Here is a 144,179-nt window from a genome sequence, read left to right as displayed (position 1 = left end):
ATTCGTTGCTAATTGGTCGATATAGCAATCACATGATTTGACAAATAGTATTTGCACGCTTTCTTTACAAGACTTCGTTTTTATACTGTTCAAAAAGACATTAGCATTTACACACTTGCTTTTGCAATCAGCGTCAATGCACTCAAAGGCGACCCATTCGTTAACGGAAATATCTGTATTTTTTTATCACTGTCTGTCTTTTGTTTTTGAAAACGAAAACCCTTTATTCTTGTTCCCCTCAAAACATGCTGAAATTGAGAATGCCATCTTTGCAACAGTAATATACCGTGTGCATTGTTATTGTTGACAAATCCTTATCCAGACTATGATTTAGATGTCAGCAATAACATTTGGCGATGCACATACAGACTGTCCGACAGACAAGGTGTGTTCACAAACTGAACATTCGATATTTTGACATTTTGTCAGCAGACAAGAAAATTTTATTGACAAACAGATAATGATGATATTGGAAAATACTTCAAAAGTTACAGCTAATGAGGCTATAAGATACAAACATGTCTTACGAAAATCGTACAACATTGTAAACAGTTACTAAAACCATTCTTATGGATTTTATAGTTTCTCTTGTAAGAACAACCAATCTCACACTGTATATTGACAACTTTCGTAAACCAAGGAACGAAAAAAGAAATAAGTGAGAAAAGACACAAAAGAGGGCGACATCATGTTCTGAATTCGTTCTCGTTTCCACTGCTTTGCTGTCTTGCTGCAAGTGTAAAGATATGAATCTAAAGCTAGGCATATGTGTCCACGATTTTTACGAATTTCCACAGGGAAATATTGCCTTTTCACGCATTTTCGATTTTTCCAACTAAAGAGGTCAAACTCCTACGTCAATGTCGTTCCGCAAAGAAAAAGTCGAGGTCACCAACATCGACCCTTGGGCAATGTCACTATTACTATTTTTGGATTATTTCATTCCATTCAGAGCGCCGGTGAGTGACATTATATCGAGCATACAAATGTACTTCCTGTACAAAAGAAAAAGAAAACACCTAGTTTTAAACGACTGGTCATTAGCCCCACCATTGTGCATTATATCAGCATTCAAATTACGTTTTAAAGTGTGACTGCGTATCTACCGACTTGAAAAATAATCTTGCATGATACATACATACATACATACATACATACATACATACATACATACATACATACATACATACATACATACATACATACATACATACATACATTTGTGTGTGTCTGTGTCTGTGTGTTTGTGTGTGTGCACTAAATGATAATGTAAAATTAGAAGAAAAGTAGCAGAAGACATGTAAAGAGAGCCTTTACTGTTGAAATGGTGATTGCTTAACAATGGGTCGTGTTATTTTATGTTCGGAGGCCGTTGCCCCGACTTGCAAGATGACTTCATAATGTTGATTGTTGCTTATTTTCAGGTCCTTGAATTTCGCACCAAATGGGCATCATATCGTCCGTAGCGATGCCAATGTCATTTAAAGTGCCTAAAGGACTTTTTAAATGAAAAGAGCCAGTGCTATCCGAGTCAGCACAAGGCAAGTAACTTGATGGAAAGTGAATGAGTAACCATCTAGTCCTTAAGCAAGACCTCTGGAAGATTTTGGACAAAGAATAAATCCCGTGACTGCCCCTGACAAAAGATTTGGTTTCATTGAATAACAATCAATTGATGAATGAATGAATGAATGAATGAATGAATGAATGAATGAATGAATGAATGAATGAATGAATGACGGGATGGGACATTGGATGAAAGAAATAATGGATGGTTGATGAATGAATTGAATTAATGGTAATCAATTAGCTAATTGGTTAATTGGTAAATTAATCAAGACGAAATACGTTGCGATAAGCTTTTTTTCACAACAATACGGACGTCAAAATTTACATATTTGTTATTTTACGTAATTATTACAAACCAGCTCCTCTAACGATGATTCATAATAAAGGACGCCCAGTCCAATGTTTGTTGAATAATAAATATGTCAAACAATTTTGCTGACCTACGATTTTTCACTGAACTGGTTGAAGTTTTGTTTAGCACGATATTGCGCTACCCGATATACATACGTGGCACATGCACATTGAAGCGCTGTGTTTCAGATATTCCTTATTAAATTCATCTCAACTGAGGTTTAATAACCAAAGGCTACAAAAGATGTCTGGCTTTACATGCAGGCCCCACTGGCAAGCATCGCAGGCAGAAGTAATGTGGTCGATGGTACAAGCCTAGGACAATGCCGATCTAATGCTCATAATCCCGTTTTTTATAACAATTTAAAGTCATCAATCCCTATTTGTTGGATGTATCTGAACAGTAAAGATATGTCAAAGGATAATAGAAGTATTACAGCAGCAAACGCGTGTGTCAAGGGGAGAGTGTCCACTAAACCAGTGTTTCTACTTTCTGTCATTTCGTCAGGGCGATAAATTTTGAAAGCTTTCAGCCGAGACATTCAGTTCCTTCAAATCTTCTAGGTGGATAGCGTGACCCTATACTACTAGTGTTTACTCTTCTATTTTTCATTCGATTACGTATTTGACTGAATAAATGAGGAAATGTTATTTAAGATTGGAGATTTTCTTATTTATTGATTCCGCTTGGCACGCTGACGTATTGGTATATGGAAGCAATTGTGAGAGTGAAAACCACAATTAGGTTGCAATCATTTATATCGATTTGACTTCTAGATCTGGCGGCAATTGTAATACTGATTAGCTCAATACCACTACGTTACTATAGAGAAAACAAAGAAAAATCTGAGCATTGACGCTGGTGTCGCTCTTTTGCCCGTCCGTTTTTCTGAATGCTCTGTACCTGAAACACGATTAGGTACCTAAGTGAGTGATAAAAGTCTCAGGCGGTCGACCACATTTTCAATATGGCGGATTTCTTCTTGGTAAAACACATAAGATTACAGGAGCAAAGTGTAAAAATTTCGGTTAGACAGGCTTTTAATGCCAAAAATGCATGAAAGATTAGTGAATTTAGCTAGATTCACAAGCACACAAAACGATTTGCCCGGCAGCGACTAGTTGTCACCGTTGAAAGTATTTATGCCCCTCCCCACCACCCCAGCACAAGACAAAAGCTATTTAAGGCTGCGAGAATTAGACTGGCCATCGAGGGTCCCTTATACCCAATTATTTAAACCACTACTGTAGCCAGAGTCATAGGCTAGAGCCGTATAGAAAGAAGGCGGCAGCGAATAATTTCTCTCAATATGAACATTGGCTATCCATCGAATATACCCAGCAAAGTGCAAAGAACTTTAGTTCGTGCTCTATTTTTGCGTGCAATAAGTAAATCAAAGAAGTGGCTATTGATTCATTTAATTTTTGGCGAGGTGTCAATGAAATTCTATTTCACAACACCAGAATTATTACGCGTTGAACCCCTTCAACAAAAAAAATGCCATTACTAGCGAACATGGTAATGTAATTACGAAAGTGATTTAAGAAACATTAAATTCATTTTTTAATTTTCATGTTTGTTATCTAATTAGAAAAGGCATCAAAGTTTATTCAACTTCTCCTCATGGGGTCATGGCGATACAGATACTTCGATTACACTTTGTAAACCCAGACAGTCTCCTGACGTCACGTGTGGAATGATTAATAATTAGTTGCCAGGATCGACAGAGAACATAGTCTTGCTTAGCTCAGAAGTCATCGCCAACTTTTGCCCTTTCACCTCTACTCAATGAGACACAAAGAAACAACGGGAAAAAATTGCAAAGCAGATGAAAACATTTTGTAATGTGTCGTCGTATTCTGACGTCGGTGAAGAGGTTTTGACAAGAAGTTGGGATTCGTGGATGTGAGGAGTGTGTCCCGCCCTCTATTTTGACAAGTAATCATGGGCCTTAAAATTATTGATTTGTAAGAAAAAATAGCAATAACATCCCTCGATGCCAGTTATGAAATGAAACGACAAGAGATGATCTAAAAGCAGTTAGAATCTATAACCATATAAAGACGATGATTGGCAAGTCGGTGTTGTATGTGTTAGGTCGGTCTAGGGTTCGCTTGCCCGTGCAGCTATCTTTGTGATGAAACAGTTGATCGCATATTGTGTTAGCACTTCACAGAATGATGCATTTATGGCAGTGTGTTGTTAAGGCTATTTAAGCCTTGGTAATAATGTTATTGACTCCTTAACTCATGCATATAGAAGTTTCCTTGCAGTACCAAAGTGTATTTGCCAGCAATAAAACGCACAGCACGTGCTTTGACCTAATCATAATTTTTAATGTTAACGGAAATTCATTTAGCAAGATACATTTTCAGTCAGTTTCATAAGAAGTATATGTATATATATATATATATATATATATATATATATAATATTATATATATATATATATATATATATATATATATATGAGAGAGAGAGAGAGAGAGAGAGAGAGAGAGAGAGAGAGAGAGAGAGAGAGAGAGAGAGAGAGAGAGAAGATTGCTGAATCAGCGGGATAAATCCAGACTTTCATTCCAAAGTAAAGCCGTCGACTTTTTATACTAGCGCGGACTTAATAACTTAATGCGCCTTAGGGGTTGATATTCGGATTCTCAAACATTTACAATATTTTTAGAGGGAGGGCTTAATAACGCATGGTATCCATGTGATGTGATGAGTTTACATAAGCTGTTTGCAAATAACATTATATAGGAGGCATTACGAATACAAAGAGGGGAGTTGGTAGAAAGGGGGAAGGAAGAGGGGAAAACACCTGGCAATATGCAACATCCGTGTTTAAGAAAAAAGCGGTGTTATCTTTGAAGACTTTGCGCCACTTGTCTGTCTTCCAACGTCCTTTCGCTAGTTATTCCCCGTAGGGAAACATTTAGCAGTGATACCTGATGTGTTCATACTATGACATGTGGCGAAGCGAAGGTCCTGTCTGACCGTACTCCAAAGGCCACACACATGGCTGTACCAAAAGCCGAGACCCCCAACCATCTCGCCCGGCGCCTTCAACGGCCGACGAAGGATCAAACTGTCCGAGTCGCCGAGGACAGGATGGTAACTTCTCCGTCGGCCATTTTTGTTCAGTGAAATCCTTCCGGTCCTCCCTAATCATATCTTATCAGGAAAAATGGTAGAAAATCTTGCACTTTCCTTTAACGTTGACTATGTATGCATTACCAGACAACGTATATTACCGTACGACAAACTACTGTACGACTCCAAATCTTGTCGTATCCCGTGTTATCGCGCCATGTGAAACGAGTTCGTAAATAACAAGAGCTTTGAATTACTATTTCTGGGGGAAACTAGGTATTGTGAGAATAATGGATACAAAGTTCGTTGCACTCTTTTACTCAACGCACCAGATGGTACGATTTCACAAAAGTAGTGCAGTGTTTGCGGCAGAGTCGATGAAAGATATATTAAAAAGCCATGCATTCGGGGCAAACAATGAAAAGTTTAGGCCGAGTCTGAACCATGCAGTTCTACAAACATTAATTCTAATACCTGCTGACTATTCGTCATTTTCACAATAGTCTGGTCGTCAAAATCAAATAAAACGTTTTAGCTAATATCTTCCATTCTAATATAAGCTATGATGAAACAAATATAAAAATGATGAAACGGGACTGCCGGATCTATGCAGCACCTTTTTCGTTTGACTATACAGCGCAGGCATATAATAGACACAATTTCCAAATAAACCATCATTCACGTGGAGTGGCACTCTAATTCTTTATTAGGAAATACATCAATCAGAATAACTTTTTATTGCAAATGTATATCCGATTTATGATATTTATCAATCTTTTACCGGGAAAAATGATATATAAGAAAAATCTCAACATTTTTCTTCGATGGGCGCCTTCTGTGATGTTTTTTTCATGTCGCGGTCAACCGTGACGTCAGACGACATTCACTCGAATGATTATTGGCGCCCGATATCACGCTATGAGTTTTGTAAGATCCTGGAACACGCAGCTTTTCAATTCAATAAGAGATATTATCACTTTTTAAAGGGAGTTTTCTCCGAATTTTTATAAGTGGCGTAGAAATGCAGTGAAAACGAAGCTGCACACACCCCTGTCTGTAACTCTCGGCGAATATCTTCCTTCTGTACTGTTGTGCGATACAAGTGAATGACGAAAGCACTTCTAGTTGATGACGACACACAGACATTTCATCGCAAAATAATTTGATTTCAAAGCGCAGCATGGGAGAGAAACCAACTTCACGTGAGCTGAACGGCAGTTTTAAGTTGTTGTTGTTTTTTTAAATGAAACATCTCGTATGTAATGTTCTTTTTTAAGGTTTCTTTAGCACGATTGGAACTAATTTGGGATAATTGGATCTTCATATTTTTCAAATTTCTCTAAAGTATTAGTTACCCTATGTTGCAATATTACAAATTAGTGATGAAAACAAGTGTATATCTTAAAAGGAAAAGCAGATGAGCTTAAATTTGCAGATTAAATCGACATTATTTCACCATCCAATTATTCCAAATTAGTTCCATTCGTGTTCTTTGCAGATATGATCTGGCGCCAGATATTACCACCTAAAAAAGGCGATAGCACCTTTAAAAAATTATATTTCAGCTAAGGATTACTTTATCGTCTGTGCCTCATAGTGAGAGTTATGAAGAGAATTCTATTTGCAAACAGTGACTCACGTAGAACGGGTATCGAAAAGATAGTTTGAGTGAGAAGTATATGTTAAACATCGATATTCAGATACAAATTTTACAACGCCCTCGTTCTAGTTCGCAGATATTTGTTGGTCGGCACACAAGGAACGTCTACTTAACGTGCTATCTCGCTGTCATTTTATTTATAAAATATTATAAAAATAGGGCGTCCGAGAGTGAAACTACTCAAAACTATGTTTCTCAGTCTTTGGCTTTTCTAAATTAAGTGAGAAAGCATCGATCAACACCTGCAACACCTGTCGCCATATTGCCAAATGCCCTTACGCCCTCTAGTGCCCAGTAATCAAATAATCATGCATATTATGTTCTGCGTTATCTATGGGTAACCTCGTATACCGTATCCTGTGAAAAAAAACTACCACGTGGCATTTTTTTATGAATACAGCCAGAAAAAGTACGTATTCTTACAATATTTTCATGCTCAAAAAGTGGTCGCACGATGTAAATATGATAAAGTTTCGACTCTTCTCCTCGCAGTATGATATTGTGCTTGTCGTATCCAGTCCACTGGTCTTGATCAAAACGACTGCCGTACCGTGTTGATGGTGTAAAACTGATCAAGTGACGAAGAATAGGTTCCGAGTCTACAATTCTTTCCGAACAAAACGCCTTTTCTAGCAATGTCAAAAGGTCGGACTACTACAAGCTGATAGTCAACGTAAAAATCATTCTATACACCTTGTTTGGGTTTTACGTGATCATTTTATTATCTATAATATTAACCGTGAAAAAGAATCATAAATGTTAACAACATTGTCAATCGTCAACTTTTAGTTGTAAATTTCACCGAACTTTGTCCCAAATAAGTAAATGTGGCCCAAAAGAACATCGACGAGTTCACCGACAGCGCAAATTTAAACCGTCCATACTGCGCATGCGCACATAAAGTTTATTGTTAGACCAAAAACAAATTGATTTGTTTCTGGTCACCGCCCGCATCACTTCAAAGTGTGCGCGTTAACTCGTTATTTCTTGTTGTTCAGTTTCCCCTATGGAAAAAGGGAAAATGTATCAAATTCCACCAAAAATTTAAAAGAAATGAAAAAAAAAAAATCACGTCGCCGCGTCAATGATCAGAAACAAACCTATTATTTGTTTTTTTGGCCTAACCAGCCATGAGCGGGCCGATTAACTTTTCTTATCACCTTAAGGTGGATGAGTACAAAAGGGTAGTGAAGTGAATTATTTGTATATAGAAATGGAAGAAAATGCCATTTTAATTTTGTCATCGCCTTAGATCTTTCATAAAAGACTCGGTATGAGCCATTGAGGAAAATTTACTGAAAACGTGGTGTCATGCCATACTTGATTACAAGATAAATTGGCAAGATTACTTATTTCTTCACTAAAGAACCTGTTTTATGTCATTGCACATTTCATTGATTCGTCAGTAACCCTGGTGTCTCTTTATAACTCTGAAATTCATTTTAAGGTAACAAGATATATGCTCAAAAAAAAGACCGTCTTCTGTCTCCATCTGCTGCTGTCTTCTCGGAAGGCTGAAATTTGTCATCAAGCGGTGTGAGCAGCACAAAATAAAGTGCTAGAGCGCGTTTCTCTTCGATGAATCTAAAAAAGTTAGATTACATTTGAAACACCATTTTGTCTCATGATTTTCTTGTCTGTACTCATGTTGCTTACAATATGATAATTATGCATTTATCAAGAAACTGATAATATTTACACTTCTTCGCAGACATCCACCTTAAGTCAAGTCACTAGTTAGCTGTTCCTCTCAGAATTTTATTAATAGCTGAAGTATGAATATGATACATAAATAACTCAAAACTGTAAGTGCCAGCCAAACATATTGAACACGACAGAGAAGATTGTATATCAACAGTGCTTTTCCATATCAATATATCCCTACTTTTCATTTTCCATTATCCATGCATTTGAAAATATACTGTCAGATATCGTTTGAAATAAATGTCATTCCGTACATATACACTAAAACCCTTGTATGTATGTATGTATGTATGTATGTATGTATGTATGTATGTATGTATGTATGTATGTATGTATGTATGTATGTATGTATGTATGTATGTATGTATGTATGTGTGTATGTATGTATGTATGTATGTATGTATGTATGTATGTATGTATAATAGTAGTAAAATAAAGGTGGTCAACTGGGATTAATAAGAATTTTTACACCCATTTTATTCATTTATCTAAAGGGAGCGAAGGAAAAATTAACCATCCATGTAACTAAAGTATGACCCTGACCTATATACGAACTCACGCACGCGCAGCAGTGCATTGTCCTGAACTAAGCGGGGAAATTCCCTGCTGAGTCACACACAACATGTTTATACATGTACGGGAAATTCCGTGTGAGTCATCACCATCAAACTAGCCTATATAAAGGAGCTTTTTTTTTTACCCCCGTTGTCAGTCCGGCCGGCCGGTCGCGGAGTCTAGCTGATGTTGAACACGAAGTTCCTATCGGGGCGAACTTGTTCACCTGATAGATAAAATTTTAGTAATTTCCTCTGAACTTAAAATGTGACGGAAGACCATTACTTCAAATAATATGAGACGTTTCAGATGAATGGTACTGATATCTAAAGTGTTCACTCTTTTATCTCTACGTACAAATGTAGTTCCTAAGTCGTTCTCTATTCTATTCCCACCAACAAAACATTCAATACTCATTTCCCCTCCCCGATCTTTATCAATACTTATGATAATATCACAAGTTGTTCTGTTATCTGTTTTCATAGCATAATATCCAACCAAATCGTCAAATTCATCTCCAGTAGCTAACTTTACACATCTAATGAGAACTGTACCATGTTGAAGTATTTTCATATTATCAGTCATCTGTTGATTTACTGTCTGTAAAGTTAATTCAGCTGCTTCATCACCGTCACTTTTAAGACCCAGTTTCTTTAAAGTTGTGTCCCAAAATAATCTAACTGGAACTCCGCTAGCTGTATACGAGCAATAATTCTCCCCCTCGTTTATCCACCTTCTTAGTGTATTATCTGCCTTCATTATTGTATTAAGAGGACTAATTTTAAGATGAATTGGTATACCAAGAAGTGCAATGTATGGATTTGTAGGAGTAAGCCAACTACGAAAATCTAACAATTTATATTTGTTTACATTGCTATCAAAATAAATCACATTCGGAGTTCCTGGTGGTTCAGCAACTCCACCACTAATTTCACTATCCAATATATCTAAGATGTTACGCGGCACATTATAAGGCATGAATTTCTGACTAGCCGAATCCCATGTCAGAGCAAAAGGAGTAGGATCATTCGAAGCCTTTGTGGCGTCAATTACAGTTTCATCAATGTCTTTAAGTTCGGAAAATTCTACAGCATGCTCGTGGGATTGCACCGCGGCATTGGCTAAAACGAAATATTTTTCGTGGTCTTTATAACGAAGGACGTAATCCTTATTATGATTAGCAGCCATCTTAGTATTATTGTTCACTTTAACATCACTCAGATCTTCAAGCTCAAGATTTTGCATACGAATTGTACCTAGACCGAAGCCACTTGGATCAGACATACTCCGTAGGGACCTATATACAGTGAAAATTAAAATAATACCTTGTAATATACACAACCATGGCTTCAGCTATAGGAATGACAGTTCTCGGTGCTGTATTAAATGCAACGGCATTTACAGGAGGAAATATTATCGGACAAAAGCTTTCGGGGAATGGTGACGCTCTTATTGAAGAGAAAGTCCGACATGATAAAGCATTAGAAAAATTGAACATGATCGCAACGTCTGGTCAGAAAAAGATTACTACAGGCTGATTGGGAAAGAGAAAATCAAGCAAAGGACGCACATGCTGCAGCTGAGTTAAGAGATACAGATGCAGAAATCCTTGAAGAAGCAGCGGCGCAAGCCAACTATGCATCAGGTCGTTCCGAAGGCGAAGCAGTTCAATTCTCAGATTATTATCAACCCAGTCCTGAGCAAAAGAAATATGAAATGATATATATTGCTGGAGGATTGGTCGTGGGATGGTTATCTTCCGATAGGGTACACCGGCCCCGCTTCGGGACTACAATAATTCAATACAAAAGCTAATTGGCCAGTTATTGAAATCGATCATGTTCCCATCCTGATCTGTTATCCAGATATGCATTGAATTCATGTAATCTCCCCCTTTTCTCAATGGCATAGAAATTGCTCCGTTTTTAAAATCGTAAGTAACCTTTTCACTTATTTCTCTCGTATCCCGGATGGGAAGTATTTGTAAACAGTTCGATACTTTCCCCTGTATGTATCCTCCGGAGGCACCCGAACCAAATGAAACATAATTTCCAGTAACATCGACTACATCTGAATGAACTATATATTTAGTGACTGTTAAGAAATCCACTTTCTTCGGACTCATAGTACTTTTTATAACTGGGTTGTTCTCAGGTTTATCTGAAAAGCCGACGACGTTGGCGAAGCTACCTGTGGCATTGAAATAGACTTTAATATCTTTAGCCAAAGTTAGATAAACATGGTTTGTCGGCAGATGTTTTTCAAATTAATATTTTGCTTCAACCCGATTGCTTTGTTTAACGTATCGATATTGTAGTTACCTGGACGTATTGATTTAGTCTTCTTCGGTTGGTCACCTTCTTGATATTTTATTACATTATTCGTCGATGTTATGTTATGCCATGAATTATATAGTCCGCACTCTAGCAGTCTTATCTTCGTAAACTGTGTCGTGTCAATACAAGGTAAAAATTAACAGTAACAGGTTCACCTGTTTGCTTTCAATCCAAATGATCATCGTTGTACGTTGTATGTATATATTACTAAGTATAAATGTTCGATGAATAATATTCCGAAGGTGCCCATTACGAAGTATAAGGTTCTGCAGGAATAATATTTTTCTGTTCAAGGAGATCTTTGGTCGCAACCGCAGCAGCAGTAGCACCGCCTAATTTGCCAAGCGAGTTAAATTTGGTCGACTTGGATCGCCAACCTCTATTTTCAGAAATTTGCTGGAGATCATAAGATATCCCATCGCAAGTCCTGCGATTACAATACCATCGTACATTGTGTTTACAACTGTTTTAATATCCATGATTGCTGACTAGTATATAAAATAAAAAATAAAAATAAAAAATATGGGGAGTTAATCCATCTCATACAATGTAGAGGAGCTGGGTCCTCCCTCCCCCTCCCCCTCCCCTGTCGGAACTGTTCTGGAGGGAGCCGCTACGGGCTCTGTTTTTTTCGCTTTCTGAAGCGGTTCATCTTTCCGGAGGGGACAAATATGTCGAGCACGCCCCCAATATAGTCCTAATGCAGTCAATGAAACTCCCACAATTCCTAAAACAAGATAACATTTATTATACCAGCGTGAATTATTATCACACTGTTCTTTCATTGTAGGCGGTAGGTCTGCTTCAGTCGCTACCGCATCGCTATCCCCCCCTCCTCCTCATTGCTTTTAGTTTCTTCTCCTTGTTTTCCTGTTCCATTCCGCTAATTTCTTGCCCGCAGCAACTCTCCTGGATGCTTCGTCGGTAACGACACTTTCTCTATGTTGCGCTGTGTCGGAATCGTTTCCGTTTGCGGTGTGGGCTCCGTCGGCGGGGCTTCTGACGGAGTCGTTTGCTGAGTCGGCGAAGTTGAATCCATTTATTTCAGGTACTATATTAAACCCGATTTTTTTAAAATTTAAATGTTTACCCGTAATTAAACCGGTGGAAATTAGAGCAATCAGGGGCCCCCACGTGTAAGCTATCCGTCCTGATAATCGTTTTATTTCACTGTTTAGAATAAATCCTTTTTAAGATCAGTGGCATAGTTATCTCGATCATCGATTGGAACTACCTGACTGATTGCGCGGGCTCCTAGATCTATGAAACTTTGAGTGATGGTATCACTTATAAGAGAACTGTATTTCGCTTCATAGACTTTAAAGGCTCGTGTTATGAATTCATCTTTCCACGTTTCCACTTCTCTAACTGTAAACTCCTTACCAAAAATAACTTACTTTGACCACTTGCGATGACACAGAGTATTTTTTCACGTTTTGTCTCTATTATGGATTGAGCGTCCGAAGGCACCGAAGGCGCCGAAGCCCCTTCGGAATGCGCTGCCATATTTGCCGCTGCTGATGACTTTATTAAATTCTCCATTGTTTGCAGTATGTTATCTATTCTTACTAAAAAATAAAAAATTCGTTTAAACCTGAATCCGAAATAAAGTATTAACATAGTCTGGAATGTTAGTACCCCTAACAGAACGATTCCGACAGGGATTCCGGGAAAATTCTCCTCCATTTAAATCTATATGTATATAGAAACACGAATAATGAGTACAGACTTATTCCCAGTTGCTTTTCAATTGAATAAGACGAGCATACCAACAGTACAGCATGCTGATATTCCTTCCAAACCGAATGGAGGAATAAAACCTATTCTCATGGACTTAGAAATATATGTAACGCCGACAGAAAAATTTACTTTTCATCCTCGGGATGTGTTCAAAGATAACGTAATCACTCATCGATCAGCTAAAGAAAGTAATGTCTGGCTGGGCAGCCCAAAGATGAAATACTGGGACCAGCAACTGAATTTCGCTGTATGGTGTAGCACTACTGGTTGTGGTATATCATTCGCCCATCTCTTTGGTTCCGAAGGGAAATTTCCGCCCCAAATACGATCATTCTGCCGTTTCCATGTATACTTTACAATACGTCGTATCCTTCACGAAATGGGCGTTGCACTTCCAGACGATACCCCCACCTTCAAAGCGGGCGACAATCCGTACAATCTCGTCCAATATGAACTTCTATGTACTGAATTTGGAAATATAAGCCCAACGAAGTCCGACTTTCGATATCGAAAAGGTCAAAATAAAGGTCTTGGTTATGGATATGAATATTACACTAATCGTGGGCCTGTTCGACAGCCAAAAGCGATATACAACGGTCGGGACTTTTTCCTCTCCGCCGACGGAGGCGTTTTCTATACACATACCATTTTTGGAAAGAAAAAACATGTACTGTCCGACAAAGAACGACCGCACTACTATTTCTTCCGAAATGATGGATCGGAGGGACAATATAATAGTTTCATCCCTCTGAACAGGAGACTCGGACTAACAAAGGCCGGTCTCGCTCGCCTCAATGAAAGCCTTGAAGCCTACGTATATTGCATACTTGGCGCACAAGCGAATATTCGTAGTACCATAGTGGGTGATACTGCAGCGCAGAGCAAGTCCGAAAAGAATTCGGCGTTCTCCTCGAAGATGAATTCGTAATACAGACAAAGTAATCAGTTATAGGCGATATCAAGACACAATAATGAATACTGGTGTCAAACTTGATATGGCAGTTTCGCCCAATTTACTTCTCTTACCGTCTGAGATGGTCATCCTTTCGGGCCCGGCGATCTCAGGTTATAATAATGAATTGCAATACGCAACAGAATCTATGTCCTTCGGATGTGAACGGTGATATAAACACGGAAGTTCGAGAAAGTGCTGTACACGAGATGGAAGGAGGAGGGGAGGGGGGAGATCCTGTGAAGTGGCAGGACGAGCCCGGAGAGTCACCTCACAATGACACGACTCGGATTCGGTCCCCGAAGGCCCTCCACCTCCTTCGGAACGCTTCGGAACGGAAGGCAGCAGCCGTGACCGGCGCAGACCCTATTCACGAATATGGTAAAATTGGTTGTTATCTTTAGCAATATTATTACTATTGTAGGTACTGGAATATTCTAACTCGAGCCAGTAACTTAAAAGAACTAGAAGAGATTCATAATCAGTTTATTAATTTACAGTATATAGATCCGATCCGATGGAAATGTTCGCAACCCCACCATTCAACATGATTATAACTGGACCGATAGGTTCTGGCAAAACAGAATTTGTAATGGACCTCCTCACCGGTCCGTACTTAAGGAAATTCGAATATATAGTTTTCATTTGTCCGACATTCATGAACAATGAAACGTACAATAAAAGATTCATTTTCACAGATGACAACGTATTCGTGCTTCCGGTCGAACACGATGCTGTGGAAGATACACTAGCCTTCGTACATAAGGAATGGGCCGGTACAAACACTTTAATAGTACTCGACGACTGCGCCGCGTGCAAAGATATGAAGAAGCGCAGTGACAATTTAGTCAAAATTGCTTTCAGCTCAAGACACGACAGATTATCTGTCTGGGTTCTGACTCAACAATATACTAGTATTAGTAAACCATTCAGGGAAAACATACAGATGTTAGTACTATTTTTCACACCGAGCGAGATAGACATCAACTCTATTATAAAACAATATGGAATGAGGATGTCAAAACAGAAGGCAGATTCACTAATCAATCAATTGCAAAATACACAATTCAGTAAACTAGTATTTCGTTTACAGCATCCGTACGGCATAAAATTTTTCGTATAATATAGCAATTATGGAAGCTGAAGCCGAAGGCACTCTTAGAGAATTATATTACAACCCGAAAACTGGTTTTGGAGGTGTACAAAAATTGTATGACGCAGCACGGGCCAGCGGACTGAAAGTGACCAAGAAAGAGGTGCAGGAGTGGTTAAAAACTCAGCTAACTTATAATCTACATAAACCGGTACCTCGTACTCGTGGGGGTGGTTCGGGCGGCCGGCGCGTTTTTGTAACATCGATAGACTCTCAATGGCAAGCGGATCTCGTGGAATTCCCTCCCCCGTTCGCAAAAGAGAACCGTAACATTCGATACATGCTAACAGTAATCGATGTGCTAAGCAAATATGCATGGGCCAGGCCGATACAGTCAAAAACGGCTGATGATACGTTACAGGCGCTACAAGACGTGATTAAGAAATCCGGGAGAAGGCCCGACAAACTTCAGACAGATGAGGGGCGGGAATTTACGAACCGAAAAATGCAGGGGTGGTTGGAGGAGGTGGGAATTCACTGGTTTCACACCTACTAGTGACAAAAAAGCTAGCGTTGTTGAACGTTTTAATCGAACCTCTTAAGACGATGATGTGGAAATACTTTACATATAAACAGACACGAGAATGGCTTTCTATTCTACCAGAACTTCTTGAGAATTACAATAACACCGTTCACGGAAGTATCAAAATGAAACCCAGGGACGTAACAGAGGAGAACGATTGGCAGGCATTTTATACACTATTCGGTCCTGAGTTGGCAGCCGGGGGAGCCAACCCTGAATTCAAGCCGGGAGAACGGGTTCGAATTACAAAATACAAGACCACTTTCAAGAAAGGATATTTACCAAATTGGACCGAGGAGATTTTCGTGGTTTCAAAAGTTGTGTACACAGCTGGACTGGGTACTCCGCCAGTTTACAAAATAAAAGATCTGAATGGAGAGGAAATACTTGGCACTTTCTATTCTGATGAACTGCAGAGTGTGCATGCTGGTGCCGACGAGCTGTACAGAGTAGAACGAATTTTGAAGACGAAAAAAATTAGAGGAAAGAAATATTATCTGATAAAATGGAAAGGTTATCCAGAAAGTTTCAATAGTTGGGAGCCAGAGGAAAATGTTATTAGAACTTCGTAAGTTCCTGTCCATGGTACTTGTCAAGTACTACGTAAGTACTACGTAAGTACTACGTAAGTACTAACGTAAGTATTTACGAAAGTTATTCAATAAGTACCATGGAAAAAGTCTTAATTTCTTGAAAGCCGAAAGTGTCAGTTTACCACCCCACTTCCACCCCCCACCTGGCCAAGTATTTATCATGTACTGTCGTAAGTAATGTTCACTTATTGCATCTTTTTCGGCCGTATGTGGATGAGGTGGTACCCCCTCAGTTCCTGAACATATTAAGTTTGCAAGATCTTCAAAACGACTTCTCATGTTACCACAGTCCGTTCTTTCGAGTCCCCCTTTTTCAGCTTTATCGATAAGTTCTGGTTGAAGTATAATGTACACAACTGACATGAGCCATAGACAAGTAACTTCAAAGTCCCTTTCAGAACCGTAGGGTTTCATAATGTCAAGTGCTCGTAGGTCAAACGAAGCATTATAAGCACACACAGATTCACAAGCGTTAAGAAGTTTGTGTAGGTTCTTTAGTGACACTCGAGGTTGTTCTAGTTGTTCTTGACCAGGTGGGAAGTACGCTTTTTCAAGTTCCTCCTCCTTGAAACCGTCTATTAAAAATCCTTGGCCACAGCTATCGCGTGCCGAAGGGCCGCCGCTCCATGCAATTCCAAAGTCAAAAGCTCGTGGATATTCTACTGGTCCGACTGTCTCGGTATCAATTGTTGGATTAAGTATATTCTTGAGAACGAGGGGGGTAAGAGCGTTCCGAATTACCAAACATGGAAGCCTATAGTCGTGGCAAATTTCTAAGAAAGTCTGTTTGAACTTGTTGTGAATCTCTTCTAGTTCTTCTAAGGCGGCTATTTCGTACGACCTGGCTCGAGTCAACACATTCCGCCTGCAATAATCCCAAGGCATATCTTTGAATATGATAATGAAACTGGGTAAATGGTCAAATGCTCTAGAAACAATCTTTTTTTCTTCCGCTGCCACGCCCCGGATTCGAGAAAAAGTCAGATGTTGAATTATGGAAGAGTCACAAATAATGTAGTGTTCTGAAGGGGAGGCCCTCCCAGCCTGACATTGTAAACTAAGCGTATGTTCTATAAACTGGTTCTGAAAATCGGCAATCGAAACGGGGGAGCGCCCATTATAAAAGTCGGCAATGTTGCTAGAAAAACTAGTGTCAAATTCTGGCACGTGATACGGATCCAAATTTATTGCATCGTAACTCTTACCACTTCCAGTTGGTCCATTTATGAATATGTATGACATTTTAGGATACTATATCATAGAAAAAATTTTTTTAAAATTATTTTTATTAAGATATATACGATAAGACAATGACAATCCTTTCTATTTCAACTGCAATAAAAATACTTGAAACCGGAGAAGAGAATATTCAAATCAGTGACGGCAAACTCATATTTGGTGAATCATTGGTAGATCCTTTCATATACGTAGACAGTGAGCTAGAAGTAGTTTTCAACATCGGACCTAAATATGGTTCGGGAGGTGATCCAGCTACATGTGATGGGGTGTGTGTCCGTTGGCAACCGAGTCTTCAAAAGTTTACTGATTTAATAATATTCCGTACCCTAGGTGAAAGTTTCGATGCAAGCACTGCTAAAAGTTATGCTGCAAGCCTGGCCGCTCACTCCAAGAATAATTCCTGCGGATTTTACAATCCATCTAAAGTTTATCAGAAGCGAGGTAGCGGGGCGCAGCCAGTTGCGTATTTTAAATTTCAGTTTAAAAGCGCTACATGTATTGATATGGTTCAAGAAATTGACTGCGGTTTTAAAACAGTGAGTCCATTGCCAGTCCGAGAAAATCCTGCTATTGTACCTCGTAATATCCGAAAAGGTAGTAAGATAGAATTCTTAGCATTTAAACCGCGCTTAAGTAAGCGTGCTCTTTCTTTCACTGTTGAGAGGTTATTTTGTGCTGCGCCTAATAAACCAGAAATTCAAGATGCGGAAGAACTAGTCGACTTAGAAAGATTAGGTGAGATATATAAACAAATAAATGCTGACAAAAATATTATAGTGGATTTTGATGACCTATCATAGAATAATTATTTTTTCATTTTAAAATTTTTAGGATAGTATATATCATAAAGATTATTATGGCCAGTCAATTACATACAGCATTCAAGGGAGCAGTTTTACGAAAAGAATTTCCTGAAGTCAAGCGAGTCAAGGATATCGGGGAGCTGGTGGATATTGAAGGTATGGTCCATTCGGAACGAAAGATGTACTCTGTTTATACCGAAATGGAAGTCAAATTATCGGATCCGAAAACTGGTAATACACAACCGCGTACATTGTATGTTAAATTAAAAGATACATACACAAAAGATGTAAGAGGGGCGGATGTGGGGCAACAATTAATAGATCGCTACGACCTTATGCTTGATACAATTGAAAATGTTGAGGGTTCTGGTCTCGTTCTCGAGGAGATACTTAATTTTGAAGTAATTCTAGTAGAAGTTTTACTCGGGGCTGGCCCGGGGGCTGGCGCAGTCCAACTTCCCGGATGGTTAAAAAATAAGCATTGTGTTAGCGATCTTATTCTACCGGTGGGGGCTGAGAACTGTTTTCAATACGCCATCGTAGCAAGTATAAAGTTGAGCGATCCGGAGTTTCGTGAAAAGAAATGTGGTCAGGTAAGGAGAAAATGGAATACGTACGCCCCATTTATGGCTGACTACTGTTGGGAGGGAATACCCACGCCCACGCCCGCCGATATGACTGTATTCAGGCGCTTCGAGCAGCAAAATCCAGGGGTCAAACTTCAAGTATTTCAGATCTACGAAAATGATCCCACTCCCCCGTCCGACATAACTGTGTTATATAGTAGCGGAGCCCCTGTCGGAACGGATCAAATAGCAAATATCTTACTGATAATCGGTGAAGATGCGTCCCCCTCACGGAACGGAAGGTGCCACTATGTACCAATTACTGCGTTAAATCGCCTTCGTAATTCTCGTACTAATCGAAAGAATGAGCGCAGACAGAAGTGTATTTGTATGGTTTGTAAAAGAGGTTTTAAGTCAACAGAAGAATTAGAAATACATCAGGTGTACTGTGGAACAGACGACTCCCAGCCAGTTTTTCCTAAGGAAGTGTGTCAATTCGAAGGACATCGGAAGAAGGTCCCCGCCCCCTACGTCGTCTATGCAGATACTGAGGCAATTATTGAGAAGGGGACCGGCCGACACATTCCAATTTGTCTTTCGTATGTTATGGTGGAACGGTGGGGCAAAGGGCGACCACCCACTGTTTATGGTAAAAGAACATTCACAGGTCTCTCCTGTGTTACAGACTTTCTGAAGGATATGAAAGAACGGGCCGAGTATTATTCGAAATCGTATTATTGGAAAATAATACCGATGAAAGATAGATCTAATTACCAGCGTGACGGATGTGATCCAGTCTGTATTGCATGTGGAGAGCCGGCAGGATACCGAGTAGTGAAGGAGGAGGCGACCTTCTATTGCGAAGGATGCCGGCCGTCGAGAACCATTCCTATCTACTTTCACAACCTCAAGGGATACGATGGTTCTTTTATTTGAAAGAATTACATGAAATAGATGATGGTCCCGGACAAGAGCCAAATTTAATAGCTAAGACGGGTAATGGTGGAATTATGGGTCTCTCAAAAACATTATTTTTAGTGGCTCAATTGTTGTCGATGGGAAGAGGGAGATAAAGAGACGTTTCTTTTCTATAAAGTTTATGGACAGTGCTCAGCTGATGATGGGGTCATTGGCGAAGTTGGCAAAAACTGTGCCGGAGGATGGGTGGACGGCGGCCCCACTTTCGTACCCGGACATTCAAAGGGCGAAAGGTTTCTTCCCCTACGAATATTTAGACTCGGTTGACAGATTAGAAGAGGGTGAACTCCCGGAGAGGGGGAATTTTATAGCGAATTGACGGAAGAGGGGATTTCAGAGTCCGATTACGAACATGCATTAAGAGTATGGGACGAAGTTGAGTGTAAGACGATTCGTGATTATATGGAATTCTATTGTGAGACTGACGTTCTACTTCTTGCAAATATATTTGAAAATTTTCGTGACACATGTTTAAGGGCATATAAGTTAGATCCGGCCCTTACATGTCAGCGCCCAGCTTGACATGGGATGCTATGTTACTTTACACAGGTAATAAATTTAAACTCATTCAAGATGATGAGCAGATGAAATTCGTACAACGGGGGATTAGAGGTGGTATCAGCCAGTGTAATATTCATTATTTACAGACAAATCATCCTGCTTACGGGAATTACGATCCAGAGAAGCCGGTGACCGAAATAAAATATCTCGATGCAAACAATCTCTACGGCTGGGCAATGAGTCAACCAATGCCTACGGGCGGACTTCATTGGATGACGATGGAAGAGTGGGAGGAATGGGCCGCCGGCGGAGTAGGCTCCGGGGGGTGGGGACCTGGTGCCACCTTTCCACCAAGTTTTCTAGAAGTAGACTTAGAATATCCCCCCGAATTACATGAAGAACACAGCGATTTGCCATTAGCACCGCATCACTATGAATTTCCGAGGCAGGGCGGTCGACTGATTACAAGTGTGATGGATAGAGAGAGATACGTCTTACACTACAAGTTGTTGGAATTCTATCTTCGGATGGGAATGAGATTGAAAAAGATTTATCGGGTGCTTGCTTTCGATGAAGCTCCATGTCTCGCGAAATATATTGACTTTAACACTAAAATGAGGGCAAACGGGAAGACAGATTTTGAAAAGAATTTCTATAAGCTGATGAATAATGCAATGTTCGGTAAGACAATAGAAGATGTTCGAAAGTACAGAGACTTTAAATTTGTTTCGGACTGGAACGGCACGGATAGTGGACGTAAAAAGATTCAGAAGTATAATCCAAAGATGAAACATATAACTTTCATAACTTCCGAAGAGGATGGCGATTCCTGCGACAGTGTCCTACTGGAACTGAAAACGGATGAGCATAAATATGTAAAACCAGTTTTCATCGGCGCCGCAGTACTGGAACTTTCTAAGCTGCTTATGTATGAGACGCATTACAATTACTTTCGGGCCCAGTTCCCTGGAATACGATTAGCCTACATGGATACTGACAGTTTTGTTTACAGTGTGCCGATCCCGGACCCGGACGTAACTTTCAATGATATAGTCCGAGAAGATGTTGAAAAGAATGGTGAGAAGTCTATATATGATACTAGTGGGATTAGCGGCCCCGATTTCCGAAGATTAATAAAAAAGTGATAGGTAAATTTAAAGATGAGTTGAATGGTGAACCTATTCTTGATTTTGTCGGCATACGCTCGAAAGTGTATGCTTTTCGAACTCCAACTTCGGAGACGAAAAAAAATAAAGGGGTGAAAGATGTTTGTGTTAGAAAACATTTGAACTTTGAAGATTATAAAGATCTATTTGAAACTGGGAAGAAGCCGGAGCCGGCACAGTTTGTACAGTTTGTACGGAAAAAGGCTGGAGAAATCCGTAGTGAAAAGCGTAGTAAAATCATGATGGCGCCAAATGATATCAAACGTGTGCAGCTATACAATCCAGACACAGGCGAATGGCTGGCAGAAACATGGCCGATAGGACGGACGACGGGTCATGGTTAAAATTGTAAAGACTTTAATCTACTATTTTCAATAGAGACCAGGGCATCACTGATAACATAAATGTGGGCAAATATATTGTCATCGTGAGCGTCATCGCCAACCTTAATTGAGGTGTCTTTCTTCAGAATTTCAAGTTGAATTCCGTCCTTTGTGTTCATTACTCTAAGACCATTTCCATGAAACTCAATATCTTTAAAACTATGCAGATCGATAAACAGACAGAATTTATTCTTCAAATAATCGACCTCATCTATATCAATTTCACACCAATCTTTATCTTCAGCAAAATACCGTCGTGTTTCTTTCCAAAATTGTCTGGTATCATCTTCTGAGCGTACACTTTGTTTGCAATGCCTTCGATTGATACAGACACAGATTCAATGGAGGGTTAAAGAAAAGTTCACTGTTCAGTTCTACTGATTCTGATTTTTAGTGAAGAGTATAGCGATACCTCTAATGCTACGTCGTGGTACATTATATTTTCATTGATAACCGTGTCCGATTCTTTGAATGGGATTGTTCTAAAATAATGTATATGCTCGTAGAGAAACTTTTCCCATTGTTGTAATAACCAGCAGTTGACCTCGCGAGATCGAGGTCAGAAATTGTCTCGTATTCCATTTGAATGTTTTTAATTTATAATTGGGTGTAAAAACATTATTATTACTGACAAGTAATTGGGAGACGGGTGCCAATGTAATTTGCCATTCGATATGACTACCTAACGCTGATGGATATGCAACTCCATGACCTGTTATGAGGGGATGAGTGAGACGAATAGCATATTTTGTTTTATATGTGTCGAAAAGTAAGTAATCATCCGCGACGGCGTGATCTGCATCTTTCGCACCACTTCTCAATTTTCTTAGATTTTCGTTCTGAATTCCGTACAGTGTCATGTTCGATCTCTCCTTTTTATGTTTGAAGAGATCGCGATAACATTCAATGAGGTTATATTTACTCAAATCGAAAAGTGGCTGACCCTCAAATGTGAGAACCATACGCTCCACCAAATTTTTTGCAACATTTTGTACTACTCGGTTATCTTCATGTCCCGTTACTTCGAGATCAAAAACCAGGTCGAAAGTATCTGGAACTAGTACTACTCCGCTTTCTAACTTTGGACATCGTATGATAAGTGTCTGACCTGGATCTGCCACAGTTGGATTATGAGCAATCACATGATGAGTTCTTTCTGACTTCGTTCCCTTCGGTATTCGGTTGGTGAAATTCGGTAATAATGTTCTATCGTACCCCATTTTTCGTGTAATGTATATAGTAGAAGAAAAAAAAGAAATTACATGTTATAAAGAAAATTAAGTTTCACTTCGTGTATATAATGACTTAGAAGAAAAAATCACATCTTTACATAAATATTTCCGTCTGACTGAAAGATAAATCGATTGCCTGTGTCGCGAATCAATCGAAGAACCCAATATTCTTGGAGATGATGAGCCTCTTGGTCATCCTCAGTATCCTGGAATACAGCTATGAATTCTAGTCGCTTAAAGAAGTTAGTCTTTTGACATTCCTTCACGAAAGCTAATATGTTATGATATAGATTATCATCTTTGAGTCTGACACCTGGATTTGCTCGAAGTATATGTCGATTTACTCGTCGGAGTTTGCACCATTCCAATTCGACAGAGAAACCAAACAGGTCTTTATTTTTAGAAAGAAACTTTGCAATATTCTTTTCACCAAACATGTTGATGCCGTAGGGGAGTCATATATTAATACATAATTTATTTATAATGACTAATGTTAATCCAGTTAAAAATATCCATAGCTGTTCTCCAACAAATCCGACAACCGATCCTGCTGTTTTTAATAGAAAACTGACGAGGGAGACCGATTAAACCTGGTATTGCAGCAGCACTTTTTGCGGCCAATGTTTTTAACCATTCGCCAAATTGCTTTACAATTTCTTTCGCTTTTGTATATACTTTGGGCGGACCTGAACCAGACCCGCCAGTTCCTGCTCCTGCTCCCCCTCCTCCTCCTTTAGTTACAACCAAGGCAATTGTTGATATTGTCATTCCAAGGGCAGTCAGTATTGCAGCGATTGTTATACCATTTTTTTAAATAACTCTGTCAGCTTCAGTCTCAGTGATAATTCTGGATCAGAAATACATCACGAAGAGACCTAGTCGACGCCAGTCTTTCACGTGCCCCACTGATCATATCATGTTGTACTTCAATTCGATTATTAATTTTAGCTAGTCTTGTTCTGAGTTCAGGTGTAAGTTCTGTCTGTTCTGACATAATTTTATCTCTTTCACTGTAAAGCTCATTAAGACGCATATTTGCCATCTTTAATTCATCAACAAAAGCTCTATATTCAGGGTTTAGATTGTTCCATTGGTCGATTTTATTTTCAAAAGCTTGTATTTTATCTGCATTACCAGAAGCATCTTGCCGTAACTCTGTCAGTTCATCTTTGTATACACCCATGTCTTCTGGCGTCATCTTCTCAGCCGGTATTTTATCAGCTATCACATCTTTAGAATGCGATGTATGACTCACATTTTCGGGCTCTGCGCTTGAGTGATATTCGACTCCACTCCATTCGTATACTTTATTTACGAATTCAGAACCTCCTGCCTTCTTTTTTAATGTGGATTTCTCTAAAAATCTACTTCCTTTATCTGTTGTAACTCTGATTTTTTTATATACAGATCACCATTAATAATCTCAGCATTTAAAATCAATTCGGTTCGCGCATCCGGATTAGTTATCCTATATTGTCTAAGAGTCCTTCAGCCATATCTTTTGTAAGTTCTCTTCTCTGTTTAATTAAAATATCCTCCAGTGGGCTATCCACTGAAGGATCTGGGTTTGCAAAAGTATCATCGGTAAAAGATGTTTCAGCAGTAACATCGTCATCATTTACATTTGCATCAACGAAATCCTGGAATGGTATATCTTCTCCTCCTTCTGCCATATTGTATTTTCTATATTACTACAATTATTTTTATCATCCATTACATATACAGTAAAAAATGCACATCTCAGTTGTTGAAAGCGTTGAACAATTGCCGACTATATAGAAAGAACAAGTGCTGCATATCGACGAAGTTATAAATTAATGGGTCGAATTGATATGGCTCTTAATATTACTAAGGGAATTCTTGTAAGCTCTGCTGTAATAGTGGCAATTCCAACAGTTCCGGTACTGTTAGCCTTAACTCCTATACCAGGTGTTATTATTGATGTGATACAAGGGAAAACTGGTGTAGCAAAGGACGAGGAGAAATATAAACATTATTATGTTCAATATAAACAGCTGCTTACACAAATACAAGAAAAAGGTGCAACAACAGAGGCTCCGGGGTCAGAACTTATTCAGGACATATTTCATCAGGCGCTAGAAATTCAAAAACAAGAAGGATTTAGTCCGCCGCTGGAGCGATATCTACGATATTATGGATTGAATGGATATGAAAGTTAGTTCGTACCGATAGGAACTTCGTGTTCAACATCAGCTAGACTCCGCGACCGGCCGGCCGGACTGACAACGGGGGTAAAAAAAGCTCCTTTATATAGGCTAGTTTGATGGTGATGACTCACACGGAATTTCCCGTACATGTATAAACATGTTGTGTGTGACTCAGCAGGGAATTTCCCCGCTTAGTTCAGGACAATGCACTGCTGCGCGTGCGTGAGTTCGTATATAGGTCAGGGTCACACTTTAGTTACATGGATGGTTAAATTTTCCTTCGCTCCCTTTAGATAAATGAATAAAATGGGTGTAAAAATTCTTATTAATCCCAGTTGACCACCTTATTTTACTACTTATAATCTTACTTATTTTGATACTTGTCATTTATATTATTAGAGTATCAATATTATAAGTAGCCTACTGCGGTCAATAGCCGTATATCCCCACTGCGCATGTCAAACATTTCGCCTTATTTACCTAAGATGCTGTCGGACGTATAAATCGGATAAAATCATGCGATGTATTGCACTCTCTACGTCATACGATATAATGGTTCCTTTGAAGGTTACATCGTTTAAGTGCCTATTGCTTTCATAGTAAAACCAATGTTTGCTGTGTTAAATGCGTGTTAATATGGAGACACGTCGGAGTGTATGGTACAGTATATAAACACACAGATAATGTCTGGCCTTGACACTTCTCGTACGCTACTTGTGCAAATATGGTTACCTAAAATATCCAATCTTTACCTTTCACGATATTTGTGTGTACAACGTGCAAATTTGATTGTCAGCTCAGTTGAGGAATGCAAATATTAAACTCATGTTAAACCACGTGTTCTTGTTGTACGCATGCTTGATAAGTACATTGAGTTCGAAGGAAGGTGCAATATTGCGCTTTTCTTACAACACACTGTACACCTATAAACAATAACGATACTCACAAATTTACAGTCAATTCCGATTTTAAAAAACTTCTCCACATTAAATCGTACAAAGATTGGGTAAATGAAAGAGAATAAGGATATATTGACCACTACTGATTTAATAAAAATTACAAAAATCTCATCCATAAGGAAAGGAAGGACCTTTCAGAGACTTAGGCATATTTAAATTGTTTTGATAAGAAAATAAACCGCAATTTTCAAATCCATAATGTGCTCTATTACACTGTTTTATCTCTGTTCTGGATATGTTCCAGGTGCATCCACCATGAAATCTTGAAGTACAATGTTTTGAATAATTACGTTGAAACTAATCAGAGTTACATTGTCTTAAGCTTGTTATTGAACGATGAACGTTGATTCAAATATGTGAGATGAAATTTTGTGAGTTTTATGGCAATAGATATCAGAGTGACAATGATCAATCGACTGTGAAATATTAGCTCATTTTATGTATTGCTGGACATCGTAATGGATTGGTTGTTGTCCTGTGATCGATTGAGTCCGAGGATTTTCCGACACTCCTCCCGAAACTCCTTCAACTTTGCCGCATAGATGAAAGGGTTCACGCACATGTTGCAGCAGACGGACACGACGGTGTACCGGAAGAAGATGCTGTTGAAATTGACGTAGCCGCCCAGGTTGAACCAGAAGTATATTATCTGATTTGGCGACCAGCAGATCGTGTAGGTGACGGCCACGATCAGTAAGGTGGATATGATGTTCTTCTCCGTTTTGGAGAGGTTCTTCTGTCCCGCCGCGGCGTTCGGAGCTTGGCCCTGGGCAGGATGTGAAATGGTACGCACATCTGAGGTATGGATCTTGCTCTGCCTCCGTACCACCCTGAGTATGCTTATGTAGGCAAAAGTCATGATTATAATCGGTGTGACGTATTGAAATACAAAGACTATGACTCCGAGAACGTCGAGACCGCGAAACCATATCTGAGTGCACCCTCCCTTGTTGTCCGACTCCTGAACCATGGCCCAATGAAGCTCATAGATGAAGCACGTGGGCCAGACCACGGCCACCATTATTCTGGCTTTCCTCTGCGAGAAGCTGGCGTGGTGTTTGATCGGGTGACAGATAGCGAAATATCGTTCGAACGTCAGAAACACCAGGTTCAGGGTGGAACCCAGGAAACAAGCCCACATTGGGTAGAGGCTCGACACCCAGAGCTTGCAGAAGACGTCGCCGGGAATGCCATGGGGGATGTATCCTGTAGGTATGAGGTTCACAGCTAACAGGAAGATGGAGCTGACAAGATCTATGCAAGATTGGTTTACGATGAATATGTTGGTGCTGGTTAGGCCTGTCGGAGTTGCTTTGTGAATCCTCGCGAAGACCACTATGACAATAATGTTTCCAACGACGCCGGTGATGCCGATAATTGCGAATATGACCTTCATAATAGCATCGATGTTTCCATCGACCGCCCCGTCGACGTCCAGCGTCTCGGTGACGTTGCTGGGACTGGCGGTCGAATTCCACAACGTCGTGTTGTTATTCATCATTAAGATCAAGGATTTTCAGAAGTTTAACAGTTGTCTGTTTAATGTACTGCCAAACAGTCAAGTTTCTCGGGTACACGACCGCTACGGCGGCAAGTAAGCTACTGAGCGGGGATGCATAAGCACCACTGAATAAACAGCCGAACATCAAACGCAATTCACGGCTGAGTCGGCTTTAATATACATCAATGGCTCTCCAATAACTAGTCTCTCACCACATTGATGAAGAGTCCTCTCGGGTTTATGATTCACTTTAACGAGACTGTATAGCTCACTTCATCCTCAGGTTAGCTGCGTTGATACCTGTAAGCAAGAGAGAAAGTCGAAGCGTGTGAAATTAAATATAACTACTACTGACTCAGAGATTCCTGTTTTTTTCAACTGATACAAATCCTGTCTCATTACCTTGTGGGCGCCTTACATCCTTCACCACTTTGATGCATGTGTGTGTGTCACATCACAGGAAATGAAGACATGCTCCCTCATGACCTCCCATCACCAAGACTTGTTATCGCGCCAAAGGTTGATTTGATAATGACCAGGAGCAAACGTCGTGCAATCCTCCGTCTACTTGATTCATATGCTCGATAAATACAAGATTTCATCTTAGCAAGTTAGGGGAAGCGCCTTTTTCAGTTAAAATACAGCTTGGTGTGAAAGGCACGTGTATATTAGCCCCTGGGAGGGAAAAAACCTTTGCTTGCAAGATAGACTTTTCACATGGTTAACAATCCGGCATTACAGTGACATGCTAAAAAAGATCTAGAAATGGTGTGGGAGTTCGCAGTTCAAGTATTGATCTTATGCCAATTTTGGTTATTATTTGATTTCCCAGATGCTTTCTCACATGTGCCAGGAATGTAAAAGTCCTTTTTTAGATATCGGCAAAACGGTGGTGTAAAAACCTAGTCCTAAAGTGTTTATGTCATTGACAAGATATTCACGTAATAAATTAAAAGCAAGAGACTCTGGAGGTAATGGAAAATAACAGTTTACTGAACAATATATTGCAAATTCATTTGTTGTTTATTCTTGTATTTGTAGTACACTGAGCATTTGATGACGCAAACTGTAAAAGAGCACTTAGTACAACAACTGTATATATATTACCAATACAGGCTGGATTTGGCGGTGTTTTGTCACGTGTGGCTATACCAAGGCTAACGATCCGAATGACTGATAGAGTCAATACAAGGTCAGCGAGCTTAAAAAAGTTTTTAAAATTGTCATAATTGTGATTTGAAAATATACATGATCAATAATGATGATGATGATGATGATGATGATGATGATGATGATGATGATGATCTCTCGGTTAAACTATTTTGTCATTGCTTAAGTACACTGTACAACATATATGTTAAACTGAATACGTTTATAGAAACTGGAAGGCCATTTTGGAAAGTATATCATTTATTGTTGTTATTAAATGTGACTTTGAAAAGCCATTGGCAGAATCATTGCTGACGTCCATTTAAGACTGGTATCATTATGTAAATAATTCCAGTTTATTCAAAACTAAAAATAAAAAGGTAAGAAGTCAGCTGTTGCCACATGTTGAAAATGACTTTGACACCAGACCTAGGCCTGCAAATTGGATTCGCTTTGTACAATGCGAAATCGACATAAATATTATGTACTTGGCTTTTTAGAAGAGAACCTCGATGGGGTTGAAATTATTTATGGTCAGTCTTAGGAATACAGCATTCACTTGAAGTGTTAAGCGCTGCCCATAGATGTACCAGTACATTTACCCGATGCTATTGATCCAGTTAGCTGCTAATGGGGATACAATATTTCTTGTAGGCTGTTTACAGTGCGGCTAGTACGGTTCTAGCAGTGTCAGAATCAGAGTAAATATAGTCGTATCTGCGATAGTTTAAAAATCGTAATGGACTAACACGTCCTTTTCTATTGGTACAAACACTTAAACTGTCTGACTGCTTTTTCAGGGTATTTGATAGGCTGGACAGTTCAATGCTATGGCTTTCAGAACTTCATTTGAACAGTCATGCCGACTTGTCCATTCCCGCACCATTCTTTCTTTTTTTCACGCCTATTGTGATTGCATCTCAAATGATTGATTGTTTGACGTCATCTCCAGGGGTTATTACGTCACGATTTGACCGGGTCAACGTTCGGAATTTAAAAGATTTCAATAGATCATGAAGTGAAAGTTTTTTGCAGTCTGATTAGCGGACGGATGCAGCAAAATACTGCTTTTAGTTCACATAATATATGATTTGTTCACGAACATAAAGATTCTCTTAATTCATACTTTTTTCGCTGCATATTCTGACCTCATTAATATATTACCACACCATGGTATGATTTGGATATATTTGTGCTATATATGTGTTATCTTTTTTTTCTGTACAAAAACTGTAAAGAGTAAGATTTGATTTACTTTGAAGGTAATTTATAATTTATTTGCTCTCTGTTGGAAGAGCATCTAAAAAAGAAAGCTCATATGATCCATTGAGTACCATGGCGATAGCCAAGTAATAAAAAGGGACAAAAACCTAAACTAACAATATATCGCTATATATTGAATGTTTTAGGGGAGCTGATTTACAGAATGCTTGCCATAAGGCCAAATGAAAAACTATGTTCAACACTGGTTTTAGTAAAGTGCCTCAAAAAATTATAGCAGGTTGGTCAAAGGAATTTTCATTTTTTCTTTTTGTTGGCTGAGAACTAGTAAAATATGGTAAAATTTACTCGAACTGTTTTGAAAGTGTTAAAAAATTCCCACAGTTGGGTGGGTTACCTGAAACACACACATTTTTTGGCCTAAATTAGTGTGTACGTGCATTCACAGACAAGGAGAACCCTTTGTCTGTGCTGCATTTGAGCAAGGGAAAGTTTGCCTTTCTGTAGCGGACTTACAGACAAGACCATTGCCAACGAGATCGGCATAGAGCAAGTAAAGATAATTGGTGAAATACAAAGTGATTGGGATTAGCTTTGTGTGCCTAACTTAAAAACAGCGTGACTTCAACACAGACACACAAAGCACAGTTATCGAACAAATTGAATACCGATTTCCTTTGAACGAGTGTTGTAGTGATCATCATTAGCAATTAATTCAAAATACCATTTGATGACGCAAATCGCGTGCTTGGCTATCAATAATTTCTTCAGTGTTAATGGCGATATTGAGCTTACATCAACTTTCTAAGCTTAAGTAAAACACTGGAGTAAGATATAGAACATATACAAGTCAATGCGTAGTTTCGTGTTTTATTATTATAGCCTTGCCAAGACATGATGACGTTTATGCAATGCACGGATGAGCACATCCTATATGATACGTATACTAGGAACGTGGAAGCTTCAATAAGTCTGCGAAAACGATATAATGTAAAGACTTAAATGCGAAATTTTGTATTTCTATTCTGGGTTCTTTTTCGTCGCGTTTGAAAGCTTTTCTTCTCAGCGATATAACTATCGCTCTAACGGAAGGTCTAATGTCAACACTGCATTCAAACAGACTTGAGGAACTAGGAAAGAAATCTGAAACGTGACTGTAGCATATGCTGAGTGACACCATGGTGATATAAGTGATCCCTGGTGCAGGTTTGGAGTCAGTGCTCCTTCGGGAATGATGAACGGCGAGGTTCAATGGCTTATTGTCGACGTCGTTGAGAGAGAGAGAGAGAGAGAGAGAGAGAGAGAGAGAGAGAGAGAGAGAGAGAGAGAGAGAGAGAGAGAGAGAGAGAGTATCAGTTCATTGAACCCAAAGTCTGATTTATTTCATACGCAATATGTTGTAGTTAGACTGAGAAAAGTGTTAGTTGAGAGTGATGCTGTGTAAAGACCAAGCTGGCACGCCAAATGCTAACCAACTGCACGAGTGATGTTGCTTCCAGTGGGCGGAACAGACTACTCATAGTAAACAGCCATATTCGCCCCGAATGCAAATGATACAGTTTTAGTCACGGTAAGGGAACCAACTCAACCAACTAAGCGGCTATATGCCTTCTAAACGCAAATGACGTCATTTCACCTAGACTCTTCACTAACGATTGCCTATAAGAGGCATTGATTGACAGTAAAGGGTAATTCATTTCGAAAGTAGGGCGCGAAGTAATAATACCTCGACTCGGCGGCTTAATTCTACAGTAACTGTATTTATAACAAACATGGAGTATTCAGATTACGTCGCATAGGTTGACGAGTTTGCGCAGCAAGACGGAAAATCCACTGTGTGGATGCACATTCTAATGGCATGCTGGCGTATCTAGAGTTTTTCAGGAGTACAGTGATTTGCATGCCGGGTAATGGTGAACAACCTATCAAAACGACGATGTAAATACACGTTTTTTACTGACTTCACAAGACAAGAATATCACCCTGCCTGCTACAAGCTGTTATAATTGTTCGTACCGATCGAACAACCCAAACCATTGATTATTTTTAATTTAATGATCGTCAATGGAGCAACGAACCAGGCTCTTTGGAATGTGGTGTTGCGTTATTGGCTTAATCTAATATTCAGCATAATAAGGAATTTAATAAACCGGTGCGAAAATCGATCTGACGGGTCATACCGTCTAGGTCGAGTCCAGATCACTGCACACCGTAACAGTTTGTCAAAGCGACACCATTTTAGCGTGCTTGTCTCAAGTCATGAGAGAGGAGCGATGGGAACGTGGATCTGGATTCACCCAGCGAGTATTTAAAAATTGCCCGAATTCGCCAAAGTCTGAACAGCTGCGCGGGTTTGAATGATTGAATATTTGACCTTCCCTTGGCCAAAACATAGCGAGCGTTTTTGATGAAATATATGTGAACTTGAAAATATTAATTCAACCTCGAACATGTACTCAACTTTTAGCCTATTTTTTGAAAGTAGATTAGAACATTTAAGAAGTTCTAAGTAGATACAGAAATGTCATGTTAAAATGTTACATATCTGTTTCTCAAATAATGTGTGGCAGTTTGGTTTTGTTGTTTTGTGTTTTGCCGAATAAAACTTAAATTGTCACTATGGATTAATCTTGTTGACGGGTGTAGCATGGTACGTAGCAGGGCACGCTAACCCATACCGGACACCATACACCACCACCAAGCAGGGGTTCAAGGTGGCTCTACTGACATTTGCAATTATCTCTTGGTTCTTTGACCTAGTATGTAAGTTATTTGTTTACCTGAATGATATTAATTATTGGACCTGGTTTGATGTTATATTCAACTGGCTTGTATAGTACATGTATGCAGTACCCTAGTACGTGAACAAAGGGCCGTTTGCGTTGACCGGGTGATAAATTTGATCTTATCAATTGATCTTGGTCATTGCTTGTAGGAAAAACCGATGAGCCGAGGGTATCAGGACAAAAAACTTCTTCAATTTCTGAGATGAATGTTTCGTTTTCTGCTTTTGTCTATTCTGAAAGTCTTTCTTAACTTATCTATACACAGTTATTTGATATTCTCACGCGTAACCAGCGGCTGCACAGCGCCGCTGAATTGCAAATAACGTGATGCGTGCTTTCTGATTGTGTCTCCAACAAAAAGGTCACACTGAACTTCCATCGACGGTATAAATTTTCAGAACTGGCACGTCCTGTTTACGCCGAGTGTTGCATCCTCGGCTCGGCACAAATTAGGCGCCTACAGTTTCGTCAAACGTCTACCCGATGATGCCGCCGGTGAATTGGTGATTAACCACGACATCACATGCAAGGCGAGAAACGAATAATGTTAGGGGTACTATTTGATCTCATTCGGGCAATTTTGTGCGTACAGTGTCCGCGTTCTTATCCAAAACACAGAAGCTTTCAAGGCATGGAACTTGAGCGTTCTGCGAGTACCAAGCTTGTTAAGATATTTAGCCACGAGTTTTCGGTAGTTTCTTTTGAAGACGGTGCTAGATGACTTCAGCAAGAAAAGAGTCTGTAAGAAAAATCTTTTGATCACGCTTCAAACTGAAAGAAAAACGTTTCTAAGGGACCTTTTGTGAACTGCCTTGTTAAATAGACCTGGCCTTCCTCAAATAACCATGAGTTACTCTAATCACTTACCATGGGCGAAATTTAAAGCGGAGAATACCATTACAAGTTCCCTTGATTCGGTTTTGATGACAGTGTTTGTCGAGGTGGGTACAATGCCCGGATCGTCGCTGGCACAAGGATCGGCCGCGGGTTTTTGTTCAGTACTGAAAACCGTGTGAGTGCGGAGCGCGAAGGACCATTGTGTAACTTGCATGTACGTTTCTCAACTAACAATAATTGGATCTTGGAGGCGAGACTACCGTGTTTCATGTGAGTCACGATGCGTGTGCAACAAACATCAAGAAACGTTACGAGCTTTAAGTGTGCGACGTTCGAGAGTTTGAGCTTGTGTGTCAATTCAGTTTACATAGGAGCTTGATTTTTTCATGCACATTATTGGTTAAAGACATGGGCATAACTATCAGAAAATAGGACAGCAATTGCCAACTACCTTTAATATAAAGTTTACCGGAAATCAATGTGACCTATACTCCACTTGCCATTTGAACTTTACTAATGCGATCATTTACCTATTTTCCAACTACGACCACTTCATTTCACCTGATGTCTCGGCATGTCTAGTCAGCATATACAAAATTAAATAGTTTTCTCCTGACATCATGATGGAATCCAGTGATTAGTTACTGTGACAAGAATTCATGACGACAATCAAACTGTACATCTGTGAATTGATCAAAAAAATTCTATGGCATATTTCATTAAAACGGTGCAGTAGTCCTCCGTGTTTTAAAACATTCGCTGGCAAAAACAAAACAGCAAGAGAGGTTTTGAGGTTTGTTGAAATAAACCGATTTGAAGTACGCATTCATGGATAGAACATTGTCAGACATTTGTTTTATCTTCTAGTACAGTGAATTTAATATTATTAACCCTGTCTTTGAGAATTTCGATTTCAATCTTATTAGGATTATATGAGAAAAAGGAAATTTATAATTGTTCTCAACCACAATGTGTTCAACATAAAACATGAAAAGCCTTGACTTCGATTTCGAAAATAAAAAGTTGGAATTAGCAAATTCTTTGATCATGCACGTTCGCATCTGCTTGCATGCCTTGACAACAGTTCTTAATAAATCACAGCCTATACTGCGTTTGTCGCTGAAACAAAGCGATGTGAAAATAGGATTAGATCTGCTGCCGACTAACACCTGAGGCATAGGCAAGGGAAATGGGAAAGGCTAAAAAGGTTGACTTCGATTAGCCTCGGCAGGGAAGAAGTTAATACAAAGGGGTAAAAAATGCAATTAGCCTTCGGTGGGCTGTCATTTTTTTTCCGCTCCCAACCTTGAACACTGTCAACAGAAATTCTCCACTTGAACGTGAAATCAATCTCTCTATATCTGCATGGCCTTGGGAATCATGGATTGAGATAAAAAACAAGAATGCTGTGTGAGGGTAACATTATTTGTCAAGTCGCTCTACTATAATTTGAAATCGAATATTTATGTTCACTGGATATGTTTTTGCTACTATTTTGTGCTAAATAATCGAAACCCTTTGAAGGTAAACCAAGCTGGCACATTTTCATTTCATAATCTACGGTGTTTGGAACAGCACTGTAAAAGCTCCCTTCGGGCCTATACGAAGCTCGACTCTATAATTTTCTTGATATTCATGTAATACAATATCGGCGACCCTCAGTATTTTCCTGGAACCAAGGACAGATGTTCCAACGCTAATAGACACCCGAAGGACACAAGTAAACACTAACCGTGGGAGGGTCGGATCCATAATTGCTTATCCATATATAATTTTACAGCGGATGTTGTTATTTCGGGTAATGTGCAATTTTTTAAAAGTCCAAAGGTCTTACAATCTAGTAATAGTGTCGTATGATTTTGAGCTGTTCTCGTTTCATGTATATCCTATGAGGTCGATAACACAAAGGCTAGACCAAGGATATTATATGTATACATGTATATATAATCATATTATTATCCTACACACAAGGAAGGCCTATATTATATATCTATCTATCTATCTATCTATCTATCTATCTATCTATCTATCTATCTATCTATCTATCTATCTATCATATATATATATATATATATATATATATATATATATATATATATATATATATATATATATATATATATATATATGACAAATAGTTGAAATCAAAATTTCAATCAATATGAAACCAAATGACACACGTTTTAGGTAGGCTAAGAGTGACGAGCAACCATATTGGAGTATTCGTTTAAAGAAGTCAAACTTCGAAAATAAGGATCTGAAGGCAGTACTCGTCGCGCTGGCACGTGACATCCTTCTTGTGAAATTCGTATTTTGTGCAATATGAGTTTTGAGAGTAAGATTTGTTATCTGGTCGAAGGTGAAATTTATGGTGGACTTCATTCTTACATCTTTGCAATATCTTCTGTAAGACCATCGGTTGTATTTAGGTCTTACGGCAGCTCGTTTTGTATTTGATATTGCTAATGCAAAGTTTGGTTTACTTCGAGTCTCATAAAACGACAAAATAATTTCAGTTACACTTTCACATGATGCTGTCTAACGCAAAGAAGTCATCTCGATCGATTTCACAAGCGATGGTGTGAATATGTTTACAATAAATTCACCAATAAAATTAAAGCGACTGAAAATTCTTTCATAAATGCATAACTGGACTATATTTTATGAACATTTATAATTTTATTGAGTTTTCATCTTCTAACATTCACATGCGTCTAGGTGCTGATTCAAATACACTGCGATTAAATCGCTATAACAATCTTAACTTTCTTACCACAAACCCTTTTAAACGCGTAGCATTACGATTTTTATTGAATAATTTACCCTGGGCATTGCGGAGTATAAATTCGACGCATGCTTTTAACCGGGCATTAACAATGGTATTTGGACAAATATAATAGCTTATTTAATCTACAAACACTTATACATGGACAATCCGCTGCTTTTGTAGTAAATGTAGACCGTAATAAACATGGTTTTTCATATATTTCATTGTTGCATTATTACTTTTTGCATTGTTGTATATTTTACGTCAGCTTTTAAATTTACTTTTGCTCACTGTGTATTGTGCAGTGGAGAACTGACTTTGCATGAATGATTCTGACCTGTTCCGGATACCCAATCCTATATGAAGATCCTTTTGGGGGCTTACTTTTGATAAATCTTGTAAGTAAAGTATAGTGATTGAGTCATGTCTGAGACGGTAATACAAGTACAATGCATACGACAACTGACAACAGAATGTACAAGAATAGTTATTAAACAGGAAGCTGGTGGCCCTCTCCAGACTTGTCTTCTCCTGTTTTTTATTGTATCACTCCTAATTTTTGTCTGGACACCACGACTACTTCATGATGAGCAATTTTGAGGGACTGGACAACCAGAAAAAGATTTTCATAACGTGTAATTTTCGGAACGTCTTGCATATATGAAAAATTACCCGTTAACTCAAGAAAGATTAAATTCCTTGTCCTCAGTGGCTGCTACACTTAGGTGTATCGAGTACATTTATGGTAGGGTATTAAGGTAGAAGAAAAGGCTTGGGCGACAGGTAAAATCTAATAACCAAAACAAGCCATTTATTTTGTTCTTTACGTATTTTTAAGATATATAGAAACATGTTAAATTTCCAGAAAGTGAGTGCCTTCACCATATGTAGAGATACCGCAGATGAAATTTCAATAGCGATTGCAGTTAATTTATTATATATAAGAACCCAATATTATTATTATTATTATTATTATTATTATTATTATTATTATTATTATTTACTGTAGAGTCATTCACATCCATACCCATTGTGGCGTTTGTCCTGCTGCTCATTGTCTCCTGGGCTGTTTAAAATTATTCTCCTAAACTCATTTATTTTCTTCTGATATTAAAAAGAACACATCGCAAAACTATGAACTTTATAAAATACATTGTGCCATGCATAATTTAGCGTCAAGCAACAGACAAAATCTCAAACTGTAATTTGAAAATGACTCAAAAGTTTTGCATAATAATAAAATATTGCATTGATAAAGTCATAAATGGTAAATAAAATAGTAAATGAAACATGAGCATTTTTCCGTGCTGTGAATAGTTGAGTACATAAAAACTGTTTTTGAGTCTGAAGAAACCATCAAGATTCACAGGCACCAAGACTACTGTGCTTACACCTTCCAGAATTAGTCTTTTCCGCTTATTTGCGTAATGTGGAATCACATTCGCATCAGGCCAATATTCCATAAATGCATGTGCATCATTGATCTTGTACGTGCATGTTGTATCTCTTCAGTGTACAGAAGTCATTGGCAAATTGCAATACCTGAGGATGGCGATAGGGCAATATGATGTCTTCCTGTATGGCCATGACTGCCCTTTGCGAAAACAATGCAACTACCAGGCCGCGGTATTCCCACTTATAATTCCAACCGTATTAATGTAAGGTGAAATTTGAAAAATGTCGTGAGTTAGCCACCTGCTAAAGTCTGCCTATCTAGCTGAAAAATGTGTACACATTCTGTCAAATTAGGTCAAAACTATAAAAAAATAACAACACCAGCAACAACAACACTCGCATCTACGTATTGTGGCTGGTACCAATTTATTATTGAAAGACGTTAAGTTCCAGGATCTTCGCAGTGACACGCTCAATTCACATTCTGCGTTTACAGTAAACTGAAGCAGCGGTTTCTAATCAGTACACTGGGTACATGTTCGCGCATATCATGTTTGTCCGCCATCAAAATTTCATATTGCAACCCATCAGTCAATCGATTTTAAAATGTCACACCGCTGTTCCGGGGCAACGCACCTATTTAGTTCACTAGTCATTTACTCCCGAAGTGAAATTGGCATAGACTTAAATTTGCGTGACACAATTTTTCTCCGAATTATATCTTCCGGTTACTTACTTTTATGTGTCCGGTTTAAGGCAAAAACGTTGTGGTGCACGCTCCGACAATTAACTCTTCAGTTTTGATGTGCGACATTCAATATCTGACGATGAAATTGTTGATGTTCGATCCAACGATTTCGTGATTAAAACTTACTTGGTCAATTATGATGTCCAGTATCTTCTGTATGACTAAAATATGCAGGCAATACTCTTCAAACTCAACTCTCTGTTCAAATACATTCCAAATCCAAAACAAGTATTTGTTCAGAAAAAGTATTTGTTGTTGTCGCCATAATGACGAAACACTTTTACAAACGCATGAATTATGTGGTTTCAACAACGATAACGCCGAGCAATTTATCTTGTTTTGGTAAATCAGGAACAGCTTTTTGCGACATCTTAACGATCTCCACAGTCGGTTGGATGCCGTATTAATAATTACATGGCAGCAAGATTGATGGAGGTACGAAGCCCATTTGTTCTTTAAAGAATGGTGTCGTCATTTATTTCAAACGTTGGGTTGAGTCGTTTTACAATGACTAATCGATGAGACGCAATATAAGATGATTCTATAAACTGCTATAGAGACGAATAACCTAAGGACGCACTATTGCGACTAGATTAAAATTCGACTGACAATAACCGAATGCATATGCTGAACATTTCATTGTTTAACCTTTGAGAAAAAGCAATCATTCTTACTTTAAAAATGAAACCCTCTTAAACAAAAAAATGATTGAGTTTCCTTGTACTATATTGTCAAACCATTTAACGCTTGTGATGACTGGTTGTCTTTAGTAATATCATTTTACCTCTCTCGTGCCATCCATTTCCAGTTGTCACCTCTGATAAGCTAGCATTTAGCTGTAGTCTGATACACATCAATTATCAGATACAAATTCAATCATCAATAAGCTGATAAAGTGACTGCGGGCAAACGTATATATTATGATTTGCGTCAACAGCGAGAGAGTCGCAGGGGAGTGCAAGGAAGGTAATATTCAGGAACCCATTAATGGAAACATTGGGAATTTACTGGTCTGCATGTGTCTCGGTGTAGGCTGAGTAATGTGACCGGACTGATAGGTTACACTCATGGCTTGGCAATCATTACATCATATCCATTGTTAAATTTGATGATCGTATGCAAGCTGAAACAGTAACCTTACATTTCCATTTCACGGTGATTTATATTTGATTTGTGTGAGAATGTATTTTAAAGAATTTGCCAAATCGAGCCACTCTTTGAAACAACGGCAAATTACCTGTGGTAGTCCACCCCTAACCATACGTTAGTTTAGTGTACGATTGGCCATAATGGCATCGTCAAAGCATGAGAGTATTATATGACATCAAAAGAGGTTCAATAATCAGTATTATTCAAGCTTAATTTAGATAACTGACCGGGTCAAAGAAGCAAATAGAAAATGCCAGTAAGAATAAGAGCATCTTAAATCATTGTTTATTGGTGGTACCAGGTGTCCGGAAACTCACCAATAATCTTCGAACACCCATATGACAACTCGTTGTATTGACAAAAGTAAACAAGCTGTTCTATTCGCATATATAACTACCGTAGGATTTCACTGATTTGGTTAATACTCGGTTAGGCTCAGTCCTTTAATTGGCTGAGATCGCTAAAACTGGTTTAATTCTTGATATTTCACTCTTGGTTAATATCCCTATCAAACTCGATCAAACTGTTGGGGGAGAAATAAAGGGCTCCGCGCTACCCACCTTTGCGCCCGGCTACGCCTAGCCCTTTAATATTTGGTTTCCCCTCGCACCTTGCCAATAAATAAATGTTGATGGTCAGCGCGTCGACCTCAACAAGTAAAGGGGAGCCTATTATCTTGTACGAGAGTGGCTGGTTTGCCTTGGAACACAGACACGTAAATGTTGTATACACACTAAAGTTACGGGTGAGTTTGCTGCTCTGTTGTTGTCTGCTCATCCCCTTTTTTTCTCAATTTCTTTATCTTTCCCATGCGGATGTATAATCATGACTCATCTTCGCTCATTTCACCCAAATGATGTATGCTATTATGTGGTCGACCACTTCCCTCAAGATTGAACACAAAAATTTCCCAATGATTAAACTATAATGATGTACGTTACCTGGTGCAAACACTCTGATTGCTTCAGCTGTAGTGCAAAGTTAATGAGCGCAGTAGAGCACTGAAATGCGCGTGCGCGTCTACTTCTCGTTTGGCATGGTGAACATTCAGAAAATCTGATCAATTTATTTAAATGACTTGAGTTAATTAACTGGAGATAAGATATGATATGAATCCAAGATTTATGCATTATGTCGTATTTTGTTAAATATCTGTAAGCATTTGTCTTATTTTTTCATACTTTCGCTGGCGTGAAAACGATACATATATTGGGTATACATGAAATTTTGTTATCAATCATTGTGATCGATGAAAGTGTCTAAATTTGTTTTTAGCGCAAGGCACGGTGTTACAACGCGAATAATGGTAATAATGTTTGCTGAAACGATATTTTTTTCTAATTAAACGCAATGTAATTCATAATTAAACTTTCACAAGAAAGCCTACCCAATTCTTCCTGTCCAGACATGACAATAGAAAAGTGTCGTGTAGGAAGACGAATGGGCAGGGTTCCCGCAGTTTGGCATTCCAGAACAACCCGCCTGTCTAAGTAAAAAAGAAGCTTTTGCAATTATACAATATCACCATACCAAGTTCTCATTGCACACACTTGCTGGTGCCTATTGATAGTTCGGCAACTATGTAACAGATACACTGTATCTATGAATTTATCTACCACTTGAACGCTTTTGTGCCATTCTTCAGTATCTTATTCTTTTTGACATCCCCTTCAAACAAACTGCTCTACCCCTGATAAAAATGCACTTTGTTGAATGGTTCGAAAGACCCCTTGCGTAACACTTTGTTGTGCTCAGTACGAGTATCTTTAATTATCATTGGGAAACCTTTAAAAGATATCAATCTAAGGGTTTAGCGGTATGATATTAGTTTGCTTGGTAAATAGTCAATCACAAGCACGAGTCACAGTGCATCAAATAATATCTGTAGCATCGATATATTTCAATGCCCTGAATGATTCAGAAACGATCCTTTTAACCCTGAAAAGGGAGTACAATGCCCAATATTGTTGGATACTTGATAAACTACCACTCCTTAATGGCCTTACACAAAAAATATTGTGATCTTGCAATATCTTTGCGACGGTCATAGAGAAAACGGCTGTACATTTAAACGTAACAGTGTTGGCACGCTGAGTAATTCCTGGCACAATCTCTAGATTAATGAACTCATTTACTATTAATCTTCTAATGCATTAATCATCATCTAATATAACCTGGAATTACTCATTTAGTGAAATAGCGTTGTAACGTTTAAAGTTTAAATGTTTTCTCTATAACCGTTTCACAGAGGACAACAAGATCACGATTTTGCTTGTGATGATGATGATGATGATTATGATGGTCATCATCATCATCATCAACATCATCATGTGTTTAAGAGGCTATTCTTATTTTAAAACGGTAATCTTCATCAGAGCCCTTAAAGGGAAAATCATTAGCATTTAAGAGAAAAAAGATATGTAAGTGTTTAACAACTCAAAAGTGTCTTCAAATATTTAGCACAAATATGCAATGGATATATCAGAGTGAGTAAATTCGTAGTTGAATCATCATTTGCAAATTCAATGAAAGGAAAATGAGTTCATTATTTTCAGAGGAGGAGACAGAAGGACTGTGTCTGATCGAACACCGGATTGAGTTCTAAGTATCAGCAGTATAAAACAACATTTGAGCGAGTGTCAGTCTTGTGTAACGTGGAAGATTCAAGTACTTGTGGTAAATAATTAAGGGCATGTATTGGCATTCCATATTTTGAGCAAATATCCTTTGGCGGCGAGGTTTCCTTTAAATAAATATATTGACATTCAGGAAGGAATCTCTTTCGAATAGACTGCAAGCGAGACAACACAAGCGTTAGTGCGTAGAATAGTTTATAGTCAGCTCTTTACATTAAAATGTCTGAGACCGATAACTTAACTGTTTACTTTGGCACCCTCTATCAAACCTATTCAAACATGATACAGTTATGATCACTAACTAAATGTACTCACAACTTTTTTATCAAACGTTTGCAATACTCTAGCTCCTTTTATTATCATCGGCAAAAAACCGGCAAAATTAAACGCCGACTGATCGCTTTCAATTCACAGAAAAAGAAAACCATCCGGTTTTTGTGTACAATAGATCAGTAAATAGATTCTTTGTAAAAATGTATTTTTTCGACCATATCACTTTACGGAAACGTTTCAGCCGTTTTCCCTTTGACAAAACATTCTACAGACACTATACAGTCTGAGATGATTCTATTTGCCATGGCAAGAATTTTCAATAACCCGTTCATAAATATTCGTAGATTTCTTTAAAGATTTATTCCGTAAATTGTGTAAAGATTGTAGTACTTCCGCCCGAGCGAGTTTGCAGTGGTCAAGGGGAACTAATTTCAAAATTGATAAAGGAAGAATCTGCCGGGGTGATAGATTTTTGGACTCCCGAAAGTTTATTATTCTTTGTTCGTCATGTGCTTTCGTGCACTGAATTTGAACATACGGAGGTAGCAAAGGTTCTGAAATTAAATTTCCAATAAACCTTAACATAAAGAATGGTGGTCATTTCGATCTTTATACCTTTAAAGTTTAGTGCCCCCATGTGTTAATTGTTATGCAAGAAACTGGTTAAAGGCTTTTGTAAGCAAAGCATGCGCACAAAGTGGATAAAAAAACCATGAATATAATCCTTTCAATGGTGAAATAACTAGGTTTTGATAACCGGGTAAGATAAAACATGTGCCACTCATGTACGCTGGCGCTAAATATGCAAGAACATCCTTCTGTTCATTTGTGACGTCCACTTGTGCAAAATCGTATCATTTGGCAATCGATGCATTGTTGGCATGTGAAAACAAAGTCCTTACACTATCAGCATGATACATCATATAGCTCATTGAATAAAAATGAATTTATCAATACTATCCTTTTCCCAATTATTGTTCCAATCACTGCCATTCAACGACTGAAGACCAGCGTCTGTAAAAACGCAAATTTGAGCTGTATGCGACGATTCTGAGCGAGGGAGGTCGTAACTCTAGTACATTGTAGTATAGGCAGACGTCTCACGTTTTGCAGTTACGGTAAAATTTGCAAAAGTTGTTGAGAGCTGCCCCAAAACGAGGCAACATACATTATGGTTGAAATTTTGGACCTATATCAGCTGGTTGCATAGACCGTTATTTAATCATGACGGATTTGTTGCTTAAAATTTAGCCACTTTCGAGTGATACAAAACAAGGGGATAACAGTTTGAGTAAACATCGGAAATTCCCCTGCAATTACTATGATTGGAGTTTGCATCCTAACGCACCTTTCACAAACTGGCGATCAAAGCATTAGCCTTATAACTTCAGCACGTGGTTTACAATGAGCGATGTTTCGTTGACTAAATCTAAGTCGCCAATAATAATATCAGTTATTGCGCGCACATACGCTGTGTTGGTAAGTTGAACACCATGCTTTTTGATATGAATTAGGAAATAGAACAAGAAACTGCATTTATCGACAGTACAAACATAACGGTAAACGCATAAAAAGTTACGACTAATGGAGCTTGAAATATAATTATTTATTACAAATATTGCATTATTGTCCCACCTCTAATGACAAACGTTAGCGACAAAAGGAAGATCATTATATAAACTGCTGTAGGCGTTTTCCGTCACTTGCCAGTATAAGTGATCAAAGAATGGTAATTAAGACACACTGTATACAAGTTACTTTGAGTAATAATACTTACAATATATGCATTGGATATTTCAAATCAGCGCGTTTTGTGTGATCTCATTTGTTATGCATATTTGATGTGAATATTTTGTTCTTAGTAAATTTTTAATTAAAAATATAAATTGTTTATCAGTCATTTTAATGTATGAATGGTGAACCAATAAATGTCCCTGGACTTAATTTACTTTTAATTCTCAAATATTAAAAGACATAAATTATACCTAGTGTATGGTAATATTACATAAAGGTCGTCAATATACTTGAAATTAATTACTGTTGACATAAAACTGTTTACAAGTTCTGCCGACATTGTTGCAAACTGACAGAAAATTGCATGTATCTCCCAGTGGATTCTACACTGAATGGCACATTTATCTAGTACACCTAGTAATTAAAATTCCCCTTAATATAGGATGTATATTTGTCGGTCTGTCTCCCTGACTGTCTGTCTGCCTGCATGCACCAGTATGTATGTATGTATGTATGTATGTATGTATGTATGTATGTATGTATGTATGTATGTATGTATGTATGTATGTATGTATGTAGTGTATGTATGTATGTATGTATGTATGTATGTATGTATGTATGTATGTATGTATGTATGTATGTATGTATGTGTTATATATGTAAATACGTCTGTACGTTTTTTTGTCTCTGTTTCTCTCTCTCTCCCTTTCTGCTAACCTCCTCGTGAAGGGTAACTCGTAAAACTAAAGAAGGACGTTATTTGAGCTTGCTAAATCCAAGTGATGCGGCTCTTTGAAAAGCTGGTCTATTTCTTTCCGAACGCACATCGAGAAAAACGCTGGTGGAGGAACCGATTGTGTCTTTAATTTGCCGTACAGAAAGGATATCATCTATTCATATGTGTTCAGAAAACACAAATGATTAGATTTCCTAATACACTAAGGCTACCCATATATATGCATGCAGGTGTAAATTTGTCCGAAAATGCTCCTTTACACTTGGAGGAAACTAAAAGGGGATATCAAATGCTGAGAAGTACCAATTATCTCCATGTTTTAGGCTATATCTCTGACTAATGACGTCATTCCCTGTGTAAAACCCAAAGTACTGGGAGCCATAAATTCTCGAGCTATCAAATGCGCTTTTGATCATGCCTGCATTACATTTGTAATCGCTAAAACAAATACATAAACACCGCCGTGATATCGATCAAACTGGAATGAGTTGGTTCCAGTAGACAGTAAGCAGGCATGAAAATCAGATAAATGTGCTCAAATACTTAAGTCAATCCGGCAGAAACAATTAATAGGAATACTGAAATACCAAACGACTCCCCCTGTAACGTAAGAGGTTGCAATTGTACTGTAGTCAGGCACATTACTTCCATAGTGCTCGAAGTTATTCAATGCCCTTTACTTGATAATGTCGCCACTGGCAAAATACACTCTTTCCATGGAAATTTAATACAACTCAAGCGCTGCAAAAGAGGGAGTAACACCGTTCGGGGACTATTTCAAGGCGAACTACTTGATTCGTCCGCGGGGATCGTGCTAACATTACAATAATGTATATGACATAAATTGACAAAGTGTGTACTTTTAACCCTTTTATCGCAAGACTATCATCATGCGCAATGATTTTCAATTTCCAGCTAAAACAGCGCAGTGCCATGATGTTGCATGCACAAATGTAGCATCACAATAGACCGAATAGTTGGGCGATGTCTCGAAAGACGCTTATACAGTCAACAGACAATAACTCATTGCGACGACGTGTCTTCAATAAGAAATCCCCGTGTTTCAATTACCAGTTATATACGCGAACAGAACACTAGTCAAACTCTATTGACTTTATTCATTTATATTGATTTCGAGTCATCGGGCCGTGTGACCGACACACAACTATAGCCTGTGCATCTTTTGCAGCTCTTTCTCGTTACTACAGAAAAATAAACGGTACGTGCCTATGGCAAGGGGAAAATTGCCCATTTTCTATGGCATCATCAAACCGACTAAAAGCCGCGGTCTGGAAAACTATTCCGCTCGACTGCTTGACTGATAAAGCGAATATGAAAATTTAAGGTCCTTGACACCGGTAACTCGGTAGACCCATCAATACAAATTAGGCTACCATTTTAGCGTGGATCTTGACTTGGCGCCTTTTCTTTGACAGGGATTTGTGCGCCGCAGAGAATGTATTAAAATTTTCACCGACTTGATCTAATGATTCGACGTTGAAAACCATGCATTGAGATCAGCGCTATTCTTAGTTTGTGGTGAAATATTAACCGGTACATTTGTGAACTCTGATTCGTATGAATCTTTACAGCCGCTAAAATGGCTACCTAGTCGGCACATTTCACAAGAATTTGTTAGAGCTGTTATCGAAGAAATACTATAACTAAACATCGAATATTGGCCAGGTGACGCATCTGCAAAGGATTATAAACTAAATAATCTATTTGCATGACACTAACATAGGGTACACAGCGCTCTTCTTTTTCGCTAACTATCAAATCTCGGCAAAAGTTCCACCTCAGATACTCAAGTACAGGTATCAACAAACGTTATGAACGTTACAATCGTTTGACTGGAAAATTCTTTGTGTTATCGACGACTCTATCAATGTCATCATAGCACAAATTGGTGCCAAACGAAAATGCATCATATTTCCTTGGGAAGCAGCGGGAATACATAAACATGCATAAGAGTCCAATTTATAAAGTTCAGAATTTGACTTTTTGTGTCTTATGGTAGATCCGAAATGGCTATTTATCAGAAGAGCCAGATATTTGCAAAACCAAACTGAACTAAAATGTTTCACATAAAATTTGATAGGTCAATAAAGGAATCAGTTTTCAGCGAGCTATGAGCTCAGCTGCCTAACGGGAATCCCAGAAATGCCTACAATTTGAATAATATGATGTCTGTAACATCGCGTCCATTGACGAATTGAATGTAGTTGAAAAGTATAGATGAAAAGATAATGATATAACACATGAAGCCAATGAATGATGTTAAAAGTATGCAACTTGAAAAACGACACGTAACATGTAAACGAAATTTTAAATAAAAGCTATCAAAGCACATGAACAAAACCAAACTTATATAATGTTAGATAGGCTGATCATATAACGTCAGCTATTCATATATATATATATATATATATATATATATATATATATATATATATATATATATATATATATATATATATATATATATATATATATATATAATATTATATATATATATATATATTATATATATATATATATATATATATATATATATATATATATATATATATATATATATATATATATATATATATATATATACTGAGAATCTAGGAACTTGTAGTTGTCACTCTACAGGCTGTTTCATGCGCTAAGCAATCATCAGGATTGCTTAGCGCATGAAACAGCCTGTAGAGTGACAACTACAAGTTCCTAGATTCTCAGTATTACCGCCCTGCAGAAATGCATTGAGCACTATACTTTGCCTGCATTGACAAGCAAACCATTTTCGTATATATATATATATATATATATATATATATATATATATATATATATATATATATATATATATATATAGTGAAACCTGTCCAAACTTGAAACTAGCCAATCGGGTCATGCAGGAAATGGAAATTATGCACTCTCCACCGTCGTTTGATATCAGCAGATCGCAGATCATGCCTAGCTATGACCATGTGGCTGCCTATGTCCATCTATCGGTGACAACATTTGAAATACAATCTGAAATATCAATAACGGCTTACCTGAGCCATCAACTCAGTTTTGCGCTCTCATAATTTCAGGGAAATTGCTGTCAGTGTTCTCTGCGAGCAATATGAGGGAATCGCCGTGCATTTACTATACTGCATGTCTGCAACCATGAATCCATCGACTTTCTCCTCCACTCGCCTTTACTACATTGCTATATAGAGACGGCCAGCGTTCAGGTATATAGCTGGGTTGGTTATTCCACCAATCAGTCGGCGACATGGCGGTCGTTGCCACGTGTGCGTGGCAACGGTTGCCCGGCAACTAGGTAAACACGGAGAGTTGTATTATTTCAGGTGAGCTCATGACAGCTTACCATCATATGCTGGGAACCAGAAGCGGGCAGGATTAAATCACCCTTTTTTCATAAGTGCAATAGCGACTCTGAATATCCTTCAGAACGTTTAAGTGCATTATGGTATAATAATCGTCAGATTTACATCTCCTTTGGTTTACCTTCTCACAAATTATTATCGAATCGTTTGTGTACCTAAAACCGCATTCCATGTTTTCGACCCTCCAAAAGAAAATTTGAAAAATGAAGCTGAGTGGGATTAATTTGTTCAAGAGAAAGCGACGGTGGTAATGTCAACAGGTTTATCGCATTGGTGTTTTGAATGCCTGAATATATGCTTTGTTAGGGAAGAAGCGTGTACAATAAACAGCTTGATAAACCGTCGCACACACTCATAGCACTAATCAGATCAAGTGGGGACCCTCTAAATTCATTTGTGACCACAGACTACGTGTACGTGAGGGGAAGTATTTATGCGGGGGAGATTAAATGAATGCTATCTCACAAGTGCGTCCGTCCTGATTGCGGCATTGTGTCTCACAATATGTTGAAGCTGATGACAGCTCTGGGGGATCAGACGACGGAACTGACAGAGACAATTAGCGAAAAGTAAATAGTCTCCCGGCGAAACACGTTTTCACGCCGAGAAAGCCTCGACGGTTTGCACGTACAGAGCTGTCGCAATAAACAGGCCATTTGATTTACTCAATTTGTTTGCAGCGTTGTAAGGCTGATGTTAAAGCTTACTTCAGGAGAAACAGGACGCCTATATTCCGGTGTGTTTTTGTTTGCTAAATGGTCACAGTTTGTGTTCGCTATAATTGCCTTCTCTTGTTTAACGTCCTAGAAGGTAAGATCGCGTAAACCCACTTTTAAACGTGTATTTCATTATTGCGTGAATGTGATTTCTTCAGCGACGAAGAGTCCAAATATCTATATTACAGTCCCACCTTTGACAGGTTGCCACGTATGTAGGTCTGTTATCATCCGGATGTACATTTGTCATAACAAAATCTGACGGCCACATTGATCAACTTCCTTCTACGCATATGTTCATAACATAAATTATCGATGACGAGATATGATGCAAGTAAATTTTGGTGGATACATTGTACCGTTACGTGCCTGTCTAGATTTCTAATATTCATTTTGTATTATTCTGTATTCACTTGAAGGTATGTGTCTACGCCGTACATATTAATTTATTATGTTATCAAGGCATTCATGATCACACAAATGCAACAGAATGCTACTCTGTGTCTGCGTGTTTGCGTCTATTTGTATGTATGTATGTATGTATGTATGTATGTATGTATGTATGTATGTATGTATGTATGTATGTATGTATGTATGTATGTATGTACAATGTGTATGTGTGTATGTATGAATGTATGTCATGCTCTCTCTCTCTCTCTCTCTCTCTCTCTCTCTCTCTCTCTCTCTCTCTCTCTCAAATATTGGCAAACTGTGTGCGTGACCTACAAAATCCACAAGAACCTACATCAAAAAATTATGCTCACGTATGCGTTTGCTCCACTATTAAAAGAAGCACAACTACACGCAACGACAGTTCGCAATAACAAATGGACTAAAATTAATGTGTAACACGTTTTGCTGACATATTGGCGTACAGCAGTTTAAACTTTGCGGTATCATGTGCATTAGAAAAAGGTCACAGAAGGGTTGGCAGTGAGTTGAAAGGTCAATAATTTCTGCTATTTCGTAGGGCATGGTCACTAAATTCTTACTATCTATTAACGTTATTATGACAAGTCGTATCGAAAAGTTCTGTGACAAATTTGGAAGCTAGAAAGGTGCTCGCCAGAAGGCTGCATCTTTTGTCCCGACAGTTCGTGAAATCGAAATGCCTTGTCATGTATTCCCCTGGTGTTCAGAAGGATATATTGCGCATAAACAGGCTAAACAACTTTCTCTTGCATTTATTTGAACTTCACTGACAAATAGCAAGCCATGGTTGTTGATATCCATGTTAGATTAGATTTTATATCCGAACTTGTGACGGAAAGTTTCCAGAATCTAAGCCTAACAATAAGAAGAACCTTCTCACCTAAGAACTCAAGTGCGATGCGCAGTAGTATGAAAGCGCTGCTATCGGACCGGTGCCTTTCAACAGTTTCGCGCGTTTCCGTATGCATACGACATGTAGCACATGTTTTGTCACTCGTATCAAATTTCGCCGGCTGTTGACACCGCGAGCGTGTAAATAATCAAACGAAGGCCGATTTTTTTAAAAGGTGGCCGCAAGAATTCTGACAATTTTAGATATTGTCCGTGACGAAGAACCGAAACTGATCGGTTGGCAAGTCAGATTTTCGCAGTCTTCCATGAAGCTGACATTTGCCATTGTTCTGTCAAGCTATAGCAATTTGATGAAATCGGTCAGAGTATACCTGCAGTTACGACGGTGTTGCTAATGAGCGTCCAGGTCTACTCGTGCGTGATCACGTTGCAATTATTAAATGGTTGCCAGCGACTGTGGTCTCTTTGGAAGTTCATCATCAACACGCTGGTTTCTATTCGCGACTTTTCAACAGTGTCATTATTCAATTTTATTCCGCAAAGTAGTTCGTCAGTCGGCGTATGAATATTTTATCTCTTTGAGAATCGCCTGGAGACAATTTTCTTCTACGGAGTGTGAAATTGCCCGAATAATACGTACCTCTAGTCACTAAGAAATAGCTCTAAGACCTGAAGGTAGAAGTGAGTGAATACGTTAAACGTATTAAAAGACTTAACGACAGTTTTCCCTTCAAAACAGAATTTTTCATGAATGAGTGTTATTTCCGTGAACGTTATTTAACCTGTGCTTTCAATCCAGTTATTCTATATGCAAGGGGACTTAAAATTCGAAAGCAAATATCGATCTATTTCATCTCAGCGGTATTTGCCTTGTCAAGATATTTGCATGCTGCAATGACGTTCAAACTCTTCAAAAGCGCGAAGTGACACCTTATTAATGTCGCACGGCGTTTTGCTTGCGCCATGATTACGATTATTGCCGTCGAAGTAGAATGAAGATGCCGTACTCCATATGTCAGAGGTAAATGAAAGTTTTAACGCCATGTCAATTTGACTGTTCTCCCCGTAGGGTTGCGAGAGTAAGTGTAGTGCGTGCTGAGGCGGGATAACCTCAGCAACCTGGTATTAATCACACAGCTGCTGCGAAAAAACACTGCATGAATTCGTGTGGCAGATTAGCGACAGCCGCCAGTAAAAACACACAATGTGATAATTTCAAGATATTTTATCGCATCCTACTTGTTTCCAATGGACACGAACATTGGCAATAAATTGGCTTCTTTTTCAGAAGTTAATAGCTTTGGACGATAATCTTAGCTAAACTTTGAAAAGAAATTCTTCCACTAAATAAATTATTTTGTTATCGACCTGAATCAAATCCTAATTGTGATAGCGAGACAAAAGAGGGCATTTGTAAATGGGAAACAAATTGGTAAAAAAGTCTTGTAATTTTTCTGATTTTGAAAATGAAGTATACTGACAAATTGATATGAGATGCGCTGTCTGTATGCATTCACCTGTCTCTCCTTATTCATCAAAACGATATGTACCCGCGATTTGAGCTCCCTCGGCTGCGCTTGTCACTTAATTATTGATGTAGTCGTTACCCATTAATGCGTCAAATGAGAGCTCTTTAAGATAATCCAGGGAGACATCCAATTCTCGCCACACTTGTTCGGAGAGATCAATTACGCTCATCTTTAGCGATGCTGGCGGATCTTGGCACGATGGCACTGTGCCAAAAAAAAAATACTCTTTAGCACTGTAAATCAAATCATGTCAGATGACACAACAATTTGGATTTCCGATAAGTATGAAATTGATGTGTTTTGACTGTTTAAGAGATTTAAGGGATGTCCTTTAAAATTGGCACATAATTGCCATTTGATGTATTCCTCGAAGACTTTAACATCTTACCATTGGGCAATTAGAAAATGGGCTCCCTGGAGAAACCTGTTAGCTTAATCGCACGGTACATTTTCCTGACGTTACCGGAGACGCCGTGTTGAACACTTTACATTCCAAGGTTTCTTCTATTAGAGGGCCAGCCAAACTACAGAATCATGAAACAATGGACAAACTTTAAGATATTTTGAAATGCCGGAGTTTGACTACCGTGTCCATTACGTGCGCATATGCAGAATAAAACGTAGAATTGTGCGTTTCCCCGTTTCTGTGCATCATAGCGACATCGCAAGTTAATAAAACAATGCACAGAATGGAATGTTAAAGGCAAATCGTGTAATGTGGTTGACAACAGTAATATTTCCATGTATGACAGAGTACTTTTTACGGAGTTCTTTGTACAAATATTCTAGTATTAGGTAAGACATAAAAATGTTGATTTTAACTGTGTTCATCCTGTGGCCTGCCATATACTAAACTCCGATAGACAAAACAAAATTACAGACTTGCGAATGAACCCGACGGCGAAAAGTTTAGGGTTCCACGGAAATCAAATTTGTCCGCCTCTTGAGAAAAATTCCTAGTTCTATCCCATGCCTCTTTCTTATTTATACTACATGCGCTTCTACAGAAAATTATATCATTTTAATTTCCGCAAGAAAATTGCAAAACATTTTGTAATTTACCGTATGTATCAATACCTTCAGGTTGACGACTGCCCAGCAGGTCATGTATGCAGAAATAGGAAAGCATATAATACCATTTTAAATTGTAATTTCCATAAGTCTTTCTAAAGTACCACATACTATAAAAGAAACCATTTCGGGCAAAAAAATGTGCGTAAATTTTGGATAAAACGGCTAGAATTATGTTTACCATTTAAATCTCTGCCAGACAAGTTCTCTGAACAGTTTTTTGTTAGTAATTATAACAAAAACCGGTGAAGTGATGTACCGGGTGGTAGGCGCCTCGGAGTCAGACGTTTGGGCCATCAGTTTATTTCAATGCTTTTCAGATTTACCGCTTTTTAGGGGCTCATTTTGAAGCTCTTGGAGTAAGAACAGTTTTCAACGTCTTGCTGTTTTGAAACCGAAATTGTTATTTTCCCCCATAGTGTTTACCCAGGGATGACGGCCACTTTGAATTTCAAATATCGGTAAATGTTAGGTAATCTGTTTTTCCATTTGCAAATTTTACACGACGGTCTCTGATTTTTATTCTTGAATTGGTAGGAAAATAGTTGACAGCTTAATTGAGGAAATTTTGAGCAAAAGTTTAATTCTTTCACTTTCCAAGCGCATTGTACATAGGTGAACTACTTTTCCCAAGACTCGGTAATGCTATACATTGTCACTTGGTCAGAAAGTATTCCACTTGAGTCTTCAGACAGCCAGCTTGAAAGGCATTTGTGGAGGAAGTTCTAGCAACCTAAACTGAAAGAAAATGCTTCAATTTTCATTAGATCACCACTTCTTTGGAGGCTGACATTTGCCATATTGCTGTATAAGTTGCATAAGATGAGAGGATATTGTGCAATTCCATGCAATAGAACTCAACACGACAAACGGAAGCACCAAATTTTCTCATCAAATTTCTTGACGTTATACCTACGACATATGCCATTGTAAAGAAACTGGTGGGTTTTTTCAATGTTACCTTGTCTCTTCTGCTTTAATTCAGCAATGGTAACTGCCTCAGCGATAATGTTGCTGAATTACCGGAACAGAAAACCCAGTAGTGCAATGTCACCAGAACGAGCGGACGCGGAAAATCGGTTCAATACTGAAAACAGCCGCCGTCCGCTGACTGACAGTCGTCGCGTTCTCGATGACTTTATCAGAGTGTAATCCGCTCAGTGTCATTAGTCGGCACACAAATTCCACCTTACATCCGTATCATCATCGTATTCATAGACAGACTTGCATGATATAAAGTTTGGTTATACCAGTCTCCGCATATCTCTCTTGCAATAATTTCTGATCGGTATTAAAAAAAAGGTACCGGTCTCGGCGATAGACTTTTTGATCTAAACAATGAAAATCTGACGATGCATCGCTCGCGTATAGCCTTTTTTAGTCGCCTCGCATTAAACATAACATTTTCACGCTCATCTTGCTTTGTGATAATCGAAAACTTTCAAATTTTCCCACAGCGTTCACTCATAGAATGGCGCCCATTTGAATTTTAAATATGCCGATGTAAAGATTTCTATGGTGAACCCCGGATTGAACTGTTGGAACAGGATGTAAGGAACAGTTAATAGCATCCTTTTGCGAAATATGAGTCTATATATCAAGCCATTTGCTACGTACACATTACCATAAAAATTATTAATGTGTTTCTGTTTCAGTTTTCCACTTAAAATGAAATCAATTATAGTGAAGATATTTCATATTGCAGCTCTTTAGGAGCACCAAACTTTACTTCCCGGGCTGCAGTATGTTGTATCAGCCAATAAATGCCACGAGTCTCTCGTAATTTTGTTTCATTTCCGGGCGCGGATTGGATCAGTTGTTAAGTTATTACGCATTTGCTCTCATATAACTGTATTGTTTTTTACATAAATTGGTTCAGACTAGGATCAGCGGTGTCGTAAAGGTTTCTCAACCACTTGGCCCGAGTCGACCCTTAAAAATAGAGTTACACGAAACGTGTCGTGAAATCGATTTCTGAATTACAGAGAACTGCGTCACATAAAGTGCAGTTGAGAGAGTCGGTCCCGTCATTCCGAATTCGTTCGCTTCAATATACCCACAATCATCGACAGGTTTTCTTATACCTAATTTGACCCTACATTCGACATCAATGGTAAAACCAATCCCCGAGAACATCGCATATACTATTTTCGGTACATGTGATATTATGTATAAGCTAGAAGACGATACATGCATATATATTATATATTGTGAAGCTCTTAAGCCTTTGTGTTGTTGTTTGTCTCAAACACGGATTACAACTGAAAAGGATCAGTAAAATGACCTTTGACTTTAGATTGTATTAGTTTATAAGGACAGACTTGTCACGATCGGAATTCTTTCGCTGCGTTTAAATTTCTAAATGTCGTTATAGCTCACCTAATGTTGGATTTGGAAAAGTTAAGAGCCCTAAAATGTTCCATTATAAAGTGTTGAAGAATATTTCACTCCCTGATCATTCTCCAAGTCTCTTCCATAATGTTCAGAGAGCGTACAGTCTTTGGACGTGTTTAGCATTACTTTATAAGGTGGTATTCGCTTTGAAAGTGGAAGACATAAAGTTTTGGTCATGCGTTTCCTCAATGAAACTTTCAACCTTTCTCTTGCCAAATCAAGAATAAAATCAAGTCCTCGATGCAAAGTTTGGAACGTGCAAGAGAATCATATTACCTTACATTTACCATTATTTGAAATTCAAAATGGCTTCAATCCCTGTGTTAACTCTATTGGAAAAAAATCCGGTTTTGGAAAAACTAAGATGGCGAAAATCCCTTCTTACTCCAAGAGCTTTAAAATGATCCCACAAGCGGTAGATCACAGAAGTATTGGAAACGTTGACGGTCCGATAATCTGTTCCCGGGGCACATTTTACCTGAAGATTGAGTCATCTTTGAGTACGAGAATCATCAGGAAAGTAAGCTACGATCTAAAATGAGATTGTAGCTACTTCTGATATCGTGAAACTCGCCAAGATTTCAGTGTATGTTAACTGTGTAAAGACTTTTGCCTGAATTGAAGAGAGAACCCCCGGGTTACATCGGGCCATGCGTTTGTTTGAACACATCTAACGCGACAGCCTATATCACTTTCACTACAGGGCGTTCTTCTAGAGATACCGTACATCAAATAACTGAGTTCGCTTTGAATTGAGCCGCACGGTAAACCAGAGAGTAATTTTATTGTAATGCAACCTAGGCGAAAAGGTGGTGATGATACTTGCCCTGAAGGCATAAAATGTCCAATTGAATCGCAAGCTCGCCTTACGGTGAATGTGTGACGCTCGGGCTATTGGGTTTATCCATTGAATGAAAAGAACCGTTCAGATTGCAAAGTGTCCCCGTGTTTTCTGTAACAGTCACGAAGTCTGGTTTCTTCTTCAGTGAACGCTGATTTTGATGAAAATAACCCCAGGCAGATTCGATCGTTGCTCTCCAAAGAAAAAACACGGTTTATCTATACCTCGGATTTCAAGTGTTTGTGATCGGCATGTAACAAGATCTTGTCCATCAGCCGTCTAATATTAATCCTTTCTGCCGGACTAGTACTGTTGTCTCGTGAACCTTCTGTGACACCTGGAATACATGTGCATGCTTGGCCGTCTCACTACCATATTCGCTCTTACGTTGATACGATATCATGGAGTGGATGTATCGCAGTCAACGAGACGGGTTCGTGTTTATCGTGTCAGCGTGCGTTTATCCGTGATCTAAGGATAATCAGTGCCTTGACTCACAATCGAACGCGTGACCATTATAAAAGGCAAAAGCTTTCTTTTGCTGTTTATAGCTGTCATGACAAGGCCACGTAATTGTCCTTAAGTTCATGAACACTGTCATTATCGTTGCTTGCTTGTATATAAGTGTTCGCTTTCTGGTGATTAAGAGACAAGGGTATGGCTTTTGCACAGATCATCAAAAGATGATATCATTAAGATTGTACTCTGATCGGCAAAATAAGCCCAGCTCATCTGGACTATGACGTACAAGAACGTGAGACGGTGAGCTGGTTTCGTCATGTAGCGCTGGAAAACTAGAATGTGCTTCAAAAGTTTAGCTTTTCTCAACCTTTTGCCAAATAACCGTTGTTGTGCACGTCTATGTATCGACATCAATCTTAATAAACTCCCGATTAAAAAAATTAAGGACACGGGGACAAAGAACCAAAGCTTTTAGGAAAAGCTTTGCAAAGTATGAAATCAAAGAATCGTGTGATACTACCAAGATTTTGAAAGACTTTTCACTTGTTAAAGGTATACTGCCACCTGTTCCAATTTTGCCACAGTTACCATGGAAAGAGAAAATCTAACCGATCACAGATTTTAAGCCGATGGCCGCTTTTTAAACAGCGCCATCACATGGGTATTTTGAATACCAAGGAACGCCCCTTTCACCATATATGGGCATATTTAGATTACAGGTGAGCGTATACCTTTAACGAGTTTTCAGTCAAATACCATGGGTTAGCCGAGGAAGCTTATAGAGACAGAGAGATATAAAAATAAATCTGCAGAATTTTGAAGAGAGTGGGTAAAACACTTAAAAATGACCAGAAGTAATAAAATGACGAGAGAAAAATAATCTATCGTTTGATGACCATACTTGATTTGAGACCACTAGTTACAGATATGGACAACATATGTTGGAAGGTTCTTGCGTCTGCGTTCAATTGACTACTGAAGCGTTGAATATTCCCACCTTTCTATAGCAATGTGGTGTAAATGTATGCGAACTTCTAATTTTTGCCTTTTTGGTGAACCCTAGCCACTGAATTCATCATACTCTCTATTTCCAGCTGTACAAACGAAAACGAATCTCCTTTTAAAATCTTGCGACTATCTAACCATCATGTTCTGCGTAGGGCGGAAACTTTCGTGTCTGCAGCACACATAGTTGACAGTTATGAAACATAACATTAAGCATGCAGCTGCAAAGAGTTCCTTGCCTTATTATGACAGGCAAGCTGTAAAATCCCAACTCAGGAGTTCTTTGTTGAATTCATTTTAAGAGTGTACTGTGATAAATTACGATTTTTACGTAACCGGCGATCGGCCACACACAGCGGAAAATGTGATACAGTTATCATGACTATTCGTATATCACTCTATATAACAAGCGCAAATGTATTGAGCAACGAAACTTGTTGACTGTGCGTCCTGCCCGTCCTATTGTCTTCGATTGAACCCGAGGATTTCCAGCAAATTACAACTGATATACCACAGATATATTAAAATTGAAAACTAGATGACGTCAATATGGAAGATAAATTTCGCAAAATCTAAGTCCCAATATTTGCTTCTAAATTTTCTACGATTTCAGTAGATCGTGAGTGTACGGCTGATGGAGTTGTGTTTTGGCTGGTAAATAATGAAATCTTCCAGCAAAAGTAAGATTTCGGAGAATTTAAAACTGAAGCTGATGTACACTTCTTCCGTCAACGAAGGGAGATGGGTACAGCCACTGTGACAAGGAGGATAAAAATTATCTCGAAAATCTTCCAACTTCGCGAATAAAATATCACGAGACATGACCTCAATACAAATACATCATTTTACCTCAAAAACGGGATCAACGTTGGTGATTACTGGAAACGGATCAACTAAGAATATGAAATCGGAAAAGGTACTGGAAGCCGCAATGGAATATTAGTGAATTGTAGCGTACGTGCAACAACCGGTAAATAGTTAAGCACTTTCTTTGTAACTTTATCGGTCTGAATTCTCCTCCGGCAACAAATTAAAATATCCATTATCCGAGGATGAAGGGGGGAGAGACAGACAGACAGACAGACAGACAAACAGGGAGGGAAGGGGGACAGACAGACAGACAGACAAAGACAGAGAGAGAGGGAGACAATATACACTATAGGTACAAGAGGACGGTGATCAGCATAAGGTGGTTTCATGATAAGGTAATTTCATCAGAATTTAGCTAAACCTGGCGTCTACTTTCTTGGTGTAGAACTATCAATTTTCTCAGAGCCGCATCTTAACTGAAACGTGATATGTCTGTCAAAATCTATTATATTAAAGTTGCATTATCTAAAGCTACGCTCATCGCAATAATACACGTCAACCGATGCGGTGCATGATATTAACATAAAATTCAGTCATTTAATTTTTCAGTCACTTTTTCCCCCGCACACTTGGTTTCCACAGACCTGACTATCCGCCAGGCGAAAGAATTGTGCAGAGATAAATCGTAAGTCGTTAGTAGACATACGGCAGATTAAATTTTGATATTTGTGTGTAGGTGGTAAATTCATGCAGTATCTCTGAGGTACATAGGAAAAGTTTCAAATTAATTTAGCGTGTCCTATTAGCTTATCGTCATATCATTTTTCGGTTGTTTCTATCTAACATGATGAGGTTCTTCTCGACTCTAGATTGCGGGCGATCGGTGCGGTAATTGGAATTTCGATGCGGACAAATGCGGGGCCTTTCAAATAAAAAACAGCGCGCTTTTGAAAAGCAATACAGCAAGGCCGACGGATATACTCTCCGCCTTCGCGGTTATTAAGAACTCGTTTCGTGGTAACCTGATGTCTTCTCTATGTGATCAGGCGGTGAGTTCACACAGAAAGCGAAACAAAGCTATCCAACGCACGAAACAAATCAAATAGGATGTAATTTTGCATTCACTTTATGTTAACAACGTTGAATTAGAACACATTGTCAACTTGAAATCAAATACGTTCTTATTTTGCATACTGGGATATTTGCAAGGTCGGGCGTGTATGGTTTCAAGATAAGCAGAGCAAAGATTCCAACGGGAAAAAGACGGCAGCTGACGTCTTACCCGAGTTTTGCCGAGTCACGTTGCATCATCATTAGCAGACGGGCAACCATAGAATCCTTATGTGGTACGCTGTAAGCGTGCAATGTTACATCTAATTGTACACACGTTTCAGACAAGTCCTAGTATGATAGTAAGGCTCCGAACATCGATCTATCGCTGTTGCTATCGTTATTTGTAAATTTTGCCGCATACAGCAGATGAATAAAAACTATACGAGTCAAAGCATTATGTCACTTTCAATTCAAAGACTAGTCTAAAGATATATGACAATTTATATCCTTGGGCGAACCCTTTCGGGTATACCGTTCGTTAGCGTAAGGAGTTTGAAATTATCTCACTACGTGTAGCAGCAGACGACATGAAGATAAAATGTAAGTTTATGATATGTCGCGTCACCTTGAATGAGAGTATAGAATTATGATGATGTTTAAAGTTACCACTGCCGCCAAGGGGGAAATATGTAAATTGTAGAAATATGCCGCCATTTTTCTTAATTACAGCTCCATTGATTAGTTTCTACGACCTTAAGTGGTAAATTTTTCGCAGTGTTGATAAGTAGCACCTGGGAGTGCTTTCCGAGTTAACATTTCGCATTTAGAAATGCGGAGAATGACGGTGTCAATGTACTTTGTACTGCATAAAAACAACTTTGAGGCCTCTGTTCTTCTGTGAGGGCAAACTACATGTAAAATTGCCTCATAGTAGTGCAGGCTAAACTAGCTCAGTTAATAAACCTCGAACGACTTCGCAAATTCAGAATTCAGTACCGGGAATACACAATTTCTCCACACCTTGTCCAACATTACATGTAGATTAAGGTAGTATGCACCTCGAAAGTGAAAGACTTAATCTTTTGCTAAAACTTTCCTTATGGAATCCTTCAACCATTCTCTTTCAAAATCAAAAATAAAAATCGGGGGTCACCGTGCAAATTTTGGTTCTAGAGAAACAAATAATGCAAGCTTTACCGATATTTGAAATTCAAAATGGCCGCCATCCCTGTTCTAACTCTATGGAGAAATTAAAAATTTTCGAATTTCGAAAAACTAAGCCGGAGAAAAGTTTCCTTACACCAAGAGCTTTAAAATGAAGCCCCTGAAGCGGTAGATCAGAATAGAATTGTAAAAGTTTGAGAGTCCGAATGTCTTTCCCTAGGTGCGTTTTACCTTAAAGGCGCCCTTCTGAATCCCAGGTTCTCCCATTAGCGAATGTGTCAATAGCCCATTAACAGTTTGTCATTCTTTTGTTTTCCATTGAATATTTCATCAAGTAAATAATATTTATATTAGATAAATCTGATAATTGAGTGGGGGCTTTAAGTGTAGCTGAAAGATATCTGAACTCAAAAGAATTTGCTTGGGCAGAAATTGTAATGGTCGAGTATACACCATTACATCACCATTTTATCAAGAACTTTTCGGCGTGTCAAAACCAACCCGACTTTGATCACCAGAGTCACTGGGAGTCTCATTGTCGCTCTCGGACGTCATCACACCGCAAGCCACGCGAAAAGTCTGCTACCACTGCGCACGCATAGGTCGTGCTTTGTGGCTTCTCATATGCTTGGACGAGCTCGAACTCAAAGTTAGGACTTGTAACCATAGGCGCACGACGAATTTTAAAATCAATTATCTGAATTTTTAATGTTGAAACATGCATTTTATTAACAAATGTGCAAACGGAAATCGCGCGGCAAGATTTTGAGGCATACAGTGAACAGTGCCCATCACTACACTACAGTGCAGTGCACGGCTGTGGCCGTTTAGCTCTGCTGTTACTTATAGTATACACTCGGCCAATTTTAAAACCACTTGTCTGTAATTGAATGGTGAAACATGCATTTTATTAATAACTGTGCAAACAGAAATCATGCGGACAGCTTTTGAGACATACTGTGAGCAGCGCCCAGAACACGGCTGTGGCCGCTCGGCTATCTTGTACACATTACTCTAAAGGTACGAAACTATTGGGAAAATAATTTAAATAAAATCCGTAAAATAAAACGTTGTTGGCAACCCTGGGGATTTAAACTTCTCTGTGTTGTCGCATGCGTGGTACTAAATCGATCGACTGGGTTCTGAAACACAAAAAACTGCACCGGGCCATGTAATTGATGGTAAGTCGCAAAATTTCACCTGCGGACAACTCCCGTGACACCGCCATTTTGAAGGCTATTCCTCAGTACGAATAACAATGACGTATTGGTTTAAAAGGAAAGTATGCGCATGCGTCAACTTCAAGCTGCACACTTTGAAAATGGCGCTGGCAGGGGACTTGTCTGTAAAAAAACATTGCGCTAATTATCAGCCGTAGTTAGGGCCGATGTTAACTTTACAAGTTAGGAAGCCGATCGATCGATTTTTGTAAGTATCCCCTTGATTATGTTGAAGTTTGAATCTCGAGGATGGCCAATAACCGTTAATTTTGTCCAATTTAAAAATAATTTCCAAATAGTTTCGTACCTTTAGAGTAATGTGTACAAGACAGCCGAGCGGCCACAGCCGTGTTCTGGGCGCTGCTCACTGTATGTCTCAAAAGCTGCCTGCATGATTTCCGTTCGCACAGTTATCAATAAAATGTATGTTTCAACAATAAAATTGTAGACAAGTAATTTTAAAATTCGCCATTTGTATAAAATTAGTAACGTTAACAGTTGAGCTAAGCGGCCACAGCCGTGCACGGGACACTGTTCACTGTATGCCTCAATAGCTGCCCGCACGATTTCCGTTTGCACAGATTTTAATAAAATGCATGTTTCAACATTAAAATTACAGACAAGTGATTTTAAAAGACGTCGTGTGCCTGTGCTTAGAACATGGCTGGGGACCACTTCAAAATGCAACAATCACATACTTCAGCTGCCCAAAATATCCCCCTTTCACTAAGCCCATCACATTTGAATGTCGTCAACATCATAGGTAAAGTGGTATTTTCAAGCATTTTGTTTACTTTGTCCGGTTGCAAGTCTTGTTCAGAAATGCCACACGTCTGATCACGTTTACGGAGCATATCTCGGCGATTATCGTGTCTAATACCAATGCTAATCTAAAAAAAACCAATTACTTCAACAATTTTAGTCCAGTTCCCGCTTCGACGATACCAGAGCGTACCACTGTGAGTGCCTGGGCTATTGGTTCGATAAGCTCCGTTAGTTTTCTGGACCATGATCACAATGCTAGACTAATTCAAATTTTTATTCAGCAGTGTAGATTTGTCAGCACCGACTATGTTGAGCGTTTGATACTGAAACTTTGGTTTTTAAACCGCCAAAGACAGATATTCAGATGAGTGTCTTCATCTGTTGTTGAGACGCCTTTTTCGATAAAAATACTGAAATATTGCATTACGGCATTCTTGGTTCAGTACAAAAAGAATATTCGAAGCGAAAAATACAGCCAATGGCCAAATGTTGGCCCGTAATATATTCCTTTAAATACCTCAATGTACATGCATTTGTTCTGCCCTGAATATATAAACCCTGAATCCTTATCGAGTCCAAATTATTATTCAGCGCATTTTAATTCACTTCTCTCGTTTGTAAAATAAAGATACAAGATGATTGTATTTTTCAAAAGCTGTCATCTGAAGAAAGATTCGCCCAAGGGGTAAAGCAGTTACTTCCATGCAATCTTATTAATTTATGACTGGTTTATTTTTTATGACTCACAGAGTAATATGATATACATGCACTCTGTCAAGACCCAAATTTGTTGCAGAGCTGTAGGCTTTATAGCTAAGTTTAACCCCGAAGTAAGGTGCCGTGTATATCTGAAATTTCACCGGGGAATAAAGACTGTTATAAAAGCAATGTAGTGTTTCCCTCGATGAAGACATGCATGTGCGTATTGCTCTAGGTATGATCATAGGGTCACGGTGTATACTGTTTTGAGTTCAGAAAAGTACAGATGGTTGAGATAATAGAATCAGTGTCACTTCTCGCTTGTAAAATGAAGACCCAGGATTTGCAGATAGTCGATGATGATACTTTTCGAATGCTGTCATCTGAAGCGGGATTCGCCTGAGGGCTAAACTAGATACACCCATACAATATCATAAATGTATGACTTGTATAATTTTATGACTCACAGGGTAATATGATATACACTCTGACAGTCAAGACCTTAAGTTCGTTGCAGGAAGCTGTAGACTTTATAGCTAAGTTTAACCCTGAAGTAAGGTTATGTGTATATCTGAAAGTTCATCGGGAATAAGCACTGTTGTTAAGGCAGTGGAGTGTTTCTCCCAATGAAGACATGCATGTGCGAATTGCTCTAGGTATACTCATTGGGTCCCCGGTACTGATTTGAGGTCAGAAAACTCATAGAACCAATGTCACTATGTTGTCGAAGTGCCAGTAAATTCACTGCTTGATTATATATTATAGCCAAAACATGGGACTATGTGCCCGAGGGTAGGTGACCATTTGCCCGACGTAAGGAGGGCAAATGGTCTCCTGCCCCGAGGGTACATAGTCCCTTGTTTGGGCTATAATGTTTTTATTACATGCCTCTCTTACTCAGTTTGCACCAAAAATATTTACGTTTATTGGCAAATTATAGTCAAATGCTTTATTTTCATTTTAGACGAAAAAACGGTTAAAAATAGAACGATTTTCATCATCGAATGGCGCATTGATATATTTAAACTACTGTTATGCGGTTTATCAATATTTTTAGGAGAAATTTCCAAAAACAGGGTTTCTGTGCAAAACATGAAATTTCAAGACTTTTAATTCCAAAAGTTTTCACGTTGAAAATAGTTCCGGTTCACTTTCAGTCCAGTGATGACTATGCGGCCCGCAACGTCATCGGCGAGTTACCATTGAATCCTATGGAGCGCGCGACGTTCGATATACGAGGCATGTAATAATTCCCTTTCTTGTCTTTGTGATCGATTTAATCTAGTGTCTGCCTTGCGTTCAAAAAAGCCCCTGTCTCTGAGCTATACGCAGTATTCGATATAATTCTGTCTTAGGGGGCTCACCCTCGTTCCCCATTTCTACATTTTATCCAATCTCCATCAAACCCTGTCCTGCTTCTATCCAAGTCACAAAATACTTGTAGCCGTCGAAAGCTGTCTGGTAAGTCGCATTGAGTCGGCACTGTGTGGTGTTTCTCCTTTCGAATGACAGCCTATATGTCCGTCGTTAAATCAGGTTACGCTTTTCTCCATGGCTTTTGAAATATCTCACACAAAGACATCGATATCTGACGATTGTTGCCACTGAAATTTTATTGAGTAAAACACCAGCATCTCGGTCGATTTACAAAAGCAGACATACACTTAATCAACGGTAATATACTGAAAGTCGCTAATTATGTTTTCAAACAAATTAATTCATTTATTGCAATGCGTAATCAAACCTAATGAATGAACATGAGAGTTTCCTCTGATGAGTTTTTAATGTGTCAGTTATAAATACTAATTATGATACGGAAATTGCATATCAATAAATGTATTCATGTCTATGATTGAATGTATTCTCTTAATCTTTAGTTGACATCTTACATCCATTGTATTTTCATACCTATTGTATATTATCTCACGTACAGGTTAAGTGATCTAGAAGCTGCTGACACAGGCATTATTAAGTGAAACACAAGGATCTCAGTAATAAGTCGACTTGCATACAAAGCAAACATACGACCAATTGACATTTGAATCAAAAAGACGTTAATTATGTTTTCCGATCAAAGTAATGGTTTCATTAATTGCAATATATTGCGAGTTCGTTTTGATCAAACTTAATGAATGAGCATGAGAATTTTATGTTTTTTGATTGTGTCAGCTATGAATACTTAATTGCGACGTGTAAATGGTAGATTAAGAGCTTTGTTAACATTTTTGATTGGATTAATTCTTTTCATCTTTAACTTAAATTCATGGTATTATGGAAGCCACGCCTTTGAAGAAGGGGTTTAAAAGTTCACGGTTTTTGAGTATTGATATCTTCTCTGGGGCTCTGGTTCCAGCTTCAACCCTTGGCACCCAGACACACCAAGGCATAGGAGAAGCTGTATTATTTTGCGATGGCATCTACACGATTGCCTACATCTACCCATAAATAAAGTCTATGTTGTTGAAACGAATTTTCAGTAACGTCTTCGTACATACTCTGAACAAGATCCCGAGTATGCGTGAGCGAACAATCGACTTTGTAAATTCCAATAATCTAAGAGTAACAGGTGTGAACTTTCACGTCTTCGTTCAGCCAATGCTTTGAAGAAGATCCCGAGTACTTCTCAGTAAGCTAGACGAGTAAATCCTCTTGCAAACTCTCAATAGGGTTGTAAGGAGAGCAATTCCCCGTTATAACACAGTCCGTCTGTGTACCTGTATGTCTCTCCGTCTGTCTCTTCAGCGCAGCTCTCTCTCTCTCTTATGCACAATTATCTTTCTTCCTTGCGCGTCGTTTCGAATCTAAAATTTGCTATTATCGCATCAGAGCTCTTGCTGCTTTCCTGGAATAACAGTACAAATGAACTATCGACCCCCTTGTTCCCCACAGACAGGAACAGTCCGGACCGTGATACTAGATTTATAACCTGATTTTCTTTAAACTTCTATGACGTATTTTCGTTACTCTAGAAGGCTCCCAAAGTCTACCTTAGAGCAAGCAATTGGCTCTTTTGTCAAAACATTAAATTAATTAAATCTGACTTTCATTGCAAACTTCTCCAAGTCATGCTAATTCTATTTGACCGTCTGCCTTGGGGACCTTAGGTAATTAATCACAATTTTTGTATCAATACATCAAAAGGCATACCATACATCATTTTTCCTTATCGGGGTCAGTCGTTAAAGTTTGACTTACGAGAAAGCCAATTGGGTCATCCAACAAACGAATCCCTTGGCACTAACTTTACAGTTCAAATTTTTGCTTTATAAACTGCCTGACGAAATTTTTGGATTTTTTATTTGGCTTCACAATTAATGATGGAAATGTGCCCTAAGGTTTGAATTAATTACATTCTAGACTTTCAGTTGTTATGATACTAGTGGCGTCTCATTCGTATTAGTATGCATAGATTTAGAAAAACAGAATGTAGTCGGTTTGGTACTTTCACTGTTCACATAGATACGGCAAATTAAGATAAATTATATCAATGTTATCTGGTCTTTGTGATACACTTCGACTTTGATTGCTAACGGTTCATTCACAAAATAACTGCATACATACTACTTATGATTGAACAGCTCACTGAAACAGAATATGTTCGTGGCATTGACTTCATTCGACTCATCACTTTGTATTTCAGTATATTTTTCTTGGTCCCGTTTCTTGGTTTATTTTCTGTAGATTTATAATGTTATAAGTATTGAGCTAGTAACATATGTGCTCATTGTGAAAAAAAATATTGGCTAGTGGTTTCCGGAGATTAAATGGTAGAGCTCGAGCAAGTTCAACTGTTTGTAAGTTGGAAAGTAAGATCGATGATAAGTTAAAGAGAAATTACGAGCGACGGCCACATTGCTGTCCAGTGCGTGTTTAATTAATTACATTGGAGATGTTCTCTTTTGTGCAGATGGAATATGATATCTATCAACGGCATGGAAATCGATCGCGCCACAGTATGCGAGTTTTTTCCCGCAATTTCAATTCGAACATGAAAAGGTGTTGCTTGTCTCGAAGTAATTGAGAACCGTGAAAACGATACTGTGCTTTGCACTTGTACACGCTGGTCACGGTCTCATGATTGCTGTTCTTTGAAAGACGCGTGTCACAGTCAATCAATACAGATCGACTTACGAATCTTGAAGCTTGTGTATCGTTTTTGAACTTCCATATAAAGTACAACACAGAACAGTTACAGTTGATAATGAAAAATCTCAACATGTGCCCAGTGAAGGTTCTCTTCACACCGCTATGTGAATAAAAAGACCACTGATCGACATAAAATGGTATAATCATAGACAGGCTGAAGCTTATACTGTCTAATGATGGAAGAATTAAAATCTCACTGACAGGTACAGACAGGTGAACTTAAACTTACACATTTCTTTTCTGTCTCTTTGGCTTCGTCTACAGCTGCTGTAATGATAACCTGTAGACAACGTTTTGTTGTCCTCTCAATAATAATCTTGCACACAGAATCGATAAAGAGAATAGAAGCCATTTTCATTTTCAAATTGATGATAATTTGCCCTTCTCATCCCGAACAGCTTTTACTGTAAAACAGACACCCTCACACTTGTTTCGATTACGAAAGAAAACAATTTGACATACTACCTTGAATTTAGTATATTAAAACATTTAAAATTTTCCAAACGCTTTACCCAGTCAATGAATGTCGTCTTCTACTGTTTTCGTAATATCATCGTGACAACGTCTAAAACTCATGCGTATTCTCAATGCTACATTAAAATATTCTGAATTTTTGATTCATCGACACACTAGTGTTTCCTTAATCTTTTAGAATTTTCATAAATTGGGTGTTCAGATTTAAGAATGAGAAAGCCAGTTCACCAAAGCATCTGGAACGTGCTAATATTGATTCGTCCACATCCAATATTGCAGTACATGTATCTACAGTAATTTGTGTTTTGTATTGTATATTACTTCCTGTTACATTTGCTCTCCCTTGCCGGCTAGCATAGCCCATGGTCTTCTCACTCTACAAGGGGGGTGCATTTCTTCTTATCATTGGCATGAGGCACATGGGTTCAATGGTAACGCCCTATAGGATCCGTACCAAAGTAATGCAATATAGCAAATAGGAATCAGGTAAGCTTCTATACGTGTGACGGTGATAATGTACATATTAGCCGGATATTAAATGCCCGCGAAAATATAATACAGTACAAGCGGTGTACACGGTTATTATCGTCGGTTATAAGGCATCCATTGCCGTACGGTGTCGGTGGTGGCTGAACGCATGTAATTGTCGACGGCGATTGTATGTCCTTGCCACATAGAGCAAAGAACATGCCTTATCCTCAAGGCATTTGTCGGCCATGCCGATCGGTGTTGTCGACGTCGATTCGTGTAAGCTCTTTGTGTGTTTTTCATGCTTGAATGCTAGTGTTTTAAGGGGAAAAGCAGGAATTGCTTTCTGAGCGCCTGGTTCCATACTAGCTCACTGAAAAATTTACTACACAGTCGCATACGATGGAAAAGTAACATCTTCCCTTAAGCGCCAAAACTTGAATTTTGGATCAGAACGACTTTTTCTCAGAAGCCTTAACGAGAGGTTACACAAAAAGAAGACCTTACATTCTGGATATTTATTTAACTAAATTGAGCCAAAGACAAATGAAAAATTATGTCAAGACCAAATGAAGTACTTCGCAAAGGTTTGTGTTATTTCCCTTGAGCTTAAAAGTCACACGTATGAAATATGTCTCAGTCAGGATGTCGGGAAATGCATTTGTATATTGCCTCTTGTAGCTGCAAGGTAGCATATCTTCCTACCCGCTTGAGAGTTTACAGGCTTCCGTTGCATTCTCGCTCGAATGATTAAATTGGCGAGTTATTTTTTGATGTCTGTTTGAATCCCCACATTTCATCTGTGTCAACTGATATTTTGATATCACAGTTGTAGATTTCATTAAAGGTATATAGTCACCTGTAATCTAAATATGCCCATATATGGTCAAAGGGGCGTTTCTTGGTATTCAAAATGTCCATGTGGGGGTGCTGTGTTTAAAAAGTGGCCACCCGCTTAAAATCTGCGATTGGTTAGATTTTCTCTTTCCATGGTAACTGTGGCAAAATTGGAACAGGTGACAGTATGCCTTTGATATGTTATGAGGAAAATTTAAACGATCGTCGGCGAGAAGTACCATGATCCTTACCCGGATTATCCACCATGTTGCAGTGTTGGACTCTTTGTATGAAACTTGCGTATTTGCTGAGATGTTTACAGGGGGAAATTAGCCATATATGGATAGTAACTTCATCGGTAGAGAGGGAAATCGTAACTGGGGAATTAAATATTTATGGGGCAGTCTCTGACTCGCTTGGCAAGGTGAAAGGTGCTTTTGGGGATCGAGGTTATGTTTGAATTAAACTTTGATATTTATGGGTCAATGAGGTGTGATAAAATTCAATATAAAAGAGTTGGATGAACTTAATGACTTGCTAGGGCTAATAATTTCTGACTGGGAAATCTATGATATAGCCACATTTTATTATCTGGAAAACAGATAAATATCGAATTGTATTGATACGAGAGAGAAGTTTTGTCGAAGGTAGTTGTTCCTCCTCGGTCTAATGTGCGTCCTTTCTTTTTTGAGTTGCCAATGAGCTTTTCTTATTTTTCGAAAAACTCTGATTTTAGCACTTAATTTTCTTTGTTTCTACAGTAATTATCTATTGTGTCGTTAATACGTAGCTTGCGAGGGTTGTGGGCGTAAACGCATTTGTCGGGCGAGTACGTCAAAGCAAGCTGGCTGGCAATTAGTGTAATGCTCAGTCAGCATTCAGTACACGCTGGGAGAAATATGCGGGAGGGTAGATTTGACTGTGAAACGTTTTCTAATCATGTGTCACAGGAAGAGACCTTTTCTAGCGTCAGATCAGTATCAAATATTAGGCAGAAAGCTGAGGATTTTCCCACATCTCCAGGAATCGACTGGTCCATCATTCATGAGTGTTAGGGCACACAGTACAGAAGTCTGACATCGCGCACATCTCTAGTATTTCCCTCAAGGGAAATATTCACTGGATTTGAAAGGGAATAGCTGTGTACGTGTACATTAGAGCAAATCTCTGTGAACTGTAGAAATTACGCTGCAAGATGTTGTATTCATTATAAGGGGAAGATGTGAAGGCCGAATTTCGACAAACAACAAAAGCAAACATGTTCAACGACGAGATTCTTTCACAAGAGTGCAAGTGTATCGCTATCATTTCATGTATATACGCACGAATATTGCATTTGTCTAGCAGTAGGGGTTCGACGGCTGTACGCATGTTACTGTCTATAATGCACGTTTACTCTGGTCTCATGTCGTTCGATATAATAGAGCCAGACAGTTCTTTTCTCGCGCGAAAAACTGTACAGTAATATTTCAGATGTCGAGAGTAATGAGTATTATATATCTAATACATTGATACATGCCACGCAATCAGACTACTCAAATCACGAACAAAGATAAAACACTTTTACGTATGCTGATAAAGCCGGTAATTTGGTGGAGGATATATTCTGGTGATGATTCGATTCAGAATATATTCTGACGACATATTCTTCTTATGACGTTATGAAATGTTCTGTAGGTATCTATAAAAATACACATAAATGACGATAAGTGGACGATAAATATCAAGAGCGTTTGAACTCAGGGTCGAACAAAGAGTATATTTAGGCAAAGTTTTGAATGAATGAAGGGAAGGTTGATGATAATGAAAGTCAGAATATTGAATACTATGTTCTTTAAGGTTGATAGTAACCATCATTTTACACATGAAAAATGTTCGATGTTAAAATGGCCTTACGATGAAACAGTATTTAAAATTTTCTTGAAAAAACGAGTCTGTGGATAATGATCCAGTTTGTTTTCGGTTTCCGAATTGACCTGATAGAAGATTGGAAAGGTTTCCCTTTTTCTATTTTCACGAAAATTAGAAAAAGGAGAAACCCGATTTGCTTTCAATTTCCGGATTGACCTGAATACTGTGAAGATGAAAGGCTTCGGATACAATTCGGATTTTGGATTTCCCCGACACGCCGGCCAATACTTTGATACTTGGCTAGAATATTGCGGGTATTACACTCACCAGACCTAGGGCGAAACAGCGTGGCCAAAGAACGGTCAGGAAACGAAGTTGCTTCCGCCAAAATTGCAAATAGTCGACATACGTCATGGGTCTGGGGTCTATAGGGACTTGGTTCACTTCTACTATACTGAACAAAGAGGGTCTTTTACGAAAACACATTTACAAAGTACACTTTAAAAGTGTGTAAATTGTTGAGTCATGCAAATCGCTAATGTGATCTTTATAACTCTGTTATTGGTCGTCATGCGACTTCCTCTTCGGAGAGCACATAGCGTACCTATATTTCACTGTCAGTGGCACAAACATTAAACTAAGGGTTGGCAATTTCTGTGATATTTTACAAAACTATATATGAAACCCGTTTGCTATAGAAACATCCGAAGATAAAAGATGACTTTTACTTTTAATTAGTTTCTGACTGAAGAAATTAATAATACTTCAAATTAAGAGATGTATAAATCTTCCGTTAACATGGCTCAGTTCATCTCCGGGATAATTAATTATCTGATATGTGACAGCTAGTAAAATTTACAATAGAACGGGCGAAGATAAGATTCCCTAGTACTGCGTCGTTGTTGGCGGCGAATGATTGTCTTGCCGTTTTCGTTGAATAGGAGACAGTAGCATCTCATTATATAAACTAAATGTTTCTTATAGTATGGAAGCTCGTCCGCCATCTTTTGTATAATGAATTTGTCCTTCGCAAATTCTTTTTCCTTCCAAAATCCATTACCAATGCAACGATGGAATTAGTAAATCTTTTTAGAGTAACCTTCACCTTTGCATTTATTATATACTTGATCAAGTTTTGTTTTGTTTTAAAAACTGTGTACAATGAAAACACAACTCAAGGTAGTATGCACCTCGAAAGCGAAAGACTTAAACTTTTGCTCAAACTTTCCTTAAGGAATCTTTCAATCATTCTCTTTTAAAATCAAGAATAAAAGTCAGGGGTCACCCGGGCAAATTTTGGTACTAGAGAAACAAATAACCAAGATTTACCCGGTATTTAACACTCAAAATGGCCACATCCCTGTGTTAACTCTATGGAGAAAAATTAAATTTTCGAGCTTTTAAAAACAAGGCTGATAAAAAGTTTCCTAACATCAAGAGCTTTAAAATGAACTCCACAAAAGGTAGATTAGAAAAGAATTGTAGAAGTTTGAGAGTCTGAATATCTGTCCCCGAGGCGCGTTCTACCTTCAATCCATTTAGAGTTGATAACAGTTGATTGCCAAACAAAGTAGAAACTTCTGAGAGCCGTTACATGTCAATCAGCACCTTGGTTTCAAATCTGCCATTCTAGTTCTTTTCACTGTGTTCAGGAAAGTGGTAAATCCTAAGAGACCTTTCTGTCAAGCAAATTGAATTTGTTACGGAATGAAGTTCCATAATGAAGAAAGAAGTGTACATCAGTAGTGGTTACTTCAGTACAGTATGCAATTGGTAGTAAAGCGGCCGCCATTGCTAAATTCTGAATCGTAATATCCCCGTCGTCATCCACAGTAGAACGCTCCGAGACAATAGCAAATGTTTGCTGAGTCTAAATGTATGAACAACAGGTTTTCTAAAAACCACGGTTATCCTACCAAACGTATAAGAGAAGAACTAGCTCATTCTTTGCGTTTCGGCCTTAACTACAACACGCGTAAAGTCAAGAAGAATCATGCGTACTGTAAATACCGACCATCTGTTAGCTGTCCTCTATTTTAAAGCTTATTAACCTGCTCAAATTTGCATGAAATGTGATGGAGAGTAGATTTTTGTGATTACACTCATCTATCATAATCATTTAAGTATATATCTATCTATCTATCTATCTATCTATCTATCTATCTATCTATCTATCTATCTGTCTGTCTGTCTGTCTGTCTGTCTATCTATCTATCTATCTATCTATCTATCTATCTATCTATCTATCTATCTGGTATGTAGTTATGTTGCTATGTTGCTATGTGTCTATGTGTGGATGAGATGACGAAAGGATTCATTAAAGTGGTATTTTTGTCTCCGACTCACCTGATTTGATTTTAATGATTTCAAATTGCACAAAATTAAAGAGTTTATTTCAAATTTCCACATTAATCTTAAATCACTTGAAACACTAATTTAAAGGAATATTAACGTTGCTACGGTATATCAAAATGTGCATGATGTTGAGACCGAAAGATGCTGATGAGGTATCGTTATGATATTCCTTTTATAATTCTAAATTGTTACCCACTTTCTGAGATTGCCATTTTTAATTGTAACGATACACTTAAGTCACTTGCATACCAAACAAATGAAACCAATCCAAAATCTTGAATAACGTCAGGGAAGTACTCGCCTCGAATTTGAAAGTCTTTACTTTGGTCACGCTTTCTGTAAGGAAACTCCAAACCTTTCCTTTTGAAATTCACAATAAAAATCAGGGTCGCCGTGCAAAATTTGATAGGTAATAATCGATATTCACAAATAACCCGATGAAAAATTAATTTATCCCATGAGCTCCAAATGAGCCCCTAAAATTGTCAGACCAAAACGTATTGCAAAAGTTTGAACGCCGACAGCTGTCCCTCCAGGCGCATACTACCTTAATTAGCTACATTGTTGAAAGACGCATGCGCGGTATGGTGACAGTCCGAACAATATTTTTCCATGGTCGCAAATACCTGCATTACATCATAGTAAACTTTTGCACACAGTAAATAGAAGCACTCGAATGCTAGGATTATTCTACGGTAATCCTCATTCGGTCACTATGAACATAGGATATCAAACTAGCTTCAATAAGCTTTTGGAAATAGGAAAATATTTTTTTTTGGAAATGTTACGAATAATCATAAAGTTCAACTTACCTCTATAGCTACTCATGGAATATCGTTCTTGCTACTGAATCGTAACACAGTTCAAGGTGTCTACGGTGTTTTTCTCTGGCAGTCATGCCATCTGGACAGAAGGAAAAGCTCTGCCTGGGCTCGCATTGATCAGATTTATAGTGTCATGTAGGCCAGCACCTTCGCTACCTCTGTATCTCTGAAGGTGATTTGCTGTCAGATCCCGCACACTGTGAACCGCCCTACAACGTAGGGAAAAGAACCTTTATTGTTTAAATTACGTGCTACCTCTGCCATCTTCACGAATGCTTACGCCCCGCGGCGAAAATGATAATCACTGTTCAGGTTTTGCTACCCTAGCAGGCGGAAACCCTGGCTTACATCCGACAAAGGCGACTGAATACGACACAATATTGACTTAATGACTTTATTCCCTACGTCATACAAAATTGATTAGAAAATGAGAACGACTTTCATTGATCAGACTTCATATGGAGTAGTTGACTTTGATCTAAAGTATGTCGCCAGCGCACATCGCCAACTCGCCAAACCAATCCTTGCTGCGAGAGGACTGAAAAGCTATCCATCAGACGATGTACTCATGCGCATGCCGTCGGCCGATAGATCAAAGAGTGTACTATTAGTGTTTTGACCGTTGCAACCTTTACACCTATATTTGACGTTTTTGCAATCAAAAAACACTTTAGTATGTTTTTGTGGTTTTTTGCAGTTACCTTACCATCACGAGTCTACAAGTTTCATGGTCAAGTGACCTAATACAATCTGTTTCGTTTGTATGATCTCCTGAAAGTAACTCCGCTATTATTATACATTACAATTTATATTGATAACATAGATGGCAAAGTACACAGCATACACACTGGATAAATATTTTAATGGCTGAAAAAATAGCAGGCACATACATGTTCCTGCTTTAGTTAAGCTAGCACTGTGGGTTGTCTTGGAATGCTTCATAATAAGAGCCTAGAATATGTTTTGAATAATACTAATAATGTATAGGGTTTAAAAGTAACAAAAGAATTGCGGCGAGATCACTAGGAACTTAACGCACGGTTCAGATCATTAAAAATCGATAACAGTAATGCTCGTACAATAAGCATCATGGTTGTATACAATGCTCTATGATAACTTATCGTAGGGTCCGGAACAAACATATGTAGCCGACTTATATACGTTTAGGTAAAATTGCTAAGCTCAAAGTAAGGTGTTTACAGTGCTATAGTGCTGCTCTTCTTCTCTTTGAATATAAACGATTCATGGTTCTTATCTTTACCTCAGCTTTAAAACTACACATCTCTGTCTATCTCTAACTACCAAGTCTACTGCTATCTATTGCAAAGTACAGCATTGTTGGTGACATCGGAAATAAATAAGAACTGATAATATCTTTCCATAAAATGATGACGATGCTATATTTATACCACACTCCAACAAATTACGAACCTTATAAACTTCGCACATAAAGTTTGTCAACCTACTTTGACGTAATCTCATAAAATGACAATTATTATTGGCGAGTACAATAATACAGCACTACCAATTTACATATGTTCATAACAGAACGGAAGCGGGATCCTCTGGTGCGTATTTCTCATGTAGTTTTATTTTGCCTTGAATTATTAAATTGTATGTCCTGTTCTATTCGGCTGTGTACAAATCAAGCAATATCCCCGTGGCAACCCACGTGACAAGGTAATTTTAACATCGTATCCCAGCTTGAAGACGATATTTTATTCAAATACTCAAAATAAATTGCCATCATATAAGAATAAATGATATTTATGTTGTCCGTCATTAATTTCCCTATACTATCAGTCGCCTTAATACAAGGATATTAATTTATTCACTAGTACCATGATTTACAATTGCGATGTCCACCAACGGAGCCCTGTATGCGTCTTCGCCAGCACGTATGCCAGCTCATATATTACATCCTACTAACAAAAAGCAAACTCAGTTATATCGTCATATTGAGAAGAAGATGTCGAATTAAAAAAAAACGAACATCGATAACACGACGCCTGAGTTTCGAACGGTAAGTAGAAGTTGTATGGGCGTGAAATGTCAATCTGAATATGTACAATCCCTTGTACCCACTTTTACATCGAATCGTCTCATGCATGCCATGATGGTGATAAGTTCGAATCAAACTGAAGATAAAAACAATTTCTGATATTTTCTTATCATTTATCTGTACACATACATATATTCGTGTCAGGTTTTAATTTTCTCGCCCTTTCTGCGATATCACGCCTTGCAATCTCTTTTTTGTTACAGAATTAATAGAATAATAGAAAGAGAAATGTAATCTTTGACGGGAGTATACTTGACGTTAATCTGCTACAGAACTGTAATTCAATCTAGCCAAGTATCTTCCGATGGATTAATTATTCTAAGTAGACTTGCGTGATTATAACTTAAGGAATTCGATGGCAAGTCAGCAAAATGGAAATGAATAGAGTAAGATATCTCAAACAGACTTCTTATTCACAAAGCAAAGCGTCTTATTTTCATTCCATAAGCATGTGCTCCTTCCGTAGGATTATAGTGGCTTGCGAAGGCGTCATCCAATATCCACCCTCTACTTTGAATACTGCAAACATGGGACTTGAGACGCGGGTCTAGTCAAGCAGAAGAACTTGATAAGCCCCTCGCCTTGATAGCTTTTTCTGGATTATATGGGACGTACGTTTTCACAAACTATTTTAGTATTTTTTCAGGGGAAAGCATATTTGCGAGTTTATGACGTTTGATAGACAAGTGTTCACATTCCAAGAGGGATTATCGACTCAAGTCCGGCGAGAAATAACACCCTGAGGTGAGAAATATGTAAATGATGCCCGCGGTTAAGAAGGTGACAGTGAATCTATGTTGCTTATTAATGACTAGCAGTAAACACTCTTCTTGCAGAAAAATCTTCCTTGGACTACTTCATCCCGTTAATGCTCTCTGTCATTAGAACAACCCTTCTCAATATTTTTTCACGGATGCAAAACACAATGATGAACTTGTTGCTGCTTTAAAAGTACATCCAAAGCAATTAAACTGACTGGATAAAATGCGTTGTTCATAGCGATGACGATCCAGAGAATATTTTTCCGTGTTTAGTGTACTTGGCGTACAGTAAGGTTCACAGAACTAATAATGTACAGGGGCATAACTTGTAATATTTACGATTGTGGCAACGATTTGCCTGACTGCTCAGATGCGTAATGTTCAAATTACATCGTTCTTGTTTTACAAGCGTGCATGACAACAGCAAAGTAAAACCGTATGAGCTGTGATATAAGACCGAATAAAAGAGCAGTGTTTTATAGAACTTGTCAAATTTTTGCTAGGCGAAGTAGATTGAATGGGGAAAAAAGTATGTACGAAAAGGTTCATTTCCATACGGATGACTCATAGGCGAGCGGCGAATCCACAAAAGGCCTTATTTTAGGAGTTTAATGTACCCACCTTACATACGGCCACATCATACGTCATTTGAAAGCTTATTATCTCTACTTTAAGAAAATTGACGATGTGGAGCTGCCAAGTAGGGCCATAACCTCCTAATTTGCATAATTAACAAGGGTACCCAATTTGCATAAATGTGATATAATATTTGACATTTATTGATAAGTTCTCTAACGATACGTTTGAACTATCGAGTGATATATCAAATGAAAGGCCTTTCCATGTTGAATACAAAATTGATATTAAAAGAGATATTAAAATTGATTTCACTGAAATATTTTCATGTTTATATGGAAAACAATATTTTCCCCTTTTGAATAACAATATTTTAAAAATTTTAACACATACAGCCACAGAACACAGCCACATCATACATCATTTGAAAGCTTATTATCTCTACTTTAAGAAAATTGACAATTTGGAGCTACCACATCGGGCCATAACCCCCAAATTTGCATAATTCACACGGGTACCCAATTTGCATAAGTGCGATATAAAATTAGAAAATTCACTGTTAACTACTGTAAACATACTTTTAAACTATCGAGTGATATATCAAATGAATGGAATTTCCATGTAGAATACAACTTTGATATCCAAAGACATGTTTAAATTGATTGCACTGAAATATTTTCATATTTATATTGAAAATTATATTTTCCTCTCTTGAATATCAAACTTTTAAACATTTTAACACATATAGCCACAACATACAGCTACATCATACATCACTTGAAAGCATATTATCTCTTCTTTATGAAAATGGACAATGTTGAATTGTTAAGTACGGCCATAGCCCCTAATTTGCATAATTTACAAGGGTATCCAATTTGCATCCATGCAATATAAATTACATATTCATTGTTCACTACACTAAACATACTTTTAAACTATCGAGTGATATATCAATGGAAGGTGTTTGCATGTAAATATGAAATAGATATCGAAAGAGATATTAAATTGGTTTCACAGCAATATTTTCATATTTATATTGAAAATAATACTTATCCCTTATGAATAACAATAATATAAATATTTCATCACATACAGCCACATCATACAGCCACATCATATGTCATTTTAAAGCTTGTTATCTTATATTCAAGAAAACTGACAATGTTGAACTATCCAGTAAGGCCGTATCCCTAAATTTGCATAATTTACACTGGTAAGCAATTTGCATAACTGCAATATAAATTAGAAAATTCATTGACTATTCTAAACATGCTTCTAAACTATCGAGTGATATTTCAAATGAAAAGTATTTGCATGTAAAAAACAAAATTGACATCCAAAGAGATATACAAAGTGGTTTTACGGAAATATTTTAATATTTGTAGTGAAAAAAGTTATTTTCCCCTTTTGAACAACGGTATTTTAAAAATTTTAACAGCAGTATCAATGCAACCACATGCATTTTGATGTGCGAAGAGTGCATAGAACACGGAGAACAAACAACTGAAATGAGGTCTGGAAATGAATATTTTATTGGTTTAATGTATGTTTCAAAACATATGAATAGATCTATTTGTCTGCATTATTATCCGATACCGATGTATAGTTTTTATAGGTCAGAGAGTATACCCATTCACAGCATATGAAAATCTTTTAATGTTACTCAAGTATGCCAACATGTTCTTGTAATGTTGTAACGAAGGCAACAGCACTAATATATATATATATATATATATATATATATATATATATATATATATATATATATATATATATATATATATATATATATATATATATATATATATATATATATATATATATATATATATATATATATATATATATATATATATATATATTATATATATATATACACACCCCAGGTGGCACCTGATCAGTACTGCTTGGGGAACCAAGGTAGTTGACTGTATTGTTTTCAAATCCCCGAAACAGTCGCCTCGGTAAATAACTGACGAACACCTAGGAGATTTTGATGATGTTTTTCTTTGCTGTATATTAATTGTTATAAACTAATCCTGCTGATGTCATATCTTCACCATTCATATGACACAATCATAGATAACCCATCATGATCTATTGCTTGCACTTGCATGACGTTACTTTACACCATTGCTGTACTTATTTCCATCCCAGTGAATTTAAACTGTTTAACTACTTCTGACTATATTTTTAACATATATGGTTAATGATTTGAACGCCGACATTTTTTCCTAAAGATGTGTTGGAAAATATCACCAATTACTATTAAGTCCAAACATAAAGAAAGATCCCAATGAACGACACTATTGTAGTTGTTGAAAAGTAACTCTGTAGCCGAAACAATGTGTGAGAGTAAACTGCAGTCAAAGTTATGGCATGATTCATGATCCAAGTCATTCATGCCGATACAGTGTCATGCATTTCCAGTTCATCTAGTAATTCTACAAATTCATCATCCTCTTCTTAAACAGTTTTGTCATGAGTAAAAGGGTTGCCACAGTTATAGCTGCCTTGTGCATGGAAGATTAATTTGACAGCAGACACAACTGGTGACATGTAATAAGAGAAAGCAAACTCCACACATCGTTCATATCTTATTCTTGTTTGAATTTTGTGTATGTTATGTTTGGCGGTTTTGTGTAAAGTGTTGATTTGCAGCGAGACGTACCCTAATCTACGTATCCTGCTCTGAACCCGCACTGGAAAGACTACCGTGACACTGCGATCCTTTGATGCTACCTTTCGAGAATAGAGTTGTCTTCATCAGTCACTTAAAATTCATTTTCGGTTGGTGAAACGTGTGCACTATTTGACCACGTTGTTTCACTGAAGTTAAGTTTGTTCAAGTAAGGAAGCTATAGAATGTCTACCATTTCGGTCTGGTTGTGTTTTTGGATGCTCAAGTGAATCGGAGATCGAGCTGTTGTAGGTTTTGTTTGGCATAGGTGTAACGCTTATATTTCTGTTTCATATGTATGTGATTAGGCTACGTTCACAAATAATGGTGGTGAGGGGCGGAGGAATTCGGGGTGGAATCGGAATTTTGAGGGATAGTAGGAGAAAACTTGAAATTCTTGATCTGCCTATAGAGGACCTGAAATGTTTTGGTTCTCTTTTACTTTTTGCGATTCCAAGATTTCGAAGGCAATTCAATGAAAATCGAATAACAATTAAATGTCATCCGATTGTTCTAAAGTTGGTAATAATCAAACAAGATCTAGAATTACGATTACTCTTTATTTATACTTGATTACTTCATCTCAAAAAAATCTTGCATTTTGTATCGTATTGTTGTGGCATAATTGTTCTAATGTATTGTAATGTTTCGCCTTTCACAAATCCTTGAATATTGCCGTTTGATAGCATAAACTGGAATCTGGTATCTGTTGGTTGTACGTGTGTGTTCTTAAGTCGAGAATGTTAATTTGATGCATCGATGACCTTCACAGATAATGAGGTCTAAAGATGTGATTTTTTGAGAAGAGCTTTCAACATTACAGAGTAGGATGCATTTTTTATGTTTGATATGAATTTATTAAGCTCGTACTGGATTCCAATAAAAATCATACATTGCCTCTGAATCTCAGTCAGAGCGATATTTGTTTTGTGTGTAGCTAAATTATTCTTATTTTGTATATATTTTATTCTTATTTTGCATAGTGCGGGCATTATTCGAATTTACTACACAATTTTATGCATATTAAAAATAAGTCAAGATATCGCGACTTGAATAAAAATATTCAATAAGAATATTTAAGATACGTGTTTTGAATTCCTATTTCTATTCTACATGCCAATACCTTTCATTTGATATATCACTCGATAGTTGAAAAGTAAGTGAAGACTACCTAACAATGGATTTTTATATTTTTATATCAGACTCATGCAAATTAGGTACCCGTGTGCATTATGCAAATTAAAGAATTACGGCTGTATTTTGCAGCTGCATATCGTCAATTTCATGAAGCAGAGGCAATAGGCTTTCAACTGATGTATAATGTGGCTGTATGATGTAGTTGTATGTGTAAAAATTATTTAAATATCGTTATTCAAAAGGGGAAAATATATTTTTCGATATAATTATGAAAATAATTCAATAAAATCATTTTAATATCTCTTTGGGTATCTATTTTGTATTCTACATGCAAATACCTTTCATTTGATATATCACTCGATAGTTTAAATTATGCATAGAGTAGTTAATAAATTCCTAATTTTATATCAAATTTCTGTAGTTTGCGTACCCATGTGAATTATGCAAATTAGGAGCTATGACCGCACTTGACAGCTCAACATTGTCAATTTTCTTGAAGTGCAGATAATAAGCTTTCAAATGACGTATGATGTGGCTGTATGATGTGGCTGTATGCATTAAAATTTTTAAAATATTGTTATTCAAAAATGGAAAATATTTTTTCAATATAAATATGAAAATACTTCAATGGAATCAATTTAAATATGTCTTTGGATATCAAAGTTGTATTCTACATGCAAATACCTTCAATTTGATATATCACTCGATAGTTTAAAAGTATGTTTAGAGAAGTTAACAGTAAATTTATAATTTTACATCGCATTTATGCAAATTGGGCCCCCGTGTAAATTATGTAAATTAGGGGCTATGGCCCTCTAAACAGCTCAACATTGTCCATTTTCATAAAGTAGAGATAATAAGCTTTCAAATGACGTATGATGTGGCTGTTTGATGTGGCTGCATGTGTTAACATTTTTAAAATATTGTTATTCAAACAGGAAAAATAATGTTTTCACTATAAATATGGAAATATTTCAGTGAAATCAATTTAAATATATCTTTGAATATCCATGCTGTATTCTACAGGCAAATACCTTTCATTTGATATATCACTTGATAGTTTAAAAGTATGTTTAGAGTAGTTAACAATGAAATTTCTAATTTTATATCGCATTTATGCAAATTGAACACCCGTGTGAATTATGCAAATTAGGGAGGTATGGCCCTACTTGGCAGCTCCACATCGTCAATATTCTTGAAGTAGAGATAATAAGCTTTCAAATGACGTATGATGTGGCCGTATGTAAGGTGGGTACATAAGTGTGAAAAATAGGTGAGTCTGCCGCTCGCCTATCAGTAGCAGATACTCACAACAATTTGTACAGATGGTCGTGATAGAGGCAGAAATGGACTAATGAAGGAAAAACATGATTTTGTTGTTATAATCTGTTATCTTATGTCACCCATCGGTAAGTCCGTTTTAAGATACAATAATTGAAGATTCGAATTCATCTCTTCCCTTTCAGTATCGTTTGCACTCCATAATGTACTCGGCTCGTACATTATGTCGTGCAACGTTTGCTTTCGTTCATTATGGGCTTGGAGGGAGTACATTATTGCCTAAATAATGAACAAGATCGGGATGCTGCCTATCAAACTTTACACAATATGACCCTCGGGTACATAGGTAGAAGGGTAACCTCGGAGAAATGCACTCTCAGGATTTCCATTGACATATTGACAAGAATGACAACAAACTTTTACATCTTCTGAAAAGCTCTGTTGATTCGACTTTCAGAATGTTCTTCTCGAGTTACGACTTCTGAATTGTTTAAAGGGTATAAAACTAGAAAGCACGTCAATTGCATATAGAGAAACCGATCAAGCCTTAGTTCAGTCTTCCTTTTTGTAATCAATTCAAGTTTAATTATTCCAGATACTAGTAGTCAATTAAGTTAAGATAGTTCGCGTCTCGAAAATAAAAGACTGACTTTTGCTAAAATCTTCCTCAAGCAGACTTTCAAACATTCTCTTTCTAAATGTGTAGTCAATATAATGAATTTCATGTGTGCACACGTATACGTTAATATATATCTTCGAGTAAAATCGGTTTTATTGGAGAAACGCAAGTTGGTGTCAACCTACCGTAATATTGTTTTTCACGTCGCAACGTTTTGATATTTCTCACAGCATTTATTTTAATCTACATATAAATCGAGTTTTAATCATAAGATTAAACCATGCACGGTAATCGTTGTTATGGTAAATAAGGAAGCGACTGTTTGGCAGAATTCAAACGTATACCTTTTTTTATTAATACCAACTGTACACTTTACGCTGTAACTTTTGTGCATCTGATAACATATCCCGATAGAACAGTGTCAGCGGAGGTGTCGCCATGGTAACTTTAATCAGTAGTCTTAGCGACGGCGAATGTAAAAAGGTCTGCGTAAAATGCACTGTTGAGAACGAGGAAATAATTGGCGTTATCAGTCTTCTCCCTTTTAAAAATGCAGACGTATTTCAAATCTTATCAAACAAACGCAAATTGAGATTTGTGGTCGACTATTAATATTTAATTTGCAAATTCCCAGAAATTGGAGTACATATTATAGAAAACTTCTCCCATTGATCGGATTCATGCTTTCTGTGTTAGATAGCAAAATATTCCCCATTCATATCATTTTATATCTCTTTTGCTGAATGTTGATACTGAGCATACTTTTCTCAAAATCATATGTTTGCAAAGACTCATTCGATTTTCAATAATATGTCATCCAAAGATTAAAATTCCGATTGAACGCTTGTTTGGCAAGAATTTTTGTAAACTGGGAATAAAAGTAATTTCAGTTGTTCTTATTATATTTTCATCACTTTTTTGAATATCAGTCTTTCAATTCCTGACATTAAGAATAAGAATAGAAATGTAAAACACAATTGTCGTTTTTCTACATAAACCCTTTTTTCAAATTAGATCTTAAATTTCAGAAAAGTAGTATCAAGTTTTTAATGTAAATTAATTTTTTCATAAGTTCAAAAATTGAGGTGTAATGCCATACATGTGTACAGTTTAGATCGTTTGCTTTTCTTCAATGTAAAGTATAAGTGGTTGTCATGTCATCTGTGATGGAAAGCATTGTTTTAAAAAGTGTTTAAGGTTAAGTGCAACATTACATTAAATGCTCAAATCCGATGATTTGATCTCACTCTTGATAAGACTAGAAAACAGCGCATTATTTTATGTATTTTTGGCGTGCTTCCCTTGAAAAAGCCGTACAAGTTCGGTTATATTCAGCGTCCATACTGTTGTACATTGGTAATGATTGAATGCAAAAGAGAAGCCATTTCAGAACGACGTGCATACCATCTGAATGAGAACATCAGTTTTTCATGTAGGATTGTGTTTCGCATTTTACCATGGCACTCGTCTTTCGGCTATCAGGTGTTTGTATCTCGGGAACCAAAGCAACGATATCAATGACAGAGAATGAGCGTTTTCAATCGGAACAAATATATACGATATCGTTTGATCAAAGCATTAGATACATCGTCCTCGAGAAATCAATTTTACAGAAAACCACACACCGTTCACAGAGAAATCATATAACCCAACAAACCTTTGCAGGCCTATAACAAAGGCAACATAAATAGGCTTGTAACTTCAACAATATGTTTGGCGGAAGAGGTAAATTTGAACAGCATGTCAAACGCCGAATTACAAGTAATGAAATCAGTTAATAAACGGAGATTGCTATATATATTATAGCACATCTCAGTGAGTAAAAAGATAGGCATACAGGAGAGCGGATAAAATTGTTTGAAGATCGTTTTAGTACGTGGAAACTGATGGTAATACGTATGTGTGTAAATATATACATTTATGTGGTGGAGGCCAGAGTACCGTATAGATACGCATATTTCCGTATTAAGTATTTAACAGAGGTATTCCCGGCGTCATGTCGATTTGGCTTTTTGCTACTTATTGGACGATGTTATTCCCTAACAAAGGCATTCATTCATATAAATCGCCGAAAGTGATCCTTTTAAGTAGTGGACATTTCTCTAGTTTTCACGGCATGGGATTTCGTCGCTTGCGGGCATCAAGACTACGTATCCTGGGTTCAGAGTCGCAAGTTCACTTGCTATACAGTGTTTTTTATAGAGATATTTCCTGTTCTAAGCCTGTACTTTATAACGGTGGATCTTCTCATTGAACACAATATATCCGGAGTAAATTTTTTTTTGTGGCGGGAGTCTTTAGAGTATTTTTAAAACATATTTACCCTCTGGATCTAAGGTAAAATTTACAATTAAAGATAAGGCGTTTAACTTGTTATTCAGACCATTTTGCAGTATATGGGTGAAATTTTGTTCATCAGTCGATGCACTACTCATGTACGTAGTCATCGTCCACAGGTACTATCGATGTGCTTTCATATCTCAATCGAGGTACCTAGCAATTTCTTAAATGTCAAGTTCGTACTTTACACTTCATAATGTACATGTAGATTCCAATAATTCAAAAGATTCTTGTCTGTTTAAGGAAAAAATCTGGAAAAAAAGCGCCTCGTTTTGAAACCGAACATGTAACCCACGTAATTTATATTACGTTTATTGGTAGGTAAAGACTCTAAGGAACCGAGCCAGACCATTGCCCATAATACAAAGCTGACATGAGAAACAATTTAGCGAGCATGGGTTGAAAATGGGAGGGGTTTGGAAAATTTATCGTAATCAAGGGAAACCCTCCATCTTTGTATCAAAGGTAATTAAACAAAGACATTGCTTGCATCAGAAAGGAAAATCTTTTTTCAAATTTTTAATTAAAAACAGACTTAAAATCAGAGAATTTATTGGCAATACTGCAGCATCAGTCCATCGCTAAATGGGTCACGCACCCTATTAATATAACAAATGTATATGTTCGTGAATTTCTTCCTACCTAGATAAGAAGAATTATTGTCCTTTAAATTATGCTTTAATGACTAAAGAAGTTATGAATAGTATTCTAATTTCCGATATATGAAAAAGTACTGCTTATAGAGTTCAATGTTATGCAGATGGTAGGCTTAACGTAAATATGACATTTAATCATTTAAACTTGGAAGGGTGTTGTGCTCAGGGCGATATCGGGGACTGTGAGAATAATCAATAATGTGATCAATATTTGTACATGCAGAAGGGTATAGATGAATGTTTTGGTGTAACAGACAATAAATGTTCGTTAATATAAAGAAAATATCGACGGACAAGTCATTTGGTATGTCTAGATTCAAACATTTCAAAACTATAGCAGTTCATTGCAATCATCTCATATGTTTTAGCTTCCTCTTCAAAGAAATATGACAATACCCAGGATTCTACTTGTCTTTTGTGTTTCTCGTCAGAGTTATGGCTCCATTATCGTCACTTCCCCTTCGTCTTCAATATTTGTACAGGACTATCAAAGTCGCTATCGCGACCTATTTGTACAGGACTGTCAAAGTCTCTATCTTTACCTATTTCCTTAAGTACAATGTCACCTTCACTTACGTATGCTCCACCTGTATCAACTTTGTTCTAACCTGTGCTTCTCATACTTCTTGAAAAAATCCCGGCTTTAAACTTGTCAACCTTTTTTATATATAGAGAGAGATGCACTTGTTGTAACTGTCACTAGATAGGATTTGATTCGCTTGTTAATCGCTAAAAATTCTTGCAATAATAATACATACTAAAGCCTTTCGACATAATTTGCACTAGAAATTGCGTATCTTCAGAAATTTCAATTTACTGAAAGATTGGAATTCTCCAGTCTATTGTTGGCATTATTTGAAACTTGCCCCTGCTTCGTTTGTAGTTTCTTTTGGACCTTCTGGATCAACAAATGCAATACCATGTAGTCTTTTTTCTCATTGCAGGTGAACTGTTGTAAAACGTACTTCCCAGGTTTGCTCTGGTGAATCTTTCACTACCGAAACTGGGCTTTTTTGTGCCACGCAAATGAGTGTTTCTGATACGTTTTCTTTTGAAAAGAGTCGAATTAGAAAAAATATCGCCAGGTTGTTTACTGACTCATCTTGTAGATAAGCCATTGAAGTCAAAACTTTCACTTTATCAATAGTTTCTGCAGTCATCACACAGTTTTGCAAGACCCGTACATATTCAGTATATATAGATATAACTGCTTGACTCTAAATCTCGAATGTCCGAAAATGTTACAATTTATTAGATTTATCCTCCTGCTAAGAATACAATCAAATTCGCGTAGCTGTCTGCAGCAAAACATCATCTTGATTGATCGGTGTATTGGTTGATGTATTGATTTGTAGGAGATTGCTCGATACAGTACATATTAATCGATGTCGTAGGAGAAACTAAACGCGAAATCTTAAGTATTTTACGGTGTAAGTGAAGTATTTTAAATAATCTTTAGATACGGAGAAAGTAGAAATGATGCTTTTAATGTTGGGTTTTATGTTCCTCTTCTTTGTCCCTCTGTACAAAATGACAATGAATGAATGGCTGAACTTGCCACTTTCAGTTTTCGAAATGTACATTCACTAATGGCGTTATACACTCAGTGTTGTAACATGTAACATTGAACTGTTTTGGTCGGTGCATTTCTTGATAATGATGTTGATTTACAAGATGTATGTTTTATTTCCTGACAACAGTCAAAGTGAAACTCAAATGTATTTGCCAGAAGGGCCAGTTGATGATAAAAGGCAATGCTATCGACACAAATAGTTAACGATTTATTTAATAGCGCTCCAACGCCCGCGAGAAGCGTTGTTTTCATAGTATTGACCAAATGACTTCCCTTTCTGATGCGAAACAGACGCTTGTTGTTTAAACAGGGCGTCAATGAAAATCGAAAAAGTTTCTTGCTGGTAATAGGTTAAAGACTAGAGAACGCTTGGTAAGTAGGGAAAGCCGTATGCACAAAAACTATGATATTACTCAGCTTAAATACATGCGAAATCGCATGTATTTTTTTATTCTTGCTAAATTTGGAATTAAAGTGCCATTTATGCATGGAATGTTTTGTTTTATTTTCACCATTATGAAGAAACAGAATATTACAGTCATAAACGATATATATATATATATATATATATATATATATATATATATATATATATATATATATATATATATATATATATATATATATTTCTTACCTATATATACAAAATGTATACTTTGTGCCCTATATATATAATGTATATACGTATTCACAAAAGGTCAGTAGGTAATAAATGTCGTTTGACTATATTGATATTAATTTATGGCTTTAGGAAATGCTACACAGTCTCACGAAAAGCAAAAGTCTGGTATCCGATGTTATTTCCATATTTGATGGATGTGATCGATTTCTTGCCCTCGTCTGCATCGGCTTTTCAGCAACTACTGTAACCATCGTGATTTACGTGTAGTTAAACATATAATCGTTGAGATTAACAAATTGCGTGTGTCCACTCCGGCTAGTCTAAATAGGTTGAACTGTGGTGCAAAGATTATCAGCATCGCATGGGAGGCGGGGTAGCACCAGATGGATGGCCGTCATATAACACAGCCGTTTCACTTCTATTTTTGTCCTCTCATTGTTACGAACCCAAATGCCACATTTAATCTCTGTTAGTACAACAACGACAGAAAGATTTAATGTATTCGCATCAATACTTAGCCCAAGCAAGCTAGGTGTGTTATGTGTCCGACATTCATCTACTCAATCTGTAAACCTCGGTCTTTTAAGAGCTTACTCGTATATAGGAAAAGTCAAATCAATTTCGTCACTGGCGCTGTATCCATGGTAACTGGTGGAGTATACCAACCACAAAGGAACTCACCAGACCACTTTCACAGGCTAGTCGAAACACATAGCATGACCCTGGCAAAATGCAGGAAAATTATTAACGCGTTAACTCTTACCACCATATGTGGCACAGTTGTTAAAAATCTCCCTGCGTACGTTTTCTTTCAGGGGCTTTGTACAAAGTTCGTTGTGCGTTGTGACAAATACCGCCATCTGCATCAAATCTGGTCCAATAAGCAGTATCATTCACTGTAAATAAATAATTTTACCATATCCAAGGAACAAATAGAAAATATCAATAGCAATGCTTACATGTAGTTGTGGTACCAAGCGTCCGGATTGGTAAGCGTGCCCTACTAACATGATACACCAGTCAAGATTGACCCAAAGACACATGTATGTAATTTGGCTAAGCCACAGAATTACTGTGAGTTCAAGCCTGGAATGCTGTCACTGTCACCCATCATTTAAGAAACAGAGACGTGTCATATTTCGATGCAACATCTCGGTAACTACCTCAGAACTTCTTCTTGAAAAGGATTAACATTAAAGTCTGTTCAGAACCAGTACTCTGATGTTGTTTTTCGATAGCCTTGAAATAATTACTGTTGTACAAAAACAGTCTACATTTACTTACATCAAAACAATGTGTCGAGTTTCAATAACTTGAAATCTGACATTTCTGCATTTATTTTTGTCATTGTAATTTCCGCAACGCGTTTCGCTCGTGTCGTAATTCTCACGCGAGTGTTAACACAAGGGTCACAACTGCCTCCCGTCTAAACTAGTCTGGGTTATTATCGGATTATTATTCTGCGATTTCGTTTCACCCATGGCAGGACAGCTGCAAAAACAATTTCAAGGGATTTAGTAATAACGTTAATATCGCAGTATCGATCGCTGTGAAAGGCGTTGCAAGTACACATAATTTCAAAATAATAAAATTTTTGTCATGCTCCTCAACGGAAATATGTATTTACTCGACTTAACTGCCATTCTTCCATGTTTACAAAGACTCCTCCGTTTACGATATATTAATAGCCACTGGAAGACATATCAGAAATCTACAAGAAAAGTCGGAAAGTGAACATCGACTGAGAATTGAATGGCAGCGTATATGATGTCTTTCTATGGAAAAATGCCCGCCATACCAGTGTGAGCAATGAAGAGAGCCCTTTTTTATTAAAATCAACTCAAAATAATGTTTGATTACTCCATTCGATGTGTTTGAGTACAGCCACATATCCGATAAACGTCGAGAAAATATCATGTCTACGCTCACAAATTGAACGACAGTTGTAAACATCTCTACAGTCAGCGGGTTACTATACAGCAGTTCTAATTTCCTTCACGAAAGAGTCACGAGATCGAAATGAACTATGGTGTGGAGGGATAATTATGTCATTTTTGACTTGTGTTCCAAGAAATCGGAAATGAAGTACTTCACCGGCATACAAGTCCTTTCCCAGGGAAGGATGTGCCGCTCGCAAATCCTCTTCAGTGTAATCAGCTTCTTTTATTTACTTCTTTTGCACAATACCAGTTGATTACATTGTGCCTTGAAAAGGTCATGTCCGTTTCGCGCCACAGGTTAACTGACGGCGGATATTACGTACGTTACGATTATTCAGGGAGCTTTTACCCAATGTAGTGACTCCCTTTTCATTGGATTCTATACTGTATTAGAACATTAGTGACTTTCTTAACTTTTAAAAAAGAAACTTATCTCAAGGAGCTTGTTTACCCGTTTTTTCTTCGTTACCATTTCTAATGTATGTTTCGGATTTTCTTTCTTAACTGAAAAATTCAAAGAGGCCAAGTTTCACTTAAAATTCTGAATTTGTTGGCCAACACTTGAACAGACCACCATTGTCAATGCATGTAAATATGAATGTATGTATGTATGTATGTATGTATGTATGTATGTATGTATGTATGTATGTATGTATGTATGTATGTATGTATGTATGTATGTATGTATGTATGTATGTATGTATGTATGTATGTTATTGTATCTGATTAAATCTGTTTGAGTTTATAGTTATTTATAATCATAGGCTCCTTATTGGTAAAAATTTATATTTGATATACCAAAGCCCTTAAATGATGATTAACCGTAAGACGTGTACCGATAATGTTTTACTGTCGTTCGTAGTTCCATTTCGGTCGTTGCAAAGGATGAAAAATGGTAATTAAGTTTGAAGTTTTAAATACATGTCGCATTGGTTAATACGTATGTATCAGTAGTTTATTGGAGATAGCCAAGACTTTATAGGAATCTAGCTTCTAGTAACAGATTATCACAACTGGTGAAAAGTTTTATGAATGTAGCCAACGCTTTAATGGAATCGTAAACATTTGATTGAAACTAGCTCACATAGAATTCCTTTGAGCACACAATCCTATCTGGCGCCTTCTATAACGCCTAAGCGTGTTTGATTTTTTTAAATGAAACACCTTGAGATGTTACCAAGCTAGAAGTCTCAAGCGTCCTAGGTATGTGCTCTACAGTCACCAGACGATGTTGTTACTCGATAGTCGTTTACTTGCACTTTTGAAAATCGCCTTTACCATCTGTCTGTCTGTCTGTCTGTCTGTCTGTCTGACTGTCTGTCTGTCTGTCTGTCTGTCTGTCTCTCTGTCTCTCTCTCTCTCTCTCTCTCTCTCTCTCTCTCTCTCTCTCTCTCTCTCTCTCTCTCTCTCTCTCTCTCTCTCTCTCTCTCTCTCTCTCTCTCTCTCTCTCTCTCTCTCTCTCTCTTGCGATGTTAAGGAAAGGAGAGAATATTTCTCAAGGTTTTGAAGGAAAGGACAGACGAAAATGTCACTCATATACCGTCTTCAGGCAGGTATCTTTACGAGTACCCTTTACTTTCACGGCTACAGAGCATTAATACTAAAGATATACAGAGGGGGAGACGGTAAATGTTTGAACAGCCGTACGCGGCAAAGCTTGAAAAGCATTCTCAATACACGTCGAATCAAAACCTGGCTATATTAAGCGACGTTACATTAGCACATTGCTCCCTGCGGGAAATACAACCAATCTGTCTTGAATGTCATTTTATGATGTAACAGTCGTTTTGATAAGGCCCTAGTTATTCTATAATATGATTGCTTTTAATTCAAAAGTGATCGCTGTATGAAAAGCAACAGCATTATCTCGTAAAGAAACTATACGCGGCGTGTCAACGTCCATGGCGGCACTAGGTGAATCGTCTTGTAGTACTATAACAGCGTCAATCATAACATATAAAACTGTAAAGAGTCATATGTGTCAGGTGACATAAAAACACATAAAAAAGATATCGACCTAATGATTGGTTGAGTTATTCATAGAGAATTTCTTGGGGGTTTGTGTTTTTCCTGAGGGTCTATGATTTATCTCTACAGATTATTGCTTCTTTGTTGGTTTATTTCTTTGCTTATAATCTATTTCTCGTTTATTCATTCAATGTTTTTCTTCCGTGTTTTAACGTGGAATTTGCAGTTAAGTTGTTTTCTAAAACTTTATGTCTGTTGTCTATTCGAAACAAAATTCTGTTGAAGCCAGCACCATATAATGTATCTCTTGTCATATATTTTGTCTAAAACGGCCCGGTAAACGTACTTTGCAACAACGGTGACTCCATTTGATTCGAGTGGTCACAAACACACAACAATCTCGATATATTCAACGCTCGTTCAAATATATACAAATAAGCGGTACTGCCGAAAATATTGTCCGGTACCTTTTGTTATAGTTAGCTGTGATTCAACCATAGACACGTCTGATGTATTTCGCATTATCGGGCTGACATACACGATGCTATTGCGCACCTTTTATCAGTTATACTAACAACGGATGGGCATTTTCCCAAAATGAATACTCTTATCATTTACAAGACAGAAGACGAAATGATAATAAGGGTCACTCAAATAATCGCAGAAGTGAATAGTTAATATAACAATATCTTCCACATTGTTAATGCCACGTACTGTTGCTAAATGAACTTAACAATCACCACCTAGGAATGTAATTTACCGCCTGCAGTGACGTCTCTTTGAAAATGAACACTAATCATTGTAATGTGAATTTGAGAGACATATCAAGTCACTGTTATACACCTCGCTTCATGAAGGCCTTCACTGATTAATTGAAGTTTGGTGTGGAGTGTTTCGCAGTGAGAGCTACTGTGCGCTGTCCATGGTGCGAAGCTTGGATAATAGCCATCCCTACCGCATTTTATGGAACACATTTGAAGAGAAATAACTGTAGACTCAAAAGACCATACGACCATACCATGTATATTATGTTTTTTACTAACACTACTATTAGCATGTAACGCTGGCAAAATATGTGTCTCGGTCCATTAAAGTGCGGCATTCTCGAACTGTTGGCGTTGTATAGACTGAGCGTTACAATTTGCTTCTCAACCTGATTAGTCGTTACTTCCAATAATTTCCAACAGCGCGGCGGGAAATGCATTTAATGTTCGTCACAAGGCGTCACTTGTACATTTTGATGTATGGTAGGATGGGTTTTAAGAAGTGCCGACAGTCGATGGCGCCGATTCACGGGAGTCAATGTTATTTTACTTGTCAGTCGTGCTTTTTTTCAATCACATTTTTCAAAATTTGCCGCTCCAGCATTGCCCATTTCTTCACACCTTTCAGTTTATATCGTTGTTAACACATCACAAGTTAGAGAGGCTATGTGGAGCCACAGACAAGGTTTTTGCTTGTCTGTGATGGAGCAAAGGAGCCGTCGAGGCATTGCCTTAGTCTAAAAATAGCAGCTGACAATACGTACGGTGGAGAGGGCCTTTCACGGAAAGCTTTTCACGGAAAGCTTTAGATCCAGCTTAAATCAAAGACTAAACGTAACGTACTAAAACTTTCTTTTATATAGATGGATTCCTCGATATGGCGATGAATTCAGTATTTTACACAGCCTTCGAAAAATGTACCTCTGCTGATTGCGATTAATCACTTCGACATACCAATTCAGAAACGTACTGCCTGACGCGTATGCATATCAATTTGTTCGGCGATGCGATTCAATATGGCTGCTCAGCGACAATGCCACCACGACTTTCATCAAAACCGAGAGCAATAATTCCGACACGCCTCACTATTTTTGTCGAACTTCGCACTGCACTGTGGCATAAAGTTACGTGTGAATTTGTTTGGCAATGTGATCTAGTAATCTGGCGTGCTTAGCACAACGGCGACGTGCATATGAACGCAAAGGCGTCCATATGCACATGGCTCTAATGTTGCGAAACAACAACTGAATTTTGTTAGAAGTATAGCACTTTTTGCTGGATTTTATTTCAAGAACGGAGCCGACATGAGGACAGCAGTTAGCGTACTCTGTACAAATTTGGCACACGTTCAAAGAACTAAAGCACGCATACGTCAATTATTTTCTTTCCTATAGCGCAAAAGCCATACGGCTAATGGCTATATTAGGATAGCACTATTGTAAAGTAAGCCCTTCACCTTGGTTTACGATTCAATTCAATATGTACATATTATACCCACATACAACGCCCGATGCTATTATTTACACAACATTGAAGTGAACCCTAAAAAGTTGAAATCAAATGAGTTACTTCCAATCGCCTGACAGAGCTGTGTCATTATTAATGTCTTGTCATTAACGATTGTTTTATTTTGAGAGTGGTGCCGATGTTCTTTCACTTTTCACACCACTGAGAAAGTTCATTTTAGGATAAACTGCTTTTCCTCCAAGTACTGTTAAAGAGCGGTAGGTTTATTTAATGTTATTTTAGTTTTCAGTATTGCCATTACTGATAAATCAAATTAACTTACATTTGGGGGGATGAATCGCCTTGAGTCGAAATGCTTTCTGTCGGTTTAGTTTTTTTTCGCTTTTCAAATTGATTCATTGCAAAAAGGCAAAATGTAAATTCAGAATTCTCTTAAGCCTGCGTTATTTTATTTCACTCATGTCGATCTGAATTTGTAGCAATATCAAAAACAAGCGAAGAAATTATCTTTTTTGCGTACAAAAGGACGGACTTTTATGTTTGCCGACTTTAATGGACATGCCGCTGCGTATATCAGCACCGTATGGCATGAGAAGTTGTCAGCAAAACGAGAAACGGAACCGAGAATGTGACCAAGTGTGTAAATCGAAGACCTCTGCACCAGCCGACTGCATCTGTCGCAATGTGTGGTTTGAAGATGCCGAACATCATGTACGCGGAACAAAATTGGTTGACAAGCCCGATGGTTTTTGATTTGTGAATATGTTCTCTATACTATGTAAATTCTCACATTGATATTTATAACCATCGGTTTATTTGAGGTTGTGTTCTATAGAGCGGGTATCGTGTTGTAACAAGGTTCTGTTCACTACTTCGGCAGTTTAATTTCTGGTATCGAACAGGCTGATTTCTCAATCTCTATTATCATCGACGTATGTATTGTGCGGTTATGCTTTGGAAACATAAATTATAATAATTGTTGGTGGATTGCAATCAATAATTTTATGCCAGAGGTCTTACGCGATATTTGGCGTAATTATAAAGTGTTCAAGTATTTAACATCGCAATACCGAACTCAATAATGTACAGTTCTCTAATCGTTCTTTTAATTTGTTTTTCCCGGTGTTTTTGTTGTTCTTAGTATTGTAAAGATATTGCTCATACCCCGCATGTCGTGTCGAAATGTCTGTATAGTGTCCAACTTATAAACACCGCCTGTGTGTGTGTATTGTCGAATGTTATCGTTGACCATTGAATTTAAGTCCGGACTCAGATTCATGTATCAAACAACATTGCATTTTTTACTCAATACATTGTTTGCAAGGCTTAACACTGTGTGTTTAAAAATATTTAGGAGATGGATAACCAATATAGGCCTGTTTTATAGATGAATAATAAGGGAAAGTTATCAAAAAAATAGTGATTGTCTCCAGCAAGGAAAGCAAGGGAAGAAATTATCCGATGAGATAGCTCTCTGCGGAAATTCAGATCTCCTGATTGGTATCTTTATAATTGATATTTTTAACGGTGGGCTGACTGATTGTACAAAAACAAGGTGTTGGCCAAATCACATGATGTAGCCGAAACGAAAAGAAAACAGACAAATTTTTAGAATCACTTAAGTACTTCGGCAATGCTTCAGTACGAATTAAAACCCTGTATCACATTATGAGCCGTAGCGAAATAATGTATCGTTACGGTACTGAGCATTTTGAGGACACTCCCAATTTTAAGTGATGCCATAAAATACGCTTGACCAATATTGTTACTTTGGTTAATCAAGCAAAATAGATGTCCTTCTTGGTTCCCCTGAACTATCTGCATACCGCTGAAGAAGTACATGTATTCCTTGATTGCCTAACGCACTTTTCAAAATGAATATTTCAGCTCACTATGGAGGCCATAGTAAAGTTAGCCATATACGGAAGTACTTGATCGGCCCTTTCAAGGAATTCGTCCGTCTTACATTCACTGCTGACGTCTTCAGCCACTCGTACAAGCCGTTGGCTGAAAAGGGCTCTCACGTTCCCCAGCGATGAGTTCGCTGCAAATTTCATACGGTGTCTTGCGTTTCCCCGGTTGCGCGTCTATCAAGACGAGTGCAGTCACTCGAGAAGTCAGTCAGCATGGAAACCGCATCGATGGATGCAAATTACGTGCCTGATGGGGTGTCTTGGGAAATGCGTCAATTGAACGACGATTGTGTTGGTTCAGCTTGTCTTTTTTCGCCAACTTCCTTCGTCGTTCCTAATAACCAGTATAAAGTTTACCTGCCATGCGGAGATTGCAGATATTGAAGAATGACCAACGAACACCTCGGTGTATCAAGATTTCATTTTCTGGCAATCTTCCCTATTGCGCAGCAGGTCCAATTTCTTCTCTGAATAAATCACTTAAATTCACATGAAGCACGAACGCGTGCGTAACTATTCGTGAGGCAATTTTCTTCCTCCACTTTGCTTTGACAAGAACCCTTTTGAAATATGTGGTATAATGGAATTTTATCGTATCTCCGATTTTGTCATTTAAAAGTTAGACACTACACTCAATAATACTCAATACACTTAAAAAAATCGTGAAACTTCCATCGACCTACGACTGACATCAACTCTGTAAAGGTTTTCACAAATGCTGCATAGTTTAACAAAAGAGGCTGAATAATGTATGTAGTCAATAAAATAATTTCGTTGACATCTTTTAAATGAGCTTGTCACGTATTCAGATGTCAAGATAAAAATTCAACTCAAAATTAACGATATTTGAAGTTTTGATCATTCAAAGAACCTGGACCATTGAAAGGAGAAGAATGTAAGAGAATATTTATTTCTCCTGCGGAAAGAGGTTTTCTTGGAGGATCCTTATCAAGCCAGCGTCTACTGTTACCTGTTGCCAAAGCAACGCCTCCAGGACATAACACAGTATTCAGCGTTGCCATGGTGAATGATCGTTAGCCTGAATGTGATTGATTTCAGAGGAAAATAAACATGAGAAAAGTCGCTTTCTTTCAATGAGCACAGGAGGTTTGTGATTCTGAACCAGATAAATGATGTTTTCAGTCAGCAACCGACGGTATATTTAAAAAGTAAAACATCTTTTAACTGACAATAAGTAGAATTTGAAAAAGTGCGCAATATAATTTAAAGCACATTACACCAATCAAATCTATCTTCTATGTCAGGCAAGAACATCTGAATACAAAATTTATGGAGGTTACGTTTACGATGTTGCATGCAAGGTTCCTTAAGATCAAAGGATCGTCCTCAGTGTTAGATTAACAAACTTGAATGCGATGGTATACATAACTTTGGTTCTTAACTTACTTTCTTCCGCATATTTTCACTACCAAATGCCAATAACAAATACAGCGTCCCCTGTTGAAGGCATCTGGCCATTGCATAAAAAACCGCAAAAAGGCAGAGCGATATTAACATTCTAAATGAGTATTATGCCTTTTATAAGCCTTATGCTTATAAATATATTTAAATTCGAAGTGAGCAAGCAGCTAAAATCAAATAAGTTGTCGGGCCTTGCTTCAGCCTAAGGTTACATTAAGAAATCCAGCATAATAAAAACATCCAAAGAGAATTTTTTCGACCGGAAGATGTGGCCCACCGGTATATCATATTTTGAACAGACTCGCGAGAAACATAAAATCTAATGTGTACATTTTTAGATTTGCGACGATCCGAACTTAAAGCTATATACTGGGTCTAGTCGAAGTTGCATATATTCATATTTGAATACGATTGGAACTAATTTGGGATAATTGGATCTTTCCCAAAAGTGTTAGGAGCCTTATAGCTGACTGTTGCATTATTACATATTACTCATAAAAACAAGTATGTAACTTAAAAGAAAAGCAGATGAGATTACATTTGGCATTTGCAGATTAAATCGTCATTACTTCACCATCCAATTATCCCAAACTAGTTCCAATCGTGTTTTTGGTAAAGGGTATATAATATCAGTCATGTCTACTGATGACGTCGCTTGCAGGATATATTTTCAAAGGCGCATATTAATTGTATGTGTAGCCAACCAAAGACAATGATTTGCTGACAGAATTTACTGAAATCATTCATTTAATTTAGAGGCGACTCGAACGCATGTCGCAACATGACGAACAGCTAGGTATCACAGTCAGCAAGCTGTTAGTTCCACCTCAATCGACTTCACCCCTTTATCAAGGAATTCCAATGCCTGGGAAATTAATTTGAAGAAACAGCGTAAAAGAGGCAAGTAAGCCTAACCTCAAACGAGATAAGACTTGATCTACGTCTTTTTCTCTGTAGACACAAAGTTATCAAGTTCGCTATCTGCACACATTTCACCGATTCATCAGGGAGGCAACCACCGCAATCTCTTAACGACATTCTCGGTTGACAAGTTTAACATTAAGTTGAAATTCAAAATAAGCTCGCTCTTTTTACAAGGCATTTGGGCAATGTGAATTTTCTCTGTGCTTGGTAAACCATCCTGTACACAGAGGAAAGTTGATGCACCGTGGCGTTATCAATTAATCATCAATCTTCCTACACGCTCTCCCCACTAAGATGAAGTTGACAGGAACACCACAGGACATACCTGCTAAAGGCCCCGGTCAGCAGGATATGCAAATTAATGGCTTATGCCAAAGAGTATGTAATATCCGCACGATTTTAGCCATTTATTCAATGGGAATGGTCTGTCTGTTCATTACTGCATAAAGTGGTATAATTCTACTGTATGTGGCATAATGTGCGAACATCTGACCTCTGTACAGCGTTGAATCTAAGTGCCTCGAATAAGGCACTGAGATTTAACACGTTTTGTAGGGTTTTTAATCTTTTGACTTTCTCAAAAGTAAATCGACCTGGCTTCATGTAAGAATTTCATATCCTGTACTATGCCTGTTTGCACAGATCTCCAAAAATTCACGGCAACCTACAGACAACGTTCATCAAACGGCCTTGTACACAGAAACGTGTACGTTTCATAATGTTATTGCGACCCCATGTTGCTCTTTGCTTACACGGACGTGTACCACAGCTTTATGCCGAAGGCTGAACACGGTCTGTTACATGGTTTATTTTTGCTGTTTACATTTGCAATCCGAGTTATGTTCCTTCCCAGCCGAACCGTGCTGATCATAAAGGTATTATTTTCACCGTTAATAATATGCAATATGTCACATATATTTCAAATCTATATCTCTCCATAAAAGATACACCGTATATGGGCTGGCAGACATTGTTGAGAGGCAATACGAACAAATATCTATGATCTATTTTTACAAGAAGGATCCTATCACACACTGAATGATGTCTGTTTTACAAGGACGGCGCACATCAAGAAAAAATCCCTTGGTTCGGTCATGCCCATGGTCTTTTAGTTACATGTCTGTACAAGATAAATTACTGAACGTGCGCAGACAAATCGATTTGTGAGATTGGTTAGTTGGACTGTACGTTTCCAATAGCATGAACGATTGTTTATTCTGTTTTACCTTGATTTGTTTGAGGGTTTGCATCTTTTGAAGATTAATAGTGATGAAAAAATATGTTGCCGCAACAACCAGACTCTACAAACTCTGCAGTGGCCCCTTTTGAACAGCATAAATTTATACGATATGACATTTCGACATGATACGGTAAGCATCATACCTTCTGATATGATAAGGCGAGGAGCCAGTCAATAGAATGATGCGATCTCTCGGAGCACTATGGATTTCTATTACTAGTAGATCTGCGCCATCCAATGTACCGGTAGCCCCAGGCGATGAGTATAGAACTTTTATCGACGTATTTAGCATCGTTTTGAATACCGTACAGAGAAAAAACCCAATGCCGTTTATCATGGCTTGTTGTTGACAGTGCGGTTGCTGATGTTACGTGGTTGACATTCTATCTATTCAGTGGATTCGTTCTTAAATTAATATTCAAAAGTTTCGCACAACAAATTACAGGACACACCATGTTTTCTTTCTAAGAGTGCAGTGTGCCATCGGTGCTGTTGCAGAATGCGGCAAGGATGTGCGTCCAAAAGTGATTTATTAAGAAGTCGCCATAGGGCCGTACTTCGCTCTAATCCCTTACCAAGAAAGATTAATTAGACGAAAGAACGGCAAGTAGCCGCTCCTGATCACTTAATCTAAGACAACAAATCGTGAGCTGTGTCAGTAACGTTTTATTTCCATCGTTATAATGCTACAGAGTTGAAATGGAAGACAAGGTTCAGTCCCGTCAATTATTCATCCTAATAATCATAAAGCACTCTCACCTGAAGCGCTTTGGTCGATAAAACAAGGAAAGTCATTCAGTGGAACCGTCTGATTTTTATTTTTGGTCATAATTATTTAACATGATACGACTGAATATACCCGTCGGGGTAATCTGATATGAAACAAAGTGTTTCAACGCTCATGAATGACGACCAGCGAAAAGGGGTAACCGATAAAATTAACTTTGACGTCAAAATGTGCAATTAACTTCGTCGGAGCCTCAGCCTTGTAATGTGATAGAAATTAATTGAAATTAAAACAGAAACTGACAATACTGTCTTTCCCCATCAACTTGTTACCTATTAACACCCGTTGGAAAAAAGCTTATAGGTCGGCGAACAATAAAACATATATGTAGACAACATTATCTCATTTATGTTTGTATGGGAAATTCTCTACAGTCTATGGGGAAACACATGTCAAGGCAAAACATTAAATTTTAAAGTACGTGCGTGGATATTTTTTTTTCAAAACGACACCAGCAAAACTACTGCCTATCCTTGTTTTTACAAGATTCTTACCTTCAATTTATGATTTCTTTGGGATGTCCACAAAAGCCTTCGAAGCTGTAGAGAGAACGTGGATCTTCCGTCTATACCTTCACGACGCTTAAACGGGAGTAGAAAGGAAAATAATGCAAGCAGAAAAAGCCACGTTCGACTCACTATATCCCGTTTTGCAAAGCAATCAATGACTATCAGAGTGGGTCATTCCACTTTCTTCCAGGGTGTGTCCATTTTCCAACAAACACGTGTGCGAAAGCATGATTCGTAGGGACGGAACCAGTAGGCTTCACTTGTTGACTTTTCAAAGAATATTCACTTTATTTGCAGGCAACGTTTATACAATGCGAATAACCAGTGATTTTTAACTATATGATATATAGCAAATACATCATTTTAATTTTATAACTTAAAACTGTGACGAGAAGACTATCGGTTGCTGTTCTGGTATACTAGGACTCTTGTACTGGTTAAAAAACTTTATTAACAACTGATTATCTGCAGTGGTGCAGATCATTGAATTCGTGCACGCTATGTTTTTATCGAATTGTAGGAAATGTTATATACTGTTCCTTCATGTCCTTAGCAACCGAGCTTCGATTCTGGAAAAATAAACCTTGCTTTTGAGCATATCATGTCGTTACCCAGGGCATTTTCAAACACGACAAAAGACATGTATGACCCAGAGAGAAAACACTTAACAAATATCACTTCACCAACGATCAGTGCTTGATTTAAGGATATCAAGTATACCTTTTGAGCAAACACCATGAATTTTCATCATGTATGTGTGTAAGTATGATGTAAAATACATGTATGTATGTGTGTAAGTATGATGTAAAATACATGTATGTATGTATGTATGTATGTATGTATGTATGTATGTATGTATGTATGTATGTATGTATGTATGTATGTATGTATGTATGTATGTATGTATGTATGTATGTATGTATTATTGTTTGTACATACTCATACATACACCCACCACACACACACCCACACACACACATCATAACATACATACATACTACATACATGCATGCATGCATGCATACATACATACATACATACATACATACATACATACATACATACATACATACATACATACATACATACATACATACATACATACATACATACATACATACATACATACATACATACATACATACATACATACATGAGTCTTTCCACAGTAAAGCGCAACATTTGACATTCCCAATTTTGGAGCTCTAGCTTTTTCAATGATAACAGCATTCACACAGAATGATATTATTTTTAGTAAGTACTACATATGAACATATATAAAAAATAATATTAAAGCTGTATGTCCAGCTCAACAAAAATTATAGATTTTTATCTTTGTAAATATGGCCTCTATTTGCTCACCATTTTGTGACATTTTGTACCCCTGTAACATTAGGAAGGGATATTTACAATATTTATACCATTTGAATTGATTTCAAATGCAAAGTAGTAATGTATTATAAGCAATTACGAACTAAATTTATTCTTAGAAAAAAAGCACTAGGGAAAGGGCCAAATATTATGCCCAAAAATATTGCTAACGCGTGTAACAATGTCTGTCCAACTCTGTGCGAATTGATAATATGAGAACAATAAATATAGTGAAGGCTGTAAGCTGCAACAAACCACTCATACATTTGACTAACAATGAAATCTTCCACTATGTAACATTCTTTATTCTGTCTTTATTGAAGCTTGGGTTCTCTTGCAGTTAAAAATATTTCTGGAAGGCGTGTGTCCACATGTTACACGCGTTAACTCATTTCCAAAATCAAGATTTAAAAAAATTCTTTTGGTATACATTGCTGAAATTTTGTCATTTGAGGGTGCCCTAAAGTTCATGTTTTATGGCGCAATTGAATATAAACCGATGGCCACCATTACAGAGAGCACCTGAATGGCAGGATGTGTGTCCTCTTTGTTACACGCGTTACCGGTGTTACACGCGTGGAAGTAATTGTAGTTTAATTAAATACTGGATAGAATAATGTTAATTTGTTTTTTAGTGTGACAATTCTATCTGTATCAGAAAGTTACTGAAAGCTTTCTTTACAACTATTGATGCACCTTAGATGCCCATATCGTTTATGAACGAATTGGACAGAACTGATGATGTCTGTCCAATGTTACATACGTTATCCCATAGACAATACAGGGGTCTTCCCTCTGTTGTCTATATGGTTATCCACAGAGCCAATTTATAACAATTCACATCATAATTCTGAGGTATTTAACTTCGTCATGACATATACATATATAAATCAATCAAGTACATTTATTCAGAATGGAACACACACAATTTGTGTATAAAGCCAATCCAGTGTCTGTATATGTTACATACGTTGCCAGTTGCCATAACGTTGCATCAGATATCCTCCTCTTCTGATAATATTAAGATTAAAACATCTTCTGAAGTGTGTTTCTAGTTCTTGTAGACTAATGGGTTTCTTTCAAACTTGGCACAGGGATGATAATGGGATACATGTGATCAAATACAATACAATGTCATGTCTGTCCATGTTACACGCGTTACTGTTGCCGCGACAATTTGCCCTCCTTCTTAAACAAAGAAATTATTTATCTTAAAAAAAATATTTTTAGATGACACACCTGTAGTACTGTCCACCCACTCAACTTTTAGATTCAGATTAATAAATTTAATTTTTGACCTTATTGTCACAAAAGTGGTTGCACTTTACTGTGGAATGACTCACATACATACATACATGTACATTTACTTTGACAAACACTTTGTGCTAAGTTTATTTTACGAAACTCCATTAAGCTTATTAATTTTCTGAAAGATATGTCATTAGTCTATAGCAGGCCCATATCATTTCTTTTTCAAACTAATCTGTTAAAATAGAAGATATTTTTATTCATGACAGCCGGAAATTGGATTTATTTTTTTCCAATGATATCAGCTTCACGCCAACGTCGACTCAAAAGATGATGACAATTGCAAAGGTAGCAAACCAGTTGGAATAATGTTCGAGCCGTGGACATTGACTAAACGTGTCGTATGTTAAGGTAGTATGAGCCTCGAAAGTGAAAGACTTAAACTTTGCTCAAACTTTCCTCAACGAATCTTTCAACTCTTGTCTCTCAAAATCACGAATAAAGATCGGGGGTCACCGTGCAAATTTTGGTACTGGAGAAAGAAATTGCCTCAGATTTACCGATATTTGAAATTCAAAATGGCCGCCATCCCCGTGTTAAGTTAACTCTATGAAGAAGAATAAAATGTTTAAAAAGACAAAGAAGGTAAAGGTTTTTGTTTTACTACGGGCTTCACAATGAGCCCCCACAAGTAGTAGATCAGACAAGAATTTAAAAAGTTTGAGAGTCCAAACATCTCTCCCCGAGGTGTGTACCACCTTAAGGCGCATAGGCCATTCAATACCGCGACGTTTACCGAAGTTTTGAATAACCAAACAAACAAATCTTTGCATTCAGTGCGCTTGCAAACGATAAACATCGTAAAATGTCACATTCTCCTTTAATGTGATTTTTAAAGACGCTTCGCCCAATAAACCATGTCATCGAGTTCGTGTTTTGTTCTAGCGTGATTTTAGGGACAATGTACCTAAGGGCAATTTCACTGTAGGAGCAATAGCGTCAGATGTTTGCCACGTGGTTAAATAAAGACACAATAGGCAGAAATTAACCATATTGAAGAAACTGGGTATTCTTATAACACAACGCAAGACAATGCCCACAGAGCAAGAAATGCTGACCATTGGTATTTATAAAGGAAAACTATCTCTTCTGTGCAAACCTTATCGTTCAGTCTCAGTTGCAAGTAGGTTTTTCCCGCCTTTAATTTTGTAGATATACCGCTATTTGCAAGAAACCTCGCCATGAAACCATGGTATATAGGCTTAGTTTTGCCTATTCCACAAATGGGAAATTCCATGGTGATATCCCGAGCTTGAACACACCATTCAACAACAAAAATGATATTACTATTCGTATTTTTCATGTCGTTGGTGTTATTTATTCGTTAACTCGTCCTGACCTGCTAAGAGGCGCTCTGAATCTCCAAAGTATCGACTGCACTCGACGTTCAGAGTTCCGTGGCACTTCATAGACTATATTGTCGGCAGACAAGCTTGACAGGTGTCATCGTCAAAGGCACTCCGCTCCCATTGTCTAAATGTCTTGGGTTACTCAATGGACTTTCCGTCCTCCTGCCCATCTTTTTTCTCTCGTATTGTTTAAGAATGGGGTTTTAAAACGTTATCTTTAAGGCGTGGCTCTAACCATACGATCGTAAAAATGAATGTAACACATCCAATCATAAACAATAATATATAGCTCTTGATCTTCAAATTACATGTCACAATTGGTATTTACACGTCATTGTGACACGTTACAAACCAATCATGCAATTTTTTATGTTCCTTCAATTAGTGTCGACTGTCTTCACTATTTTTATATAATTTAAATATATTTGTTTTCGTCAAAACTTCGTAAACATCCTTGGAAATCGTTAATAACGTCTTTGTACATTTGACGCCCGGTATTTTGTGTGCCTGGTTTGTATGCCAATCGACTTATAATTGAGATCTTGCTGTTTTAATCAATTTTGATTTAGTTAACATTTGTGTGAGATAAACTACAACAATGGTAAAACAGTTCCATTTTCGGAGTTTTAGTATTGTGTGGACTGGGCATGGATAATTACTGCACCACAATTATAATGATATTATTAAAGGAGTTGACGATGCTGTCTTATTATAAGGTAAGCATGGGAACTTACTGGCAAACTTTCTGGTTATGACTCTTCTGTGATTGAGAGAGACACATACCGAAAGGGAGACAACAGACAGAAAGACAGAGACAGAGAGTGGCAAAAACACGCTTGTATGCATAGCAAGGACAATAGACATTATAACGAAAGTTAATTTTGACAATGACATTCCTTCGCGTTATAGTTGCAAGCAAATTATTAGCAGCAATAAGTGAAGTTTCGATAACTTCAGAATTGATACGGACTATCTTATATATAAAACGTAAACAAACATATTTTTGGAAAAGCGGAATAACAAGTGTGCACGTCCTACCGTTGTCGATCTCGCACTCTCTGTGTTGTATGAAAAAGAGCGAGTATGACATTTTTGTACGATAGAGTCAAGTTACTTCTTTTCTCGGGATCTTGGTATTATTAATTGTCCTGCTTTCATGAATTTTGAAAAAAGAAAATGTATAATTGGCCTAAAACAAATGGTCAACGTACAATTACATTGGCCCAATACATTAAGAATATGCGTCATAAGAAGATTATACAGTGCACGATCCGAGGCACATTATTATTCTTTTTCGATAATGAGTCATTATAATAAGATTTATGTATTTAAACATTCCCAAATGATACACATTGGGAAAATTGAATATCAATCAAATTTGTTGGAAAGCATTCGACAAGAAATTGTGAACATATAGTTGCGTTTTTAATTTTTTATGTTAAATCTACTGATGAACGATCGCAGCTGCATGAATTGTTGTTTTTGCCACAAAAGTGAAATCTCATTTTGCTTATTTCAGAAAAGGTAATTTTTTAAGCTGAAAACGTGTAGCCAATTTAAAGTGCATTTCATTTACAAATTTCCACGGGCATGCAAATTCGTGTTGAATAGCATCGTTAAAGACGTGCTAGAGTTAGGGTACAGACGTCGACTTTGACGCGAGAAACGTGCAAACACGCACGGTGTCGCCGTTCTCAAACAACTGGCAAAGCATGAGTCTGAAATTGATCCCATCTACATTGAATTGTCATTCATCGATTGTTCCAAGTTACCTAGTCAAGACTGTCTCCATTGCCCGAAAAGGAAAGACATCCGGGCCGGAATGTGGATACTCAACTTTAATTGCGTGAGCATCTCGAAAAACGCTGGAGGCAAAACACAACAGTATAGCAAATGAAACATTGAAGTTTAAGCCATTTGCCTTTGTCGCTTTTTTTTTTGGTACTCTCTATATATAACTTATTAGGCAGAGTAGTGATCACAAATTTGTTAATACTTAATGAGTTCTTGCGACACGGTATATGAGCCGCTGGGTCGACCAAATGGCGAGTTAAGAAACGCAATTGACGTCAAATTAACGGATATATTTAGGATATTAACTTTTAAAGTACATTGGGAGGTTTCTCCGAAATGGGTTAGAATAGTATATTTGATTTTCATCAATCGTTGCGAAAGGAAGCTTACGTGCAAATAGTAAATTGGTCGACCTCGATGAAGACATGTTTATGTTATCCTAATTAGGAAGCAAAGCTTTCAAGCGTGGAGGACAAGACCCCGTTGCGTGCCCAAGCAGGAACAGAGCGCCACAGCGATGTAGTATTCTGAATACAATTTTAACTATGTTATGATAATACGATTTAGGACATTTTGTCAAAATCTACATAGAATTCCACAAACCAGCAATACTGTTTTGTAGGTAAAGATAAGTTAATGTTAGGTGCCTGAGTGCAGCGTCATTAGATGCGCATCCCTAAAATTTTTCACCACAGTAACGTTGTTTATTTTTTACGTAAATTATCTTAGAAACATAGAATCTGAAATATAGACATGATTGTCAAATGTATTTCTAAGTAAACTAAACATTTTTTTTAGTTTAATTTCTACATTGCCGCTAATTTTGCCCATCCATTTAAACATGAACAATTTATTTTAGTAAACCATCCTCTTTCAGCCAAACCACTTGTCAAATCACTGAATACTTGTTCATTTTGTTGATCTGTTAAAAAAAAATCACAATATATACAGCAAAACATGTCTTTAATGTGATTTTTTCAGATATCAGTAAAAATACTGAAGGAAGTTTAAGGGTGGTTCCCTGGCAGAAGTTGGTCATATTTCAGACTTTGCCGCTTTGCCGTCATATCTTCATGCCTGCGGTAATGAAGGAACAGGGAGGGAACGATTGGGAAGCCCCATAAGGTTGCTGGCCTTGGATCTCAAATCACATAGCTGAAAGTCATTACTCACCAACTTTGCTCTAATTGATGACGCTCTTGGTCAAAGCCACTTTTCCAAAGAAAAAGCAACGTGGCATATACAACGCCTTCTCATGATTGGGAACTATAATACGCGCAAGAGACACACATTCTTGTAAAAGACACATGTTGAGTGATTGAAGTCTGTTTGATGAAGGCAAATACTTTGTTGCTTCCGTCAATTCTGTCAAGTAAGTCAGATCTGGCTTATTGGATTCAAACGGCACAGCTGCCATCTTATGTATTTATGGTATTGTTCAAATATCCTCGAAGTAAACAGGCTAATTTACTCTAGTAGATTTTCATTGACCTTCTGTGCTTACTGTACAAAGGCGCAAGCCTCTTATGACTGACAATGATAGATGTTCATAATTAATCTCCCTGTTCATGCTATTTAAGTGACCAATTTGCAACCATACACCGGGGCTTTTTGACAGATACTCAAATTTCGGCGTGAAATGAAGAGCATAGGAAAATAAATCTCTTGTGTTCATGTGGATTATGCAGGCACACAATGCGCTATATGCTGACGAGCTGTTCAGGTAGATTATTTTCTGCGATAATTAGTGTTTATATCTCTGGTTTCTGGTAAAATGTTAGTGGAAGAGTTAAAGTTTCTCTTCAACTTTTCTTCCCATTGAGGTAGAAAGCACTTCGCGGAACAGATACTCAGGCTCTAAAACTTTTACAGCACTTTTTGCTCTACCTCTTGTTGTTCTACCTCATTTTGAAGCCGAGAGAGAAAATAAGATATACCAGCTTACTTTTGTGAGAATCGATTTTTTTTTATTTTCCCCATAGAGTTAACACTAGCAATAGCGGCCATTTTGAATTCCAAGTGTCGGTAAATATTGGGTAACTTGTTCATCTGGTTCAAATTTTTGCACCGTGATCCCTGATTGTTATTCTTGATTTCGAAAGGATGTTTTAAGTTTCCTCAAAGTTTGAGCAAAATTCAAAAGTCTTTCATTTCGAGTTGTAGTTCGCCTATGGAAACTCGCAGCATCATGAAGGTAAATACGGAGAGCAATAGAATCTCACACCCCTAAGGGTTGAGAAAGTATCCCCAACGAGTGTGAGAAATCTGATCCCAGGTCCTTGGTGCGTGAGATTCGGTTTCCTCAATTACCACAAAATGCGTTAAATTCATACCGGAAACATTGAATGATTATTTTACGTGTATCAATAACTATCCTACTCACATTGTTCCGCGTCACTAACACGAACTCCGTAGCGAGTTTCACTGTCATCTGATATTTCACTTTGCTCCGGACGAGATATCTGTCAGGAAAAATTGGCGATATGTTTTAAGTGGCCTATGTTCACCTGTTATTGGGAAAATTTGACCGCCTTTTGCGAGTCGGTCACCAAAGACGTACAACATTATCCACAATCGTGGCAACGTTGCCGTCTGCCACTGCACTGTGACCTACTAACTTTGTAGTTCCGGTCCCTTAGCTACCAATCGCACCATTGGACTGTATTTTGCGCGCGGAGCAAACTGCCGTTTATTATCCAATCAGAGCTGGTGTAATAATATACCACTTTCATATGAGCGCACTTATACACGGTGTGGGGTGATTGCTGAGAGTATGGGATCGACGTTTGCTACACCGTCGATCCCACACAGTACGTGAGAAGGCAACTTTTTAGTGAAAAATAATTAAGGTTCTGCAAGGTGTTCATCTTGAGACATACTCTGAGAAATAATTCCAGTGAAAAATAAGCGTGGATACTTTGCTTTTTAGAAGTTAAAGAAGGAAATAGCTTATGGAAGTACCCCTTAAAGCACAGTATAAATAACAAAGAGATCTATAGAATTTGAATTTCAAAAACACATTCAGTTGATAGGTATGACTTTTAATATATCTACCAGAAATCTCAAAACAAGACAGAGAGACCTCACACTTTAGCAGTCCCTGCAATTTCCAAATGGTGATTTTCAGTGTTAATCTGCACCTTTAGCAACAACCGGAAACTCCATCGTGACTTCCTTGTTAAGACAGAAACCGTCTTTGCACGGCAGGTGCGCTTGCCTCTGCCCCATACAATACACACAATTGAATCGTCCACGAATAAGAACCACATAACGAGCTAGGCGTCCGCGCCGCGTCTGCTACTACGCTACTGCCGGTAATCGGAATTGACGAAATAGCGTCAATCAGGAAATATAGATCGTTATCCTCCGAGTACATTGACTAAAAGAGTCTTTACTCGGTGCAATTAATAAAGATTTGGGAAATTACCAGGAAACAAACGTGACATGTTGACAGCTTGCATGGACGTTGGCCGCATTGTAAAAAAAAATTCCTTTTCATAAAATGAGCTAGACTAAAGGCAGCTATTAAGTGTACGAACCTCACGGAGCAGAAAATAGAGAGTATTTTCCTATTATGCGATGTATATAATGTACAAATATTATGAAACTGTAGGCGGAAACTATATTCAAAGACAACAAATAGTCCAATCGCGATCATAATTTGCACTTTGGGCTGTATGTAATTAAAATATATCCCACCTTTTTGTCTCTGAAATTAAAACCGCCGTATGACGTAACGTCTCGTTGTTTTCAGAGCGAATTCAATGCCCGCCGCCCAGGTTGCTCAGTGCCTGGTGTTCCGTTTCTTGGGTAAATTGGATTGATGTAGATTGCGTGAGAATTGATTTTTATGAATTGAGGAGTGATTTGGATGACACAATAGGGCAAAACAAATCCCGCCGTGACCAATTTACTGTAAGTCGTGACTTTACAAAGAGGAAGGGGACACGCCAAGACTGATCACTTCACTCAAGATTCAATATTTGACTCAATCGGACCCTTTTCCCCGGATTCTATATGAAGATGAAAGCGAAAGATGTTATCCAAACTGATCATTCTCAAATTAAATAAACCCCTATCAAGCCTGCGTTTGTTCAGCAGATAGTGCCACCTTTTGGTGCACAAGAAACGTGTTTGATGAAGAAATTTTCTCTCACTCCGAATTATTCAAGATTGTGAAATGAATCCGATTTACCATGATATGTCACATCTAAGTAATAAAAGCAACGACTGTAGCTGGATAAATATTATACTCCGAGTTCATTAAGACTTCAAAGGTTTACAATGAAATTCGATTTGATTTTCCTTTCTGTAAATTAACAAGATGATTTTGGTTAGGCCGTGGCTACTGGCTACATGTAATAACGAAAGTAAGCACGCACACTACCACGCGTCGTCCTTCACGAACCGAGAAGAGGTGAGGAAACTCAATCGGTCAGTACAAACACGACTTTTTACCGTAGCAAGCGAGTTTTCCTGCCGTTTTTAATCAGTTCCACTCGGCACGGGCCACCATCGTTTTGTCATTGACATTTATCCCTCATCCTTCAAAATGAAATTATTTTGCCGTACACATGTCAGCGAAGGGTCTCCCTTCCCGCTTCCTACTCGACAATGCGCCTTAATCTTTTAAGACCTAAACCGCTATATATAGGGGTGGCTCTGGTAAGTTACCAAAAAGTCACGTCTGACAGGCTTAGAGGTAGTCAGATCTTGCCTTCAAACAATGCCGGCAAGTCTAGAGTAATATTTGTGTTGTTTTTTAAAATAACTTTGTCGAGATTCTTGCTCTACTGAGTTGCCCTAAGTTAATAAAAACAAATATTCTTCTGATACAGAAAGAGGAGATATTTCATCAGATTTAAAAATCGCTGTTCATTCTTGTTTTCATGATATTTTTGTAACAAAAACAGAATGGTCCATCCATAACAGCTGATAGATAAATTGGTTTCGGGAAAAGAATACATGTAAGTCTTTTATCTTATAAGCCCCTTTTCGACAAAAAAATCAGAAAAGATTATCTTGGAACATTTCATCGCCACGAGTGGAACAACATGCTTGCTTACCTGTATAAGAGCATAATTGCCGTAGACTGAGAAATAGCCCTGAGATGTCGGGGGTTGTTAGTATGTAGACGTTAATAATTGTTGCTTGCAAAATTTGACTATGCTTTTGGATTTTACATAACATGAGACTTTTTCCACATTTCAACACATTTTGGCCAGACACATTTAGCTCACTTTCATGTCGTTGCGATGCCATCTATGTGCCTGTATGTCAGTCCGTCTGTGTGTCTGTGTGTCTGTCTGTCTGTCTATCTGTGGACCCGATATCTCAGAAACGGCTCATCAGATCAGAATCAAATCTGGGACACAGATTCTGTTTGAGAATAGCAAGAACTGATTAGTTTTTTAGTATGGTTTGCATATTTCATGCTTATTTGCATAATTAATGATTTTAGGAGAAACAGACATAGATTGAGAATTGGATGAGATTTGCTACAAATGATGATCACACTGTGACAAGGATTTATCGCAATGAAAGATATAAAGGTTTGACATCAAAGTTAATTGCTAATTTGCAGATTTGATGAAATTTCCTAATTGGGATATATATCTGAATCGACTCAATCAAAATTGACGAAACTTGGTATGTACATTGAAGATACTATGATTTAAAATTACATTACATTACATTTCATTACTGAAAGTCAATAAGATTTTTACTTCAGCCATTCCTAATTTCCATATTTAATGAGCTTCGGTAATGAGGGTCATATACCTGGATTGACGTAACTAAAGTAGACGAAACTTGCTATGTACGTGGAATATATTATGATACAACATCATTGAAAGTCATTGCGCATTTTCATTTCAGCAATTCATAATTTGCATTATTAATGAACTTTCCTAATAAGGGATATGTACAGGGATTTACTTGTCAAAATTGGCCAAACATGTTATGTGCATTGATGATACCAGGTGAAAACAATATTGAAAGTCATTTCGCATTTTCACGTCAGCCAGTTTATAATTTGCATATCTAATGACCTTTCACAGTTTGGCATATATAACTTGAAAGACTTGACCAAAGGCAATTATACTTGCTATATAAAGTGGTGATTCAATTACAGCAGTCAAAGAAATTGAGAATTTTTATAAATAATTTCAGCTAATTACATATATGTATACTTAATGACCCTTACAATTAATCTGTGACGAATAGTATTCATGACGTTGGCAAACGTGAGGCAAAAGTTTAAATTTACACAGAAAAGAATATATAATGAAACACGTGAGCATTTTCAGTTCATATTTGGTTGAAATATGTTTTAAAATCAGCTTTGTTGCGTTATTTAAAAACATTTTGTTCTGTAAATTTTTCCATTTGTGATCCATCCAAAATGTGATTGTTGACCCCTTAGTAATGGTCGTTGTAGTTTTCCTTTAAATCGCAATCCTCGGAAACTACCGGAGTACATGTAAACGATTATTTGAATCTCCCATTTATCTCCTAGAGAACCTTGGAGCCCTTTGTGTGGCCATCAGTCCCTACACGTGGTGTGGCTCAGTTTGAAAACCCGGCATCAACACTGCTGTACAGACCGTGCTTGTTGGCACGACACCGTTCACCAATGCGATCGTCGTGGGCATGATTAATGATACTAATCTGCCATACCGCACGCAAAACACGTTATAATGAACGTGTGTGACTATGCATTCACCTTTGGAGATCACCATATACGCCTATTGAACCACTGTTATTCTCTATGCAGGAGGTTAGATTTGACGTAAATACCCGTCAAAATACCAAAAACATCTAACAGTGTGATATGCCTCGACCTAAAAACATCTACCAATGACAAGCCAAACTAGTAGTTAAGAGTGAAGCTCGTTGAAAGTGGGTCAAACTTTTGCATATTATTATCTTGGCGCTGGTAGATTTTGGATTCATATGCAATTTGTGCGAGTTTTATATATTAGGATAATGCATGTGTACATATTTGATATCAACGTTTGTTACCGTGGTTACTTGAGAGAAAGTGTTTTCAGTGACCCGTGAAAAATTGCTCTAAATATGTATCTGTTTCTTTATTTAGAAGTATAGTTATGGTGGTCAAAATGGTACATTAAGTAATTAGGTCGTATTAATACATGTATGTGTCATTTTAATGTCGACCGATGTCTGTCTGTCTGTCTGTTTACACGATATCTCACGAATTCATGTCAGATTTGGTACACAGATACCATATGCTTATGGCAAGAACTGATTAGATTTGAGTTAGCGTGGTTTGCCTATTTTATGCTTATTTGCATAATTAATGATTTTAGAAAAAACAGACGTACAATGAGAACGGATGCACAGAATTGGATTAGATTTACTACAAACGTTGATCACACAAGCCATGAAAAGACAATAAAGACATATAGGTGACGTGAAAGTTAATTGCTAATTTGTATATTGACAACTTTCCTAATTAGGGATATCAGAATTGGCTCAATCAAAATTGACGAAACTTGATATGTATATTGAAGATGCTATGTTTTAACATTACTGAAAGTCATAACCCATCTTTACTTCAGCCAATTCCTAATCTGCATATTTAATGGACTTTCCTAACTAGGGTTATATATCTTAATTGCCTGGACCAATGTTGACGAAACGTGCAATGTACATTGGAGATACTATGATACAACATTATTGAAAGTTATTAAGCATTTGTACTCAAGCCGATTAAAAATTTGTATATTTAATAAACTTTCCTAAATAGCAATATATCTGGATTGACTTGATCAACATTGATAAAAAATTGCTCTGTACATTGAAGAAACTATAATGACCAAAATTCGGTTAAAAATTTTAGAACACATAATTACTTATTTGCATTTTCAACTAATTTTCCTAATTAGAGACATATCTGGATTAGTTTAATCAAAGTTTGCAAAACGTGCTCTGTAGATTAAAGATACTACAATATAACATTATTGAAGTCATTTAGCATTTTCATTTTAGCTAATTACTAATTTGCGTATTTAGCAAACTTTCCTAATTAATTGATTGATTGACTTAACAAAAGTTGCTATATATTGTACATACTATGATATAATATTACCAAAAGTCAGTTTTGATTTTGTCAAAACATCCCATTACTAATTCGCATACTTCACAAACTTTTCCAATTAGGGATATATCTTGATTGACTTCATCAAAGTCGATGAAACCTTATATGTGGATTGAAGAAATATAATAAAATGTTAATGAAAGTTATTTAGCATTATTACATCAGCAAGTTACTAATTTGAATATGTAACTAACTTTCACAATTTGCGATATAAGACCGGAAGGACTCTGAAAAAGTATATTGAACTTGCAATGCATATTGATCAGACACTTATGATGTATAAATGAAACATATTTTTCATTTTCATGTCAGCTAATTTATAATTTGTATAGCTAATGAGCTTTGACTGTTTGCAAAATATATAATTTGAGGGACTAGACCAAAGGTAATTTCACTTGCTATATAAAGTGGTGATACAATGACAGCAATAAAAGAAATAAAATTTAGTATTTCATTTCAGCTAATTACATAGTTATATACTCAATGACCTTTTGAATTGACCTGTGGTTTATATTGTCCATGATGTTGATCGATGTTGATGTTGATGTTGATTGTCCATAATACTTGAAACACGTGGTTTCAAAATGTCGCCACCAATACAAATATTATTTATCAAATTTTAACACCCCCTAGAAATAGAATGGTACGTCCCAATCATATAAATGAGAGTGTAGAGCTATGAATCCTTTTAGTTCTCTCTGAAGATTACGGGATGCATGAAACTTAAGTAATAGATATTATTACTTTGTACTTAAAGTAATTTGTGTCATTATTTTTTATAGCGCTCTGCATTCGCATCGAGCACTGTAATTTCCCACGAAGCCATCTGTATACTTCAGTATACAAACTATAGGTAAGCAACATAAAGTGTACGAAAAAGATGTGTCCATGGGCTTTTAGCAATAGCACACATTTTACGAGTTTCTCCATATGCACTTCACAGACTGAGAGAAAGCCCAGTTTCAATATCGACGTTGCATAACCGTAAAACCTTGACAAGGGCCGGTGTCTGCATAATAGATTCACTATAATTACGTAATGGACAACCAAACAGCTATTCGACAGTTATCACAGACCAGAGAAGTGCAAATTACTTGACAAATTTATGTATCATGTTCCTTCAATCTGGTAAAAGATAACATTTTGATACGATTGTTAAACCTGGGAATAGGCCTAGTTAGTTTCCTGAACCATTGTACTAATCAGCATCTTATTATCATTTAATCAAACTTCGATTAAATGTCCATTTAACTGTTGGTACTACATGTAACTGTGAGATTGTGTCGAGCCATTAAATTATTTCTTGCCATAATATTGATTCATTTTTCACAGTTACCAAGAATCTGGACCTATATACAAAGCAGAAAACTTATTGATGCATTCTGATATTCTAATTTCCGTTACCTATTATTTCTTTAATTATTACGTAACGGTTATTTTCATGTCTCTAGGGACCTTGCGAGATGTAATACTTCGAGGATATGAGTTGTGTATCTCATATCGATAAGTCAAATTTCGAGCCAAGCTTTCATTCCGTCTAATTGAATCAGTCTGTATCTCTTAATCACCAGACTCAAGCCCTTTGTATTGGATGGCCTCGAAGCGATATAATCTATTTCTAGGTAATTATCACTCACTCTGGCAACGCGTTTTCATGCTCATCTTACACGGTAACCAAGCAACCACTGGTTAATACTTCAACTTGGTCATGCACGGATACTTGACTGGCATCCGGATTGAAACACCTCCACCGAGAAAGCGTCTCTTTCGCATTTCATGTCGATCTGAATTCATGATTGATTCGAAAATCCACTTGCCGTGCACGACTGAGCATTTATGATTCTACGAGCCTCTTGTGAGTGGTGCTAGCCGTTCTAGGCGACGTGACGCTGGCTTCAGGAAAACAAAAAATGAAACTGAAATTGATCGTACAAGAATTTATGAACTCGATAGCCTTGAGGCGAATCTTGAACGCATGTCTCGATTAAGTAAAGTAGGTTTTACCAGTCAGCGAGTTAACGTCGGCGACAACCTTCGTCCCATTATGGTGATTAAGGATTGTAAATCAGTCTAGTTTACGTTTGGCTTTGTTTAGAATGCACCATTCATCAACTGGAGAGAGAGAGAGAGAGAGAGAGAGAGAGAGAGAGAGAGAGAGAGAGAGAGAGAGAGAGAGAGAGAGAGAGAGAGAGAGAGAGAGAGAGAGACAGACAGACAGACAGACAGACAGACAGACAGACAGACAGAGACAGAGACAGAGAGAGACGGAGAGAGAGACAGAGACAGAGACAGAGACAGACAGACAGACAGACAGACAGACAGAGACTGACAGACAGACAAAGAGAAGCAGAGATATAGAGGCAAAGACACTGCTGTAGAAACAGCAAGATCAACGGAATGACTGACTTAGTGACAAACAGAGTGCAGACATATTCAGACAGATAAGAAACAGATTGACTTAGAGTGACAGACGGAGATAGACATTGACCGACAGACTGATTCACACAGACATTCAGACATATGCACAGACATAGACAGAGATAGAAGAAGAAAAACTGAAACACAGGGAGACCGATAGAAAAGAATGGGTAGATCGAGACAGAATTTGTCAGAAGGACCAGTACATCAGATATGTAGGACACAGAACTAGAGACACAATGAGCTGCTTTGGGAAATAAACATAGATACAGGGACAGAGATACATGCAGACACAATAGCTGTCAGAAACAGACAAATTTCACCAAAAAAAATTGAGAAAGGATAGTTGAGTCAAGAAGCATAATAGGGACAGAACGCATAGGCAGACAAATGCTCAGGTAAGGATTGAAAGCTCAGATTGCAAGAAACGGTTAGATGGCATTGCAGTTGGGGAAATGGGACGGTACATGTGTGCATGACTACGCTAGTGTGTTGTCTCAGTCACCACAACCGATACACTTACCCTAGTTACCAGGATACTGTGTTTGTCAAATTGCTTTGCATGAGTATTTTGTATCAACTTACATTTGTGTCGCAATTTCCTCCCTTGTCACTCAAAACCCATTCTCTCTCCCCTCCTGAATTAACCTGATACATGTCCCAGCTTTCACTCTTCGAGTAGTTTGACGTTATTAACGTTCCCGCTTTCCTTTCTCCCCAGCTCTTTATTAAAGGACCTTTCCATTACCCCAGGAATGAAACACCTAATACAAATATCCCGTCAAGGCTTTTTTTCCTGTATTCTTGCACACGTCCCTATTGCGCCTTTTGTAATCACACCCCGAACACGCAGCGAGATTTTATTAAAGTAGGAACTCATAGTATTGCTTCTTAAGACCAGGGGGAAACTAATTTGCCAGATTTCTTGTGAGAAAAAAATTAGTGCTATTTATGAGAACAGTACACTGCGCGGAATTGTACCGGCTGCGTTCAACGTCATAAAGGGAGCATCTTCAACCGAGCTGCGACAAAAGCTCTCTGAATGCTTGCACGTCGCCACCTCAGAAATAGAAGCTTTGATTAACCAAATCCCCAGGTTAAAGGTACAGCTCGCTTTTACATTGACTAATAGATCCAAAATGGCATTGTCTGATATCGACATGGTCCAGGCACGAGAAATCTACTTTATACAATGAGTCGACAATCAGAAGGGACTTGACGTATACCTAATAAAACATCTCGTTTTGAGGCTGTTTAGTGACCTTCTTCGCCTTTTACATCGACGGCTTTCAGGACCCATCAGTCAGCTTTTAGGGGCAGCCGACAAAGCTGCCCGTGGGGAAAAATCGTTCCTAGAAGATTTATTGGCGGGCGAGTTGGCGGCCATTTTTTTTCTCTTGTATCATCTTTGTTTCTCATAAGAAGGTTTGGATAATTTCGCTCTCTTGGTCAGCGGACAGCTGATAAGAGATATGTTTCTCCTCGATGTCACAATCACGGTAAAGGTGACTTTTGTAGAATTGGTGGAAGAGGGTAGGTATATCTTCGCTGATGTTATATATATATATAAAAAATAAATAAATATATATATATATATATATATTATATATATATATATATAATATATATTAGATAGATAGATAGATAGATAGATAGATAGATAGATATGAAAACGAATAGGTGTGAGTGGAACAGTTTCATATCACAGTGAATGGGCAAGTTCGAACAGCTGTCATTTTCTCCCATCTATGTTTTTTTTTCCAAAGGCGTATATATTTACATGTTAAGGAGCCTCTGATAGCACTTGAATTGACTGGTTAGATGTTCCGAATACTATTTTTTTTCTCGACTGGGAATTAATCTTTGTCAAGAATGTCTCAGCTTTACAAGACAATACGCCCTCTCTCCGTGTGCTTCATGATGCCATTTTCAACTTGGGCCTCCACAATCACAACTCTGATGAAGGCAAATTTTTAAAAAATGTGTGTCGGATGGAAAATTTTTAATGTACGTAATTAACTCAAAGATGTATAAAAGCGACCTCTGTCAGAATTACAAAACGGAGAGTTTGATATTTATGCAGCTGTGATTTCATATAGTGTCGTGTCAGTATGTCTTTGATTATGTTGACTTTTTAAAATATTCACATATACACCGCCGGAAGGTCGGAACAGGCAAACACGCAACTACCGGTGTTCCTGCACATTCACAACGGATTCACAAACGGCAACTTCTGTCACGCAAGCCGTCCGCAACGCTGCAATTACCCCTCCCCCATATGTTGTCATTTCATAAGCAAATAATTAAAAGCATGCATATGATATCAAGGGTAAGATCGCGATTTATTACCCCGTGCAGGGAGTGGCACTCAAGGCGGTAAAATTGATAACGCCCGGAGCCGCAGGCGAGGAGATCAATATTACCGTCATGTGAGTATTACCCCTCCATTGGCAGGTTACATATCGTGATGTTGCCATTGCTATCCCGCGCCTTTAATTTTATTTCACGGAACAAACACTTTTGAATCCGAGCCTTTGCGTAGAATGTGAGCATGAGTCGCCCTTTGAACCGCCTTGTATTGCAGATGATGAACTGGGAGAATGTCGTTTTAACAAACATTGTGTACTTACTGAAAATTGCTCTGAAGTCCGTCTTATTCTGCACAAGCTAAAACCGCATAACTTTTTGAAGCCATGGCTATATTGCAGATATGCAACAAGTGCACTACACGGCCATCTGTCACGCGCTGAAACGACGCGCAGTAATGCAAGCCAGAACGCTGTAGCGGGCTAAATCACTGCATGCGACAGGCCATATCACCTAAGCCATGTAACATCGCCTTTTGTCATATATTACTTGAGTGAGTCTCCGCCAACCACAATAACTGTATATTACGTGAAGTATATTAAAATTGTATTGTATATCAGTGCTTCACTGTTGTGAATTTAAGCGTTTATGTCGTCTGGCTTGAGATGTTGTTTGGTTTTATGAACTCTGTAACATCGCAAGCGATGGCTATCGGGAACCATCCACTTTTATTGCATTTTGACAACGAAACCATACGAAGCCATGTTTTAGAATACATACAAATGTGCTCTTTCGTGATGTGCTGATGGTACAGTGCATTGTTTAGTTCCGTCTACCCTACACTTCGCAACTTCGCAATAACTATAGCGCAATTTAGAAAACAGTGACAGTCAGACTCTGGATCGAGCTGATTAAATGTAACCGATAGTCTTATAGTCGCTTTCCAGCAGCACAAGCTGAATGAGATACCTACGTGTGTATATACACGGTGTGGTTGTTTCATTTTAGGGAGATATATATTGTAATCTGTCTGTAAGCAGAGAATTATTATACTGCGCTGGAAAGCGATCGCATGGTCACGTGAAAATTACTCAGAGTGCAAGATGGGAGGTGTATTCGTAGGCATGTATGTAAATTACATTAATGAGCTTTGTTTTGGTATTCAAATTTTTATGCCACTGACTCCTTATCAATGTGGAATATTAGCCCGCACCGTGCATTGTCAGGAAAAGTATGCGAAGTTACACATTTACAAGTCTTTTCAAATTTAATAAGTTAATTTTTTCTGGAATATGAGCCAATACATGAAAAGCTTAGCTTTGGAGTTCAGTGCCGGTGGTTAGCCGTCGTTTCCAAGACACAAAAGACGAGAGAGAGAGAGAGAGAGAGAGAGAGAGAGAGAGAGAGAGAGAGAGAGAGAGAGAGAGAGAGAGAGAGAGAGCATGTAGTAACGATGATTTTTTTTACTGTAAATATCAAATGTAAGCAATTCTCATAACTATTTTCCGTATTCCCTACCGAGCTTTTGCAGTTATTCGAGGTTGTCCAACTGCCGAAAGCGTAAATCTTTGACATTTGCCAGTCAGATATCCCTTTTCCCGCGAAGACGAGAGGTCATGCCAGGAGCTTATTGATCAACGCCAGGACTATTAGCCTTCCACTTATTTCACTTTGTAAAATGGAGTCCATAGGTCGACGTAATTGGGGAAATTACATTTATGAGGAGCGTGTTATTGACAGTATGCTGGAAAGGCCAAGACTTGTGATCGGGGTAGACTGTAATCAAAGTATTGGCCCCTTTGTTTCCCGGAGCAAGATGCGATTTGCTTTTATATAAGACCCTTATCGACTATGTATATTTCAAAGCGTAATATCTAGGTCACTCCATAGAGATTACAGATTTAACGGCGCGCTAAATATCTGCAATATTATGCTTCTCGCAAACTGCACTGACACCGCCCACACATCGGCAAAGTTATAATTCAGGCTCCACAACCTACATCACTATCCGTTAAAAACATGACAGTTTAGCGGTCTGCAATTTTGAAAATGCATTTCGATATCTTAAAAAAAACTGTAGCAGCCGTGACAGCACTCTTGCGCCAATGCAAGCACCACTTTTAGGCGCCACAAAGTGTGTATGACCGACGTGCAACCCGGGCTGAGTTGACTTCTAGGAAGTATGTTGATGCGAAATAACTTAACCTCTTTACTTGTTGCCCGTATATATATTTTATTTTCAGTCTCATTCCCTTCCCTCTGCAGCACCAGCCAATTTGATCAAGAAAAAGAGTTTTGACATTTTTGCATTCAAAGAACCGCATTTTTTGAGGATGTCAAAAGAAATACAAACACTTGGCCGACACGCAAATCGTAAATGCCATCGGTGATTGATTCGAGTCAATAGCACCGCCATGCAGTTGACTTAGCTTATACATGATAGAAAAGTAATTTTTTGTCCGGTGCTTTGTTACCTTATCAGATCTGCAATGACATTGCAGATTAAAACTCCACCGCAGATATATATTAAAATATTCAATGCCAAGTATTTGATGTCAGTATATTTGCATTGTGCCAATGGCAGTGACATTGAAAGTATTTACCGCGAGTTCCTTTCAAATGAAACGGCGCAGGCTTCTGGAGAAAGCCGCGAACTACAATTCTGAGAACAGAGAAATCATATCTTCCAAGACCCAGGAGGAACAATCCCGCCCTTCCCCCGAAAAAAAAGAAACTATATTGGGGAGCATTTGCCGTCTGGTTTTCAAGGTGACGCAGAAACCCAGTTATCGATTTTTTAGATATTTTGAATCACATTCTATCTATTCTATTTGAAATTGTCTGTAGTAATTGTCGAGTTTCTGTCCTTCGGTATTTGTGTTCGAGCCCTGTAGGCTTCTGTGCGTTTACATCGAAAGCAAATATGTACACAATTGCATTAAGTCATGCACCAACCGACCAAGCATGACTAACGTTCTCCCGCGCAATATGCTGGCTTCAAACAGTAACAAAACGTTCCCATGGTAACAGTGTTTAGTCCGAACACTCTCTAAATAGCTGGTCGACTGTTGTCCCGACCTACTTTCCCATTTCAATCATTTCTAATATCGGTAAAAAAAAAATCAAAATAGCACAGATATTTCTGCTTTATTTTCGTTGCGTACGGCAAGGGTTGTGATCATCAAACAGAAAAATACGAAACAGCGACTCGGTGTGTTGTCAACCGCCGCAAATAAAACGCTAATCCACGCTCTTACATTCTTCCGTATATGCTATGTGATCTTTGCAATAAAAATACGCATTTGTTGGATTGACACAATATCTCACCAAAATGTAAAAAAAAACTTTAAGTTGGAGGTCGGGGCAATGATTCACATCGAGCTGAACTACTTTCAGTGGGAAAAAAGTTACAAACATACTTTGGGTTTTCGACAATCGCATGTGGAATTCCTTTGAACTTCATCTTGTATGCACGTTACATTTCATTGTGTCGAAACAAGTATACACGGAAAGGAAAAAGCCTTCATCACTTAAACTATAAATAACTCTGTGTACACACAAATTTATGCATGATCTGTGCTATTCTTAAATATTTCGAGAGAATAGTACCATAGAAAATATATTATGGTACATAATTAGAATTATTTGACATGCGTACAATGAATAAAGGAAACCCATATTATGTCTTCTGAAAGAGAAAGTAAACAAACACCCATTCTCATTTAGTAATATCGATCTCAGGAAATGTAGCATGCGTATATCGATGTGTTCATATTGTGATATGAGAGATTCCGGATAAATATTAAAGTCACCGTCAACTCACCGTCAACGTCTGAATGACTTGTGTCATCTATTTTTGCATGGAAATTCATCTGTTTTCGGTAGCTGATTACTGTCAATTAGACATTTGATCTCGACACACTAGATTTTTGCAGCTTAAATTTTCGGATGCATCACTACAGCCTTCATCAGCAGAATAACCCGATCTCAATATCTTCACCTTTTGGACACGTGACGTCAAACTCGGATCACAGACTTTTGGTAATTTATCCTTTCACTGTTCTGCTGATGACGGTTGTATTGCTGCCACCGAAAATTCAGAGACAAAAATCTAGTGTGCTGAGATTAAAAGTTTAATTGACAATAACTCATGTTCTCTGTGAACTATTTACAACTATTGAATTTGCTGGCCCTTTGTATATCTGCCGATGAACCAATTCACCAACAAACTAGGCGTTCATATTTATACAGATACCGATTGGCCAAAAACGGCGCTGCATCTATACCAATTGGGATACCAATAATTTCTAAACTAGTAACTTGTTACCAAAATGGAATTAGATTTCAACTATGAGATGTTGAAAAGACAGAGAGAGAGAGAGAGAGAGAGAGAGAGAGAGAGAGAGAGAGAGAGAGAGAGAGAGAGAGAGAGAGAGGGGGGCACGTAAAACGTAACCAACAGAACTGGCATTTTATTTTTATTGAAGAAGTATTCATCAGACATTGCTACGCTGAAAGGCATGTACAGGATATATACACCCAAAATATAGCAATATAACATTTACAGTTTTGATTAGGTATTGTTGGACGACCGTAAGTAAACCTTACCTTATCATGCGTAGTTTTCAAAACAATATAAACCTATGTTCAAATCTTGTGCATACAATATTTACAATTGTGCGACTGTCGACTCTATTGAATAATACAGTTGGCGGTATACATTAATTTTGTATCATCGACCAACCTGTCATGAACGGTCCGGTAATTGGCTGTTTAAATTTGTTGGAGGTCGTGCAAAGTATATCGTGAGCAGAATGAATCGTTATCCGAGAATGGATCACTGCTCGTCAACATTGCGTGCAACAGGTTACATATTTCACTGCAAAATTTTCGGAGAGTTGTGTATAGTGTAATTATCGAGCAGTATCAGTGCAACCATTACTGTCCCAATGTTCGTTCGTTTTTCTTTTTATCTAACTATTATTAAATATTACTCGTCGTTTATCATCGGTTACAGAGCCATTATTCTTTAATCTCTTTTGACTGTCACGATATAATCAATTGTAAATGTAACTGATGGATAATTAATCTCACTGTCGTCATAGCGATGGGGGACAATGATGATGGTGATGATCATGATGATCATGATGATCATGATGATGACGATGATGGTGCGGATAGTGTTGTTGTTGTTGTTGTTGTTGTTGTTGTTGTTGTTGTTGTTGTTGTTGTTGATGATGATGATGATGATGATGATGATGATGATGGTGGTGGTGATAATGATGATGATGATGATGATGATGATGATGATGATGATGATGATGATGATGATGATGATGGTGATGATGATAATGATGATGATGGTGGTTGGTGGGGTGGTGGTGGTGATGGTAGTGATAATGAGGAGGAGGGGGAGAGAGGAGAGGGGGACGACAAGGTGATGGTGTTGTAACGATGGGGCATTGGTAATTGTTGTTAAATGGTTGTGGTTAAATGAAAATTGATTAATCAGTAATTTTGTTGTGATGGAATTTTGGATTGTGATGGTAGGGTTTGTGTTCTGGAAATTGTTGCGCGGTCCGAAGTAAAAAGTGTACCGAATATACATATATATCACATGTTCAAGTAAATATTTCTCACAATTTCCGTTTCAGGGTCTGTGTTTTCACTCATACTAATCATTGACGACAACAAATGCGGGTTTTTCTGCCTTCCGCAGGCAAACATCTTGGCCGCTTCTTCGCGGAAGTCTTTTAACTTGGCGGCATAAATGAACGGGTTTATGCACATGTTGCAGCAGACAGACACGACGGTGTACTGGAAGAAGACGCCGTTGATCTCTATGCTGCTGATGCCAACGTTGAAGAAGAAGTAGTAGATCTGGTTCGGAGACCAACATATGATGTACATGACGACGACGATGAGAAGCGTCATGATCACGTTCTTCTCGGTGCGGGAGAGCTGCTGCGGTTGGTTGCCCGTCCTTTGGTCGCCCATGCTGATCTCATCGCCGGGTTTCACTCGGCCCTGGCGTCGCACCACGCGCAGTATGGCGATGTAGGAGAAGACCATGATGAACAGCGGGATGAGGTACTGGAAAATCAGAACCACAGTGCCGAGGATGGTGAGAAAGTCGTAGTACACGGTCAGGCAGCCTCCCCTCCCGTCGCTGGCGTGGACCAGGGCCCAGTGCAGCTCGTAGGTGAAACAGAAAGGCCAGACGACCACGGCCATGATCTTTGCCTTGCGAGGGGTGAACTTGGTGTGGTGGATTATTGGGTGTACGATGGCGAAATAGCGCTCCAAAGTGAGCCCCACCAAGTTGAAGGTGGAGCCCAGAAAGCACGCCCACATCGGGTACTTGCTCGACACCCACAGCTTACACAGCAAGTCGCCGCCGGTGCCGGGCGGTACGTAGGTGATGACAATCAGATTGTTGACTATGAGCAGCACAGAGCTGACAAAATCGATGAGGGACTGGTTGAGAATGAAAATATTTGTGCTGTTCAGTCCCTGAGAGCTGGCGTAACTCTTGCGCAAGAAGACCGTGATGACAAGAGCGTTTCCCACCGTACCGATGACACCGATGATGCCGAAGCACACCTTCATCGCCAGTGGATCATTGTAAAGGTTCGGGACATACGGCTCTTCAGTCGTTGTATTGTAATGAGTATCGTTCCCGTATGTGGTGTTCAGACTTGCCTCGGTAGAATTCTCCATATTTTTTTGTCGACGTCACTCGAACGCAGAGATATAATGTCGGTTGTTCGCACGGGGGACTCACTGTCTATTTTCAAGCACTGCCTTCGGATCGTGACTGCGTTACCAGTGCCGATGACGACTCAATACCGACGAGGAATCCTACAGTATGCTGTCAGTCCTCGTGACGACAGTCCGGCCTGCAGCCAAAACACAACCAAAATAAAAAGAAACATTTACGATAATACATTCGTGTATTGCCATTTTACAAATATGATGTACAGCATCTGGCTACGTCTGGATCGCAAACAAAAACACTCCGTGCACCATACTGGCTTCCGTAAGAGTATATCGCTGCGGGATTTAATTCCAACAGAACAAAATATGAATGCATCATCACGCACGCTGTCAAATATGCGCCAAATGACTACATAAACGAACTTTTTGGATTTCTGAATAAGCTTGCAATTATCTTTGCGCGATGGTACCAAGGTCGCTTTCTGCATCACAGGAGAACAAATTCAGGTTCAATTAAAAATTTAAAATTGCATTCACAGACTAAATGGGCTTTATTGTTATTTCGCTGGGGTGTGTACTTAAAAGGCAAACAGCTGTAATTTTTTAATGTTTTCTTCAGTTCTTCGATAAGACAAATACTTGCCTCTTCTTCGCCCTAGAGCACGTTGAAGTGCATAGGGTCAGCTTTGTTAACGCGGGCATTATGTATAATATACTATGTCATCGTTCGACAAATGTACTTCATCCCCGAGTATGGACCAGCAACCGTCTGAATCAGTTGCCAATGACATAATTTGAAATCACACTCAATGAATCTGCTTTGTGGCGAGTTGAACGCCATGGTATTGATTACAGAACTAGATGGAAAAAAAAACTATACAACAGAATGATATGAAGCAGAAATAAATACAGGAAATATATCACAAGCTACCGCATATGGGGCTTCGATACTCGGCATTGTGGGAATTTCGCTTTTATTTCGAATCGTCGCTCATAAATGATGATTACTGAATCACAGTAGTGAAGGATACCATCGACCTATAATTATTGAGTTTGTTTGTTTTAATAATTGGAACACCTGTGTCTCCAATATTTGGAGATTGCTGTTCGATGTACTGTAATTGAGAGATAGGAAATAAAGAGAACCATTCTTGATACTGCGTGAGAGAAAAATATGGTGGAAATCAGCAGGATGGTAATTATAGATAGCATTTACAAAACTGTATTCGGTGTTGTTGCGATTTGTTCCCGCCAATTTTGTGATACGCAATTTACGTTGTCGGTAATTTTTCAAACCTTATAGAAAATATTTCAGTTCATATCATCCATAACACTATAATCTGATTTTTTTCGTTTGTGAATTTTATAAAATGTGTGAGCAAATAAGACGATACTTTAGCGGATCGTCTGTTACGCTTAATTTGGCGGGAAACGACGACGATTTGCCATCCTGATTCCATGTGGTAGATAATGCGTTGTCATGGCACTGCCGGGTTTGCAGGGCGTACTCAATCTGATTTCATTTGGTGCGTAAACCAGGGGACCATTCATACAGTATTATTGCTGAAGGTACAACGTTTACAACTGAGACCCTTTATCAACAATTCGCTTGATGTTAGGGAATATTATTTTTTACATCGATACAATCGCCAGACGTCACGGCGCGCTAAACCGATATTGTTATTGTCGTCATAAAAGTAACGGTATGCAAAATTGCGCGCTGTCGCGATTCCACCATATCTGAAACTTATTATTACTCAACAGTTCATGGCCGGAGTGTTTTACAAGCAATAAAGTATAAGCGACGGAGTGTTCTATTTTTTATCTCTTCAAGTTGTTATTTTAATAGAGTGCAAAAATGGCATCAATCCGGATCGTAAAGAACTTTCAACCACTGCGCATTGGTTTTCCAATTGCAACCTGTTTCGATAAACTTGAAGCATTTCCCTATATGAGCAATGAACAGAACCTATACGCACGCAATTAAAGATGTTCAAACTATATATAAATGGTGTCAAAGTTCGAAAGCCCCTGACTCACTTTTAAACCGTCTTGATATCACCATTGTGAACGTGACTACTTATACTTACGTCACATTCATGCGCCAAAGACTTTCTCTACAGATTCCTTTACAACCTAATTCAAATTATGTGACAAATGATATAATGTGTTTGTCGTTTTCATCTCTTAAAGTTATAGTTTTTCTTACAAGTACTCAATATCTCTTCATCTGATCTTATTGTAATGCATATCTACTGTGTACACCCATCCATGTATATATGTATGTATGTATGTATGTATGTATGTATGTATGTATGTATGTATGTATGTATGTATGTATGTATGTATGTATGTATGTATGTATGTATGTATGTATGTATGTATGTATGTATGTTCGATTATACATTTAGAGATGATTAGTCTGTTTATAATTTCATGAAATTGACATCTGTCAGCAATGATTTTATGGCGCTATGAAATGGCTGAAAGAAATACGTTGTATGTCTTGAAATAATACTAAGTATATACATAGTCCTATATAGGAAAAGATGTTACTCAATCAAATCTTGATTACTAAAACAAATTAGAATGCAGTTTTTACATTGTTCAAATCGGTTACTTAGGTCTCCATTGATATTGCCATTTGTGTGTCACATTCAGCAGCAGGATTTAGCTCATTTGAGCAACAAAACATGTTGAACCGACGAAAAATCACGTCGAGATGATTGAATGGAGTCAAATGCTTTGTTCGTTGAAGAGTTCTCTGTATCAATATTGTTCTCTAATGCGTAAATCAAGTAATATACGTCAACGGTTAGAGCTGTTATAAGCTCGAGATAAATTTTCCCGGAGATCTTTTCACACATTGTGCAAACTAACACGCGATGGATCTGCTAACAAAGAGCGTGCCACCACTAACACACGCGTGTATAGCTGCTGTCGGGGGAAAAAAGGCCTCCACAGAAACAGAGATTGGAGTCATCAGGACGCAACTGACTGTAAAAAACATGAATAAATGAACGATGCAGTGCAAATTTGCCGGAGGATACGTCTTCTTTGTGATGCGCCCGCACGGAAAATATGGCTGTTTTTCAATATCTGTTCAAATCCTACCGATGGATGGTTACGTGCTCAAGGCTGGTTCCGTCAGACAACACGGATAGGATGTTCCATAGTTAATGCTGTCCACCTGCTGAATAAAGTACTAGTGAACTACTTTCCATTGTCGAACACCGACTTAAAAAAAGAATCGTTTATTTTATTAAAATTTACCTTTAGGATTAGAAGACCGTTTCCGGTAATTCATGCTGGTCATTCATTCCGTTTAACTTGTCTATATAGCTACAGTGTATTTTGTTTTTTGTGGTTATATTTATTTTTAGTTCATTCACTGGGTTTAATTTTTTTATTTCATGTCTTTTGATGTTTTAAATTAATTATTGTGCGATTGAATTTTTAGGGAATCTGGGCCTCTATGCTTGTATGCTTGTTTCTTGTTCCCCATGGAAACATATATATATATATATATATATATATATATATATATATATATAATATATATATATATATATATATATATAATATTTTGTAACCTGTAGTGCTATAGAGATGAATAAAGATTAAAATTAAAAGTTAAAATTAAAATGCACAGCGACATTGATTATCAATGACGCACGTACACGCAGCTGTACTAAATTTAGTATACCACCATTGCCATTTGTTTGTTCATCTGCATTAGTTAGGTCGTTTCTGTTTCAGTTACTGTTTTTGTAACGCATTAATTCCACCACGGTTTATACGGCACTGTGTGAGTTTCAGTCACGTCTATTTCATCAACATTTGTCACTCATTTGTTAGTTTCATTGTTGTTGTAATATAATGGAACTTCCTGAGAAATTAGCTACTGGAAAAAATTCTTTTGTACTCAACATCTATACATGTAATCGATTTGGGAAGCAAATGATGTTGAGACATAGCAATGTATAAAAACACAGATTTATGAACTTGAATTAACCATTCCAGCAAGGTGTAAAATAGATTTGGAATGTTCTATGTCATAAGCTGCCAGCCTTATGCTGTCCGTTCCACTTCTCTATGCTTGTGATATGTCTGTTCCACGTCCCTCCATTCATCGCAGAGACTGGTCGTGTTCCTTCTGTTTTTCTGTCGTTCTCTGCATAACTACTCATCTATCTTACATGTGAAATTGTCATCCCTCTTATTTCTATCTCTGCAAGCAAGTCTCGTTGGCTGTTTATCTCCGTGTCCGCGCCTCTGTTTCTGTGTCTGTGTTCGTTTTCATATATATCGCAATGTCTCGGTCTCTTTCCCTCTCTCTCTACCAGTCTGTCTCTGTCTTCCTGTCTTTGTCGCTGACTCTGTTTCTGCGTGTCTCTGTCTTTGTCTGTCCGCTTTTCCCTCTCCCTATCTATCTGTCTGTCTATCTTCTGTATGGCTCTCCCTCTCACTATCTATCTATCTATCTATCTATCTATCTATCTATCTATCTATCTATCTATCTATCTATCTATCTATCTATCTATCTATCTATCTATCTATCTATCTACCTATCTACCTATCTATCTATCTATCTATCTATCTATCTATCTATCTATCTATTTGCCAGTCTGTCTGTCTGTCTGTCTGTCTGTCTGTCTGTCTGTCTGTCTGTCCGTCCTCCCTAACTGTTAAGTCACACAAAACAGTGATCTAGCCACGTGGCACTGTATCATTGTATGACGAAGGATAGTAAACTGAATAAAGCCCTCAATAAATCGATGCATGTGGAATATACATAAAGGCTAGTAAGTGCGCACCGCATGGTTACCAGACAACACAGTATGACAGCTCATTCCCAGAAAATTATTGTTGTCACGGCATTTTGTCTTGCCTGCATGGTAATATCTCACTTTCGGAAAAATCTGTCCCACACAAAGTGCAGCTTTATTAGCTTCGAGTCATAATGAACGTAGTAATGATCGCTATTCACGATTTTTAAATCGCGGATGCTTCGTTACTTTCAACTGCAGTTTGATAAAATTGATAGGAAACTGATCCCAGCATTGTGATATACCTTCCGTGGCTTTCACAACGGCCGACGTTTGCGTCAGGAGTTGTTAATGGAAGTGGCCTCTGATTGTAATTTGCTCGACGTCTGGGAAAGTTGCTGTGAGGAGAAAAGCGGATTATTCTTGTCGTGGAACGTGATGGATCGCCTCTCGAAATTTATCGCAAAAAAAAATACCGCCGTGCGTACAGAGACATCCAATTAAAAAGAATGACGCCATAAATAGGATTTTCTCAGATCTCTCGACGTTTTTGTGTGTTTTAAGAGCTCCTCGGCATTGTCTATGAAGCTAAGTCTATATGACATTGTTTGGAAAAGGAAAGAAGCTATAGAGAGAAAGGACAGCTCTAATTTCGAAGTAAGTGTAGATCGTGCTTGATATATCGGATTTAGATACCGCACTGTGCAAATAAAATTCAGCAATGAAGTATTTAAGACAGTGATTGTTTTTAATTCCACCAAATGCCTGATATGGGTCGCTGCTATTTGCATCAAGATCGGAGCAAAGTCATATATCATTATTAAGTTCATCGAAGCGAAAATACGCGTTGACGTTTACCTTGTAAATCTCATATTGGGTTCTGCGGTATTAAAATTAGAGGGCAGTTCGGTGATCATCGGAATGGGAGCACTGCAGGTGAAACCAGATTGGCTGCATCTTAGGAGGCAAGATCGGCATATTTCTCAATTCTGTCGGATATTATTAGTGTTATCAGTGCCCTCGCGAGTGGTCGAAGTGTGAATAATCTGCTGTAAGCGAAAAGCATACATGTATCTCTCTGAAAGGCATCTTGAGTATTATTGCGCAGCTGAGACAATGATAGATATTGTTGACGATGATGAACAGTCGTATCAACACGCAACGTTTTGTTCTCTCTAAGGTAGTATGCGCCTCGAAAGTGAAAGACTAAGCTTTTGCTCAAACTTTCCTCAAGGAAAATTTCGACCATTCTCTTTCAAAATCATGAATTATAATCGGGAGTCACCGTGCAAATTTGGTACTAGAGATACAAATTACACAAGACTTACCGATATTAGAAATTCAACATGGCCGCCATCCCTGTGTTAACTCTATGGAGAAGAATATAAATTCCGATTTTCGAAAAATGTAGACGGTAAAAAAATTTGCTTACACCGAGAGCTTTAAAATGAGCACCCACAAGTGGTAGATATAAAGAGAATTGGAAAAGTTTGAGAGTCCGAATATCTGTCCCCGAGGAACATTCTACCTTAATAATGAATAATATCGGATTTTTTCGGTTTGAAACATCTCCTTCCGGCAAATCTCAAGTTGCTGTCATCGCGATATTCGACATTACAAAGTTAAAAATTGCTTTAGTGTAACGGCCTGACTTAAAAGTTCTGTCGCTTGGGAGACATTTCGCATTATCACGGTTGAAATAAATGAACTCAAAATGAAACATCTTGATTCAACTTGTACCGGTAATGATTCAATCAATGAACGCCTAACTAAATAGGCACGCTTTGTTTGGCATCTGACGCGAGGTAGCAGATATCCATGTGTAACATCGAGTATTTTGGTTGACATGAGTCTGTGTCGGTGCATGTGTCTCCGTGCGTGTGTCGCAAAAGATGACGTTCAGAGTCCTGTCTTTGAAATTCGATTCGATTTGCGGAATGTTTGAACTCCGGCGCTCTGAAATCGACGCTACTCGTCCACTGCAGATACTTTTAAAGTGCCCGCATAAGTGTCTTCTGCGGTTCGATCAAATTGTACGTAAGGAGGTTTTTATCAGTCGTTCAGTCGGTAGAAAACACGGCCATTAACATGCGCAGTAAGATCAAAACCTGCAAAGCAATAGTGCGGCACATAAATGCATTTGTTTCAAACGTTACTTTCAAACCGCACAACCTTTAATATCACGATTCCAAAAAGTCGCGTACATGTTATCGTGATCCCATCGCGATGGCGGCATGTACAGATGCCGTGTAGCCCTGCGTTCGAACGCACCTTGTCTCTGTTTTCGCGGGGTAAATGTCTCCCGCGTTCGGCGAACAGAAATGATTAAGCTACTAGCCCACGTTGTCTGTGGAAGACATCAACTTTGATGATAGATTGAGTTATTCAAGTGAAAGGCAATAAAATGCTACTGCGCAAAAAAACAACGATTTTATTTTTAAAAAAGTAATAAGACGAAAAATGTTTGCCTGACAAGTCGCGGTTTTATAGCTTTAATACAAATTTACAATCGCATATAATGGTTTATCATTTAAATCTATAATTTATGCATCATATCGGACTTCCAGAGATTCAAGCATCGAGTTCTTTTAGCATCCAGCTATACCGTGCTTTCTCTTTGCGCACATCACTAATAAACGTGGCTATAAATTCTTACTCGAGCTCTGAATATGTTTCATTTCACTAAGTGATAAATCATTTGTATTTTCAGGATCACTTGAGCGAAAAATCGAGCAGTAAAGAGAAACTGAAAGAGATGACACTGTATATGGCGTATCAGATGGACACTTTCTGCGAAGTCCACTATGTTGTCTTAAAGGTAGTATGCTAGCTACGAAATTGAAAGACTTGAACTCTTGCTCAAACTTTCCGTAAAGAAACTATCTATAAACCAATCCTTTTCGAAATCAAAAATAAAAATTCTGGGATCACCTCACAAAATTTGGCACTATAGAAAAATATATTATCCAGTATATAAAATTGGCCGCCATTTCTGCGTTAACTACACGGGGAAAATTAAATTTTGATTTTTTCACAAAAATTAAGCCTCTGAGAAAACTTAATAAACCTGTGAAAATAAGCCTGTGAAAACTTCACAACTCCATGGAAGTTTAAAATGATCTCCCCGTGCCAAGTGGTAGAACAGAGAAGTGATTTAAAAGTTTTCAGAGTCTGAGTTATATGTGCCTGAGGCGCATTTCACCAATAACAAAAATAATCTGTAATACTTGAAATCCTATGCGATATTTTATGTCGATGGCAAAGGTTGAGTTTTTGTTATATATGTGAATGACAAGAGAACGTTACAATTTTTACGATGCAGCAGCTGTACGAGATCGTTCAGAACGAAAAACAAAACGAATCTTTTGATTTCGTCGTGTAGTGGAATTACGTATACAGGTCGCCGTGACGTTTACAGCATATAATTGATTTTGAAGTATGAAGTAAACATTTTTACCGGGAGCAATGTTTTCCATTCTAAAGTTTAGGTCGACACAGCCATTCACCCTGATCATTTAACGACGGGTGAAAAATCTCAAAGATATTGCAAAGGTTTCGAATCGTATTAGAATCAACAGGTTGACACGGGGTTGGGTCATCGATACGGCGTCCGTTTCGTTCGTACACGATTACACGTCGTTCCAACAAAGGCACATCTTGTTAAGTTCGACGAACAACTTACCCTCACTCGCTCCTCGCAAAGCGGACGCGATGCACAGATCACCGCCGTGGCCCGACGTCACAGTCTGAATTGTACTTCGGTAAAGTTTATACTCTCACAGAAACGCAGGCAGTCGTACACGGTATACAATGTACAGTGTGAGACTACAACGTGTTACAGGAAGGCCAATCAGCCGCGATGGTCGATGGGTAAAAATATGCATTGATGTATGAGAGACTCAGTGTGGCCAGAACTCTAGACCCGCAACCTTCAACAGAAATTATAGACTTCACGACACACTTATAGGATCATAAAACACGATGTTACTAAAATATTATGTAAACACATTTCCTGCCCACTCGTTTATTATGTTTTCCTTTCACTGAACAATAACGGTTGACATTTACAGACTTTAGTCACGGTATTTTTTTTTTAATTGTTCCAGTACCAAGTGACGTAGTGTAAGTCTTGTTATAGATGGCGCTTCATCTGTTGTAGAGAAATGGTCGAGCCACTCTACCCCGATACAAACGCTATAGATATCAAGGGACTTGATAATCGATGGCTGAGTAAATAGAACCCTTATACCTGTACGCTCTCTATACGTGTCTACGTTTTACTTTTTAAAGGGCACTCACAGAAAATGGCAAATAATTAGATTTTTTCCAGGCGAATTTACATGTAGAGTACACAGAAAGCAATTTTACATCCACGTTCTTAATTGCAAGAAAAAACTGACAAGGTTTAAGTTTTTGGTAGCAGAGAAGAAAAATCGATCGTCACCGTGAATGCTACAAGCCACACGCTAAAAACAATTAAGCAAAGTCTGACCTACAAAAAAATTAACTTGCATGCCTAGCCACTATCAATGTCCGTTTTTACTTTCCCAAGAGCGTAGTGGTAATCGTCTGTCCATGCCGCATCATGTGGTATCAGTGATTGTACATAGATCATTTGCTGATGTTTTATAACCAGGTGACTTTCTACTAGAGTAAGTGAATCTAACGTAAAATGCGCTCTTACAGCTCGTAGGTGCCGTTTTCAAACTACAACGCAATTGCCTGCACTCACTCGATCGAGGATTTTTTTCCATCAAAGTGATTTTCAGCAGTGTCCCTATACTGCTGACTTGGTTGATATCAAGCGTGCAGTGATAGTGATTCGCTCTTCTGTTTAAGGTAGTATGCGCCTCGAAAGTGAAAGACTTAAACTTTTGCTCAAACTTTCCTGAATGAAACTTTCAACCATTCTCTTACCAAATCAACAATAAAAATCGGGGGTCACCGTGCAAAGTTTGGAATTAGCGAAACAAATTACCCAACATTTTGTGATATTTGAAATTCAAAATGGCCGCCATTTCTGTGTTAACTCTATGGGGGGGGGGGAATTAAATTTTGGATTTTCGAAAAACTAAGCCAGTGAAAGTTTTTCTTTCCTCAAGAGCTTTCAAATGAGCCCCCACAAGTGGTAGATCAGAAAAGAATTGTAGAAATTTGAGAATGCGACTATCTGTCCCCGAGGCGCGTTCTACCTTAACCCATTGCACTCTGACCCCCTGGTACTCTATGACAGAAAGTCCAACCTCCTACACTGGTAACTGCACACTCAACCGCAGTGATGCAACGAGGAAATCGAATGAGATGCTTTGTAAAGCAATTTGGTTCTCAATAATTTGAAAAAAAGCCAGTCCATATATTCATTTCTTCATCCGTCTACTGATTCCGCCATTCTAAAACCTGAGTTTTGTACACATTTTGAACTTTAAGAAAGGGGGTTCAGTTGTTCAAAACACGTTTTCTTGTGCTTAAACACCCTGTATTATTATGATTACTGCGTGCTCGAATTCTATATCAAATAGGAGTATCTCACTTCAATAGTATTTCACCGACTGTAACGCTCGCCAACGCCATGCAAAAAAAAGGATTACGTAACCCCTCAAAATCACCCAACTTGTCAAAACAAAATTTGATGAAACGAGAAATGCACGTGAGCTGGTACATGTCCATCCACTACGGAAGGAATGTACGATTTGTCTTTGTTTTGTATCAATCTCTTAAACTTCGACACACGCACGGGAATTGCGTCGACATTCGTTGATGACGTCACGGAATGTTTTTGTCCTCATAACTATAGTTTCGCTGTGCGTATTGTTAGCTTGTTGGTCATTGTCTTGATTGAGTTCTCTCAACTTTAGGCAGGTTTCCCAGTAGCTTTGGGTGACAGTGGCTTACATGAAATTGCTTCGAGAGTTCGGATTACTTGTCATTAGAACTACGAGCGTCCACCCCCCCCCCCCCCCCCCCTCCAGTTGATCGGGCGACACCCATGAAAGTATACGTTTGAAATCTAACAGACCTCGATTGCTCTTTTCTATGGTAACAAACTAACGAATTAGGATCGGTTAGAATGGTCCATGGATCCAGAATTGAATTTCTCAGTAATGTACGACGTCGCAGAAATCGTGAATGTGACTGGCAAAGCATTACAGGACTTATACCAATGTCAATTTTAATAGAGATAGAAAAGCCTCAATTTAAAATATGTAAGTTAAGATCAATGTGTAGCGTTCCACAACGTACCAGCGGACTGATTATCAGTTTTCGAATTAGCACGTATGTCATCTTCTCGAAAAATATTTAAAAACAGCAACTCAAACAATTCGATCAAAAGATAGCCGCTTTCTCCTTGTTTGCGATCTCGTTTTCTGACTTTCCAATGGGGTGAGCGGAAAAGTAAGTTTATTCATAGCAGGTTTATTTTACCAAACTTATCTCTGTCACCGCTCCGGGGTAAAATTTCCTCTATCTCTTTCTAGCAAACATATCTTTTCCGTTCTCCGGTGTGTGTCATTATTTACACGTTCCGACAACGACAACACTGGATGCAACCAGTCCTGTTTGCTTTCAGAGTCACGTTGCGATTGCTGTCGGCGCAGCCAGCGAAGGATGTTCACCCGGTCGGGGTGAGCGTACGCCGTGAAGATTAGCAAGGACGCTGAGTCGATCATGCAACTGCTTATGATGCAGCTCAGGGTTCCACACTACATCTCTCGCGGAGGAGCTATTGAAAGCGAGTCAGTCTTTCTTCATCGAAGAAAAGAAGATGATCGTAATCACTTTGTCAATTGCCGTTGGAATTCGTCAGCATCTATAGGCACCGACTATACACTGGGCGATATTTTAATAAAAGCTTGGCGCGATTTTACGAGTCGAACCAAACGTTCGCGCTGAACGCGGCTGTTTGGCGACCATGTATAGGCAAGAAAGAAACATTTTCGCTCAATGCAAGTATCTTTATGACTGTTGATGTCGAGCGTGTTGTAAAGTTGGTCGAGATTCTGAGCACTTATCAAAATGAGGTACGCGCTGATTTTTTTTCAATCATTCACCTCGTTACGTCGTATGCTTCGCCTGGAAAAAAAACCGAGTCAAAACGAATACGTTTTTGTTAAGTGTTCCCACCCTGATGAATGGACAATGATGATGATGATGATGATGATGATAATGATGATGATGATGATGATGATGATGATGATGATGATGATGATGATGATGATGTCATGATGACTGTGGATAAATTCATGAACTATTATCACATTTTACTCCCCTCTCAGTCCTTTCAACAAATCTCCACCTCCAAAGTCTTCTGATGATTCCTCATTATATCTCTCTGTTTCTAAAATCTATCGGTCATAAATTCAATCAACATCACTTTATGACCTTGCACAAAGTCTTGTACGCCCTTGCCCCTTTGGGCTTTCTGGTTTTAAAACCCACATCCTATAGCTAACCATTTATGCGAAAAATGAAATAACATTCCCATGAACCGCGCGATCCATTTACTGGCAGTGGTTCACGAAAGGTAACATACAACGCATACATATCAAATTAGTTTGTGTGTGTGTGCTACCAGCCATCAAAGTTATGCACCATTAAGATGAAAGACGTGTTCACGGAAATAAAGGCGACGTTTACCCATAGAGTGGCGACAAATTGATATAGCTCCCGATACTAGAAAACTGTTTGTGTCGTTGCGAAAGAGACTGGGTCACGAGACTCCTATTACCCTGGGTAGACGGCATCCATTAACATTGCAATCTTATAAAGCGTTTCTTGGGTTTCACGTGTGGTTTTAACATTCGAACTTACATTATTACTCTGCGCTTCCTTCAGCGAAAATATAATGGCCCCGGGATTACGCGTTTTGTCTCAGACATGTACACTTTTAGATAAATAATACGAAAATTTGATGTTTATATATTAGTTGGAATCTACACGTCCAGAAAACGTGACTCCGCACTATATGTGTACACTATAACGAAGCACGGATGTATTAAGGGGCCGTTGCACCCAACACAGCGTATTTTGCTAAAAATCACATTTTTTGCAAACATTTATTCAATTTTAAGCAATTTGTTAACCCAAGATTAAAATATTGGTTGGGTTCACTTTTCAGCTTGTCAAGCAGAGTTAAGTTGCGTGACAAAGAAGTGTTAATTTACGCAAATGTATGCAAATCACCGGATATCCAGGCTTCTCTTTTCCCCCAATTTCAAGATTTAAAAGAGTTTAACCTGGCTGGGTCGAATTTTCTGAAATTTTCATATTCTGTTCTTTAAATGCTATATAACAAAACCACTATTTTGTTTGGCAATGAAATTCTTACATTTTGAATAAGAGGCATTTTAATTTTGCTAATCACGTTTTAATCACTGTTTTGAGTGTCATTCTTTCAACCTATGTCATTTTAGAATGAGGATAGATAATGCAAAATAAAATAGTCGTTTTTTCTACATATACTCTTCTTTCAAGTGAAACATTACATTTTAGAAAATAGTGTCGAGTTTTTTTACTTAATCAATTTTTATCATTAATACCAATGCAGGGTTTTTTTACCCAAAATATACACCCCTTCATCCTATCACTATTGCTACCATACTAAACTTTAGATTTTCTGTTTTTTGAAAATATATAGTATGAGGGGGTTTCCTTGTCATCTTAGATGAGAAATATTCCTTTGAAATAAATTGTGTTGGCAACGTGCAGCTCCACCTTAAAAGTCCCTTTTACGGATGCAGAACACGGAGCAGACTTCTCAAGTCAACACAGAAAATATTTAACCGACTTCTGAATGTGTAGCTCCATGAATTAACATTTAACTCAAGAGTCCCAATCAAGCCGTCGACTCCGTGTCGTCTGAATTTACATTTGTGATGAATGATTCGGCAGACCTTTGGTTTATCGAGGCAGATTTCCCCATGGCAATGCGGCGTCAGATCACCCCGTCGACTTGCAATCGCGAGAAAACTCTGTTACACGTTCTGCCTTCTTTTGGAACTTTCACAAAAGACGTCGCCAGCTAAGCGGTATTGAAAAATGTACTATTAAAAATGTTGCAAATGCTTGACTTCGAGGTAAAAAATGGAATACTTCTTTTTGTGTCTTTCATATAGAACGCGCATAGGAGCCATGCATTCAGACACTGAAGAGTTACAATGGTACATGTACTTTTCTGGTCTGCAGCACGTGTAGATCTATTCTAAAGCTTTGGGTGCAAAGAATGTTTTTTGTGTGAAAATCGAAATTTAATTTATCTCTATAGAGTTAACACGGGGATAGCGACCGTGTTGATCCGACGGTAACTAATTTTAGATTACTTGATTCTCTTCTACTACTGTAATTTACACGGTGACCCCAGCTTTTCATTCTTGGTCTTGGGAAAGAATTTCCTTGAGAAAAAGTACGGGAGAAATTTCGAATCTCCGTTTCGAGTTGCTTACAACCATAAGTCTGCGAGAGAAAAACAGTTACTGCTGATCCAAAATTTCTTAAATCTTGTCCTTCCAATTTGGTAACTAAGTTTGTTTTGTTTCCATATATGCTTGAAAGCTATTTGTATCATGGAGATACGGTTTAGATATCTAGGCCGAAAGGAAAATGACATTGCCGCAACGTTTGTCGGGTACTTTCTTTCTCAGCATACCGAAACATGTGAGAGTGCGACGTAAACCAAATAAAGCGAAGTGTACATTGTCTTTCCATGAAATTTATACCCAACAAAGAAGTGTCCATAGACCCTCGAGAAAATTCTAGAGGGTCTATGAAGTGTCTCAACGTTCTTCACAATTATCATTATTCAAGTTCTTTACTTTTACCGATGAATATATCGTGCATGACACATTGAACTATTCTTAATTTTCCCTTGTCCGCCCTCTATTTCACTTCCTCAAGGGACCGAGTTTCGATCGAACCTCACGACAACACTTCTAGGCATTAGCTGATACTTCCATGATACAGAAACAAAGAAGGAAAACTTGAAATCAGAAAAGCGTCATTTAACGAACTAAAAATGACACGTTCGGAAGAAATATTTAACTTACCAGGGGTTTTGGCAATCCTCAATATATTCTACACAATTCGCTACTTTTGGAAAGACAAAGTAAACGGGCCTCTTAAACGTGTAGAATATTTTTTTTGTCCTACCACTTGTTAGAGCTCATTTTAAGTTTTTACCGGCTTAGTTTTGTGAAAATCGGGAATTTTCATTTTCCCCACAAAGATAACACAGGGACGGCTGCTATTTTGAATTTCAAATATCGGAGAAAGTTGGATAATTTGTTTCTCTAGTACCAAAATTTGCTCAGTAACCCCCCCCCCCCGCCGCTATTTCGGTTATTGATTTTGAAAGAGAATGGTTGAATGTTTTTAATTAGTAAAGTTTGAGCAAAAGCTTATAATTGTTGCCTATTCGAGGCGAGAATAATCTTAAACGTATTTACTATACCAATATTCCTAAGCCGTGGTTTTTTGAACAGTTGCATGGGGAATAAGCATGGAACACAAATGCTACAACAACAAATCCGTTTACTTGAAAATTCCCCACCTCCCTACGACTTCATCGACAAAACATTCACTTACGCACCTTAAATTGTACACCGTTCGAGTCACTTAAATCCTGTTATAAGTCATGACAATTTATGATCGCTCTCAGCAGTGCTATCTGCGACCTGGACAGCTCAGAATTCGTTATTGCAACGAGAAAACTCCACGAGCACGCCGGGGCGATGAGATACTAAAACAGCATTGTGGTAGCTTCTCGGTGATAAGGAGTGCAATTCTAAGATAGTAGTAATGCATAAACAAAATATCGTGGGTTTTCTTTAATGTGCGCTCAGAAGGTATGCTAGGTTGATCCGGAATTTTTGTTTTATTTTGTATTTTCATTTGGATGTGACTCATCAAGAACAGAAAACTATGAAAAAAATCACGCTGATTTATGAAAATCAGAAAAAAATGTTTAGGGTAGGTTCAGAATACAGAAACGTACTTACTGTTTATTTGGAACAATCGTTCACGGCTGACGAGACATTCAGACCAAAGTTTGAAACATTGAAAAGTGAAATGATTTTTCGATACACAAAGTATTCTAGTCCTAAACATTCTCAACGGAGAAGATCTTACTATCGACAAGCTGAGGAGCTGTAATATATTTTTCATATACTAGAATGTTTGCTGTTGAAAAGGAAATACGCCCCAAGCAAGATTATTCGATCGTGATGTCTTTCAGAATTATTATGTTAGAGGGATGCACATTGCATTACCTAAAATTTTCTTAATTAACAGTCATACTCCTATATAAAGACTGACAAACGGTGAAAGAGACAAAGAGACGGACATACGGCCTCATAAAAGTATGTCTGGAAACTTTTGGTGACAAAGTTACATTGCATTATTACTGTCAAAATACTCTATACAACACACACACACACACACACACACACACACACACACACACACACACACACACACACATATATATATATATATATATATATATATATATATATATATATATATATATATATATATTATATATATATATATAGTATTTTGACAAAGTTTTATTGCATTATTGCTGTCAGAATACTTATCATATAATTACATATATATATATATATATATATATATATATATATATATATATATATATATACATATATATGTATATATGAGATGTATGGTATATGATATGATATGATATGACATGACATGATATGACTGACATGACATGACATGACATGACATGACATGATATGATATGATATGATATGATATGATATGATATGATATGATATGATATGATATGATATGATATGATATGATATGATATGATATGATTTGATATGATAGATATGATACAATACGATACGATACGATATGATATGATATGAAATGTTGCAAGTCTCTTGTCCGGAATCGGAGGTGTCACGGTTTGAGATTTTTTAACGATAACATCACAACGAGGCTGGCCTTCCAATTGAGTGATATCAAATTTAACATATGTCGTATTTTCCTGCTGACTGATTACGCCATTTGCCGTGTGAATATATAAATGGATGGTGAAATAATGTCGATATAATCTGCAAATGTAACCTTATCTACTTTTCTTTTTCAGTTACACACTTGTTTTTATATATTTGTAATATCGCAATATTCAGCAATAGGGCACCTAACAGTTTGAGAAATTTGAAAAATGTAAAGATCCAATCATCCTAAATTAGTTCCAATCGCGTTTAATGGACATCGTGATCAGCGCGTCCCCGATGAATCAGGCTACT

General features: G+C 37.9%; 2 protein-coding genes across 4 annotated transcripts in view; both read right to left on the bottom strand.

Annotated features, from left to right (window-relative positions):
* Nucleotides 1-25,432: 25,432 nt before the first annotated feature.
* Nucleotides 25,433-101,870, bottom strand: LOC139138791 (galanin receptor 2b-like). Of its 2 annotated transcripts, XM_070707322.1 has the most exons (3): nucleotides 101,732-101,870; nucleotides 74,494-74,714; nucleotides 25,433-28,020 (listed from the first exon to the last, which is right to left on the bottom strand). In XM_070707322.1, exon 3 carries the CDS (start codon nucleotides 27,718-27,720, stop codon nucleotides 26,656-26,658), a length of 1,065 nt encoding a protein of 354 aa, XP_070563423.1. In that variant the 5' UTR covers nucleotides 27,721-28,020; nucleotides 74,494-74,714; nucleotides 101,732-101,870; the 3' UTR covers nucleotides 25,433-26,655. The 2 variants fall into 2 exon arrangements, with proteins under 2 accessions (XP_070563423.1, XP_070563424.1); XM_070707323.1 differs by lacking the exons at nucleotides 74,494-74,714; nucleotides 101,732-101,870 and adding an exon at nucleotides 48,199-48,337.
* A 23,011-nt stretch (nucleotides 101,871-124,881) lies between these two features.
* LOC139138790 (galanin receptor 2b-like) overlaps nucleotides 124,882-144,179 on the bottom strand; it is a 20,477-nt gene continuing 1,179 nt past the window's right edge. Inside the window, exons 1-2 of one of the 2 annotated variants that reach the window (XM_070707319.1) lie at nucleotides 135,584-135,742; nucleotides 124,882-127,314 (exon numbers count right to left, since the gene is read on the bottom strand). In XM_070707319.1, the coding sequence (XP_070563420.1) occupies nucleotides 126,029-127,135 (1,107 nt within the window). In that variant the 5' untranslated portion in view covers nucleotides 127,136-127,314; nucleotides 135,584-135,742 and the 3' untranslated portion in view covers nucleotides 124,882-126,028. Of the gene's footprint in view, nucleotides 127,315-135,583; nucleotides 135,743-144,179 lie in introns of those variants that run through there. The other variant, XM_070707321.1, reaches the window with a different exon arrangement.

This window comes from Ptychodera flava, chromosome 8 (genome assembly GCF_041260155.1).
Source record: "Ptychodera flava strain L36383 chromosome 8, AS_Pfla_20210202, whole genome shotgun sequence".
Classification (NCBI taxonomy): domain Eukaryota; kingdom Metazoa; phylum Hemichordata; class Enteropneusta; family Ptychoderidae; genus Ptychodera; species Ptychodera flava.
The sequence above is the reverse complement of the archived record's forward strand: the minus strand, read 5'-3'. Positions and strand labels throughout refer to the sequence as shown.

What these genes read in the sequence shown, in the direction of transcription:
- LOC139138791 (XM_070707322.1), bottom strand. Translation starts at nt 27,720, where the DNA reads ATGATGAATAACAACACGACGTTGTGGAATTCGACCGCCAGTCCCAGC.